General features: G+C 37.0%; 1 protein-coding gene across 4 annotated transcripts; it reads right to left on the reverse strand.

The window, feature by feature from the left end:
• Window positions 1-41,467: 41,467 nt before the first annotated feature.
• LOC133215137 (monocarboxylate transporter 2-like) lies at window positions 41,468-117,387 on the reverse strand. Of its 4 annotated transcripts, none has more exons than XM_061358904.1 (6): window positions 117,106-117,387; window positions 94,213-94,297; window positions 73,924-74,166; window positions 49,565-49,708; window positions 47,194-48,006; window positions 41,468-44,187 (listed from the first exon to the last, which is right to left on the reverse strand). In XM_061358904.1, the coding sequence occupies exons 3-6, from the start codon at window positions 74,135-74,137 to the stop codon at window positions 43,916-43,918; spliced, it is 1,443 nt and encodes a 480-aa protein (XP_061214888.1). In that variant the 5' UTR covers window positions 74,138-74,166; window positions 94,213-94,297; window positions 117,106-117,387; the 3' UTR covers window positions 41,468-43,915. The 4 variants fall into 4 exon arrangements, with proteins under 4 accessions (XP_061214888.1, XP_061214890.1, XP_061214889.1 ...); XM_061358906.1 differs by lacking the exon at window positions 117,106-117,387 and adding an exon at window positions 100,545-100,727; XM_061358905.1 differs by lacking the exon at window positions 94,213-94,297 and having other exon boundaries at window positions 117,106-117,386.
• Window positions 117,388-127,864: the final 10,477 nt, after the last annotated feature.

Consider the following 127,864-nt stretch of genomic DNA (forward strand, 5'->3'; position numbering starts at 1 on the left):
GCTACACTGAAGTTAATTTTACATGGGTCAGATTCATGTATCCTCATATTAACTACCTAAAAGACTGAAAGATGTACATCGATGGTTGAAAAGCTGAATGGGAATATCTAATTTTGGTCTTCTGCACAATCCTGTGTGCTGTTACCCTCTTTCTCAAATCTCTGACATGGTTGTGAAGAGTTAAAAGATTGAAATGCAATGATGTACAGTAGTGGAGCTTTCATAAGCTAGCTGGGTTCACTGTCATCTCTTCATTGGATATAAGACAAAAACCTTTTATGAATCTTGGGTTGTTGTCTTAGAAACCTTCTAAAGGCAAGACGACTTGTTTTTTCCAGCTAGAATGGCCTGTAGATCATGCAGTGAACAGTTGCATAAAAACACCCCAAACAAAGACACAAAAAAACCCTACAGACTAAAAAAAAAAAAAAAAAAAAAAAAAAAAAAACCCAAAACTGTGTTATGCTGTTTTTATCATCTCTCAATAAAACTTTTACTGTTTTGTAGGGGAAGAGAAAAAGTAGTATAATTTTGTCAGAAAATACAAGTTTTCTCTCAGAAACACCTAATATAAGGATGCCTTAATTATTTTATTTTTTTACTAATAGTACTTACACTAACTAGTAATACTTACACTAATACACATATTTTTATTTGCTTATATTTATAACAAAGCCTTTTAACTTTATTTTTTTCAGTAGATATTACCTAACAGTATTTTTACCAGTGATCTTGCTAGCAGTTTATGCTTCAGAAATACTCTATTTTGTCCCTGTTCTTAATATTCCTCTTGAGCCGGATGCTGTTACCTTCAGAATTGTCATAAAAGCAACTTTTTACTTTTCCTGCTAAGTAGGGAAATGCAAGAACTCTATTATAAGTTCTATAATAACAGGCCAACTCATGTAGTTGTTTCTATTTATCTTAAAGTGTACCTACATAAGGAATTAAGGTTTTGTTTCCAGCCCATCAGTTCGTTTCATGTTGCTCTTGTAGAAGAATGTGAAAATGAAGCATTTGGAGAATTGCTTGAGAATTTTTGCTGAATGAGGGAATCATTAGCATATAAACATGGTGGGGCAATGCCAGTGGCTGTTACCTGCTTTCTTCACCAACTGGTACCAAGAGCTGAGTGAAGTGAAAAGAAGCAAAGTACAAGCTGCAGGCTGAAGGAGGATGGAAAGATGACATAGCATCACACATCTCTACTAAAATTGGTGAGTCTAATTGGTACCCTTAAGGATTTTCATCCAAAAAGAAGTGTGGTTTAAACAAATGCCAGTATCAGTTATCCTGCGATCTTCAAGCCTCATATCACCACTTCATGACAAAATGGAGAGTGAAATGTGTAGACATTTAACTGCATGCCTTTTCTCAGCCTCTCAGAAAGTAGCTGTTGCCATAGTCTGAAAATGCAGTAAGCATTATATCTTTCTGCATTTGCTGAATACTTAGAATCCTATCTTGTACCTTCACTGAGCATCTCAGGGAACACAATAAAAATAGAAACAAAATATTTTGGGTGAATTTTCCAAAATTCCTCCAAATCTTTAAACAATTGTTATTTTTGCTAACAAAAGCTAGGTCTGTTGAGATTTTTTGATTGATTGGATGGATGTTTTTACAATTTTGGCATACATTTACTTTCACCTTAGATCCTCACTAGCATCTACAGCAGAACAAACAACAATTGATTAAATGGAAGGAGCAGAAAAGAAGGGGCAGGAAGACTGCTTCTTAATCACATTTTGCCGAAAAAGAAATCATAATTCTGGATCACAGTGGACTTTACTAAATAAAATGGAAAAAGAGCATTTTGTACTTCAAACAAATAAGTGCTTACTAGTAGTACTGCTTATTAATAGCTGAGTAAATAAAGTATTTCTGCTGGATCCAATAAACAGACCTTTAAAGAAAGGAAGGGCGAACGATAGGCTTGTCTAAGAACATTCAGAATGCCACCATAATAAGGGTAACTAATCCTTCAGGAAGAGAAAATTTGAAATTTTAAGCTCCCTCCTCAAACCCAACCCCAAAATGCTATGGGTAAAAAAAGCCAGTATTCTGCCTTTAGTAAATTCTTCTTTAAGCAGATGTGTATACTAAGAGTCCACATTCTAAGCTATCCAGAGATTGAGGGTTCAGCTTGATCACTGGATGAAGAGGCAGGTAGACATTTGAGTTTGATTCTAATGGCGATTTGTTTGTTTCATTTCGTGTCATACAAATTATTGTGCTTTTGCTTCCTCTTCTGAGTTTTGGAAATAAAAAAGAACACAATAAAAGCCAAACACAGATCAATTCCTGCCTTCCCTTGTTTTGTGTTATGGGTGGCTGCAAGCTAAAATCAAGCTTGCAGCTCACCATCCCTTTAGAACACCTTCAACAAACCAGGTGGGAAATTCTGACAGTTTGACTTTCTGGTTTATGACTCCAGAGAATCCCTAGGGTAATATTTATTCTCTCAGCTGTATTGGCTAAAAGCTAGTGCAATAGGAACCTGTGGGGTGGGGTAGGGTGGGGAGGGTTAGGGTTGGAAAGGACCTTAAGATGTTCAAGATACATTTAAAAAATCTTCATAGTATTAAAAAACAATTGTAAAGTCTCCATCAGAATTATGTTAGCACTACTTATGGGTCTTAACACCATCAGTTTTGTTAATTCTGCATTATAAAATTTGTCTCCCCCTGAAGTCACTATTGTTTATGATCCATTTTGCCCATATTTGTATGACTAGGTTGTTTCTATTCACAAGAACTTTGCAGAATGCTAGCTTGATCTAAATCCCTCAACAATGCCCATGTATAGGGATTTGATATGGTTAAATACTTTCTTCAGAGAAAATAATTGCCTAATTTTTAATATATGTTTGAAACCCATAAATCAAAGATTGCCATCATGCCATATTTATGGGAAGAACACAAAACTGATGAACCTACTATAACCAGAAGTTATCAAGTCAAGATCAGATTTCTGGAAGATTTATTTTTTTTTTTAGGCAAAAGCAAGCTACAGAATTTATTGCAGAAATAAATGCATGAAATTTTCCAGTTTTGATGTATAAAGTGTCAGGATAGATTATCTAATTGTTGCTTTCAGGGTTAAAACCTGCGAACATGTTAATATGTTATTTTTAGTCGTGACAGATTTAGGTATGTGCTCAAGTGCTTTTTTGTGCCATGTTCTCAGTTTTAAAAATATTTTTGTCACAAGTGGAAGATTCCTAAGAAAAGGGAACACTACCCTGCAAATTTTATTTTTTTTTTCTTTTAAAAGATATAAATACCCTTACCAACAATATATTTGGTCTTAATTGTAGCTAGTTAACTCTATTTTTAGAAGTAATTTCAAACACTTTTAATTATGGATTCAGCAGAGAGACACAAATATTTTTACTGGGATTACTTATAAAGAATATAATGAGAAGTCTGAAGCAGTCTACAAACCTAGACTGTGCAGAGCAGATAATTACATAATTGGGAATGTGTCAGTACCTGTACTGTGAATCACAGAAAGGACCTGAAAGGAAAAACATAATTCTTTTAGTTGAATTTTACAGGGTTTATAAAGAAAAATTAATATCAATCACTTTTCCTTAAGAAAAGGTGTTGAGTTTCTTCCCCTGCAATTTATACCAAATTGTCCTCTGACATTTCATTTTGCTGTTTAAAATGGTTGCAAAATTGAACAAACCTTTTTTTGTGCTTTGTGTATTGTAAATTAATTGCTCCTTTCAGATGAATAGCTCATCCTGGGAATACAGAAAATCATCATACATTTGACAGTGGTTTTTTAGTACACCCATGAAAACTGAAGGGAACTGATGCAAAAGAAAAGCCAAACCCAAAACAATAAGCCCCACTCCTCCCTGAACAAAATAATAAACAGAGCTCAGTTCATCTCAGAAAGGGCCTCCAAGCACTGTCACATCAGATATTGGAGAGCAGAGTACATTCACCCTTCAGGAAAGACATTTTAAAATTCATTTCAGTCATTGCTCGTAATTGAGTTTAACAGCTGAAGATCCTTCAGTTGACCTCCTGTCTATCTTTGTTTCTTCTTCTAATATAATTGCTCAGAGAGCAAAAAGTCTATCTAAACAATCTAGAATGACAACAGTGTACATAGGTACACACATATATATACATGTCTATGACAACAGTATGTTGTATGTGAACAACAGTATGTATATTGTATTTTTAATATACATATATATGTGCAATATGTTTGTGCTGTTGTTAAATATATATATATAACAACAATAGTTTTTTATATATGCCTACCATACCCTACACACAGAATAAAAAAAAAATGTCAAAGCCACATGCTTTGGGAATGTTAGAACTGATGCAAGTAAATAATTTTAATTGCTTAAATTGCTTTTTTTTTTTTTCCATACACAAACAAAATCTTAGAACCACATGGTACAAACAGATCACATACAGAAACTAATTAAAACTGTGTCAAAGCAAGCCTGTCATCTTCAACTGACCAAGAAAATGGAATAGCATTGCTATAAAATCTGGCACAATATGTTGCTTTTATTTGGAAATATCTTGAGAGAATTTAGAAGATGAAGTAACCTCTTGAAAGCATTCTTTTAAAGCAGGTATACTTATCGTTCCCCTACTATCCATTCAATACTATATTCTAGCCATAAAATTCCTCCAGCCTGATTGGAATAGAATCTTAACATCATAGCTTTATCCAGTTTTGACAAAAACTAGCAATATTTGGGTCTACTAAAGAAAAATATGCAAAGAAGTAGACCATAGACAGCAGGAATTCTGGATTGGCTGCCATTTAAAGGGCAACCTCCTAGATGGTCAGTCCCACTGACTCATTAAACCTTTGGCAAAAGTAGCAAGAATGATCTAATTGCCTACAGGCCTGAGGATCTGCAGCTCTACTTCATGTAAAAATGTTTTTTTTCACTTACTTTGGTCAATTCCTTAAAAATGTTGACTTTGCAGCTAGAAAATAATGTCATTTCAGCTTTGCCCTGTCCTTTCAGCATTTCCTTTTGAAAAACAATCTGTGTTTGCCTAAGCTAATAGTTAAACTATGCATCTCTGAGAAAAACAGTTGACACTGCACCACCTATTAAATATTAAAGGTTGAGGAAAAAAAAAGCTAAAGCTTTTAATAATTGTTTTAGAAAAAAACCCATGTTTCCAAACAGTGTACAAGTTCCATTTCTAGCTTTCTTATTGCCTTATTTTTTCCCAGCTAGTAGAACAGCCAAACTTTCTCACTCTTAAGGAAAGTCCAAATAAAGTTTGACATCTCTCTACTGCTGTTTTAATCATCTTCTCAATACCTTAGAGATGTTCTACAAAAAAAAAAAAAAAACAAAAGAAAAACGAAAAAGAAAATTTCTCACCTAGGTGAGAATTCTGCCTTCTCTATTCCAATACTTTTTCAGGCTCCACTTCTTTCACCAAAAAAACCTTTCACTAAACATATCTCCACCATAAAAGAGCTTACTAGGCCAGAATTTCTCTTTCAGCACTATTTCTCCTATTGCACTATTTCACTGACCTCACCTGGAACCTCCACCCACACCAGTTTCACTTGGAGCATGTTTTTCCTCCTTCCAAGTCACATCCAGGCTGCATCTCTTTATTAACTGAAATTTTCATTGTAGCTGAGAAAATATTAAATTGTGGCAGCCTCCAGATATTACCAGCAACATCTCCAGGATGACTTATTTTTTTGCTGAGATGTTTGCTGGTGTATGAAATTGTGTAACGATACACGGGAGAATGAGCATTGCTGCATTACCAAAGATTTGTTTCGATTACATATATAATGCTTTTTATCGCATATTCTTGGGTAGTTAGGAAGTGGTTTTGTCACAGCTTGAGAAAAATAACAGAAATGTTATGGTAGAATTTAAAATCTTCAGGTATATTTACTTTACTTACAAAACGGAGGAGGTGTAGAGAAATAGGAGGCAATCCTGTAAGAAGAACCAAAGAAAGCAATACAGTTTCTCCTGTCATTATGTAGATATGAATGAGGCTGCAATGTTACCTTCAGTCCAGTCAAGGTCCAGGACTCTTAATAAGTTTTGGAAATTATTTAAGCACCATTTAAGAAAGGAGGCTTCTTCTGTGGCAGTGATGAATAGAGAATGGAAGGTTTGGGTAACATTTCTTTATTTTGGACTCTGTGTGGGTAACTTCTGCATCTTGATTTATGGGAGGAGTTTGGAATTTGGCTTTAGTTTTTAGTACTCATTTCTACTCATGTAGAATAGTTGCATGTAAACTGGATATGTATAATTACACTGTATACTGTTTAGGGTAGAAGAAAGTATATTTTATTAAACAGTATTGGTTACTGAATATTAACTGGAAATCAGATCAGCAAGGTGATGCTTAAACTCCTTATTGTACATAAGAGAGATCTGAAAAGTGTTTTGTGTTTGGAAACAGGCTTTTCTCCTCCTATTTATCTATAATTAAAAATACAGGTGATATTGCATTTTCCCTCCCTTGGCTGTAGGACTCTCCACTCTTACAGTGGAAATGTTATTCAACAGCATGAAGTCATTCACTGCTGCCAATAGATGTTTAGATGATCAATGATTTCAAAGATTATTTCTACTAAATAATATATAGGGCTTGACTGTGCCCAGGACTCAGGCTTAGAACAAATACGATTAATTGACCTCTGCAGCCTGCACTCAGTTTGGATATCTTCCACTGCAAAGCTGTGGATCATCCACACCTTGTGGATAGCTCCCACCTCATGCTACCTTGTAAGATTTCTCAGATCTAGACTTTATTCAGCAGTCACACTGAAGCAAGACCAGCATAAGTAATTGCAGAGTTTCTAAGCCAACAGATATCATTGACTTGAAGTTGCAAGCTTAGACAGATATCCTGAGGCTGCAGAACAGATCCATCTGTAATCAGTAAAAATGAAGAGGAAAAATTACAGTTGTATCTCTACAGTAAATAATAACTGAATCTAAAACTCAGGTAGAAACAGTCAAGGCACTTTGATTCACTTCTTTTAAGGAGCTTTGATGTGACTTTACACAGTGGATTTAGACCTCGGTTTGCGTATTTCCAAGTGATATACAAATATTAATCCAGAAGGACTATTTAGAAATCTAGGTATCACAGAAGGCAGCCATTCAGTACCACCTTCATTTTAGAAATAATTAAGAGGAAAGAGAGGAAGATAATTTTATCTTTTCATTTCACTGTGGCTACAGAATAGTCATCTGAAAGATTTCAATAACTGCCAAACTTTTTCCTCTTTGAAAAATCCAACAAGAAATAAAAGCTCAAGTAACTTTGTATTTCCAGTTATTCCAGCAATGAGAGCACTGGTAGATCTGCAAGTCTGGATTTTCATGGCGTTTTTATTTGGTTGCAGAACAAAGAAGTTCAGAGCATCAACATGCATATGAGATGAAATGTAGATTTTGTCCTTCAAATTACAGTTTCAATGCCTTTGAATTTCCCCCAATCAGCGTTCCTAATTTTCAGACCCTTTTCTTGTAACCTTCCTATGACAGCTTCCTGACATTTCTTGCTGTCATCCATATTCAATCAAGTTACAGAGATAGTGCTTGTAATGTATATTTTAATTTGATTCTTTTGAAAGGTAACTCTTATGCTGGCTCTCAGAAGGCACTGGCAGGTTAGGCAAAGCACAGGAAGTGCTTAAACAAACAATAATTGGAACAAATAATGAATTTGAATTTCTATAATTTTTATTTTGTTATATTTGTTTCCCTCGTTTACAGTCAGGCAGTATACCCATAAAATTTCATTATCTATTTCCCAGCTAAGTTATTGCTCCATTCACATGTTACAAAAGCTTCAGAAAACAGACTTGCATATCTTCATAGCAGAATGAATAATTTAACTAACACGTTTCACTGCATGAATTTATGATGTTTTCTCCTTGTCTTGTTGCAATAAGTGTATCTGTCCAATAATGATGTTTTGCACTACTGGATCAATTAAGAAGATTCTAAATCCTAAATTATACTATTAAACAAAGGAGATTTAGGTTGGATACAAGGAAGAAATTCTTTACTGTGAGAATGGTGAGGCACTGGAACAGACTACCTAAGGAAGCTGTGAATGCTCCACCCCTGTCAGTGTTCAAGGCCAGTCTGGCCAGGACTTTGTGCAATCTGGTCTAGTTGGATGTGTCCCTGCCCAGAGCAGTAGGGGCTGGAACTGGATGATCTCAAAGTCCTTTCCAACCTTTTCACAATATGATCAATCAGCCATTGGAACCTCCCCAGGGAAGTGGTGTTGGACGCTTTTAAGGTTCAGCTGGGCAGGGTGTTATGCCATCTTGCCTAGACTGTGCCTTTGCCAAGAAAGGTTGTACCAAAAAATCCTTGTTGTCTTTTCTAAATTGGTATTCTATGACTTTATTAATTATTTCTGTTCCCTGATTAGATGAGAGTTTAAACACAGTCAGCACAAATATTAGAGGTAATTTAATACTGCTTTCCACAAGATCTATGCCAGTAAACTGCATCTTTCCAATGTTTGTGGAAAGCAAACAAAAAAACCCTCAAATTTGCCCTAATGGATTAATTTATAATTCCAAAGAATTCATAAAAGATTTTGTATTTTTCACCATATTCTTTTTAATATTAGGTATGGATGTTGATCCTGGAGACAACTTGATGCTACAGTAGGGAAGGAGACCAAGATGGAAAGAAGTCACTTGCCTGCAGGTTTTGGCCACACATTTCAGCTTGCAATGCACAGCAACAACATTACTTGAAAAGAAGTAAATTCTTCCCACAAATGGCCTGGTAAATAAATTATGAAGTTGTAGAACAAATAGCCAACAGTTGTGTAGGTCTGTTCGTATTTTTTTACTTAATAACGTGGCTATATAGATATGGCATAACACCCCTGTTCTAGTACTGAACACTGAATTCCTTTCTAGGTGTATTTATTTAGGTTTTGGGGTTTGTGTTTGTTGTTTTTTTTTTACTTTTTCTGTTTTAATATGTTTTTTTTGAAAATAACTTGAAATAAATTGTGTTAGATTGTTGCAACTTCTGCTTGAAAGGTCATAGGTAGTTTATGCTTTGCTTCAAATTTGGTTCTGTGATCTCATATGAAAAATAGAATACAGTGTATGTTAGATAGGTCTTATTTTGCATGTTGACTATATTGCTGATCAATTGAATGATGGCACATATGATGCAGGAAACATTAAATGCAATTTCTGATATAGTGTTTTAGGATGACACTCCACATTTACAGAAAAATTACTCTTACAAAAATAGCAAGGAGCTGGACACAGAATGAAATGGCTTCAGTGTTTCTAGACTGACTCATGAGTATGAATTCTTATTGCTTTACAAATCATGCTGTTCTGGGGGTTTGACCATTAACTGAAGAACTCAAATCAATGATTCATAATTTTGCCACCAGGATACTAGATGCATGCCCTTATGTCTGATGCAGCTTGACTGAGTGCAATTCATCTTTTATTTCAAATTGCCTTGCTGCCTCAATTTATAATATTAACAATTCTCAGTAAGACCAGACAGGAATGTAAAAATTAAATGTAGCTTTGAAAGCACTCGAATGTTTCTATTTTGTTTTGTTTTCTCACTTTATCTATCTGAGAGAGTAGACATTTGAAATATGGTATTGCAGTGAAAGAGGAACAATTTCGGAAGTTATAAGCAGAGCTGATCAACAGTGGCAACTGCTCGTTATTGAAGCAGGGAGCAGACAGAAGCATTGAGCAGCTGCTGAGATGGAGAGCACGCACACACAAAATGTTCAAAAGTTATAAAGAATCAAGAAGGAAGGAAAACTATAATTTCAATTTTTTTGTAGAAGAAAAAAACTTTTGTTTTACCAAAATGCATCCATGACAGTCTAACTTCCTAAAAGAATTTTTCCTGGTTCATCTATTGCTACTTAAGAATACAGTGGCTTTTCTGTGCTATCCTGGAGAAAGATATTTCTAAGCTCTACTGTACTGAACTGGAAAGGTGATGAAGTTGCAGACCTGACTCATATACTCGTTACAGTTTCACAGTATGCATGCGCATCTCTATATATTTAGTCATTTATACAAGAATTCCCATACGCTAGTGTAATGGATTTCGCACTAGATATTATGCCAGTCCATGCATCTCAGGAGGAAATTCATATTCTGGCTCAGTTTTTAACCTGATACAGAACTAGAAAACAGATCAGGTTTGCAGATCTGCTCAGAAATCTCAGCACCTAGTCACATTATCTACCTAAACAATGTCTTTTGCCATACAGAATGAAATGGCTTATCCTGCTCTGAATATTCTCCCTTTATTGTGTGTTAAATATATACGGATGTGTATGTATATGTGTGTATGTGTATATATGCATACATGCCACATGCACATGCCTGAGGTATATTGCACATATACCGGAGGGCCTCTGCCATTTGAAGGACTTGGCTTGAAGAAATACTTGGATGACAGTCACGTTATTTTCATCATGTCCTTTCTGAAATATCAGTCAGGCTTCATTTTGATGGCATCATCTATTTTGTCCTGCATGCTCCAGGCATTGATTTAAATGAAACTTGATAAAACTTTGTCATCAAGTAGTCTGAGATAGGTAGCATGCAGCAAGACATCCAACATAAAAGTGAGAAACAAAAGACCTCCCTGTCAGATCCAGCTCAGAATCTTTACAAATGTAATATTACCTCTGTTTTGATCTAGCTTTTAGTAGAGAGGATTTATTTTTTTTTTATTTAGTTTTTTAACTAACTGATCTGGATAAATTGATTTAATGGACACTTTTGTAATTTTCTTGCCATTGTAAGTTTTCTCTAAAAATTGTTAGTAAGCAGTTACATGCACTATTGTCTAAATTTATCATACATATTTTAATAAAGAACCACAATATGTGTTTCAGAACAACCATGGTTCTAGATTTTTTCCTTAATGAGCAAAGCAATGGCTCGGATGTTGTATCTCAGAGCCTTGAATTCCATACTTATCGCTTCTGTATCATAAGATCATACTTGCTATTTTCTGTAAAAACAAATGAAGAGAACAGAATCCTTTAAAGTAACATGGCTCTTTCTTTTCTATCCTGTAAAGAAAAATAAGAACAAAAGAGAGAAAGGTTAAAAAGAGTAAATACTCATAAGCAAATTCCTGCAGTGTAAATTGTGGTAGTTTAATAAGCCAAAGAGTGAAAGTTGGCTAGTTTTGCCTCAATTTAGCCAAAATATGTTCTTAATGCTCCAATAGAAATGTTTTGAGCTATTTTTGCAGCCTGACACATCACAGCTTCCTCTGTACCTTTTTTTTTGTCAATGTAGCGCTTTCTTTCACTTTGTGGTTTGATGATTTGTGAAAAATATGTATTTCTCTTTGATACTACAAAGCTATTCTGCTTCCAGTACTACGTGGCCAAAGATATGATCTATCTTTCCTTTACAGTTGATGGCTGTTAGCAAATACACCTCTGGAATATGTTAGGAGATTAATTTCTACACTAGATCTGCAGTGAATGGCAAAAGGATGGTGAAACATTCTTGTTTCAAATCTTACATAAAATTTAAAGTGTTGATTCCATCACGGAAGGGAATCTAAACTGATGCATAAGCCTTTATGCACCTTGCATATATTCTCAATGATATCTGTTTAGACTACTGAGAAAAAACAAGGCTTTATTGTTATGCTGCAAAGTCAATACTTGAATCACAAACTGAAACTGTTGTGGGTTTTTTTCTGACTCATGGATCAGTAGAACTGCTAAATTCCAGTTTGGGAATATATTAGCATATTTATTGCCTGCCAAACTTGTTTCTGGAGCTTCAGAGTAAACTAGTCTTTTGAAATAGGCTCTTCATATTTCATATTGAATGCTTTTTAAAAAAGGAGAGATACAGGGGCAAGTCAGACAATCATTAAAAAAGGTTTTTTTAACCCTAAGCATTTTTATCCCCAGCCTGCTTCACCATGTCTAAAATTAAACACCAATATTGATTACTTAGTATCATTTAAAGAAACCTAGGAAAAAGACAAAGTACACAAAATTTCCAAGAGTAATTTGCTTCCTCTGCATATTATTAAATATTCAGTTTTCTAGGTATAAAAAAAATAGATATTAAAACTGAAGCAAAATATGTACCTACGGAAAAGTTAGTCTCTTAATTTGAGAGTTGTGTTTGGTGTTAGATTTTAAAATGCAGAAGGGACCATTGCAGAATGTTTTCACTGAAAATGTTTCTCTCTTCAGAGCTTTCTTAATCTCTTCAAAGTTGCATAAATAGTATTAAGAAAAGAACTTGAGAAAAGTCTGTTATCTTCTTTAGCAATTTGTAGAGAATAAAAAAATTGTTTCTATTTTTAATGTTTCCCATAGTTGGTGGCTGATACTTTGATATTTCTGACATCAGTGAGATTAGAATTACAGCAGTAAATTATGAGGTTTCTGAAGCAGTATCTCTAGCACACAAGTATATTTGGAGTTTTCATACTTGTACTGAACTATTGCCATAAATTACAAGCCTTAATTCAATAAATATTTAAAAGTTAACGTTTGAATATTTCTCTGAAATTTTACAAAAATCTTCTACTAGAACTCATTAAGTTTGTTCATACACAGTTTAGAACTATAGACTGCAATTAACATAGAAAAATCTTATAATGGGACAACAGGTTTTGTAACTTCAGAGGTTCTATTGGTTTTGCACTATTCCTGAGTTTATGCTTGTTCAATGCTATTGTTAACACACATAGACAGAATAAGATGTAACAGCCGTGCATTATTTAAAAACCATGCCTTGACAAGTGGTGACAGGCAAACATGACAATTTTGGTGATTCTTATTTGTTAAGATTTCTCAATAATCACTTTTCTGACGTCTTGTAAAATTCCTGTTAAATAATAGTTTGAGACAGCTAAGCAACAGTACTTTATTCTATTAAACTAGAAAATTCCTCCCCAAACCATCTGGGCTGGCAGGTGTTCATCATCAGATCTAGGTTGCTATGAGACAAGAGTTGCTTTTGCTTATGCTAATTAGTCATGTTGCAAGAAACTCCAATTTTGCTCATTTGAAACAACTTGTGTTTGCAAGGGCATATTGTCAATACCTGCAATGCTCAAGGTGTGAACAGTGAGTTAAAAATGTGCAAAAAAGCTGCTTCAGAGAAAGGTCTATGCTTTCTGGTTCTCCCCTACCTCTCTTGACCCCTGGTAACACTCTAAGTACAAAAAGAAAGCCTGATTTTGGATCCCAAACTTACCTACCCACTGGCTTCCAAAGACTCTATTGCATATGACCATATGACCAAAACCACTTTTTGTAAACAACAAAGCAACATCAAAATTCAAAGACAGATTGGGAGAGGTATACAAGCACTGATCATGTCTCCACTAAGGCGAAGAGCACTGAAAAAAGCAAAGTTCATTCTAAAGCAGAATTGTCCAGGATTTCATAGTCATGGTGATTCCATTCAAGTGTGTAACAGCCAGAGCAGACAGCATAACTAATAGTTTCACTGAATGGTTTCAAGAGTAACTTCTTCCCTCTGTGTCCATGGTAGTGTTCTTCAGTGCAATATGTGTAAGGATTTCCAAGACACCAGAACTCCATTTCATCTCTGTCCTGTTGATTTTTGGTGTGCTTAACACAATGCACGTGGACTGATTCCAAGAAAGAACTCCAGTCAGTTGCAGCTTCCCCAGTGACCAATACTTGATTATATCTGTTTTAGGATAAGCATCCATCTGGCTTAATCAGTATATAGGGGCTCAGATTCTATTTTTCTTTCTCTTTATGGCATACTGCCACCTTGATAATGAAACATTCAAATACAAAAATAGATTAAAAAATACTGTATTTAGCGTAACAAACCAGCTTATGATGATCACAAAACACATTAGACTTTTAATTCATAGTACTAATAAGCAACAGGCAGTCTTCCACAGAAGCAGTGATTTGCAGTGTGCAGTTTATGTTGCTTTCCCTGATTCAACACATCCCCTTTTTTTGTAATCAGAAGAGTCCCTGTTTTCAATCGAAACACTTGCAGAATAGTTAGAAACTCAGAATTAAACCTTACTGCTAAAAAAGTTGCACCCAGATTAATAATGCAGGTCAGTTTGTACCTAAGAGCCTCCTGGGGAATCTTAGCCATCTCCAGCTCTGTTTATTAGCAAGTCATAGAAATAGCAGAAGTGGACCTTCAAGAACGAATCACATGAAACTGAAGACTTGATACCCAGCTGCGTTTTGGAGATTGAGACAGGGTTGTTAGATTTGTCATACTTTATTTGATAAAGTTATAATGTTAGATTGAGAGTGTATTTTAGGATCTTCATCCACTCCTAATTTTCATTGTCTCAAAATACTACAAGACTCAAAACTTCTGGTCTACTAATATAACTCTGAAGACTGGATCTAATGCAATTCTTGCGAAGTCCCTCTATTTCAGGGTGTAAAGAAATGTCCCTCCATGCTTCCCAATATTTAAAGTTCCCATTAAAAAAAAAAGGGGGGTAATTAAAAAAAAAAAATTAAAATATCTTTCTGATGATGGCCTGAAAGGAATTATTTACTTTCCCCACAGAGAAAGCTGTTATGGCAAGAGATGAAGCAATATGAAGTGTTCCACTCAATTGTTGAATGGGATAATTTGAGTTATTATGAAAGTCTTATTCACTCAGGCAGCAAGCAAACTGAGAAACCTGCTTATTCAAGGGAAGTTTGATTATTTTATAGGTATCATTCTTCAGTCTATTAAGGAGAAGCAAATTTTGGTGCTGTCTTGGTGTGGGGGACAATAAAGCAGGCGTTTAATTCTCTGGCAGCACAAACATATGTTGAGAATAAAAAAAAATACAAATAAACCAATTTTTATGTTTTTGTTGTTTGGTTTTTTTTAATGAATCAAGTGCTCCATGCTTCTATTTTAAGGTTACTGAAAGATAATAAACTGTAGAGATATTGTGAGGCTTAAATAAACTATTGATGTGTACCTTTTGAGGTACTTTTTGGGTTTGAGATTAATAATTTTCCCACTGGAATTTATGCCATGTGTTTTTGTGGTTATTTTGTTTGTCTACAAGAATACATAAGGAAGAGATTTTATCTGCACTATGTACAAACACTGGCTTTCTCACTGTATACCTGCCTCACTGCTCTGAAATACATGTGTTACAACAGGAAGTTAGCTTTCCAAGCCACTGAACAATCAATTAAAATGAGTTAGAAGGAGGAGGAATGTGAGGATTATCCTTTGCACACAAGGTCCTTTGCTGGAAAGCATTTGTTCTTCTTCAAACAGAGTCCTTTATGTAGTTGGATAATAAGATAAGTTGAAAGATTAGGAATTGCACATGCACTCCGTATAACTGCACTTGTGCAGAGAGGGTAATGGGCTGTGGGATTCCTGACTAGTGTGGCTAGTCAAAGAGGTGATGAGAAGGAGAAATAGCACACACAGGTCTTTTGTCTGCACAGGAAGAAGTGCAGAACCAAGAAGAGGAAAGGGAATTACAGAAACAATAAATTCTAATATGTGTAAAACCCTTCCAACAATATAAGATCTGCTGAATACTTTATCATACTGTCCTCATCTAATCTTCTGAAGTGGTCACTTAGCTCCCAAGTAGGACTTTAGAAACAAATATTTCTAGTTTTTTAATGAAGTTTTTAAATTAGAACAATAAACCTACAAGGTATTTTCAGAAAGCTATGACTATCCACTATTGCAAGCACAAAAGGGCAAAGAAATACTGTCTTTTCTATTGTCATTTTAGGTATCTTTAGGCAAATATATTTTCTATATGCTTTACCAAAGTTAGACGCAGCCATGAAGTTGACATGCTATGTATGTCCAAAAATAACCTCTCCAAACAGCTGACAGAAAAGGAAATAAAAAGGTGATTCTGTAATAAAGAATGTATAACCTGTACCTTTTATTCAATCTATACTACTACTTACATAGAGTAAAATAACACGTGTGTGCACACACATGCAAAGCCGTGCAAAGGTAGGAGGAAGGATGAAGTATGTGCTGTGGTGTGTGTTGCAAAGCTTCAGATGGGCATAAAAAGCTGATTTGGCATAACTAAGAGGCTGATGAAAACAGAAGGGAGGGCAGAAAAAAAAATATTAAAAGAAACCTGTAAAAGAAAACTTAAAAGAAGACTTAACAGAAAAATAAAAACAAAAACAAAAATACCAAACCATCACAAACAAAACCCCCCAGCCAAACAAAAACCTGAGAAATAATTCAGAATCTAAATTCTTTTCTGGCAAGAAATAACACCAGCTCAGTTTCAATAACAGCTTTATTTATTTTCAGTACAGAAGGTAGGAAATATTGTGTCCTGTAGTTTTTGGTATTGAAGTCACACATGGTGTGTTACCCTGTTTGCACTTCTGAGTCAGTCACACAGTAAATTAGAACAGTTCTTCACTGTTCTTCCATTGCCCATGTCCTTAAAATACCTATTGATGAGAAGACTAAAAGTCAGTGAGCTAGTCTGACTGTTGAGAGGTGATTATTCCCTCAGTTCGTGATCCTAGCTGGAAAGGGTCACAGCCTCCACTCCTTCCAGGAGAAGAAACTGTGTGCCTACATGCATTCCCCACTGTGGTCTGCAGTGGACACTGCCCATGGCAAGGATAAGGAAGCTGCCTCACCACCCCGTTAGAAGTAACGGCTGTGTGATTTGCCTAATCAAGGGGGAGCACCCCAACCCACCTTAAGGCACAAGTGGATAGAAGATACCCTGGGGGTATAGTTGCAGAACTGCTATGATACTGAGCTCATGCATGCCTCATGATTCCTGGGACAGACCTGAGCCCCCTCTGCTGTTCAGAGAAGCCTAGATGCTTCTTTGGTTGTACAGAGCACAGATCCTACATTGTAACTGAGCAGAGTAAGTAACAGTCAAACACTTCCAATAACACTTGAGAATTTCCATGCCAGAGGACATTTCTCCCAGACCTTCCTTGCTGTCCTGTGATCCCCTCACCATGATCCTTCTTTGATGCAAAAGACCTAAGTCACAGATCTGGCCCACACACCCTGCTGCATACAAATAAGATTGCTCTGAATACTTTGTCTCAAAGGATGCTGACAGAATTTTAAAATATTCTTCACAGAACAAAATAGCCTTAAACACACACAAAGTCCTACAAAAGCACTTCCCTTAAATGAATTCCTAATTCAAAAGTATTTAATGCTTAGAGTTCACAACATTTAATTATTTTTTTTTTCATTTAAAATATATTAGTGAAATTCTGTTGCTAAGCTAATTAGGCAACTGCCTTTCATTACTGTTTTGCTTTTTGCTTCTTGTCAGCAGTTTTACAAGCAAAATGAACATGGTGATTCCAGCTTATTTTCTAGCAACCTAATACACTGAACCCTTGTATCTGGCGTACCTCAGCAATTAGTATAAAGTCCAAATGTAATGGGCTTGCGGGTACAGCGTCTGAGCTCTACCTCTGGTAATTCATGTAATTAACTAAATAAAATAAACCAAGCATGCTTTGTAGAAGCAGAAGCTTATTGACATCAAGATGCATGAAAGCTTGAACCCTGCTTTGTTTCAGCTGTACATTATCTCCTAACAACATTGGTTCTCTTTCCATGAATATTAAGGTAAACAGGAGCACCAGTCTGAGCAGAGGACTGTTGTGTTTAAAAGATGGGGTATGCCCTGATAAAGGACTGCATCATCAGTCTGGGCAATGCAAATAGACAAAATTGAAAATGTTCAAGTTTGGGTTGGGTGTAGCTTTGAGAAGCTGGTCTAGTGGAAGGTGTCCCTGTCCATGATTGGAACCAGAGGATCTTTAAGGCCCCTTCCAATTCAAACAGTTCTATGGTCCTGTGATAAATTACTTGATCATTAGGATGCCTGCATAAAATAATTTACCTCTTATCATTTTCCTAAGTTTGCCCAAAGTATGCTGTTCCTTACCTGGTCAGCTGTGAAACAGAGATAATGCGCTGGAGAGCAGGGCAATAGGACAAAGTAGGTGGAGCAGTGCTGAACAGCTAAAACAAACTTCTGATCTTTTCCATGACATAGAGAAATAGCTAAATTCTGCAGCAACGTGGGCATGAGATAAGATACCCTCAAAAACTTCCATTTTTACCTTTCATCAGATTTTTTTTTCACCTTTGAACTCATTTGAAAAAAAGCACTTGAGTATATAAACAGATAGATTAGATAGATAGATAGATAGATGATAGATAGATAGATAGATAGATAGATGATAGATAGATAATAACTTGACCTTTCTGTCCCTTAACCAAAAAATGCATTACTTTCTTCAGATGAAAAAACCACAATAAAAGCAGGAGCTTTTATTAGTTGACTAATAGGCAATCCCTCCACCATAAGTACACTCTGTAAAAGTCAAAGAAAGGCAACAGGATGAGAAGCCCTCTATAAAGTGATAAAGGATACATTCATTGCTCATGACAACACCAACAATAACAGCAAGTTGCATTTTACAATCATGTATCTTCTTGTACAGATTATAGTCTTAAGAGTCCTCTGTGCTTTTTTTTCTTGCTATGAAAAATGAATAGTAAACACTAACAAGCACTTCTGTCTGGTGTCTCAATTCTGTGTTTGAAAGATGCCACTTTTAGGTAAAGAAAGCTTCAAAAGCCTGCAATTGTCAAATGAAATAAAATCAGTAGGAGCTGAAGCATCTTGAACAGATCCTTGTTGGATCTGCAGCAGCATTACCACAAACACACACACACACTAAGCCCTGAAAAAGCAAAACCCACACACACTAATAACAAGAAAAAAACCCCAAAGCCTAAACAACAACAAAAACCCTCAAAACCAATCAACAACAACAACATCAGAAAGGCACCAAAAAACCCCCAAACCAACAGAACAAATTTGCGATATTATTTCATACAATTAATTTGAATTGCTTTGGATTCAATTTTAAGGTGAAATGCACCAGTCAAACCTTCTTAGTGTGTAAAATTTACTGTAGCAGATCCCCTGCATAAAGGCAAACAACAATATATATCACATCTTACTGTCATTACCCAGTCTTCAAAAGAGCAACTAGAAGCAAAGTAACTGTAGACTTTAGCTGGAAACATGATCTCCACCAAGGCTCAGTGCCTTGATGACAGCAAGTCCAACACGAATCACAGACGTGTGAGGAGTTCATGCTGATGACATAGCTGCAACTCAGATGGCATTCCTCCCTTAACATCAGAACTAAACAGCCTTGGCATTGGGATGAAGAAATGGACCAAAAGCTGCAGATGGTGTTCTTTTAGTGACTGAGGTAATTAAATAACCCAAGAATGGAAAGAAACAGAATATTCCAGAGGTCTGTGCAGGTATACCACAGCTGGAAGTTGACTGATAGTATAATGACCATATAGAAAACTAAATGTAGCATTTCCAAGAATTTTTAAAACTTACTTTTTCATTACCTTGTGGCCCATATGGAACTGATCCCCTGTCTGCAGTGCCCAAAGGAGTCAACATGGAAAAAATCAGAAACATCGGTCAAATAAGCAGCAAATGTCAAGAAAAGCTGGTGGGAAGAAGTCTAAACTCTGCCCCTCAATGGGCAAGCCCACACGGAATTTGACAAAGTCAGCAAAGACCCTTGCCATGCTGCCCGTGCCATGGAGAGGAGCATGAATCTGAATATTTTAATACCCTAGCTGTTTATTCCATTTCTCAGTAGGTCACCAGAAGCAATCCTCATGAGGTGCTCATATGGAAGCAACTGAAATTCTGAATCTTCTATTTCCATCACTACACAATATGGGGAGCCTCTCTCTCTCTCTAAAACAAATCTCTCAGATCCTGCCATGAGCAGACCTGTCTCTGCTTTATTTAATGAGAGCAAATAAAGTCTTATTTCAATATCCTTTTCACAGAGTTGTTTTGGTTTTTTTTTTTAGTTATGAACAACATACTTGGTAATTTAGGGTGGGCTTAATTTTATCATCTAAGAATAATTTAATGGGTAATTAGCAGAATAAAAATAAATTGCTTTTTATTAATAGCCCTTTTTGTATCTGGATATGTTAAGGTAAGATCCCTCATCCACGAGTTTATTGTAGTATTATTCATCTTTAGTATGATTTACTCTGTGGTGATTAAATGTCAGTGACAGAAACTCTTCTCTTAACTGTCTCCAAATATTAGTCAAGTTTGGATCTGCAAGCATTTAAAATTCAAGAAAGGAAGGTGGTTATTTTCAGATGTTTAAATCTGTAAGATCAGCTCAGAAGATGATTATTTCCCCCTTTTTGGTGCTCAGTGGAAAGGATTATCCTAATTTTTTTAGGTTTTTAATTTAAATTCTGCCATGAAAAGAAACATTGATGAAATTAACAGCTATGAAATTCCAGAAGCTTCTGATGAGGAAGGAAAAAAAAAGGAACAGTAAAATGCTAATAATGGTGTCTTAATTATTTCTATGGTGTTTAAAACTGTGAGGGAGTCCACAAACAAAAAAATCCAAACCACTTTCATAAGTACAACAGACTGCTTATTCTTTTTAACACAACTTTCAGGACAGCTCTCTTAGTCACTGCACTAGCTCTGTCCATGGGTAAGATTTAAAAAGAGGAACAGTATATATTCTGAACTTCGGAAACCATATTTTGGCGTAATAGGTGTTCTCTGGATGCAAAGTCTCCTGAAAGATTCATTAACAATTGAATGTGTGATTAGTGATGAGTTTTAGCCTTACTCTGCCTCAATTCATGGACATCAGTATTGCAGCTTCCAATGGAAATGAGCATGTGTCCTTTTATCTTTCTTTTTCCCTTCTACCTTTTCACATGGAAGAATTTAGAACAAATGACTATAGACATTCAGGTATATCATTGGCTAATCTCAAATGAATACTATCTCTATTTTTATATTCAGATTCAGTAAGCATCTTACAAAGCTTAGCAGAATCATGTATGGGGCTTATTATTTCATAGTAAAGAATCATTTTAAATATAAAGAAAAAATAAAATGCATCTATTATGCAAACACGCACATCTTTTTAGAAAACTATATTATCAATACCTAAAGGTAAATCTAAGTTTTGCATTCCTAGCTCTATTTCAAAAACAATTTAAAGTCACTACTATGACAGCCAAAGGTTAAATATCTACCCAGTTAAATATATACAAGGCCCCATAAAACGTTTGATCTACATGCAAGAGAATTCCATAGCAAAATGTATATTTTTCACTCAAATCTAAAGTATTTATTAAATACTAGCAAAATATTTATTAAATAAATAAAAACCCCACAAAAACCTTGGGAGAGAAAAATCTGTTACAAATACATAATCTTTATTCTTATTTTTTCATACCTACTGATGACACAATCACATATAAATGTGGTTTGATCAAAATCATTTTTTTTCTGTAATAGTATAAACAAGATTATAAGTAAGGAAGTTTTCTAGTGGACTTCCCAATAAAACTTCATAATAAACAGCAGATTTCTATCACAACCATATAAGTATTTCCAATGTGCCCAATACACAGTAAGCCTTCTTCTCTCATTTTAAAAGTCATGAGAAGTCTCATCCCAAAGGCAGAAGACTGAAAAACTTTCTTGATAGCAAGCATGTAGAACACATTGCCTTGCATTAAAAAACTGCAAATGTTTCCCATTATATCAAATGCAATTTCCTTCTCCAACTCCTAGGAGGTTATGAAGACTATCCCATTGTTATAAATTTTACACATGTCAAGCTACTATTTCCCCATAAAATAACTTTGCTTATTCTACTTCAGTGGCACAACTGTGAGAAACTGTTCTTTTCCATAGTCTGTATCTCTAACAAATCCACAAGGCATTAAGCCACATTTAATCAAGAAAATATTAGTTTATAATAAAGTAAGGCTGCAGAAAAAAAAAAGGAAAACTGTACCATTTTGATATTATAATATGCAATGTCAGTAGATTTAAACTGGAAATAAAATTTAATTCCAACAAGTTTGGCAATGCACATTACCACATAGTGCGAGCCCTGCTGAAGTCAATCACAATACTCTGCCTGAGAGTGTGATTTGGGGGTGTGTTTCATCTCTGGGACATGCAACAGTCACAAATGTCTTCTCAGGGTCTTTTGATGTAGCCATAAGGAAGGATTAAGATGGAAAAACCATTCTCTCATTTTCATTTGTAAACAAGGGCTTTTAGAGATTAAACAAGATGCATTGACTGACAGCACCTTTAGTCCCTAACATTGCACATATCTGGATTTGGAAAATATGCTTCTGCTTATAAAAATGCAGAGGTTTATAGTACAAATATGTAAATCAATGGAATTAGACCCTGTTACATCATTCAGCTCCTGGCAAATTGACTCAAGAAATTTAGACTTTCATAGCTCTATGTGACAAGAGGGAAATTTTTTTGACCTCTATGGGATTATTCCTGTCACGTACTTGTGACAATACACACATGACTCTGTACTGAGAAGCTCGTGCACCTAATGCCATTCATCCTTGTCACAAAACATCTCCTGTTCAGTAACATGACAAAAGATGTGTTCCCCATACAAGGAAGTGCAGAACACCACAACTGCTGGAATCCCAGTACCATTCTGCAGAGCTCCTCCAAGTGCCTCACAGAATCTATCAGCCCATGAGAAGCTCAACCCCATGGCTGCAAAGGAGCACAGAGATGTGATGGCAGAAGGCACCCCAGTGCCCCAGTTAGAGGCAGGAACCCCTGACCAGGTCCCAAGGGCACCCCCAACACACAGACCAGGAGAAATCCAGCACCAGGAATCAGTAAGGAAGCTTTCTTGGTCTCCCCTCAGGTTGGGGACACCTCCCAGGACTACAGAGCTCATTGCAGGGCTCAGGGAAGAACACTTTTGGACTACACAGGACTTATTGCAGGATGCTTAGGGGAAGTAATGAAGGTGGAGAAAGGGACCGATCACAGTGGTGTGGGGAGGAGCAAGTGTGGGAAAACAAAGGGAGAAGGGGAGAAAAGCAGCCAATCCTGCGCAGAGCAGGTGCTGGGATGCCTGTCTGGCCATGCCTATACCTGACCAACACAGTCTGTTCCAGCTTCTCACTAAACTCAGTGTTCAGTGAGTTTCCCAGGTGTGGGGTTCTCTGGGTTGTGTGTATGGGGGAGCTGAGTGCCAGGGGTAGACAAAGGGTGGGAGTCCCATGTACCTGTGGTGCCAGAGTGGTGTGCTGTCAGCGCATGAATTTTCCCAGCAGCAAGCTGGATGAGTTGGCAAGTAGGACATTTGGTGAAGAGGTTGGGAAGTATGTCTGGGAGTTGGGTATCTGGATGCCTAAGTTAACTACAGGTGCATGTACTGGAGGTAGCACAGGAGGCACCTCGGGAATGTGAGGATTCAGGCTAATCAACTGGGCAGGCTGAATCTGAGCCCATGACTGAGAAATGCACAGTGTGTGGCTCACTAGACAAGAAACTGCTCACCAAGCACCACTGGCACTGTGTATGCGACTCAGATTTTTGGTATACACCCTTGATGGTGGTAATATTTGGTGAAATAGAAATTATCAAAATTACCTTTCAGATTTGAATCTATGACAGAATTATAAATGGTGAATCATAGAATCACAGAATGGTTTGGACTGGAAGGGACCTTAAAGATCATCTAGTTCCACCCCCCCTGCCATGGGCAGGAACACCTGCTACTAGACCAGGATGCTCAAAGCCTGAGACAAAGATATTAAACAACACTGGCCCTAATACCAGCCCCTGAGGGACACCTCTCCACTGACCTTCACTTGGACCTTGAGCTGCTGATCGCAACTCTTTGAGTGCGACCATCCAGCCAATTCCTTATCCACCATGTGGTCCTTTTATCAAATCCATGCCTCTAGTTTAGAGACAAGGATGTCATGCTTTATTACCCTTTAGGAAAAGATTTCCAACTGTTTGTGAAGGTTTATTAGATAATCACTTCTGGCTTATATATTTACCTTCATGTGATCCTGCCACTTTACTCTGCTCTCGTGAGACCTCACTTGGAGTATTGTGTACAGTTCTGGTGTCCTCAACATAAGAAGGACATGGAACTGTTGGAACAAGTCCAGAGGAGGCCACGAGGATGATCAGGGGACTGGAGCAGCTCCCGTATGAAGACAGGCTGAGAAAGTAGGGGCTGTTTAGCCTGGAGAAGAGAAGGCTGCGTGGAGACCTAAGAGCAGCCTTCCAGTATCTGAAGGGGGCCTATAGGGATGCTGGGGAGGGACTCTTCATTAGGGACTGTAGTGGTAGGACAAGGGGTAATGGGTTAAAACTTAAACAGCGGAAGTTTAGATTGGATATAAGGAGGAAATTCTTTCCTGTTAGGGTGGTGAGGCACTGGAATGGGTTGTCCAGGGAGGTTGTGAATGCTCCATCTCTGGCAGTGTTCAAGGCCAGGTTGGATGAAGCCTTGGGTGATATGGTTTAGTGTGAGGTGTCCCTGCCCATGGCAGGGGGGTTGGAACTTGGTGATCGTAAGGTCCTTTCCAACCCTAACTATTCTGTGATTCCATATTCTGTATTTACTGACAATGGAAGGCAAAAGCTTACAAGCTCAATTAAATCAAAAGTTGCAGGAGCTGATTAGACTCAATAATAATTTTTTAAAAATAATGGAAAGCTATTAAATAGAAAAAATATTTAAATTAAATTATAGACTAAAATAAAAAATAGGTGAGAGAAGATTAAGTGTAAAGCAATAGTCATTTTTGTATAAGTCCAGTTCACTAAAATTAGAGAAGTAACCTCATCACATGTGAGTTGGTTGATCACTTATCCATTAATTAGCTAATAAAAGGGATTTTCTACTAAAAGTATTTTTGTTTAGGGGATGTTCCTTAGGATTTTCTTGAGAACCATATCCAAGATAATGTTCTAATATTCATATTAATTAAAGGTCATCTCCAAAGGAGTTATTTAGGAAGACTTATATCTTTTAAATAAGCAGTATAATGCATTTAAATGCTATTCTGTAAAAAATTCAGATTTACATAATTCTGGTTATTACAAAAGTATATTGTATTTTTTAAGTACATAGTCTCTTAAGAGATATAAGGATTGACTTATGATTTATTTGGGGGTTTGAATTGGATAAATTATGAGGCATGACTCAAAGGCCAGTGACATGAAAGAGATTTTCAGCTACCAATGTACAAGGATGGGAGTTATGCTTGCTCTCTCTTCTCAGACTCCCCAGTCCTTGCCCACTCTGCATTCATCTACAGGTGTGAGTGACAAGTGAGAAAAAATTAGGAACAAGTACAAATAAAAGCTTCTTACATTTCTCTGAATACATAAAATGGCTTAAGTGAATTCTCTGATTTGGCTTTCATCATGTCCTATTTAAGGTGATGATTTAACTTGGCCTAGGTATGTTATCCTTCTCAAATAAAATAATGGACAAATTTAAGCACCTGTTATTGAATGTAAGTTCAATAAATCAACCAGCACTTCACTCTTCCTGCTGTCAGCATTAGCTCACCCTGCATCCACGCTCTACTGCCCATGAACAGTGCTTCCACAAGGTACAGCCTATATCTCTAAGGGAGATCATTATGCTATTTTGCTTCATGATAAGATACTTTCTACCAAATTCCTGATACAGTTGCCCTTTATCCATATTTTCCTAGCTGAAGGAAAAGGACACAAACAAGCAAATAAGCAAACAAGCAAACAAACAGAAAAATTCTCAGTATCTCCACACCCTATAAAGCATCACTGAATGGTGAGAAAACCATTTCAGTGGGATAGAAGGTCTGGAAAGAACTCTATAGGAGAAGATGCGTAAAAATAAACCGAGAAGAAAATTAGTTACTACAAATAAACTTTCAACTAGAAAATTAAAGATCTTGTCTCATTCTGATTTGAAGACATATATATGAGTTGATTCCTGTATTATTTTATATTTTTCTGTCTGCTTACTTATACTTGGTTCAGCACAATTTTATTCTTGCTGATGATCATGAGGAAACAATGATTACCATTATTTTCATCAATCTCTGATTTATTATATAAAGAACAGCACACACTTGCAGAGTTAGGAAGATGAAGTCCAAAAATAAAATTAAAAAAAAAAAAAGGCAAATATAGCAACGTCTGGAGAAAAGGAAGAATATTTACAAATTGGAAAAGACTGCAATAGTCACACAGATTTCAGTCATTTTACTAGTGGTGAGACTAGATGTGGTGCCAAGCAGTTTTGATTTTCTTTCTGTTCCTCACCAAGGCTGACCAATCTCACACTTAGTAATTATGTGTCTTTCATCACAAACATGTACAACTTTGAAGTGAGACTCCATGAGCCAATTAGCCAGATTACTTTCAAAACACAGGATGCGGTAGTTCTCATTTGTTGACCTTTGGACAGCTGTGCTAATGGCTTTGTCTCTAAATTATCAACATATTAGCTCACTTACAGCTAGTTTAGATTTTAAAAATGTTAAGAGCCTGATTAGTGTTCCCAGCCTGGCTGGAATACGTGGGCTGAATGTCCAGCTGTATCTCTTTTGCTGAGTTTAGAAAATATGAAGAGGACATAGTTAATAAGTATGTTGTCAGCTCAAAGTCCGGGTCTAAATGTTTCTAATTGTGGTTGCTTTAATTGGCTTTATCAACAAAAATTCTCTCTGTAAATAATACATTGTTTATTTAAGATACAGCTTACACTGTCAGAAAATGTGGTTTTTTCTCTTACTGCATAAGAGATGAAGAAATTATAGCTTGATTATTTATTTATAAAGTTTTTAATTTAAATAGTTTTTATTTTCAATATTTTTACTTTCAATATCATGTTATGTATGAAAATACGCAGTTTAATTATTTTGAAAATACAGAATCAAATGCAGTAGTCACTGCTCTTCAGTAGTCCTATTTATGTCTTGTCCTGAATTTTAGGGTTATGTATAATAAGATAAGGAATCTATAGCCATTTCTGTCCACAGTAAAGTTATGGGGAATAGTAAACTTGCAAACAAAAGAGAGCTTCAGTTTAATATTTCAACAGCAGTAAATCAGAATATCATACCAACTCCCTCTCAGCTGCTGAATATTATTGAATTAGGTAAGAAAGAAATTAGAAAAAACTAACACTTAAACATGATGGTCTTCAAAAGATACAGGAGCAATGTGAAGGTTACTACATTATTTCCTTTACTTGCCACTAATTTTAGAGGGAAAAAGACCTCTTGATCAGACTTATGCTATCACTATCACATTGGTGCTGAGCACCATACTTTGAAATCCATTAGACTACTCCTGACAAGAACTAAAAAACAGTCAAGAAAACTGGTCTCTGCAAAACCATCCATATCAGGTTTCTGTGAGTAATAAGCTTAGGAAACTCAGCCTGATCTAGCTCTATCCCAGGGTAAACTGAGTTTATTATAATACTGGATCATCTGCTTATTTAAAAAAAAAAGTAGATTTTACAGGATTTTTCACTTTGATAAAGTTTTTGTTGATTATTTTCTTGATGATGGATCAAACCAATTTTTTTTGTATTTCTTTTTTTCAATGAAGCCTGAACACTGTGAAAAAAAATTAAACTTTACAGGGATAAAAGGAGTGAGAGGGAGAGGTATTTTGCAGTCACAGTGAGCAGAGAGACAGGTTCCTATAGAGTAATTAATTTCACCTTACTTAGAGATCTCAGGACAGCAGAAATCCCCTTCTATAACTAATTACAAGAGAGCCAGAAGTGACTTGATGTGTCAATTGTCTGAGTTATCGAACACAAACAATATACTAGTGGGGAGTTACTTTCAAATAGTGTAAACCTGATTCACTAGCACAACACATGCATAAATAAACATTAGATTTATTGTGAATAGGGCTACAAGGAACTTATTTAGCTAATACATTTATAGAATCATAGAATCATAGAATAGTTAGGATTGTAAAGGACCTTAAGATCATCAAGTTCCAACCCCCCTGGATTTAGTTATTAAGCCCGTGGGCACTTAAGAGCTCCATTTATTTTCTTTAAATGCTTTCTAATATGACTTCTTCAAACTTCATAAAACCTATGGTGTAACCTTGATTCTTTTTTCTTGTTAGCTTGGTGCAATTATTACACAGGAAAAACAATAATAAGACAAAAGAAATACACTATGTTTGCTCTGCAAAATTATAGTAATAGTGCTGATTTATATCAAACAAGGATGTGGGTTCTCAAAAAGTATTATTTAATCAAGTGTTATGGATTTACTTGAATCTATTTTTGCATAACACATGCTTTCACTTTTCAGCATATATTCAATCAGTTTCACAGTTTACACTTGTGTAACACATCAAATCATTTCATTTGTGTCAAATTCACAGCTTTTAACACCAGGCTTGGAATGCTCTAGACGATGTGTGACTTACATAGTAAACTTCTCAAATGGCCAAATATCAGGTGACATAGCTCTTTCAAATACCAGTCAAATAGCTTTTAATTCTGGGAGGGCAATCTTACTTTTTAACCTATTATTTCTTGCATTCAGTCAGCAATTTATGTTTCCCTCACAGTGTTGAATACAAATATATATTAGAAATAAGCCAAGAAACTCAATTGAAAAGCATAAGCACCTAGGGCTCAAGGAAGCTATTGTTAGATGAGAGTCATGATGGTTGTCTTTTCCATAATGACATGGAAACAAAAGAATCAGAGGATTACTGACTTTGCACAGGTATTTACTGCAATGTGATGGGTAGCACACTGGAAGATAGGTTAACACTCACATACTGAAGGATCAGAAAACTGTAGATGGTCATAAAGTTGCAAATTCTCAGATTACTGCATAAAGATTTTCTTCAGCACATTAAGCTGACCTTTGATGAGCTTTAAATATGCTTTATTCGACTGTGCCTTTTCAAACTATTTTAAAGGTTGTAGAGCCCCAACTGGATTTCTTACAGGAAGACTGACATCACTCTTTAAAGGCTTAAACCTAAGTTTTTATTCTTCTCAGTGCAATTCTAAGCTGCAGTCTGGAAATTTGAGAAGGCCATGGATGCCTTTCATTTCTCTTTTATAAGTATGGATTTCATGAACAGAGCAGCAAGTATGCTTTTTGAATTTATGTGGCTTCGATTACCTGAACATTTCGGGTCCATTCATTTAATCATCTGAGAAGATACTCTTGACAACGCAGATTATAAGGATAGATCTCATTTATCACCAGTACAAGCAGACTAAGTTTCTGACACTTTCATATATATTCTTTTGCCAATAATCTTCCTAACAGAAAAGCCTAAGGAGATGAAATATAAAATAGACAGTTAATTATGAATGTGGAGAAACTAACTGAATAAAATGAGGATTGTTCCCTATGAGCAGAAAAGCTTTAAAGGAATATGAATCTTTTTCTAATAATTACTATTTTAAAATTGAAATGAATCAAATGGAAATTCAGCTGAAAGTTACCTAGAGAGCTCCACGGAAGTATATACTTAGTACAGCAGATTGCTATAGACCTTTATGCATATATGCTAGGCAAAATCAAAGTGAAGAGATATAAAAGCTGTATTCAGTACTGGGATTTTAAGTTATTTGATTGGGATGAGATTTACTTATTTTTTTTTTATGCCAAGTGAAAACTCATCTGAACATTTTTTAAACCTATTTTCATTACATGTATAAAGAGACCAAGTAAATAACTCTGAGAGGTGTCTGCTTTCTGAAGCAAGTTATTTTCTTTCTTTTGTCTGTAGGGGCATTTACAAGGTATTACCATTAATAAATAAAATGTTTGTACAAATGTAAAAGTAAGTTTTCCAAATGTACCTATATACTTTTCTATTTGTATTTATAATATAAACACATGTATGTATATACACTGAGATAAATTCCTGGGAATTAATTTAAAATTGCAATTCACCATAGTCACTGTTATTTTCCAGAACTGTTTCCTGCTTATCCAACCAGTAGATTTTAATGGTAGGATTTACACAATGACACATATGGCTAGTATTTTCAGTGCTGCTCCTGATATCTCCAGTTGAGAATCACCAAGTCGTTTAAAATAGGTTGCAATCAAGCAGCAAAACTGTTGGGCAAGTCTGAAATATGCAGACCTCCATGAAGACCCTAACTTTTCATATATATTCAGAATTTCAGTTGTAAATACAGTGCTATCTTTGGATGCACATCACAATATGAATGTTCATTCTTGCTCTGTATTAGGAGTTAACTGTAGAAGACCATAAACTAGCTTCTTAGGGGTTTCTTAGGGGTTTGTTTGTTTGTTTCATCTCTTCTAAAATGTAATGGAAATCATGTTTCAAATAAAAGATCCATTCAGAATTACATCACAGCAGGCAGAAACTGCATTGCACCTGTGAATTACTGTCATGTAACGCAGCCGAAGGCAGGAGGCTTATTGTGATTTTCACCCTTTCACAAAAAGTTTTAGAAACACTGTTGTTTAGTGAACAGACTGCTATACTTTGAACTTCAGAAATCAGACAGTAACTAAAAAACAAGCAGAGCTAGCTATACCCTTTGTGGATTGCATTTGTTGTTTCTTTCTTCCCTCTCTTTATCTTTGTGCTGTTGAGAAGGCTTTGCAGAACAGTTTATTTCCTGATCCTGAGAAGACACTGTTGTTTTCACTGTAGTGTCCGAACAGACATCTCATTTATGACTGTCTCACAGGCACACATAGAGGCATACATGGGGAAGAAAAGCAGAAGCAATCACAGCATGTAGTACTAGAAAACCTCTCCATTCTCTCACCTTGTACTCTTAGTAGTGAAGAGTCAGACACTAGTTTGAAGTACTGCTCATCAGTCTGTATGCTACCTGTGAGGACTCCTCACACACACTCTCTTCAAGGTTGCTCACCTACAGGAAGTTGTTGCTTTCAAGTGGATGGAAACAGCAAAATAAGTTGTGATATATAGAGCTATTTGTTTGGTGTTGTGGATCAGCCAGGCTTAAGGATAGCAGATTGAATAGAGATGATGTGGATGATATTTTAGCAGAGGTAAGTAATATATTCCATCCTGAAGCAAGTGGCTATTGTACTGTAAATGTTTCACTGAATGACTACAACATGTCACAGCCTGTCATAGAGTAACAGAACCATACTGCAATAAAATTATTCCTACTCAGCAACAATCACATATATTTTCAGTCAGAGTGCGTTTCAAGAGGCACAGTAGTGCATGTGGAAAGACCCTGTGAAAGGAAAAGTGAGACAAGATCAAGCCAGATAAGGACCAGCCTAAACTCCACTTACTGCTTTTAAGGTAGGCATTACTCACTTGTTTACTGGGAAAGAAGAGCCTTTCTTCTTTGAATACTGTCTCGAGTATATAAACTATGAAAGAACATGCCTCTTCTTGAGAAATGGAGGAAAGGATGTAATGAAGAAAGTGCAATGGAGTAGGAAGCTGTGTGGACCATCTCTTTGCTCCTCATCCTCTGCAGGTCCACAAATCTGTATAATGTTAATCAATTAATAAAATGCAGGGATAACCAGCTGGACTTACACTTTTCATAGTAGAAAAGGAGATATGATGACTGAACAAGAGGACTTTTCAGACAGATTCAGATTGCTCCTGAAACTGGTTCTTGATTTATATTTTTAGTTTCACAGAGCATTATATGTTCTTAACATCTAAGCCATTAGCACTGTTTCAAATGTCCATATTTATTCTTTCCTATGGTAACAAACCCCACTTAGAAATAAGCAGCCAAATAAAGAAACAGTTGCTTTTAATTTGTCATGTAGTACCAAGTTTTTCTGAACTATGAAGTTATTTCGAGGCCAGAAGTGTTAGAAAGAGAGTAGCTGTGGTACGTTTTTCTTCAGGGATGCTAGCAACCTCATGCTGAGAACTTATTACTGCCTGCAATTCTGTAACAAGGGTTCTTCAGCTGCTAAAAAGGTGACAAGGAAAACAGTATGTGTCCTGAGCACATAAAAATATTAGTAATGAGTTATATTACACTTTGAACTCATAGGTTTTAACTTTCTTAGCAAAGGTCTCTAGACATGATTTCTTGTATGCTTAGAAATGTAGGAAAATAGGGACAAATCAAGTCTAGAAAGCTGCTTAAAATAGGACAGATGTGAAACAAATTCCAGCTATCTTGCATAATTTCTTTTTATTTATGCTGTGATCCTATTTTAAAGGGACAACTTTCTAAATTTACAAGCTTTCCCATAAAGTCTGTATTAAAAGAGAAAGTCTTTTCAAGAGTTAAATAAAGACTCCTGACTATGTTATTCCTGAATCTTCTTACATTTGAAGTTTTTTTCCTTCCAGACACCCAAAGGTAATTCCAACATGTAATTGCCTAGAATTTTCACAGTCACATGTGTTGGTCAAAAAAATTATCCCATAATTTATTTTTCTATAAATTGAATTAAAATGTCTTGGCAGAGTAACCCTCCTAAGGACAGGCATCCTGAAGGAGAAAAATCTGTTCACAAAGCTTTTTGATTGGTTCCATGTGAGCTGAGGAGTTCCCAAATTAAAAACTACATTTTCCCTGTGGGTTATATTCAGTCACAATGGAACTTAAAAATACCAAAGAACCATGCAAGCTGTGCAGCTTAAACATTTTGTGGTCATCCCTTGACATGTTTTGGGTCAGAGTGAACAAGAATCTGGGCTGTGTTCAAACCAGATAATTCTTCACAAAACCCAGTGAGATAAGCCCCTGCGCTGAGCACCTCGTAGCACTGAAGCAAGGTGTTACTTATTTTTATGTATTGTGGATGCTTAACTAATCTGGAGACTGTGCAAAAAGTGTGAGCAAACAGTTTCCACACAGGCTCTACAGTCAGCTGTCAGATCTGCAGTAGGAGGAAGGTGAGAGAAAGGTTATTTGTGGCAGTCTCTCAGTGACTGTTGCTTCAGTAAACAGAAAACACATTGCTGAGTCTGATGACACAGATGTGGGAATAAGTTATTAACTGATACACGAAACAGAATTGTAAATGGTTCCACTGTGTTTCATGCTTGTTGCTGATGCCTGTTGATGCCAGCTGCAGAACTTAAAGCAGTCCTATGACTGCAAGCTCCTATTAACCCCAAATTCTCAAGAGCAATTAGGTATGTCACACTTTTGAGCCCCTGGGAATACATACTTCTGTTAATAACAGCCCACTTGCCACCCTCTACCAGGTGCACTTAATCTCCAGGTTACCGCAGTTGCTTTTGTTAAGACAGAGTTCAAGAATGAGTTTTGAATGTATTTTCACTTGACTAATTTCAAGACAAAATCTTCCTTTAATAAACCTGAGTGGAACCCCGCTTTAAGTCTATTTAGTGACACTGTTGTTTCTAGTAAAAGTGTTCCTAAAAAAAATAACCCAACAACTCTCTTGGAAAATAATTGCTACTTTGGGGCATTATTTCCCATTTCAGTTACTTTTTGTATCCAGGTTGAAATTCTACACTCTGAGTTTGAGGATGGGAAAACAAATATCTAGAGAGAGTCATTTTCAATCAACTCAGACTGTACCTCTCCTTCAACAAAATTTTATGAATACCCAACAATAAAACCTTTTATTTGCAGGAGACACCAGCAGAGTAAAAATAAAGAGGAGATTATCAATGCCAATCTACTTTATTTCAGTCTTTTGAAAGCTATGGATATTGTATCTTTTCAAACCAAAGCATTTCCTATGCTATTCCCCAAACACAATTCCAAAGGATTTTACTGGTGTGCAGGTATTAGCAATTTCTTTCTTGGTGCTCCTTCTAAATACTTGCTGTTGTTGGAAGACATACATATAGGTGGGTGCTAGACTGCTGCCATGTGAAATGGAACCAAAGACTCCTAGTCTCTACAGCAGCAAAAAATATCAGCAGGACAGAAACTCACTCACTCCAGCCTGAGGAGAGGGAATCGTGGATTCCTTCATGCTAAAAAGAAGAAAAAACTGAATCTCTGTATGTCTGATCATCATTGAATCCTGTTGGTTCACAAAACCTATCCAACTCTTCCTTTATTTCCATTCACAAGGTCCAAAATGGGATCAAAAGCTTTGTTTTGTAATTAAGGCTAAGAAATACTTTTTCTGTGAGGTAAAAAAAAAATAAAAAAAAATCCATTCAGTTCAGCCCCTACCATTTTTTCCCAATTATTCAGTTCAGTGATTGAACTGAATAATTATACTGCCTAACTGCTACTCATCTATCATTCAGGCCAAACTGGAATTGCAGTTATTAATCAAAATATATTATAATGGTTGGCAAAATGAATCACTGTTTTTTCCAAAATAAACTCGTTGTCACTGGAAACTAAAACACGTGTGGTATTTCAGTAAATTTTGCCACTTATTTTGGTATCCAGCTACAGCTTCAACATTCTACAGGACCATTTCTGAAAGTATTTTGTGGAAAATACAAGCACATACAAGTTATGGATATCTGAACCAGATTATGTGAGGCAAAACTTTTCCATTAGTATTCAGTTTAAACTTAATTTTAAAGGAACTTTTGGAGATTTAAGATGTTTTAATAACACATTTTTCTAAATATTTCATATGGCTTTTGTGCTCAGAATTCTAATACCATCTAAAGAGTTTTATCAAATTCTTGTGGTTTTTCATGAACTTTGATGGGGATAACAAAACCAAACCAGATTATGCAGGTGAACTTCTGTCTGCCTTAATTTAAGAAACAAGGAAAGTGGCATTAGCAAATTTTGTATTCCAATTTTATAGACATTAAAGGGTTCAAATAGATTGTGCATATTTCCAGTTTATGGAAAATTATGTGAAGGGAAGTGGGAAAGGGAACAGCCATAAGACTTGTCTGGGGCTATGTATGGTTGGTATAGAAGGCACTAAAACTCTTCAGCTGTCACAATATATCTGCAATAGATATATACAGAAAATATTATTGCTTGGTTACCTGCAGTTAAACAAGTTCCAGACAGAAAAAAAAATAATTAAATTCAGAAAAAAAGAAAAAAAAGATACATCAAAAGAAAGAAAATTCATAGCTTTTGTAGCAAAACAAAAGAAGCCCTTGTCTAGATCCTACTGCTTAAATGTAGTCATTAAAATTTATGATTTCCAGGCTTCTATTTCTATCTTTAACTGAAATAATATGTGCAAGATTTTAGTATGATATCTGCAAATGCTGAACAGTATCTCCTATAGGCATTAATTTTGATTCAATATTTTCTTTATGGAAATTTGTCCCTTTCCACGGAATTTTTCAGAGATGCTTTTTATCATGAGATCTGAGACTGTTTGCTTTTCCAAGTGGTTGGAAAATGTATTTTTTTTCTACTTAATAAGATTAAATTAATTTTTAATTAAAAAAGTGTAAAAGGGGTAGTTAGCAGAGAAAGGATGTTAGTATTTTAATATTATCTCTAATATCCAATCACATTCTATAAATAAGCACTTCCTTAAAAGGATTAAGCAACCATTACCTTAAGTCAATTGACAAAAACATAGGATGTAGGAACACTTAGAAAGATGAGCTGAAATGTAGTTATCTATCTACATCTATGATTTCAAGCCACCTAAATTCCTCTTCTGTATGAAAATTATTAGTGATAAATGAATGATATTGCATGTATATGGAATATAGAAAAAGATCCCAATCAAAGTAATGAAGAAAAAAACCTGTCTGTCCAGATGGTATTGGAGTAATGTATGAGAATAAATCATAATTATGGTGGAATTTGGAACAGCAAAGGGCTGGTAGAATGTTCTGTTGCTGGTAGTACCCTTCCGATACACAAAATCTTCAGTTCTGTTTCTGTATGCAAAGAGAACTGATTTTGAGATCTTAACCTAAATTTGAGTAATGCAGTAATTAATATATCTATGGATATTTGCACACTTTAGAAGTGTAAATATCTTTCTATTAATGAGTCTAAAAAAACAACATTTGCATTCTTACAGAAATTTTACATTGAAATTTTATTCTCGTTTTCTTTTTTGTTTTCTTTTACATTGTTTATCATACACATTTTTCGTTGTAATCTTCCATAAATACATATGGACAAATTTGACATATTAGACACTAGTACAAGCCTGAAATAGAAGTTAATGGGCAAAAATGTATTTAAATACAAAGTAAAGCAGTTCATCAGCATTTTACAGGGTTAATATACATTATGAACAATGAATTGTGGTCAGGTCAGAAAATGGATTTGGCATCTAGAATGCTATCATTCACCCATATCTCTTTGGAACATAAATAGCACCTCTAGCTAATAAATGATTGTCGAAATAACGAAACAAAAAAATCTAGCCAATATGTTCAAGTAAAAAATGTACAGTATTGCAAAATACAAAAAGGAAGAAAAAAAAATTGTTAGTGAACAACAGTGGCAAATGTATGTTTAATTATTGCATAGCAATACCAAGTTCTGTTGGTAGACTGAACTTTCCAAGTAGGCTACAAATGGGAAACACACCTATGTCACACTTCAGGAAGGTTATTTATGTAAGTAAGTGCTTTATGTACCACTCTGAAAAAAAAAAATCTCAATAAATTTATGGTAGAACTTTTAAAGAGTCAGAGGTGAATGTAGATTTTTCATGGGTTTGCCTACTTGAAGACAAAGTTAAAAAAACAACAATAACAACAAAAAAAAGAACCAAAAAAATTCAAAACCTAGAAAAAGTATGAAAAATTGCCAATGTTTTTAGAGCCTGGTGATCTGGACACTTTCCTATAATAATTTAATACGGATATAGTTTACAACACCTTAATTATTCTCATTTTCTATTCTTTTAATCACACTACCATGTCCATCAGTACTTCATATGATCTTGTCATACATACTACAAGAGATGAAAATTCAGTCTATGTGTTGCAGTCTGTTCAGAGATCATCTAGTTAATACTTCCACAGCAAAAACACCCAACCAGCCCCTTCACCAACAATCTAGGTTTTACAGTGTAACAATGATGAACATTCTCAGTGATATTAGGCCACTTTGAACTGAGTTATGGTCGAAATACCAGCATTATGTAATATTGCCATTTTCTGAATGAATTTCTACTATAAATTAAACCAGCATAAACTGAAAAGGAATAGCATATATACTTACAGAAAAGCTTTGATTTTTTTTTCTGTGATTTGCTGAAGTCTTTTATTTGCTTACAAATATATTTCATTTATCAGGCACAGTATGCAACTTGACTCTAAAATATTATATATATTTTATATATACATTAATATATATAATATATATAAATTAAAGCCTTATATATAGGGGAATACATATATATACACATATATGCATATGTATTCCCTTATATATATCTGTATATACATTCCTAAAAGACATAAAACATTTTCTCTGGAAATAAGAAAAATTAAGATTATAAACTGCTGAAGAAAGGCTTGAAAGGAAATAGACAATTTCCTTTGGGGTTAATCAGATTTGTTCTGATATTTACTTAAATATATCCTCTATATTTTATAACCTACATTCAGAGTTTATGGTGGTTTGGAGGTTTTTTTATTATTTACATAGACCATTAAAACAATACATATTGTGCGTTAATTTAGGGACTGATTCATTAGGAATATTATGCAGGCATAGCTAAATTTGCCAGTTGCAACAAATCCTGCATTTGTTGTTTTATGTATGTTACTCCTGAGATTTCATGTGGAGAAAATAAGGCTGAAGTCCTCACCGAAGCCACATCAACTCCAATGTCTGGTAAAGTCTTTGATAGGGTTTTTTTATGCTAGCTTCAGTGAACTTTGTATTAGATCCTATAAATCAACAACAGCTTACATACTAAAGAATATTTTGGAAAAAACAATCATCTCTGGTTTTGTAAAGAACATATGAGGAACAATCATTGTTTTTTGGCCCCAATCCAACACTTCGTGGCCATTTCCCTCGACTGCCTCAAAGCAAGCTACATGTCTGTATTATTTCTAAACCAAAGAAATATTTTCCTTCAAGGATGGAAGATGCAAAGTGTTCTGGAATACTTTAAGAAAACTGTTTGGATGGATTAACTATGTAAAGTTTCCATTTAATTCCATTAACTCAGAAGTGGGAAGACAAAACCAAAAGCAAACGACAACAAAAAAATAAATTACCACCTCCCCCCCCAAAAAAAAACAAACAAAACCAAAAAAAGAGGTCCATCATCTCATGATAGATTTTGGATATCAAAATGGCACATTGAGTTTTTATACCAGATCAGTGATGTAAAAAACTAGACCACTATGGGTTAAGTCTTTAGACTTAATAAAGCTATGTCAATTGATAGAAAAAATTTGGTCATAAATATGCAGTGCCGTAAAAATAGAACTGGAAGTGGTTTCAAACATTTGCAAGAGCTTCTAATAGTCTGTACAGGTTTTGGCATTATGCTTTTTGTTAACTATATTCTTCCAGGGTTGTGTGAGTCTCCAAACTTCAACTGAGAGGTAGATGACAAGAAAAATCCAAACTGCAAAATAACAACATGCAAATTATGTTGAAATTGCGTAGCAATGCTTTTGCAAAATGTGATCAAAAAGGCCTGTATGTGTAAATGCACAAACATCAGAAAAGCACCCCCGCAAAAAAAAATCCAGAGAACCTTGTTAAAATCGATATATCACCTCTGAAAATAGCTATTTAAAAATTCCCTTTATATCATTCTCTGTGAATATAAAAATAGAATCCTATTGAGAAACTAACAAAAATTTATTTGATTCAATTTGGTTATAAGCATATTGTCAACATCAGTTGCAGCATGTTCTTCTATAAAAGTGGTCACTGGCTTTGTTTAATGAAACCCTGATGGCTGCCTGTTATCTGGCTGTATGTACTATCTGTAGCTTATACATTTGAAAAATACCCCTGCACTAACATTCACAACCATTGAGATCTGAAAGTAGCAAGCAAAAAATTGTTGCTTAGGCATTTGAGGAAAAAGAATAACAGAAAAAAAAAAAAAGAAAAAAAAAGAAAAAAAGAAAAAAGTCACTACATTCCAGGTCCAAAATCTTTATGTTGCATCAAAATGGAGAATGGGGTGTGGGGTGGAATTGGCAAGCCTTCAAGAAGAATACAAGTTATCTGGGAGGAATGACTATGTACACATGGCCAAATGCTTGTTAAGCACACTGGATGTTGATATGCAAAAAAGACCATTAAAATTCATGTGAATTTTGAATCATGTTAGTGAAATTGCTGTCATTCACTTCAGGACCAAGGGAAGTTGAACTTCCTCTCATAAGGACAGCATCTTTTTAAACAAAAAATCTACTCTGTCAAAACAGCTCATAAATCACACACCTGAAATGAAAAGATTGTAGTCTGACTACTTATGATGCAGGATTTCATATCAAAAGATGCTTTTGTGAATTTAATGGAAATCATAGAATCATAAAATGGTTAGGGTTGGAAAGGACCTTAACATCATCTAGTTCTAACCCCCCTGCTTTGGGTTGCCTCACCCTAGACCGTGTCACCTGAGGCTCTGTCCAGCCTGGCCTTGAACACTGCTAGGATTGGAGCATTTACCACTCCTTTGGGCAACTTGTTCCAGTGCCTCACCACCCTCACAAAAAGGAACTTATTATGCTCAACCTGAACTTTTCCTGTTTAAGTTTGAATCCATTACCACTTTTCCTATGCAGAACTGGCAACAGTTGCAGCCACAGTTCAATAAAGAGAAAGAGAGAGAGGTGTGGGGGGTGAGATTTTGATATGTTCTTGAAAAAGTATTAAGAATTATTAGTGAGAAGACTTTCTTTGGAGTTGGAAAAGGCAAGACAGAAAACACTGCCATCTACTAGAGGGTATGATGTCAAAAAACCCAAAGACATAAAAGTATCTAGATGTATATTCTGGAACTACTTGAAATTTAACCTTGACATTAGATAGGAAAAATTATTGATGTTTCCCCTTTTCTACTCATTTTAAAATTTTGGGTTTATTTTTCTTGATTTATTGAACTGATTGATGAACAAGATGATAATTAGGATCTGTGACATTGTGGCAGAGAAATGTAAAGGATGAAGTATACATGTATAAATGAGATTAAGACCAGTTAAGGATTTGCTTGCACTGACAGAGACTACAGACTCCATAGGGCATAACAGATGTATGTGGTATCTCTTGAAGTTTGAGAGTATGTTTCTTCGTTGGGGATATGGCCCTGCTTGAGCGAGTCCAGAGGAGGGCCATGAAGATGATCAGAGGGCTGGAGCACCTCCTATGAAGACAGACTCCGAGAGCTGAAGTTGTTCAGCCTGGAGCAGAGAAGGGTCAGAGGAGACCTTAGAGCAGCTTCCAGTGCCTAAAGGGGGCCTACAAGAAAAACAGAGAGGAACTTTTTAGAAGGGTGTGTAGTAATAGGACAAGGGGGAATGGATTTAAATTGACAAAGGGGAGGTTTAGATTAGATATTAGGAAAACATTCTTCACTATGAAGGTAGTGAGACACTGGCACAGGTTGCCCAGAGAAGCTGTGGCTGCCCCATCCCTAGAAATGTTCAAGGCCAGGTTGGATGGGGCTTTGAGCAACCTGGTCTAGCAGAAGGTGTCCCTGACCATGGCAGGGGGGGTTTGGAACCTTGGATCTTTAAGGTCCCTTCCCACCCAAACCATTCTATGATCCTATGATTGTAGAGCTACGGCATCTCTCAGTCCTGCAGTGGTCCAGACTGGCAGTGAGGTAATGAAAAGAAATCAGGAGGTTTTAGAGAAATGGTATATACCCAGGTATTATCCTAAAGCAGAAGTGTAATGATTAAACAATTTGCAGTACAAATTATAGCTCAGTGCAAGTAAGGGTGATATTCAGGAGTTTGAAGGCAAGTTATACTCATTTTGCTACTTTGCTGCTTGATAAAGAGTTGATCCAAGACAATTTATTATTATTACTTTTAGAAATAAGAACTCTTATACAAGGCAATTGCCCCATTAGGACCTGTTATTTGGAAGACAGTTTTTTAATTCCCAGCAGTTTTTGCATAGATATGGTTCCAATTTTCTTCAGTCGTCTCTGAATTTTAACTTCTTTAATATTCAGTAATACCAAGAGTATTCAGATGGTTTTCATTTTGCTGTTAGTATCAAGAGGAAAAATAATGGAAGAAGTGTAAGGAAATGTTTCACTTGACCCAGTTCCTGCTTTATATTGCTCCATTTGCCTGCTACATCATTTTACTTTACAGACTTAAAAATTGCACATTGGTGAGTGGTGATGAAGCAGTTCTTTCATTCCTATTAATTTTAATAGTTGACCAGAGACAAGAGTGGTATCTCTGCAGAGGGTTGTATTTATATAATCCAGTATTTCTTCTGAGATAGTTTGTTACTGGGAGGCAGATATGTCTATGGCTTGAGGAACCTTGTTTTTCCCTTCTTTCCTATGCCATTTGCATCATATTCTGCAATCCTGAATAGAACAGGTAAGTTGCCTGCATGATTCCTGAGATACCTTTTTTATCATCTTTTTTTGATTCCTTTATTTACCTAACAGCAACTTTTAACAGACTTAAGTCAAAAGCTGACACCTGTTATCATCTACCCTTTATTCTTAATCATACTGTTTTTTTGCAAAGAGATAATAAGCACCTAGAATTTTGCCTCAGACATTTTGGTTCAGCCTCTACATTCATTTCTTTTCAGATAAACTCTGCCTTTCTACCACTTGCTGTCAAGAGCAGTGATGCTCCTGATGACTACTCTTTGGCTAAAATTCCAGTTCATTTTTCACAATCCGGTATTTATAACTTATATTCCTCAATAAATGAAAGCTTATTGTCTCTAAAACTCCCCATCGATTTCTGGCTCTGGGCCTGTAGGACCTTGACAGATACTGGAATTCACCCTGCATGTTTGTATAACCAAGAACAGCGCAATGCTTTTAACACATAGGGTGCTGGCAGGGCTATGGCTCCCATGGAGGTTCAATATATTTATTTCTTCTGTGAGGCTGGGGCCTGTAAAAGGAACTGTAATTTTACTGGGACTAAGTCTTTCTCCTTTAGCCAGTTTGCTGTTCAAATCTGAGAATGTAATGCATATTTTCTCCCAAAACTCCAAAATGCACATAGTTCCTTGCTGATGAACCCATAAAATTACAGGTCTTGTAGATGATATTTGTTTTTCCTGCATATAAATAGGTAAAAAGTAGGTATTACTTTCTGTACCATGCTGTGTGTAGATTCGTGATGCTTCTTTCCCAAAACATTGCTGAGATAATGAAAAAGTTCAGCATTACTGTGGAACTTCGTAATATGTAAGATGATAACCCAGCAAAACAGAAGCCAGCACTACCAAAATTTTTAGAAGCCTGAAAATAATACTACTGAACACTGCTATTAAAAAAATGGCTTTCTTAAAAGCACTCCCAAATCTGCTCGATTTTACTGGTATTTTTTTTCTTTTGCTATTGGTGCGTCAAAGTGTGCTTAACACAGCTAGCTGTCAGTAAAATGTATTTGCAACATTTTGAGATTTAAAAGAATGATAAAATGAATCATATTCTTTTCCCAGAATTGAGTGTATGTGTATCTTGCATAAACAGTGCATAAATGTTTTATGAATCAGACCCTTAATTTTCACAACTTCTGAGGCATTTATATGCATCTCTCCAAAAGGAATAGCACCTTTCCTCACCTACAAATAGAACAGAAATATTTTCACTTAATACTTCCAAAAGCTTGCACTTTTAGCCTTCAAGTGCAATGCTAAATGATTTATGTAAAATTGTACACTTATACTTTCTTTTGCCTGAAGGAAGAAGAAAAACTGTAAAGATTTTAATTGACATGAGTAATTTTGGACACAAGAGCAAATATCCTGCACAAGAATGATACAGCAATTCAAAACTTCCATCAATGTCTCTTGCAGCATTTTGTTGAACTTTCATTACAAAAGAGTAGTTTTTTACTAAGTACATGGGAAAGGGAGGTGAGAAGTGGTATGAAGTTACTTGTCTGCAAAGACGTAAAGTTAGACTTTTAATCTTCTCTCAGTAAACTATCAAGCAACGAATGAGTTGCCAGCAAACCCAAGCATCTACTTTGAAGTCAGTGCCATGAAACCGATTCAGGCCACAAAAGCCAAAGGTAAGTATCCTTTTAACATCAATAGGTTCTGAATCTAGTCCCTTTAGGAAGAATGCTTCACAATCCAATCCAGATCCTTCAGCCATATAGGAATACATAATCAAACAAATTGGCACTTTTGCTAGCAATGTACATATTGGGTCTAAATCCTTCTATATACAGGCAAATTTTAGCTCTAGTTTGAATTACTGGGGTGTGAATGTACTTTGTGTTCAAATGTCCATGTTGAAGTACAATGTAGTCAGCTATCACAGGAGGAAACAACTTCTAGAATATACTGTAACTCAGCTGTTTATTGTATTTTAGAGATGGTGCCCACCAACTGTTTGTCTTCCAGACTTAACTTTTACATCCCTCTTATAATTGGTTATACAGACATGTTGTATCTTTTTGATCTAGTGGGCATACAAAAAAGTTTCAGTGTGCTTCGCTCGGGTACTCTGTCTCTTTTGAAACAGATCTTGTATTCTTTTTAATAGCAGTGGCAGGTACAGTTTGGGCATATTATTTCAACAGAATTTAACAATACTTAAAAGATGAACACAAAGTATCTTCACAAACAAGAGCAGGAGACACTTTTGCATTACATATACTTCTGAAACAGAACCGTTTGTTATTGGAAGACTATATAGTCTGGTTTACCTGACTCCTGATTGTCGAGAGTCATAGTGTCATGGACTTACTTGGATGGAGTCACTACCTCTGTAATCTCAATTTTGTATTACTGAAATAAATAAACTGTAGATAGTAATTTAACTTAGAGTCTTGCCAATGGGGCAAAAATCTGTTCCCATCCAATATAGTGACTGATCATTTTTACTACAAAACCTGGTCTGTGTCTTGAAGACATACTTCTAATGGAACTCAGAAATGTTGCCTTCTGAGCTATATTGCAGGTTAAATATTGGTTTCTCTCTCTGAAGGATCTTCAAGAGCTTTATCAGCAATCCTGGCAGCATCATCACTCTCATTGTTTGTTAGTGGTTCTGCTTCCTTTGGGTCAGCATTCTTCTGTGCTTTCTGCTTCTCATCTTCTAACTTCTTTTCTTTTGCCAAAAGCCTGTAGTTAATGGTATTGCCAATGAATAACCAGATACTGGCCACAATCACAATCACTCCGCAGACAAAATACATGTACTGATATTCACCAGTAACATCCACTAACCAACCTGAAATACAAACACAAGGAGAAATACAGCCTTTAGAATAGCATACCTAATACAATCCATATATTTTCCTAGGAAAAATATCTATATATTGCTTGGCTCTGAAATTGGAGCAGAAGAGCATTTTCAACATGTTCAAATTTTTTAACATATCTAGCAGAAAAGTCCAATGATACCTTTATTAGTCAAGCTAAGAACTGTTGGAATCTCTGACAGTGATAAAATACTGCAGAACAAAATAAAGCTTAATGAATAATGAGAGTTTTTTAGTTCTTTCATTTTCATTCTTTCATTGTCTTATTATTTTATTCCCCTCCTAATTCTGTTTCCTATTGTTTTGGAGTGACTGACACTCATGGAGGCTGCATACAGACAATAGGGTGAAAAGGTATGTGCCTTTTCAGGCTGCTGTCACAGTACATCAAATGCCTGCTTTTCATTTTTACTTTTGTGTGACTTGTGAAAGAGAGAGAAAGGCTTGTCCCTTCCGCTACTGTGCTTAACTGTTGAGTTTTATACTATGAAGCATGTGCTTAAAACTCACATCCACCACATTAATTTGGTCATGACAAGGAAAATAAAATGTAACTGTTCTTTCACTTTATGAACCATTCTTTCTAAATTTTCCCAAATCCCAAATCAACATTTGCATGTATCCAAGCCCTTAGCTTTGAACTCTGCTACACTATCACTGAAATTCACAGGATAACCTCTGTACTTCAATTTAGTATGCATTTAGATGCTTTTACTGGATTGAAGCCATAATACCAGCCTATTCACCTGATGCACATTTACAAGTCATCAAATTATTTTAGTCTTTATTTCAGAAGCCTAGCATTACAAAAAACTCAAATGGCAGTGCAAGTGTATAATTCACCTATTAGTGTAATTAGTACAATTCACTCTTTTTTATTGCTGCATAGTCTCACAAAACTGATGATTAAAAATGAAATTCTGCATTAACATTACCTCAGCATAATATTTTAAAGAACATGAATTAATCAAAATTGGAATTTAGCTTTTCCATATGTTCATCCCCTTTGTTGTCTCTATTTAATAAGATAAATCAATTATTCATACAGTTATAGCACAAACAACTGTTTTTCAAAACTCCTGCAAAGCTAATATACTGAAAAATAAATAGCTGCATAAGCTATTTCTCCATAAATATTACATTTAATGTCTTTAGAGTTACTATTGACTTCAGAACTGACAACGCTGGACTCCAGCGGTCACAGGCTCAGTCCGCCCACTAGGTGGCATAGGAAGAGTCTGTGTGAGAGGAATATATTTTCTTCTACCATTGCCAAAATGAATTTACATGTTAAGAGACGAGGGAAATATGGACTATCTTGAGGACTATTAGACTTGAACAAATATTACTGTACTAAAGTGAGTGGAATTGTTTTGTCATATTTAAAATTTCACTCAACAATGCTATTTTCATAGAAATACTGACAGCAGTACTTAAAATACTTCAATATGTATAAATGGTTTTAGGCACACATAATCTTGTTGAATTCTGTAGCACAGCTTATGTTGATATAGTGTACATTCACCACGCTGGCAATCATACTGTCTTTATATCTTTATATTGTTGGGCTTAGACTGCAACACACATATATTTAACCGCTATTTCAGTAAGTTTCAGTAAGTTCTGAACATCTATTTCTTTAGTATCTTGCATCATTAGAAACCTTATGATTATAAAACTTACTAACAGCATTACTAAACAGTGGGTAAAAAGCTAGCAAACAGAAAACACATTAGATAAGATTCTTCATAAATTTGGTGCTAGAAACCAACAGGTTACAAATATAGTTCAAGCTATGCACCTAGGCTCCTTTTAAGGTCCCCTTATACTCAAAAAAGAGAAACTGGCAACATTATCATCTTTCAGTCAGTTTACACTCTGAATTGGTTTACATGTATCTGCTGGCTATAGAAACAGTCTTAAAAACTGGCTGTGAGATGACTGTGGTTTGAAGTCATGCCAGCATGCAATGCTCCATGGTTCCATGATGGAAACCAACTATGCATTCACCTTGCCTAGGCTGCTGAGGGTGCCTTGTCCTTTCCGGTACCTCCTTGCTAGTGCTCCAGAAATGTCAGTCCTTTCTGTTTAGACTAATTAAAGTTGCTATTTTAAATTTAACTACGTGCTCCTCTAGCTGCCACTGTGTTACAGAAACTATAAGACACTGTGCGATATTCACAAAAACCGACCAGTGAATTTGACCAGTTCATAAAATCATAGAATAGTTAGAGTTGGAAAGGACCTTAAGATCATCTGGTTCCAATCCCCCTGCCATGGGCAGGGACACCTCGCATTAAACCATCTCACCCAAGGCTCTGTCCAACCAGGCCTTGAACACCGCCAGGGATGGAGTATTACAGCTTCCTTGGGCAATCCATTCCAGTGCCTCACCATCCTCACAGTAAAGAATTTCTTCTTTATATCCAATCGAAACTTCCCCTGTTTAAGTTTTAACCCATTACCCCTTGTCCTATCACTACAGTCCCTAATGAAGAGTCCATCCCCAGCATCCTTATAAGCCCCCTTCAGATACTGGAAGGCTGCTATGAGGTCTCTGTGCAGCCTTCTCAAGGCTGAACAGCCCCAGCTCTCTCAGCCTATCTTCATATGGGAGGTGCTAAGAACTGTCTTGGCAAAGAGCAAAGTGGAACTGGATACATGTAAATCAAGACTGCAAATTTATCAGTATTGTGCTCTCATGAAAACATATGTTTATCACCTGGATTTATGGACCAGTAGAGATATGCTCTTAATCTACATATTGTACATGTGCGCAATGCATCCCTTTAGATTCACATGTGGATCTTCATCTGTAAAGCTCAGAAATAACTGATGCAGTGCACTGCTACAATGCATTCCTAGTCACAGTGAAAACATTAAATAATATTAAGAACAATGTTTATATTAATTCAATGCTAAACTGCAGGATTATGCTATAATGTCTGAAAAACTGAAATAAAAAAGATTCTTACCTCCTAAAGGAGGGCCTATGAGCACAGGGCAACATTCCACTATGGTGACAAGTCCAACCGCACTGGAAAATCTGGCAGCCCCAACGAGGTCCATCAGTGTCTCAAAAAGAACGCTGCTAACCATTCCAAATGCAAACCCAAAAAATACAGCATATATCACCAAGCCAGTATAATTTGTTGCTAGAGGGCACAAGACATGACAGATGCCATTGTACAAGACAGCAAAACTAAAAAAGTACTGAATCTTTGGCCGGATAAACTTGGAGTTTGCTACTAGTCCCATTGAAGGCCTAGCAAACATGTCTACAAAGGCTAAGATAGATAGTAAAAAAGCAGCAGAATATTCATCAATTCCCTTGTGCTTTGCATAAGGAGCCAAGAATACTATTGGAGCGAAGAAGCCAATAAACATAATGACATTTCCTGACAAATAGATCAGAAACCCTCTGTGTTTGAAGAGGGACAGATCTAGGTATTTATTCATAGTTTGCCAAAAAGACTTCTTGTTGTTTTTGTGCAAGGTAGAATCTCCTGTGCCTTTTTCAACATCTTTTTTCACAGGATGGACTGTTTTCGGTCCAACAGGTCTCATAAGAGACCCTGCTACACAGCAGTTCAAAAGAAGTCCTCCCAGAATGAGAAAGCTTCCTTTCCAGCCAAATGCATTAAAGAGGAATTGATTGAGAGGTGCCAATGTGCTCAGAAACACTGGACTTCCAGCCATGGCCAATCCATTAGCAATGGGACGCTTCTTATAGAAATACTTGCCAATCATGGTCAAGGCAGGCTGTAAGTTGAATGCTAAACCCAGACCTACACAAGACATAAAAGACAGTATTATTGAAGGTTATTCAGTGAAAAACTTATCACATCTCTTTCAAGTTATTCTTAAAATAACTAGTATCTAATCCAGTGATTCCCAATGAAGATAGAAACCAACTAGCATCAGAGAAAAGAATATAGTTTCATTGCTGTCTGTGTGTTAATGCCAAGACTGTGTCATGATGGCATTCTGCCATTTCCCCCAGGAGCATGGCAATAGAAGCCAAAACTCCTTGTTGTGTTTCAGCAATTACAGAGACAGGGGAATCACAGAGTAATGATGGTATCAGGACCTTGACTCACCATTTATATTTACTAAGCTATAATTCAATTCTCTCTTGGCTCATTTCACAAAAGTTATTAAATGTCACCTCAGCTACGATAAACGCAGGGTGCATTTAAATGCATAAATCTCATTTTGTATTTCCAGCCCTGTTTATGATAAAACTTTCATCCAAAATTGGAGCTCAAAATGTTTTATTATTTTAGGGCAAATACAGCTCCACTTCCCCAGATATGGAAGTCACTACCAAAGGTGGAAGAGGCTAGAGGTCAACTATGGGAGCAGATCATGCATCCATGTCAACTAAGCATATGACCTCTAGGTCTTCTCTCTGTATTAAGACATCTAGGCAATAAGGTTTAAGTAGCTATGCATCTCCTGGGTGGCACAGTTTTTTCTCTGATAGCCACATCTGTGCATCCTTACTTTACTTTTTCAGTGGTCCTCAAGTTTATGATATAAAAAATAAAAGCTTTAAGAAATCACTGAACAAAGGACTCCTTTAGTTTCAATATAAAGAAAGTTTAGCTTGAATATAGGAACACATATCGTTCATTTATTACCTGCCAATTTTACCTCACTTGCCTTCCTCATTCTGAGGAGGAAGCTTAAAAAAAACCAACCAACCAAAAACAAAATAACACAACTTTTGACAAGGAAGTTATTTAATTTACTGGCTTTATGATTGCCTGAGGCAGCATCCAGGCCTATGATGGAGATTATAAGTCATTTTACTTGGGGGTTGACCCTGGGGGATTTTAAACAAAGATATTGATCTGAAAGTTATTATACTTTTCTGTAAGAGTATATGTATGTACAAATCTACAGAAAGCTGGTACTAGCTTTTGCATTTATACTAGAATTCTGATAGCTTCTGCCACCCTGTTTGAAGTGCACCATGATTGAAAGCTAGAAGAATGAATATGAAATTCCATACAAATGACTGCAGTAAGTGCTGTCACGAGCCGATCAATTTTTATACCATAATTACAGTGCAGTGTGGAAAGGTACATACATACAGCACTTATTGAATAAAATCATCAGTTGTTCCTGAAATATCCTAAGAAATAATTTAACATCATACCAGCTAATTTAATGGATTAAATAGTTAACGTAGGTGAAATTAACTGATCTTGCTACCTTCTTGGCTTGCAGTTGTACAATACCTTGCACAGTGGGTTCTTGATCAGTAAGAATCATTGGCAAAACAGTATTAGAAATAGCATATAACATAACATAACAATACCTTTTAAACAGGACTCTTACCTCCAACAACACCAATACATAGATAAAGTTCCAGGACGCTATTGCAGAAAGAGGAAGCAATCATTCCAAATGAACACAGGATTCCACCTGCTATCATCACAGGCCGGCTACCATACTTATTCACCAAAATGCTGCTTATGGGACCTGTCAGTAGACAGAAAATACATTAATAGGTTAGAGGTAACTCCATCATACACATCTTTGTATTTAGGATGCATTGGAATGTTTTCCTCTTCCACCAAGGCAAAAGGCTTGGCTGTTTCTACACCAATTTGTCTTACAAACAAACTCTGCAAGTTTGCAGACAAATGAGTCTGGATGTGGATATATTGTCTCCATGATAATATAAATATTGGTTAGTCATGGAGATGGAAAAAAAGATTAAAGACATCAGACAAGCAAGAGAGATTGTTACAGTTCAGAAGCAATCGATAGTGATACCGGTCAATGTTAGTTTTGAATGTGCAAGAACTGAAGAATTTCAAGTATGAGGCAGATATCAAAATTCTACAGAGCAGGATCAATTTTCAGGAGAGCAAACTAATAATTGACCTTAATACTGTAGCACATCCTGGACCCCTAATTAAAACTACACATAGACTTAAAAATACTGCCAAATCAGAATGTAAACCTCTGGCACCTGAGGCTTGTTTTCCTTCCCTCATCCAGAAGGGAGTGTTAATGGGCAGTAAGATAACTATAGTTTGTCTGGGAAAACGTAAGATGTGGTTTAGCATAAAGACCTATAAACTTTGAAAATATTGCTACAGGTCCGATTTTCAGTTTCAGCTGCAATTCAATTTATGGTGTAATTACGTCCATACTAAACAAACACCTAGTGTGCAATTTAGCATGACATGCATTATATGCTTTTTAAACGACTGTGACTAGAATAGATGGTGTGATACATATCAAGATTAAGAGGTTGTCAAAGCTCTTTAGGTAAACCTGCAGGCCATCTGACTGCACTATATTTGGCCCAAACCATTACAAATAGTCTTGCTTTTACAATAACTAAACTTATCCATTTAAAAATAAAAGCCCCATAATAAAAAGAAATAAATTTCAAACTCATGATAAAACAGGCATTCAGCATGAAGTGGATGCCAAGCTCTGCACCTGATTTCACTGCATATCATTCACTCTACTGGTAACAGTTTTAAGTCTCTCTTTTTATAAACATATAAAGGAATAAATGACAGAAACTACATAATATGAGAAAGCAAAATCCAACAAAATTTAAAAGTTTTTTTTTTTTTATAGGTGCAGTATTATTTTAGTGTTTGAATTACTTTAAATGTACTAACGTACTATGATGGATACACTGTAAATGTTAATTACTACTTGCATATCAACAACAAAATTCTTAAGCATATACTAAATAATCAACTTTTAGCTTACTTCCTAATAGATTACACATATTGTGCTCTCACAACTATGCTGAAGCATAACTTCAGTCATGATTTTTTTGTTTATATGGCTATGTCGGGACAATCAGTAGTTTGGCTCATGTTTGAATTAGAAAGAAAGCCCTTTTGAAATACGTGAAAAATACAAATACTTTCTCTGGGTGAAAAAAAAAACAAAACAGCCTTTTATCTGGAACTCTCTATTTAACTCACAGCAAAATGGTACATCCAAAGATCAAGTATGATTTATATTTTTCTTAAGTAAATAAAATCTGCAGCAATTTTCTAGAAAAAGAAAATCACTGCTAGTAGCAGTGTTGCACTTCAAAGATATATTAAAAAACTGATTTAAAAAATCATTTTAAAGGTCTTCTTCCTGTAGTGAGACAGATGTATTTACAAAACTGTAAATTAAAAATTTGATTTGTTAACATTAAGATCTCCATCCAAATTACTGCTACAATTAATCTTGCCTCGTTGTCATCTTCCTTAAAACGTTCCTTTGCTGATCCTTAGGAAAATCTGTAGGAAAGAGGCATCACTGCAGGGAAATATTTTACCATACTATTTACTATTTACCATACTATTCACTACACAGAGCACCACATATTATACCTTTACATAGACACTTCAGTTATAAAATTTATAGACCTGTTAGCAATTTGCTACTTTCCTTATCAAGCAAAGACAGCGTGAAAAGCCAAAAGGATAGGTGTGAGACCAAATTAAAAAGGTGAAGTAAATCCACACACAGCAAACTATCAAGTGTTGGAAAGAGGGGAATAGCATTAAAAATAGTGTTGTGCAATATTGCTATATTGTTAGTATTTTAAATAAAATTATGGATCAAAAAGACAGCATTGCACAGCACTGACAAAGTTTTTCAACCATAATCAGAGACAAAAATGATCTCTACTGTAATATTCAGCCCAAAATAGTATTGGCTATAATATTAATATTCTTTAGGACTGTTCCATCAGTTCTTTCTTCCTTCTCTTGTAGGACAGGAAAATGAGCCAGATTTTTGTTTGTTTAGGGGTTTGGGGAAGGGGGTTGTTTTCAGTGTTTGGTTGCAGTTTTGGGGGGTTGACCAGAAACAGCAAGCTTCCCTCTCCTTTGAGAGAAATAATTTTGCAGTTTCTTATCAGGAACAAGAAAACTGCACCTCTACAGATCTTAACTGTGGTAATTAAGCCAGGACTATAAATTATAGCTTTTCAAATCAAAGAATGTAATGTTAGCCTCGCCTACAAGGCCTGTTAGCTGAGGTGAAATACAGATGCATTAATTTAGGTATGCAGTGAATGAAGACATCAGAAGAAAGACAATGTTGTCTGATGGGTCTGAGCTCTGTACTTCCAAATGACCTAAATCTGGAATATGTCATGAATTTAAAATTCCTTTAAACATAGTATTTTCTTTGAGATGTTTTCCTTAGTTAATGATGTGTATTTAACACTAGAGAATAATTTAATATTGGGGTTTCTTTTAGTATATTACAGTATTATGATTTAAAACTTATCCATGTGGAAATATTAATTATTCTATAAGCCATAAAGTTAGTTCAAGCTTACTCCCTAAGTTATCTAGGAAGCATTCAGTCTGATGAGTAGGTTAAATATTTTATTGTGACATCTGTGTGTATACTTGGATTTGGAGTTTCATATAATGATGTATATTCATATCTTAATGTATATGAACCTAAATAAATTACAGCTGTTTGCCTGCCATCATATGTTTTATAGCCATACACAAATTGCATTTCCCATCTAACATCTTCTGCAATTACTTAAGCAATGCTCACATGCCAGCATGTATCTATATTCCTTGTTTTTTTTCTTTTAGCAGAAGGAAGATTGAGCTGTTCAAGTACTGTAACACTGCCAAAATCATGCTATACATTAATGCACGTTAATGCACTAAAGGACTGCTGGATCTCTGAATCTACTTTTCCAAAGCCTAAAGGAACTATGTAACAGATGTTAGGTCAGGAAGCCCATAAGAATATTTACTCTGATCTCTCCCTTAGCACCTACAAACTATCAGCCCCAAAGGACTATACACTCCCTATCAAATTTAAAACCATTATCATAATATGCTAACAGTCTCCTGGCTGTATTTTTGTTTTATATCTTCTGTTTCAGGCAAATGACCAGATTGTGAAAAGGGATGACAGCAACTGCAACCAGTGCTGCTGAAGGGCTCTGGAGCAGGACACAAATACTTAAGATGACAAGAAAAGAAAAAAGCAGCTTTTCACATTCTTTGTCATATGCCAAAGGAAAGATGGTAAAAATCATTTCAGCTATGTGAGTAGAGACTGGCTTATGCATCTGGGAGCTGTTCATGATGTTTTATACAAAGCCCATAATAATGTGACACCTATATTCTGTTATGATGGCTCAGCAGAACATCACTTGAGTATCTGTATTGTGCAAAATGTGAGAGCAAAGCTGCTTCTGCTGGTCTTCAGTGAATACCAAGACCTCTTGGAAGAATTATATTGTTTACAAATTAGATTAATTATTTCTAATAAGAACTAAGGTAGCAATAGTCCATTTTTTCCTCTCTCTTGCAAGTTTAACTTTTCTGTCAGCATTTATATCTTCCTTCTTCTGCTATGTCACACCGTTGTAAATAAAAAGCAACAAAAAGACCATGTAATTGAATAATAGGTAATTTAAAAAGCAGATGTTCGAAGAAATAATCACCTTTCCCCCTTGAAAGATGCTTATTGTGCTAATATAGTTTAAACATAACTTTAACATTAAAGTTTCCTTTTAAAGGAATGTACTGCTTGATATTTTTGTGGAAATGAATAGAGGGCTCAAACTATCCACTATAAATTTAATACTTTTTCTCATATACTTACATTTTCAGAGATACACGCATCTATCAATTTATTTGCTTTTTCCAAACATAAGAAAATATACACTTCAAAAAATGATCTGACTCTGGAGACAATGCAACAACTTTATACCTAATATCTCTAAAAGCTGAAAAGGATGCAAACCAGATAAGAATATTTCCATTTCATAATACCTTGAGGTAATAGTACAGGCAGATCAGTTTTAAGTCTATGAAATAGAATGAAGGAGGATTTATTTGGCATAAAATCTGTATCTTGCTCAGCTCTCAGGTAGAATAACATTTATAAGTCCAAATGTATTAGGTACACTCCATTAATTTATAAGAGGACTAGAATCTAGGACACCAGGATTCTTTCTACTATTCTATTTTTCAATTTTTTTTCAAACCAAAGTGGAAAAAAATTACTTTAGAAAGTTCTCCCATAAATAGACAGCACTATCTGTGAGGAATCAAAAAACGTTCTGCAACTTAAACGTATAATAACTAGTCAGAATGGTTACAATAGTAGAGATTGGTTAATAGCAGTATCAAGCTGTCGTAATTGCATTGGATGTCCTTAATGTGCCATTATGTCCATAATGAGGTCATTTTTTGAGTCTATTCTATATTTATATTCACTGTAGGGATGAAAATTTCTTCCAAAAACTTATAATCCAGGGTTTTTAGCATTTTATTTATTTGTCCTGGTTTGGTTTCTCACTGCTGTAATACAGTGACGTAATTAAAGATCATCCACATTTGTAATTTGTTTCACATACAGCCAGTGAATTTATACCTTTTATATTGCTGCCTGCATTATTTTAGGTACAGAAGTTGAGATGAACCTTCCTGATATAAAGGTAATTTTTTAAGCATATATTGACAACGTCCTACAGTGTTCATAGTGTCATTGATCCAAAGCTGCCTCAAATGACTCAGTTTGAATGATATGACATTTATTTAAATAAAGTGAATTGCTGAAAGAAGTTGAAAATAAATGCAGTAATAGTATTTCAAGTTGCACTAATGCAATATTGTAGACTGCATCCTGTCAAGTCTAGTGATTTAAGCACAAGTGTATTTTCAGCCATCTGCTCTGCAGAGTCAATGCAGCAATTTTTCAGGTCCAACTTTATTTCAATAATTAACTTTAGGATAAACTACTTGCTAATATCAGTCAGAATTTTCTTCTCTTTTTTCCTTAATTTCTCTTATTTTTATATATATATTTTTATTTATTTACTAAATCTACTTGCAGAAGCTGATTTGCTTTGTTTGGCAAATAATCCCCAATATTTTGCTAAGGTAGAGCCCTATCTTTCACTTTAAAACAATTCCTTTAACCACAGACTTTAAGCAATTGTTAGTACTGCTATTGGAATGTCATTTCTGCTATCCAGAGGAAAAGAAACCCAGAATTGATTCTGATCATGTATAGAACTTGTTCATTGAGTTGGAAAACACTTTAAAGTTATGCTGCTTTTCTCAGACAAGACTAAGTCAAAATACTGTGCATTCTGTGACAGTCTTATATCTAGTTCAAAAACCTTTGGCTAAATACTTCCAGTACTCTTGAACAGGCATTTAGAGAAGGCAGAGTGAAGAAAAAAAAAAAAATCAATTAATTTAAAAAATATTAAAATGTCATTCCACTGATTTTCTGTTAGATTTTTTATCACACTTCTGGAAATAGCAACCTGTGATTCTGACATATTCTGTGTGTTTGTGTAACAGCAGTGAACATAACATAGCTCAACAATCATTGGAAAGCTTTCTCTGTAGCTCTTCTGTGCATTTGGCAGTATTTTTTTTCCATTTCATATAACATTTACAACTGGCTGCAATGCTTCCATAAACCTAGATGATATAGTAACCTTGAGAGAAAGCAAAGAAAAAAAAAGCTCTTACAATAAATATCACCAAAAAGAAATTGCTAACACTGAGCTAGGGTCACTAAAATATGAGTTAAGATAGCTCAGCAGCTGAAAGCACAGAATTCTGGGGAGTAAGCAGACAGTCATTCAACCATCCATCACACTTTGCTCACTACTTCCCCTCTTCTAACTACATTTCCTCAGTGTCATTGCCATGAATGCATACATTCTCACTTGTGTCCTGAAGGACCCTTGAATTCTATCAAGTTTTTATCTTTTGATTACTGATCAGGATTAATTTGACCTTCACATATTCTTTAGGACTTTTGCAAGAAATACGTTAAGAATGTGTTTGGTAATCCATAGGCGACTGGCTGATGGTAGAGTGCCTCACAGGTTCCTTCATGGCTCCTCCTCCCAAAAGGTTATACGTGACAGTTTTGAACTGATTCACACAGGTCAGGAACACATACGTCTGGCTGCAAATATTATCTGAATATTTTCCTGAAATACTCAGAAGAAACAATATAAGTGAGCAGTGGTGCCGGTGCTTGCTCTAAATGTATTGCTTTTACACAGAAATTACAGATTCTTGATCAGTTTTGGTATTTTGGATTTTTTTTTCTTTCCCAGTGACACATAAGAAACATGAACCAAGGGTACTAAGTATTTTGATTAAAGCTGTTGTCTGGTTTACAGGACTTTTTCTTGTTTGCTAGGATGAAAAAATGTATGGAGTTATGGACCATGTAATTTAGAAAACATCTTCAAGTTAGCAAATTACTCCCTATCTATGAATTTTAAAAAGTTGGAAAATTGCCCAGGTTTTAGGAGTAGCTACACTGGTTGCTATTTACATGGACACGTATCAATGCTTTATATTAATTATCTTTTGCATGCTCTGCTACAGATTTTTTCTCATGAAAGACTAAAACACTTCATCACAAAGCAGAAGACTTTCAGATGATTTATGACATTTCTTTTGAAATTAGCAACATGAAATTTCATAATATGTAATAGGAAATGAGTGTAATTCTATGAGCTGCTAACAGTCAGCAGTTCTCAGAAATATTTATAGTCCCCAACTACAAAAAAAAAAGTTCTGCTCCAAAATTAATTGCCCAAATTTCATGTTGACACATTTATTGTGCAATATAGTCAGATGCTGCAAAATATTTCAGCATTTTTGAGTCTATCCTTATATTGGTATACCTGTTAGCTTCAGAAATAAGTGAAGCCCATGCATAAATATTTGAAAAAATCAGTCTTTCATCTTTGTTTGGAAGATCTTGGAAAAAACAAAGAAACAAGAAAGAAGGAAGGAGGGAACCAGGTAATGCTAAATTGGAACCAAAGCACCGGTAAGAAGGTTGCAATAGAGACATAGTAATACCAGGCACATGTTTTTCCTAAAGGGTCATGCATGCCTCTGTGAAGGGGACAGGCGGAAAGAGCATCAGTACATGATATGTGCATCACTAACACTCTTCTCAGAAAAATGTTCTGTCTTCTCAGAAACCAATGCAACCAACTTGAAACTTCAGCAGTAACTGTCAGGTAGTGTATCAACATGAACATTAGAAAATTTAGCGACAAGTATGAGATACTTGGAAGAATTAATGATGTTTCCCGCAGAAGAAAAGACAGTGAGTTTCTAAAGGTTAACATTTAGCCTCAATTATCTCCTCAGGACCTCATAGGCTTCCATGAATCTAAATTAAAAACAGCTTTTCAGACCCCAAAAGTATGTTGGGGATTTAGCTTAAATAGTATTACTGTTGCTATACGCAATGCACAATGTTACTTAGTTAAGTAACCTAAAGGTTACTTCTCCTTCAAGTGAAAAACCAAATAATGACTTACTAATTTTTCCACTCTGAAAATAGAATACAGGTAATAATACAAATGTATAAATATTAGTAAATAAAATTATCTAAAGCAGTAGTTAATCCAAAGGTATTCATATAATAATAAATAATAAACTGGATGGACTCTTCATTAGGGACTGTAGTGATAGGACAAGGGGTAATGGGTTAAAACTTAAACAGGGGAAGTATAGATTGGATATAAGGAAGAAATTCTTTCCTGTTAGGGTGGTGAGGCACTGGAATGGGTTGCCCAGGGAGGTTGTGAATGCTCCATCCCTGGCAGTGTTCAAGGCCAGGTTGGACGAGGCCTTGGGTAATATGGTTTAGAGCGAGGTGTCCCTGCCCATGGCAGGGGGGTTGGAACTGAATGATCTTAAGGTCCTTTCCAACCCTAACTATTCTATGATTCTATGATTCAATTAAATTATATAATTTTCAGGGTTTCACCAGGAATTTCATGAGGCATAACTCTTAAGTATAGAAATGCTCCAAGGAAAATATTTAATGGTTTTCTTTCAGAGGGCTCACCCTTGAAATATTATGCATTCATCTCAGTGGCTGCTCCTTCTTCATCTGTGGATGATTGCAACTGAAATATTTACTTCAATTTGGTAACATCTGTGTTTGAGCACTTGTATTGAAAGAAAAATCACATTTCTGAAAAGATTAAAATGAATCCTAACACGGTTGCGTTCAGGGAACAAAGGAAGACTAACACTAATCTGAAACTAGAGGTTCATACATAGCTATCCAGTATTTCTACTACTTTTTCTATCTCAAAAGTAATCTTTACTAAAAAGCTGCTATGCCCAGACATAGAGACTAAATACACAAACACACATACACACACACACCCCCACTAACACCCAAACAACCTGATTGTTGGGCTTCTAGTGATATAAATTAGTTGTTTTTCTCTGGTATAATAGAAAGTAGTTATCATAGAATCATAGAATTTGGATTGGAACTGAACTTAAAGATCATCGAATTCCAACTCCCTTGCCACGGGCAGGGACACCCTCAACGAGATTAGGCTGGTCAAAGCCCCATCCAACCTGGCCTTGAACTCCTCTGCAGGGATGGGGTAGGCACAACTTTTTGAGGCAACCTGCTTCAATGTCTCACCACCCCCACAGTAATTTCTTCCTAATACCTAAATATATCTTCTTTCAGTTGAAAGCCATTTTCCTGTTGTCCTGTCACCATATGCCCTTGTAAAAAGTCCCTCTCCAGCTTTCTTGTAGGGCCCCTTTAGGTACTGGACGGCTGCTAGAAAGTCTCAGTGGATTCTCCCCTTCCTGAGCCTGAACAACCCCAGCTCTCTCAGCCTGTCTTCACAGGATGCAGACCTGGATGCAGACCTGGATGCAGTACTCCATGTGGGGGCTCATGAGAGTGGAGTAAATGGGGAGAATCACCTCTCCTGACCGGCAGGTCACACTTCTTTTGTTTCAGCCCAGCATACAGCTGGCCTTCTGGGCTGTGAGCACACACTGCTGGGTCAGGTTGAGACTTAGAGTTTTGCACTTTGTGCCTTGCCAAAGCAGATAAGAGTTTTTAGCTATAAAATCTGCCTTTACAGTTTACTAACTGTGCAAATCAGGTTGCCAAATGAGTTCTGTATATTCTGTTACAAAGGGAGTACTGTATTATAGCAGATCGTAAAACTAAAAAGAAAGAGGTTGCATATACCATTGTCACAACTACAATTACAGCAACTTGAAAAATAAGAGGTATGTTGTTAATATCAGAGCTAATTGTTGGGAATTAAAACAAAACCAAAACCAACAAAACAAGCAGTGCTTGCAAACATTTATTTTAGTTCTTCCCAGACATTTTCCTAAACCATACCATTATCCAGTTACAACTAATTCCCTTTTTTTATTTCTTCCTCTTTTGTGCAATGGCTTTCTTTTCTACAAATCTCTGTATACACATGTGAACACAAAAAGTTGTAAATGTTCATTACACACAATTTCCTATTTATTATTCCCCATTATAATTAACAATTCATAAATACCTTCTTAAAAATCTTTGTCTGCTTTTCTTGGAATCAGAATGATATTTTGTCATTTGAAAGCCTAACAGACATCACAGAGAGAAAAAAAACATAGCAGACTTTCAAAAGACCCTGCACAGGCTATTCAGTAGATCTTATGAATGTAGGGTTTATTCTCTGCAACTCAAATCATTACATTTTTTTCAGATAATGAACTCTGTCTTCTATAAATTGCCCATCACATTAATGTTCATACAATATCCCATTTTTACCCTGCACATTTTATTTTCTGTGCAGTTTATTTATTTTCTCCCAGAATAATATTTTAACTAACTCAACTTGGAAATGATTCCTTATTTATTGTTACAGGCAAAACCATGTAATTTCAGAGAAAGCACAAGATACATGCTTCTTCCTCGTTGCTCCTTTATCAAATTCTTTTCTGGTCTAAATTTTGCACTATATAATTAAACTACAAATTGAAAATACTGAAATTAAACTACAAATTGAAATACCTACACTGTTTCCATGGACCACTTATTGTGAGTTATGGATTATTAAATCTCACCTACATAGTCAGAATATTTGTAATGAGAAGTATAAATCTAGATGCATTTATAACTTGGAAGCATCCTGAGAAGCCATCACAATTGTCATTGTCATAGCATTGTAAGATTATTTCCAAATACATTTGCTATTTAACATATATGTATCACTTAGCTTAAAATGTACTGTATAGAAAAATCTTTCTAAAACATTATTTTATCATTATATTCAGTATAATTTTTTTAATAATATAAATAAAAGGCATATGGTGACTTGCAGTGGTAACAAATAGAAGCTTAAAAGTGGTAATTACCCAAATTCCTTTACAGCCTGTAAATTAGATCATGTCTGAAGAACTGCACGAGATATGTGAACAATATCTAGTTCACAATGAACTGGGGGAGTGGGAAGAGTGAGGGAAAGGGGAACAAGGAAGAGGAAATAAGAGTGAGGGGGAGGGGAAAGGGAAAAGGAAAGAGAAAGGACAGGAAACTTATTTGTGTTTCAAATTTATTATACAAAATGGGAACTGAGCAGTCTTATTAGATTTTGGCACTTAAGGTATTTAGAATGTAAGTGCAAACAATGGCAGTATATTAAAGGGATCATAGCAGGTACAGAATTTTACTTTTTCCCAGTATTTTACAAAAGGGGAGACTGAGAAACTGGGGTAGAGGGTAGAGGGAACACATTCAGTTGTCAAGTAAAAGTGAGAATCTTTGAGGAGGTTTGTTTGTGGTTTGTTATCCTGGTTTTAGATAAGTGAGAAAATAACATGCACGTATATTGAGAAAATCTGTCAAATTGTAAAATGATGTGTAAAGGTAAGACTGAATATTCTGAATATTCTTCCAGGTCAAAATGACTAAAAGCAATGTAAACTGTTAAATGCCTAGAAACATGAAGAAAAAAAACAAGCTAGCAGCAAAAAACCCAAAACAAAACAATAAAACCTAGAATAATTAAAAGCCAAAATTTATCAAAAGATAATTTTTTGATGCCCTTATAAAAAATAGTGAAATTTATGTGATGTTTTCCATCTTTCAACACATTTCTTTATTTCAGCTGCACCTGAATCAGTAGCCTTTATTGAACCCTAGAGAAGCTAGGAAATTTGGAGACAACTTAGGGAAAAGGTCCAGAAGTCTGAAAGTGTTCAGATGAGCAGGGATTTGCATATTCCCATACCCACCTCATATACTTTTTCTCATCAGAGTTGAATTTGTCATCAAGTTGACCCTTACACCCATCTACAATAGAAAGAGCTTTTTACCTGACAGATCTTTAAAATTTTTAGATGTTTCCTATGTATAGCCATATGCCATTTATTTTGTGGCTTGCATTAACAAATACACCTTCCATCTTTCCGTGAAGTGTTATTGACCAAAACTTGATGACTTCCTTTAAGGAAGGAGAAAGTATGCCTTCCCCTATGAAAACAATATTTCATAAAGTACATCCAATTACTGAATGAAAGAATAATGAGAAATTAGCAGATGCAGGAATATATTATGAGGGAATTCAGCAAAGGTCTTTATAGGATTTGTGTTTTGTCTGGGCTAGACAAGAAACAACATGCAATACTATTCTCTTCACAGTCCTCTCCTTGTAGCAGCAGAAGATACACCTCCACAGACAAGGTATTCTGCGAATGCAGGGGTGGAGAGATGGGAGAAATCTAGACCAGGTCTGTGTTCATGCACAGGGAATATCTGAGCTCTGCTGCAAAATGCAACATGAAGTGGGTTGGTGATGTAGCGCTGTTCTCTTGCACTTGCAGATAGTATTTGTATGACTTTTGATCCAGGCATATTTTCTTACATAGTGTGAAGAAATAAACAACCTACCACTGTCAGAAAACTTATTCTCCACCAAGTAATGTCAAACAGTTTACTGATGATTGTGATGCATCATAAATTCAAAATAAATTAGTACCCATTAAAATATAGGCTTCCAATGATTTGTATTACAGATGCTGCCTAAACATAATGCATTCCTGGAGCCACTTTTCATCTAAGGAGCTATATTGATATTCTTCAGCCAGAACATATTAAAATAATCCAATGAAATATACCCATTTCTCTAAGGACTTAACATATGTGCCTGTGAGGAGAATATTGCTTAGGCTTAATAATGAAAGAAGTTATTTTCTTTCCACAGCAGGAACTGTTTCTTTAGGAACTTTTAACATCTTCCTGAAAGCAACTGGTTAGAAAGCTGTCTGATCTAGGCTATATGTATATTTGAACACCTTGTCAGGTAAAGTTTTTATAACATAAGGAGAAATGATCCATAAAAAAATCTATGACCAAATTTGTTCTTGTCTTAATCCCATAAACCACTTCAGCTCTGTTTCTCTGAGAATAGGGTCAAGTGCTTTGAATTCAGGTGACTGTTTACATTTGAGTAAGTAAATATGGAAAGTTAAATCACAATGGCAATGGTTTATATAACCTTGCACACTCTTTGGACAGGTATAAACTATGGCACTGGGTGAAAGACGACTCACCCCCATGTGTGCTATCTTTGTGAAATGGTGTTTGATTTTTAAGGAACGATACATAAAATTAGAACTAGCATTGCATGAAACTCTTTTATGCTTCAACATTCATTTTATTCCCAAGCTGAAATAAAAATATAAACTCTCAGAATTTTCAGTTGAATTAAAACGCTTCAAATAAGTCACTCTAAAATATCACAAATATCTGTCATAGAAACAAACAAATTAGGAAATTTAACTATCTGGCATAGCCATGACCTAATTCTTCCTCTTAGTTATTCAAAACAATTGCAAACATTTTGTTTCAGGTCATTTAGTATTATATTGCATTTCATTACCAAATAATCTTAAAAAAATTGCATCACTACAGTTTATTAATTTAACACAAGTCAAATTGCTGGACTATGTTACTTATTGCATATGCAGTCACATAACACACACTGGACCTCACTCTGAGTTGAACTGCCTCATCACATTCGGGGAGGTGTAGTCCTTCAGCAAGTCCAGCCCATAGGAGAGAGGGGTTTTTGAGGTGTTTTGGGTTTTTTTTATTGGTCAAGACTTTTGGTTTTGAGATTTCTATAACTTTCTATGACAATAAAAATGTGTTAATCAAAAATTATTTTCGGACACCAGCACCTACAACCACCTCTAATGTTGAATAATTCTCTTCTCACGTGAGAATCAGATAATTTCAGGTCACTAGCTGAAAGTGTTTTGTTACAGTTTGTTGCTTCAATGAATAACTAGAATGATCCTTACAGGCACAGTGCCCCATTCTCCACTCTTCAGTGCACTTTGCAGAGCTGGAACTCTATGGAATCCAATAAATTAAAACTAAAGTTAGGAGACTTATACTTCAGGTCAAATTGTACTTTGTCCTTAGATTTTTATTTTTTATTTATGAGGCAGAGATAATCTTATTGACAAATGAGTCAAATGTTTAATTAAATTACTTTAATAAAGTGAATACCACCAGTTTTTTCAAAGACTGTAAATCCTCAAAGCTAATCTTCTATATTTTATTTATATTTTATTTGGGGAAAAATACATGACTCGTTTATGGATGTCTTTTTCGGGTTGATATAAATAAAAATGAGATTTTAATGAGTGCATCTGGAAGCACTTAAGTCATTGAAGGTACAATCTCAAGAGATATTGTTGTTACAAACACCTATGGATAGGATACCTGCATAAATATATAAACATATTTATACATTGACTTTAGGCTGGTAAAAATTTTATTTTAACCTTTTAACCATGGTGTCCATACTTGGAATGAAGTCCCAGGCATTTATTTCACATGGCTCTAACAAAAATGTAACATCATCAGTGAAAAGCATCACTCATCACTATGTATACCAATGAATCTGTTGGAAGGTTTTCTACTGTCGTTTGTTTTTTTTTTTACATCCAGTGTCATTAGCTGTGACTTTAGAACATTTGGTTATAAATTCAAAGAAAACCTGCAGATTCACCATATGTAGGATATGACCTAAAGTTCTTTATCAGTAATGGGCCTATTTTATTTCTTTTCTTTTGCTGTGTTTTGCTGGGCAGATGTCCAGGTAAATTAACTAACTAACTAACTAACTAATCTTTATATCGTCATAAGTAACATTATGCTGCTTCTCACCAGCTTTAAAGCATTATGTTCCTTAATTAAATGTTTTGTTGTAAATTAGAGTCTTGGTTTCGTATGGATTTGATAGTTCCTGCATCAACAGTCTTCAGGCAGAGTATCCAGAAGTAAAACTTCTTGCACTTTATTTACTTGCTGCTCTGGAATTTAAAGCTATTCTGATCAGGCAAATAAAAACAGATTCAGCTACTTAATTACACACACTCAAAGCTTAGCAACATCATAACGAGGAAAGGTCAATTCTGCAATTTAGGTACATGTCAATAATTCAAACAGTTTAGAACAGAATTGTTCTTGAAGCATTTCTGAATGAAACTTGACTTCCAAGGACACAAGATTACTCCACCTTCTAGGGAAGGCCAAAAAGGCCATCTGTCACCTCTCTTTCCCAGTCTGACCCTGAAGCCACTGGCACAGTCATTGGGAAGTCATAACATTAAGTTATATTCTACAAAGTATAAAATAACAAGATTATTATCAGCACGCATCTGCAAATCTGGAAGCAGCATGTGCAGGACAGAGAAGCTCATTCTTGTAAAAAAACAAAAAATCAGTCAACTTCTGTTCTTGGAAAACAAAGGATTTCTCTACAGGAGATCAGTATGAATAAGGTTTGTACAGACAAAATTGGCACTGCCAGCTGATACTGACAGGGAAGTGTTACAAAGAGGCTTTTAACGAGAATAGAAGAAAATATAACAGATCCATAGATTTTTATCAGCTTACAATCAGCTGCAAAAGATTGTAAACTTGGTCAATTATTAGACAAACTACCTATTCTCTTGGTTGTGTTTTTTTCTTAGCTGGTGATGGAAGAAAGGGAATTATGGGTATCAGGAAACTCATTCTAAAATTAGAGAAGATTTACAAGTTAATATGTAATCTTAAAATTACCAGGTGTTTTTAACAGGTTCAAAACTGGTGCAACTGAATCAGTGTCACTGAAACATGGGGGAATTACAACACATGCAATGTATAAGAGGTAAATTAAAGACAAAAAATCAAACTTTAACCAGAACAAGGTCAAAATCTATGGATATATATCTCTATATGGTACATATCTCTAACAGGAACATTCTTAGATTTAAAGTTTCTAAGGAGTGAAATATAATGTATTAGTACAGGGCAACAACCATGTAGGGTAGGTAGCATCATTTCAGATTTGTGCCAGTCTTCCTCTAGATTCATTTACCACTAAAAAGACACAGAAGTCTTTAAAACAAGATTTATTTGATGTGTTTTGAACATTTAACTTGGGAAGGGATGAATAAGAAATTCCTGGTTTTACTGACTGACAACAGATGCCTAGACAACTGGATCAAATGTAAGTGCCTAGGCCAAGAAAGACTAAATAGGAATCCTGGCCATATAATCTCTAGCTACTATTGTTAAAAAGCTGTAAGGGTAGCACTACTTCTTTCAAAGTTTTCTAAATGTCAAAGCATTTAATAATAAGTGGTTCAAAGCAGCATACACAGAAAACCAAAGAGGGCACATGTTCCCATCATCACTGAGGAAGTGTTGTTAGAAGTGTTTGAACTGAATGAGGAAATCAATGTATTATTTCACAATACAGTCTCCTATTTTAATCATATTCTTTCATTTGGTTGTCTAGTTGTAGTACATATTTGCCTGAACAAAAATCATGTAACACTGCACTGAAAACTATTAACTGTTTCTTGACAATTGAATACCCCCTTCCAATATTTGTGGAAAAGAAAGGTAAGCTTTCCTTTTGGTTTTATGTGCCAACGTGTTACCTGCCGAAGATGCAGAGTTTTTTGTGCTCTTTGAAATAAGCAATCTTAATAGAATATCACTGTTACATGAAAAGGTTTTCACTCACTAAAAACTCTTCCTATGTTTCTCTACATCTCACATGTGACCTCTGCAAAAAAATCTTCAAAGTTAGTTAATCAATTAAAGTAATGTTTAAAGTAATTATAAAAGACAATTCAAAACCACCTCGTTCTTTGATTTCTGTTCTCTCCTGCTCATCAGTAAGTCCCTGGTCTGCTTACCTCTGTTAACAAATATAACTTTACATGTCTTCATGTACTGCAGTAAACGTCTCAGCTGTTGACATTTGATACTGGCTTAGAATATTTTCTAAACATATCAGTGCAACTCTGTTTTCCTTGAGCATACCCTTCAAAATAAACAAGGGAATAGTTCTTAGACATTCCAAAACAATGGACCAGTAAAATTCTATAATAAGTTCTTTGTAAAGTGCTGGGTTTATTATTTTATTTGAAGTGCTGGTGTGACTACAATGTTATACAAAAGCTTTTCCTTCCCCACAGTACTTCTCTGGTATCTGCTTAAATATCTCATGGTTTCCAGTTGTGCAAGACCATTGTTTCATTACCTTTGAATTACCCGACACTCATCACAAATACAACCATTGTATGATCCAGTGATACGAAAAACTATATGGGAACTAATCCAACATTATTAGTACACAGAAAATAAGCATTCTTTCGTCAAAGATTTACAAGCTCAATGAACATATCAAAGGCCTAGGTTTGTCCCTTGATATCTTTCTTAAACAAACCCAAAGTTTAAGCCTCTTAGAAAATGTACTTTATGATGCATGTTATTTATTATTGTTCAACTTTGGCCCATTACTTGAAACAAAGTGGGAGAGAAAAAAGAATCTTTTTTTTTCAGATAAAAAACCCATCAATATTGATCACTTACAGAAATCCCTCAGTATAAAACCTAATGAAGATCAAAACAAACACAAAGCCTACTTAACTAATGCTCATTACGTAATCCATATTGCCTACTTATATGCAGTAAAGAACTGTTTTAGTAAAGGGTTTGAGTTAACTAAATTTAAATCACCGCAAATATTTCTATGATATGCATCAATTCATTACTAATAACCTATGCTTTGGATACCTCTTTGGAAAGAGGCTGGTAGTCGCACTTCTTCATCCCATAATGTCTTTCTGACAGTTATTCAAAATTAACGTAAGCATACAATAAAAGACAGAAAATACCGACCCTTATTTCTCTCAGTGTGCCCATATCCGTAACTTTGAAACTGGCTTCCTGAGTGTGGCTCAGTAGATCCCAGTCAAAACTAAAATTCATGAAAACTTGACAAAATAGGATGCCCAAAAGGCACTGAATAATTAAGTTAGGTCTTATATGTTCAGCCAAACATAGAAAGTTGCAAAGTAAAATACCAGCTTGCTCCTGTAGCTAGGACAAGAAAGCTGTTTGAAAATAAAAGTATGAAACCATCTATGTATAAAACCATCTACAACAGTTCAGCTTTTTACCATCTTTCTTCCCATGATGATTTTAAAGAGTGTTTTCTAAACTTTAGGGAAGGCCTGCCTTTAAAACAGGCATTGTTACTGTAGAACACTGCCCTATCAGGTACAGTTTTACTAAAACTCAGAGCCTTCCAAGAAACATTAAGAAGTGGCTGTATTACCGTTAGGAAGCTTTATCAGGCTTCCTTAGTATTCAGGCCTTCTATTTTTAAAAACTGAACTACTGTAAATTTGTAATATTTTTGTTGCTATTGATATCTCTTTTTTGTATTACCTCCACTTGTTAGTAAGATTCAGACTGCTCTGTTCTTCTGTCACCTTGTTATGCCTTCTTTTACTTTGTCTCAAATTAACTTGCGATAGATGTTTTACGTATATTTTAGGCTAAATACGAAGTATTCCCTTATGCCTATCAGGCATTCAGAAAGTTGATAAGTTCTGCTTTCAAGGACACTCTAAATGAGGTTATTAAAATTCAACATTTTGCATATTCTGATGGAGAAAAACATTCGTCCCTGACAACAAAGGACAGAGGTCATAGGAATAAGAAAGCTTCTCCATCTCTTATCCATGGCCACTGAATGTCTTATGCCAGTATTTGTAAAACCAAAATAAGAAAATGCTACCAGGGAGGAAGAAAAGTGTAGGAGTCCAGCTCCTGTCCAGAAGTAAAACTCCATAACCATCTGTTGTTTGTGTTACATGGATTTCACAACTGTCATCTCCATGGTACGTGCCATTTCAACTTCTCAGCAATATCACCAAAACACCCACTGAGATAAAATCACAAATATTTTGAACATACCATATGATATGTTATTTTCCAAATTAATATTTGGAAGACCAAAATGAGAACTTGTCTACAGGTTATTTTTGTCTTGTCACATGAAAAATTCTTTAAGGGTTTGCTCCTATTTGGAAATACTTAACCTCAAACTTGAATAACTTAAGAAACACAGAAGAAGAGAGAGGAAGCTATGATGCTTAATTTTTTAAGTGTGTTTTGAAAAATGGCAATAACCACTACTCACACTTATATAGCATGTTTCCAAATATGCTTTTTGAAGGTGCTCTTAAAACTATTTACTTAGAAATATCATCTAGAATTTAACCTCTTTTTTTGTGAACTTCAGACCAGAAATACTATACCACATTTCACAGATGGGTATGGCTCGAAGGATTTATCACAGAATCATCTCTCAAGCTAATCTCTATAACCACGTCTATAATCACATCCAAAACAAAAACAAAGCCAAACAACATTAAAAAAAATACGCAACAAAAAAAAAACCCAAAAGAGCAAAAACCAAACCCAAACCTGAAATTGTCCTTGAAAAAATGACAGAAAAAGACTTCAAGACCAGTGAATAAACCAACTGCTTTTTCCCTAAGGAAATCTAAAACTCAAGGTCAGCTGTGTCTGAAATCACCAGACCTGTCACATGGCTTTCATAGCTGCCACTAAGGCTCCTATCAAACCTATACTGAGAGCAATGAAAACATTTTTACTGGAAACAGATCAAGCTCTGATAAGAAGTTCTCTAATCACCTTTGGCTGTTAACACTGTGCAAAGCAAAAGGTGAAGTTTTGAAGAAGAGAAGAATGAACGAAGAACTTGAGGTCAAACGTATTTGATCTTTTCCTTGAGTTCCTTAATGTTTGTGTGTTAGAGCATAAATATGATTCTATAAGTACGTGAATACATAGTTTGTGTACATAAGAATATATACATGCATACATGCTTTATAAATATATTTTGTAAACATAAAGAAACACAGGTTGTCCTGTCAGGACAATGCACATAATTCCATTTTATCCCAGTGCCTGTCCTCCAGTAACAAAATTTTGGTGGTCTCATTCATAGTCCCTCGGGTGTAGGAGTCCATCACAAAACCATCACCCTTAATATAATACAATCGACACTCTCTGCTCAAGAGAGACAGAAGGAGTTGCCATGGAGACTGAACTATTGCTCTTCTCCAGAGGATGCTTTTTTCAAGCATGGGATGAACAGTGGAGTCCATGCAATACCTGTAACCTTGATCAGATCACAGGATCTTGCTTTTTGGGATGGCTTTTTAGTAAACTCTTATAAACATCCAGGAGATAAGAGGGGGGTGTGGGGAGGGAAGAGAGAGCTTAAGAAAACAACCAACCAAAAAAAAAAGTAAACAAAACCAATAATAAATGCCAGTATGAAAGTGAATATTATGCCAGACAGAGAAGGGAAAAGAGTTTCATATTGATTTGATTTATCAGATTTGTCACCTCTGCCTAGTGCTTTCCTAACAGGGTGAATGCTGTGCTTGACCTGTTTGCTGGAATTAACCAGGACTGCAGGAGACCATATGGATTGCCAGATGGTCTGCTATAATTTAATGCCATTTATTCTAAGTATGAAGTAAGTGATAAACATAATTAACATTCTTCTACCTCCTTACTGGATGCTTTTTATTAGGTTTTTAGTTTAGTTGTTTTGTTGGTTTTTTTCCCAGGCACTGAAAGGTAAGTTAATACCTTGTTACTGAAACACAGATGCCAGCTAATTACTGCAAGAGGCTGCAGCCTCTAAAGCAAAGAGTGTCTGCACAGACTCCCAACTTATTCACTGACCCCACTGTGATGATTAATAGGTTGAATGCTAAACTCTAATGAGGATGACAGATCTTAGATGTTTTCAGGTTACCTTAATTAGCGGTAAGATGAACAGAGTTCGTCACAGACATACATATAACACTTCATAGTAAACAATGCACCTTGTACTCATGGTCTAAACGTGCATTTCACATTATAGCACATCAAATGCTAAGGAATCAAACCACCTTTAGACAGTAAAAACAATGGAATGACTTCCTTCAGAAATGTTTTTCCTGATTGCTATTTCATATTTTGCCAGTGATTGTCTAAATGGCCTAGCTTTTAGGAAGTAGTTCTAGAGAAGCTATGGCTTCAAAGAGTGTTTATATCAGGCAGGGTTGTCATTCTCAGCATTTTAAAACCACAAGTCTGTAACAAGATACCTAACAACTTTGCCTAGTGTTTCTGTATGATAATCTTCATAATGACTGGGGTAGGTGTTAGCAGAATGAACCATAAATCATTTTGCAATTTTTAATGTCAATGTCCATGTGAACTTAGTATGCTGGTACCCAGAACAGTAAAAAGAAGAATTAGAGAAAAGTCAGAAGCACTGAATGCTTTGTATTTTACATGAAAAGCTGTGTTCATTGAACATATAAAAATGACCACAGCTAAACATTCAGCCTACCAGTATCTGAAAGGTGCCTACAAAGATGGTGGAGAGGGATTCTTTATCAGGGACTGTAGCATTCACGGATAGGTGTTGGGACCAGTATTGTTCAATACCTTTGCTGGCAACATGGACAGTGGGTTTGAGTGTACTCTCAGCATCAAGCTGTGTGGTTCGGTTGATACGCTGGAGGGAAGGAATGCCATCCACAGGGACCTTGACATGCTTGTGAGCTGGGCTGATGCCAACCTTATGAAGTTTAACCATGCCAAGTGCAAGGTCCTACACCTGGGTTGGGGCAATCCCAGGCACAGCTACAGGTTGGCGGAGAAGAGATTCAGGGCAGCCCTGCAGAGAAGGACCTGGGGGTGTTGATCAAGGAGAAACTTAACATGAGCCAGCTTCAGAGTGCACTCACGGCCCAGAAAGCCAACCGTAGCCAGGGCTGCAGCAAAAGGAGTGTGACCAGCAGGTCGAAGGAGGTGAACCTGCCCCTTTATTCTGCTCTTGTGAGAACTCACTTGGAGTACTGTGTGCAGTTCTGGTGTCCTCAACATAAAAAGACATGGAACTGTTGGAACAAGTCCAGAGGAGGGCCACGAGGATGATCAGGGGACTGAAGCACCTCCCATATGAAGATTGGCTGAGAAAGTTGGGACTGTTCAGCCTCGAGAGGAGAAGGCTGTTTGGAGACCTCGTAGCAGCCTTCCAGTATCTGAAAGGGGCCTATAAGGATGCTGGGGATGGACTCTTCATTAGGGACTGTAGTGGTAGGGCAAGGGGTAATGGGGTCAAACTTAAATAGAGGAAGTTTAGATTAGACATAAGGAAACATTATTCTTTACTGTAAGAGTGGTGAGGCACTCGAATGGGTTGCCCAAGGAAGTTGTGAATGCTCCATCCCTGGTGGCGTTCAAGGCCAGGTTGGACAGAGCCTTGGGTGACATGGTTTAGTGTGAGGTGTCCCTGCCCATGGCAGGGGGATTGGAACTGGACGATCCTAAGGTCCTTTCCAACCCTAACCTTTCTATTAATTTTACAGTTTTCACCTGTAGTGCTAACAAAACTTGTTGAACATGGGTGTCAGAATGATAGCAGAAATGGATGACAGAAATGGCATAAATTAAATGTTATTCAAAGAGTAAAACAAAAGTACCTGTGCTGCGTGCTGCCTTTAGAAAATATAACTTTCATTTGAAAAAGTGGTGAAAAAGGGTCCAAGTCAGAAGTCACAGCATAGGGAATGTAGAAACAAACTCCAGCATTTCAACACTTGTGGTTTTCACTTGTTCCACATGGGTCCAGCCCTTGTTCAGGGACCTCAACAGTTACACATCTATACTCTACAGTGTGAATGCTGTTGCAGCCTTCAGAAGCGACTACATTAGAGGGGACCTGAATGTGATGGGACATATATGCACTTTCACTTCACTCTTGTTTTCATTAGTTCAAGATACTTCTTCACCTGGTGTATTTTGGTGAATCAGTTACAGTTGCCAGTCCTATAAAATCCTGTAGGATTCTTTACTAATATATGAGTAAGTTATGATTTTCTACTACTACGTGAATAAAAAAGGGAACAAAATATCTGAACAGCAAGCTTTTGTTGATACTGACACCACTTACCAAGATGCCTTTATAAGGTCCCCATCTCCCCCAGCATTTGAAAGAAGAATCCATTTTACCATCTCATTAACTGAAAAATATTTGCTTGAGGTGCTTGAGCTAATGCTATGCTGACTGCAGGTCCATTTTTACAGTCAGAAGGGAAAAACAGCTAGAGAGAAACACCCAGGCAGCCTGATTTCCTCTCTGTAGGTACTTACCACTCTTCCCTGACTGCTAAAGGATGTAGGGTCATTTAGGTGTCAAAACGTAGGTGGGTTGAAATCAGAGATAAAAGCAAGACTTCACGCTTCCTTCAATAGGTTGCTTACTGGACCTGGCAATACCCCACTTTACTATTACACAGACAACACTTCTGAAAAATATTGGGGTGGTGCTCTTTAGTTACTAAAGATATTGAATCTCATTGTGCTTTTGGCACAATATTTTCTGTTTCTATGTATATACATTTATACATTTGTATATATACATACACCCACATATACATAAATGCATGCATTTGATTGCCTCATCATTGCAAACAGTCTGATATGTTCCAAGTGATTACCTTGTAACATTCAAAGAAAGGGCAATGTCAGGCCTATTATAAAATAGTTATAAAATGTTATAACATAGCCTCTTACTCAAACATCAGAACTTGCCTGAAAAAGTGTTTTGCCTAAGTAACAGCTAGCTCCCACCAATACTTAAAAAAATAAATAATCTGAAAGAATGACAAAATCAAGCAAAACCTAAGTCTTACAAACTGATGGACACAAAACCTACCAAAGCAGGTTTGGCCCTTAGTACTTAAACATGGCTTTATACTTTAAAAGCCTTTTTCATCTGTCATGCTCTTTACTTGCTTTCTCACAACAAAAAAAATATATCAGGGAATTTATATTCAATGTTCATTTCAGTCCCAAAGCTAATAGCTTCTACATAATAGCTGTCGTACAGATGACACGTAGGAAACATCACTCTTGGCCTAAATGGAAAGTGGGATTTTATTTTAGGGGAACTAAGGACAAGATACAAATCCCCCCTCTACAAAGGAATACCTGTGTCTGACTAATGAACCCTCATTGCTATTATAATTTTCTGTGCTTAAGCTTCATCATCTGGCCTCCTGAGAGATCTCACAGAGGCAGTGGAAACTGACCAAATGTACCTGCAACCCCAGGAGAAGTTACATGGACATTGATTTGTTGGAAACTGTTGACTCTCAGAAACTAAATTTAGGGTAAGACTGCTAAACAGAATTAGGCACAGGAACAAACAAAAGGCCCTAAGGGGAAAATAAAAAAGAAGAGAATATAGAATGCTTTAAAAAAAAAAGCAAACAGTGCTTTAATGATGATGTGGCTACCAGTAGTCTCTGATAAAGTATGATACAAAAAGAAGCATGTGTTTTGGTAAATCCTTTGGGTAATAACAATAAAATCAGGTAGCAATTAATCTTAAATACTTTAAGACCTTAGAAAAATAAAACCACTTATGATATTTGAACATTTAACAAATATCTTACCTCCTGCATACATGACAGCCAACATTATCGATGATATCCAGGCTATCTCACTATATGATGTGTGGAAGATTTCTTGTATTTCTTTGAAGAATACTGTGATGGCTTTAGGGAATGCATAGGAAAATCCAATGGAGATAAAAGCACCAAAGACCACAACCCATCCCCAACCTCCATCTGGAGGTGGGTACTCTGGTGCTGCTGTTGCTGGTGGCATATTTGATCTATGTCTCTTCTCCAATTAGGCTGAAAGAGAAAAGAAGACACAAGGTTTTAAACAGCTTGCTTTTGGTTTGGTTTGGTTTGGTTTTGGTTTAGAAAACTACAGTATTCAATCATTATCCGCAGGGATTAGAAAGAATCCTCAGAACAGAGACAAATGTCCAGCTTTCATGGGGCCACAGAATGCAAGTACCTGTTTTTGAAAGCAAAAAGAGTTGTGGAAGAATATTTGTAATATCCCATTCAGTATCTGACAACTGTTACAAATTACTGATCTCAGTCACTGAAGTTGTATTTGCAATTAGTCACTTATAGGAAAGTGATGTGTTTGTGTGGGTTAATTTACATAGTCCTCCTTTCTACAGCATGGATTTAGTACAGGAATGAAACAGAAAAAAAAACAATTGTGGAAATATGACTTAGAGGAAACAACAGAAAAAAAATCACAGTAAATTATCAGTAAATGCCATTGTGTTACCAAGATTTACTGGCACCTCAGAAAAATCATCAGCAATAACAGTGAGGAGTAAATTCATTACACTTTTTTATTTTTGTCATGTGCTGTCATTATCCACTTTTTGACCTTGTTGGCATTTCCTGCTTATCAAATAAGAGCATCAAAAAGATGCGTTCTAAGCAGAGATTTAAAATTCCCAGTGTATCCATAAAATAAATACAAAATCTTACAATCCCATATTGTACTCCTATTTTAAATATTTTCATCTTCATTTAGTTATGTTGATATTACTTGCAGGAACAAGGTGAAGCTTAATGGTACTACTTTTGCTCTGTTTCAACATGTCAGAAGACATCAGGAAGTCTTTCACCAATAACCTCACAAACTTTGCCCAGCTATTCTCTAATTTAGAATTTGCCATAATACATGCCACCAGAGTGATATCTTATAGAAGTTATGAGAGGTGCAACCAACACATTCAGGCAGCTCAAGAAATCACAGGTAATCCACATAAAACTCCTAAAGCCAGAAATAAATTTCATACTGTTATTATCATCCTGGCATCTAAAAATTCCAGCTTTCTACATTCTGTAAAATGTTTTTAGAAAACATGTAGCAGCAAGAATCCATTTTGTAATTCTGAGGTTTTTCTAGTATTAAATCCCTTTACTATTAAACACAGAGGTGGAGTCCATTGTGTTTTCTTCTATGTAATCCAGCCTACACAGACAGCATGAACTAAAATTTCTCATTCCTCCCTGTTCCTTTCTTAGGCACTTCAGCAACTTATTACTCCTGATTGGTCTCCTGCCACACCAGTATCAAAAGCTGTGGATGATAACAGTGTGTGGGCTGCTGTTATGCTAATGACTACCAGCTAGTCTCTATGTGATTTCTTCCGTGCCACTTATGGCATATTCCAATTTCTCGCAGCAAACTGCATTACCAGTGGGAGTGATATGATTACCTTAACACAAACTGAAAAAAATGAACTCTGTCAGCTTATACTAATCTCTTTGGATACCGCCTTGAGTACTTTCAGGGTAAACACCGTGTAGTACTGTGTGCACTATATTCCACAAAACCGGCAAAGTGTTGCTTTTAAAATTATCTATCACTAGGCTAGCCCTGTGGTAGAAATCCACTGTACCTCTGACTCTCCATTTTACTGAAGCTGACTCTAGACATTACCCTGATATTGGCAGACCTCCATGGGGAAGCTAAATCAACCACTAACACATCTCACTCCTATGCAATGTTACAAAAGCCCAGGCAGTTTGACTTCTGCATCATATAATATAGATTTTCTGCTGGCAATTGTAGGTATCTATTGTTCTGTACATAGAGCGTATATATTTTTTTATATGCATGTCCAGAAAGAACCTCTGGCATGTACTTTGTGTCTGCATGGGCTTGCAAGTAGAAGATGGACAAGTATAGACAATTCTGGTTGCTGAGACTTTTGGCAAAGAAGTTAAATACCAGTTTGTTTTGCTGGATCAGGACTCATTAAAAGGAAGAGTATCTCAGAGAGCCCATAATACCATACAACACACATAGTGGCGATTGATGGCCTTCAAAAGCACAAAACCTCAAATTAGCATGAAAAGCAGATTTTTTTTTCTGTGAACTGAGTGACAGTACACAACAGTTTGCTATCTGTCCCAGAAAGCCGTTGTTCTGCTCATCAGAGAAAACTTTAGGTTATTTCATAAAAAAAATAATAAAAAAAAAAAAAGGTTAACTATTGTTTTATTACACTTCAAAGGTTTGAGCATATTTGTTTTCATATTTCATATTGATATCACAACACTTCTATTTGTATTATAAACTTTTAAAATGTCACAAAACATCAAGGCATTGCTTTCCATAAAAATGGAAAGGGATTATCAATTTATTGAGGAAGCACTCCTTTTCCTAAAAATAATACAAAAACACTTTGAAAAATCACTGCCACCACATTAGTCAGAAGACTGCTGAAAGTTCATGTCACTAAGGCATCAGTGCTTTGGAAAGATCCCATTACATCCACCCCTTTAGGGCAGCAGAACAGGCTCTGACTGTTTCGCTCTCTTCAAAGGTTTCAAAGTAAACTAGGAGGACATTAAGGAGAAGAGCAAAAGGGCTCTGGCTGCTCCTATGCCTCAGCCTAGAGGCAAACTGCTGCAGAGACCACTACATGGCCCTGTCTGCTGATAACTTACATTAGACTTTTTGCTTTCACAAAGAGCCTGGATCATCGTATCTCACACCTCCTGTTTATCCCACAGAGCAGAGTTAATAATAGCTTCCCTAATGTTCATTTATGATCATGATAGCCAATTTTAGCTCCAGTTAAAGAAAAAAAAATAATAAGGCAAATATATGTTTGCACCAAAGGAATATTAAAAATATTAATTTTATCAGAAACATTAAATATAATATCATCAATGTCCCATAATATCTCAGGAGCTGAAGCAATTTTTCTTTGGTAAAACCTGCACTTGTATCTCTGAAACTGAACTAAAGAAATCTAGCACTTCATATACCTAGCTCTAATCTAAACCTAGATTTGCACAGACAAGTGCAAAATCCATTAAAAATCAAAACAAACCAGCATGTTAGATTGGTGGATATAAATGTTGACAAGGGAAGAAGCAGAAGAGGGAGGAATGAAGCAATGACAAGCAAAATGCCTTTCCAGAGTTCTCAGATATTATTATGGGCTGCAAAGAATAAAAGTAAATATGGTAGAAAGCGCAAAACCAGGCATGTGTGAATATGTTCATGTGAAGGATGCAGTACCAGACAAAGAAACAAACAAAAAAACAAGGCAGCACTATTTATAAAGGTCACCAGCAGCGTTTTTAGTCAGTCATATGAATTCCATCATGTGCTTCAAGCTAGAAAGCAAGCACTGCTCATACCTATGCTTTTATAGGCAAGCAGTGGGTGAGGAACGCTGCCTGCCCTCAGCCCAGGGAAGCAGCCGGGGAATAGCGACTTAAGTGTGCCCTGAGTGAAGCCATCAATCTCCCTTCTCTCTGTCAGATACAGAGAGGTTGCTCAGCCTTTCCTTACACTGAGTCAGACTGTGCACAAGGATTTTCTTCTAAGCTTCTTCTAGTTCCCTGTATAAATCCCATTTATGTAACCACCGGATAAGAACATAGCTTACTGTAGTAACAGCTGTATGTGTCTAGGAACAAATAATAGGAGAGCAACAGGCACACTTTAAAAACATCTTATATTCAACACCTTTTATTATATGGACCTCAGCACAGTTGAACTTAATTAGGCAAATAAGAACTAGTGAATAAAAGAGAGAAAGGCAGAAAAGAAGGGAGGAAAGAAAAAGGAAAAGGGGAAAAAAAGCGGCAAGCGAGCAACAAGGTCAATCTAAGAACAAATGCTACAGACAGATAATGTATCTTGATATCATGCACTGTAGACTTCAGTCAGTCATAATCAACCTGTTCAGACTGTTCTTGTACCAATGCTTCATTAAAATTCTGCAGTTCCCAGCTGCCAGAACCAGCTATCAATACAACAGCTTGTCAAAGAATCTTTTGAGAAAGGGTCATGTTCTTTTCCTTACAGAGACTCTGCTTTTACTAGGAGGTTTAGTTTTGTTTTTCTGCAGCACTAGAGTAACTGCTTTCCTGATTGCATTTTGTCTGCCTTGTTCTCAGTATGAGACATCAACACCTGACTCAGTAGCCAGTTGTCCCATAGTGGAGAAGCTGGCATGGGCAAAATCTGTCCCCACTTGCTGTAGGATAGTAGGAATATTTGGCACGTGTGTCTGCATTCCAATTCTACTCAGTAAGCCAAGGACTGCAAAAAGCTTTGCAAACGAGCAAATTTAGTCTTATAACATCCCTGCAGGATGATTGAGAAGTATGATCCACTTTCAGACAAAGGAAACAAATATAACAGGCTACATAACCTATGACTTGTCCCAGATCAGTGGCAGAGCTGGGATGTCGACTAATGTCCAAGTTAGCTGTGAGTTATGACTGAGATTTTTCAGTACATGTGTATTTTAGAAGCTTGTGAAGTGGCAAATGCAGATAAATAGTACTGCTTAATACTTGAGTTAGGAGCACAGGTGGAGTACAACGTTTGCTTTACAGGTTTGAATACTCTGCTGCTCTAACTTACCCTTAATGGATGTTACTTACTTTGCTGTATTTGAATTAAATGACTTTGTGGTAGCATTAGTAAAATAATGAGCTATATAGGAATTATACTCTTATGAAATATATGCACTTAAAGCTGCCAAAATACTAATTTTCTTATTTTATTAACAACCATTTAACGATTTCCAAGCAGGATGGCAGGATAGTGGTTATCATCCTATCAAATGGTATTGCCTCACCAACTTCTACAGGCTATTGTCATTATCTTGTGAGCAAGATTCAGTATTTGAAGAAAAAACAAATATTGTCAGCTTTGTGAGAACGTTCTGCTCTGACTTGGGATTTTTCCTTTTTTTTTTTGAGGAGAAAGGAAAGATGAAGGAGGGCTCTTACTGAAAGGATCAAGCTTATTCGCTCATTTTAGGTCTAACTACTCAGCTCTGGAGACAAAGTAGCTCCTAATGAGCTCAGTTATCCAGCCTTAAAAGAACTGGCTAATAGCCATGAAAGAAGAAAATATTCTCTATTTTTTTTCTGAATGTTTGTATTCATAGACTGAGGGATATGCAATAAATGAAACCTAGGTAGATGACAGATACACTCAGAATCTCACTTTACTACCTTTTTTCCACTAGAGCCTCGCCTGCACAACAAATACACCCTGTGTGAGGCCAAGACAGCTAAAATTTGCCCAGGCTACCTGGCATTTTAAAAGCTGTGGGGTTTTGTAAAATTTATCCAACTGGCTTGAATCAAAAAGCAATATCTGTTAATGCTTTCTAGACCTTTACGTGACAATAAAATAACTCTATGTAGTATATTGTATTAAACTGTATTTAGGACTGTGTTAGGATTTATTGGTTTTGCTAAAAACCTAGGTTGACCTTTAGAAAAAAAACCAAAAACATCAGACCAACAAAAATCACCAGCCTCCCTTAATTTTAAAGCCTATTTCACATCAGCCTTCAATAGCAAAATATCCAACAATATTAAAATATATTACTAGAGATATTTTAAGTATAAGGCTATATCTTACTGAGAAAAAAACAAACTTCCATTTCCCTTGATGAGAAGAAGGAACTAGTTGTAAATATTCATATTCAAGAATGGAGTTATTCAACCCATCCATAATTTTAGTTAAGAATCAATATTGTAGTATACTTGTCATCCCACTGGAACAGTAACATGTGCTTGAAGATAGTGTGGGAAAGTAATAGCCCCTCAACATCCAAAGCAGGCATATTAATATCATTCTTCCAAATACCTAGGAGGCTGGCAAAGGCAGGCTCCATGGAGGGAAGCAGAAGGGAGGGAAAGTTGCATGTTATACAGTAAAAATAAATGAACAATCCCAATAGCTTTCTTCTTAGAGTCTGGCACTATAATGGTCTGATTCTTAGTAACAGCATCAGCTGAGCAGATAGTTGGATATAAAAGCAAAAACTGTTTGCTAAATTAAACAAGGGTGATTGCAGATGAGAATTCCTGATGTCTGTGGGAATGATGAAAACTCTAATTCACTTTTACTTAGTGTAATAAGTGGAATAAAGGCACATGTCATATAATTCCTTCTTCCTGTTTGAGGGCTCAAAATAGGATTACTGAGATAGAAGTGATCCCTGGAAGACATTGCCCCATAAAAGCAAAGATGCATAAATTATGCTGAGGAGTGTAATTAAAATCCCATTTGCACTAAGGCCCTATTTCATCATGGTTTAAACAGAGGCTGAGAACAAAAGAGATTGCTAAATCAGTCGCTAAAGCCAGATTTTTACAGAACTGGAACCCCAATATGAAAAAAAAATATATTGAAACTACACTGGAATTGTCACATCACTGAAATCAGATTTTGAGCACTGTTGAGTCAGTAGTGACTTGACTAACAAAATTTGTAAAAGCTAATATTAATGCAAAATTTAATATTCAAGGGGGGCTTGTTTTTTGTTTGGGTTTGGTCTTTTTTAATCTCATATGTTGTGCTATCACATTCTCTTGGTATTCTCATCATCTGTATTCACAATTACAGTCATGGGTTGGACTTCCATTCATCATGTCTTCTGTTACTACCCTTTTCATTGAATTTAAGGGAAACCTAATGACTGACTCACTCGGGTTGAATAAATGCCTAGATGACTAAAGTTAAGTGAAATGAACTCCAACCAAAGTGTTTGCAATTCTGCTTTAATTACTTCAAAAAAAAAAACAGTCAGTAGAATATCTACCTTATAGAGGCTGGCACTCCACTCAAATTTAAGTCTACTGAAATGAAGTGTTGATGGCTAAGTTGAAAATGCCAGTGACCCAGTTGGAAGAATTAATCAGTTTTAACAATAAACTGATTGAGGCTGATGAAAAATTCCGCATGCCTCGAAAAAAATAAACCATCAAACTAATCAACATTTCAAATAAAACCAATCCAAAACCTTATTGTACCATTAAAGAACAAGTTTTATTAAGTTCGGCTAAACCCATCCTTTATAACTCCAAGTGCTGGCTTCCCGCACTGCAAGAATATTGATCCACTTACTGATTTGTTATTAACCACTTTGTACCATACTTTAAATTCTACCACTATTCCCTCATATTTAACTATGGTAGTTACCAGCTTTACAACCTGCTCTATAAGCTTATTATTATACCGCTGTATAGACCAATTCTGAACCATTTTGGTAACATAAGACTTTTCAGTACTCCAGCACACTCATCTTCTTTAAAATTGTATAACGTTCACAATCAGTAATTGTTATAAAAAAGAACAATACCCCGAATAAAATTAAAAAAAATGTAAATCTGGAGCTGCATATTTGATACTTTTAAGAGTTCTGATGTTTGGAAGATGGGAAGTTATATTTTAACTTATTTGTAATATTTTATAAATGGAAGAACTCAAGATTCAAGTCAGTGTTAATGGATTTGTCTGCACAGCTGCTGCACATTGCTCGAAAAATAAATAGCATAATTTTTCCAAAGCAGCAGATTTTCCACTATCAATAATAACATATATTCATTTTAATATCATTCTCTCAATACTAAGCTACTGAAAAAAAATACCAATGATGGGAAAAGCTAGTCTATTCTTAGGCTGTGCTATTAGTTAAGGCTTTAAAAATCAAAATTTATATCTTTTTACATAATCATATAATTTAGAAGTGGCAATATTTAATTCATTTATTGCTGAAGATAATATTGACATCCATCTATCAGCTTAATATTTGACATTATGAAGACGCAACAGATTCCAATTCAAATTCTGATGACATTCATTTCTGTAAACTTTACTAAAGTTGCTCTGTGCTCTCAAGGTTAGAATCCAACCCCTGTCTTCTCTACTTCAACATGATATATATATATAAAATATTCAATACTATATATTTCAGCATATGTCCCACCAGTCACATCCTGGCCTGGATGCATCATCTCACACATACTGGGAAAACGTTTTTTGTTTATACTCGAGCAGCACATGACTCCCATGGGTGGAAATAGTTACTAATACTTAAGTTTGAGTGACAACTACTTAGATTATGTAATAGGAAGTAAACTGATCTGGATTCTGTTTCTAAGAGTGTATGACAGGATATATATAACAGACCAAGGCTGGAATATAACTCCAGACTGCAAAAGCTTAGACAGGGTTCACATTTCATTTATTCCTGCCAGTTTGGAAATTGTTACTAGTTTAAGAAATACTTTTCATAGTACTAAAACGGAAAAAGTTAGGAACTTCTGATAATACAGAGACTTTCAGATTTGCAGACTGGGAAATCTAACAAATTATGAATTATCTGTTACTAAAGCTACAATTAATTATGTACTATATAGAAAATTACACAAATAAGGCAAAAAAGAAAATGGGCAGAAGCAGCAAAACTAACAATAAAGAAAATAGCTTTTGAAAGAAATTACTTGGGAACCACTGTATCTTGGAAAAGCCAGAATAGTTTCTTCAAATGTAGGTATCCAGTCTAAAAAACTCCCTGTGATTTAGGTCGTAAGTAAGAAGCTATTCAGTTAATGTAGGTTTTAAAAGCTGTATGAAAGTAGAGAAAGTAAGCCATCTACTTGTATGAAATAAAATTAAAAACATACAGATAATTCAAACTGAAAAAATCCAATCAATACAGCTGTGCTCATAAAGGCATAATACGTGAGCTCTTTCTGCCAGTGAAAGCTAAAATGGGAACCACTGATTCCAAGCACAATATAGTAAAAGGATAAATTAATCCAGAGGTTCTTCCAGAATTACTAAAACATACAAGGTCAGAAGAAGAAGAAAAAAAAGGCAAGGGAGGGGAGGGGAAGGGAAGGGAGAACTTCTGTTTTAACAGAACTTGGCAGAGATTAAAACTTTTTATAGATTTATAAAAAGAGGTTTGACATTAAAAAAAGTGGAAGAATTCTAAAAATGTCAACATTTTTCTTACAGACATATTCCACCTGAGAGTTTTTTCAAACCAGGGACATTAATTTTAATTTTATTATTCTCATGACCAGTGATACCCATGGCACATACAACACAAAGCAAGACAGCAAGGTATGCTCCTTACTCCAACTGTCTCCTGTTCCAGGCAGAAAGACAATCATGTAGATACGCTATCAAGGTGCTCATATTTGGGGCCATGCATGGGCCATCCTTGAAGATGCATTTGATATTTCTTATATACAAAAATCAGAGTTTAATAGCACCTTGAGGAATATGCAGGGGAAGGTAATAGCTGTGATCTCTAATCACCTAGCTTTAAAGTAGACAGCTATGTCCAGCACACTCAACTTTCAACCTTTCTTATGCTGGTATTTAAGATGGTAAAAGATTGTAAAAGAAGGCCTATTCTTATCTGATAGCTCATAACTTTGAGCAGACAGATAAAAAAAGGGGGAGGTATATATTTACATGAGACAGTGCAGTACTACACAGATACTCATGCTGTCTCTTGATGGCGAACCATGGCTAGTAGGAGCAGAATAGCTATGTTAGCTCGCTGTTGCCTCATTGCCATTGAAGCAACGCAGCTCTACTCAGGTATCATGGCATTGTCCTACATAAAATAAGTACATGTATGATGATTATTTGTCCAGTCTGGAACATAATGATAAAAAATTCATTTGAAGTACGTACCAAAACTAATATAATTTAGGCAATGACAATATTTTAGCATAAACAAATACAGGAAAGGAAGAAGTTATGATTGTATTTGATTTCCATGGGAAGGAAAAGGATGTTTAATTACAAACTTACTGTGTACTTTGTCCAAGTGTTAATGAGGTGGCCTGTTGATATATATACAAAACAACTTTAAAGACCAAGATGGTTTAATCAAATTCTGATGTGTGTTCCTTCACCCATTGTGAGAAATTGGACATGGGGAGATCAAAAAACCTCTCATCTATTATGGAGTACACAACACCCAAAGAGTACAACACACTGCTGTAGCTCTCAGAGAGTAGTTCTACAGTGATGCAGCTAAAACAATCTTTGTCTAATTTTCAGCAAGCTTTAAAATTAATCAAGAGATTAATATACATAATGTTGTTTATAACTGTATGGCTTGCAAGTTTTTATTCTTCCATTTACTAACCCCCCTTGGAATGTCCAGAATATAACCACATGAAGCCTGTGGTTCTCCTCTAGCACAGTGGCACTGAAAAGTTGTTTTGTGCTTCTCAATATATTCAAAGAGATAAAGAGGTGACCAACCACTGAAGGATGCAAGAGAAACGCTACCTAATTTTGACACCCCTTTGCTCTCATGCTGACATCAGGAACTTCTGAAGAATCTAGAATATTTTTTCACCCATATTTTTAATACTTTCCATATCTGAATTTCCAATTATGGATTTTTCTATTTAATCACAGCATTATTCATTTATCTTATATAACATCCACTTCCCCAGCTTACAGTGGGGATCGTAAGCCTTCTGAAACCAGCCTTCTGACCACAATTTACCATCTATCTTGGCATCTTGTAAAAGTGCTCTTTTCAAACATTAAGCCAGGATAAACTCATCTTACTACAAATAGATGATACAAATAGGCCACAGTCTAGGCTGCAGACCCAAAACCAGCAGAGTTGAAAACTGAAGTCCTGAAGTGCAAAAGTCTAATTATGCAATATGAACTTGCTTTTGCAGTAGTTCTGGTTTAGCAGGTAAATGAATCATTTTTGACAGAGAATATGGGGTAGCATTGCTTCATTACTCAAAAGCAACCTGATGAATCCACAAGATGCACTTTTGTCAATATATGCTGGACTCTGATTGTAAAATTTTCCCACATACCAAAGTTCTGCATAACCTTGATTTGCTCAAAGCACACCAAAGTAAACACACTCACAAGCATTAGCTTTTTCATTTCTGTATCATCACAAGAAAAGCTTTACACTTCAGATAGTTCTATGGTGAACTGAGATAATATAACATTTGTTATTCTTGTTATTGAGAATCTAGATTAAAATAATTCAAATCCTCAAAATTTCACCAGAAAAGCTGCAATAGAAAGAGCAGTACAGTTTACATAAATATACAGCAAATGAGACAAGCAATATAAAGATCTTTGTGGCATTTGCACACTTCCAATTAGCAAAAGGGCACAGTAAAAATATTCATAGTTAGTTCATATTTACCTGGAAGCTTAATAAATCAAAAGTAAACCATATTGACTGTAGGGCAGTAAGATCATCAATCTAAGCAATGACTGTGTTGTCCCTTCCAGGACAGACATTTAATCAGTTCAGAGGCAAAAAATCAAGTTGTGGTTTTTCCTCATGAAAAGCAGATACGTACACACATTTGTTTGTTACCATATGATTTCTGTGGAAGGCCAACTTACACATAAAACCAAGTGTTTAGCCAAACTTTCTATATGTAAACATGCAGATTATATTGGTTCATTATATCTAAAAACATGTACAGCACACTCCACATATCTATTGATTTTGTCTTGATAACAAGACAAGAAAGCAGCAGTGGAGTTCTGTAAATCTCAAGTTTTTTTCCTTGAGAAAGCAATTCAATGCTAGGATTCACAGCCTAAGGGCATTATAGTCCACTGAAAAATACACGTTAGTCTTCAAGACAATAATACTTTCTTTGTGTACAAACTCCGAACTCTGGAGTTTATATGTTTTGCTAAAACATTTAAAGGCAACTCTTTTACTTATTTCTACTGAAGTCTTAACTATTATCCCACCTATGCATAGGTATGTACAGACTTCCTACATACGGGCTTTTATTTTTCACACAGCTCAACTGACTTCAAAGAGGCTTAGATGGATGTGAACTACAGATCCGTATTTCTAATTGTCATTTTGCTAGATCCTTTCTCAGTCAACATCTACAGATGAAACAACAATCACCTTCTGGGATAACTGCATTTAAGTAAGAATTTCATTTTCTTTACAGTTCCTTCTCCAAACACACTTTTCAGAGTTTCTGTTATCTCTCAAAACATTACTGGAGGTATTGCAAGGTATTCCTGAGGGGAGGTTATTCTTGTTTCAATCTGATTCAAGTACAAAATTTGTGTTCTGTTCAACCTTTTCACTATATTTTGCATTTTTGACCTTAAACATGGAATTTGGGTTTTGGTCTTTTCTATTTTTTTTTTTTCCCCTGTAAGTTATGTAGGGCAAAACTAATCTTTTCAGCAAAAGAGGTGTTTATACTGATGGTAACATGAACTCTAACGTAACTAACTCCAAGTAAATGTATATGGCTTTCATGTGTAGAAAGAACATGGGATTTGTGCCTGTGCACCTCAGAAAATACAACTATGAAGGTGGTAGTACCTATTGAATGAAATTTGAATGCACAAGATTTTTTATTTGCACTTGATGAGGAAATGTGTGATTGGCTCCTGCAGAATAAAAGTGACTGTTAAAAGATGCAGCACTAATAAACCTGGAATTTTTAGGAAGTGAAAAAGGACAGTAACAGAATGTACCAGTTCAGGTTTCCTGAGCAAATATCAGAGTGCAAAAAGATGAAGCAAATACTGCTGTTTCCATCTCCAGAATGTGAGTAAAGCTATGACTCACCTTTGCAAAATAAAGTAGGACTTTGAGGAGTCTAGCTCTGGCTATTTATGAGGTTTTCAGTTATCTCTAGCTTCTGTTCTGCAATAGACATAAGCCTGCCTTGTAGGGCTAGCTGCATTCTGTAAAGTCATTCATATAGTTGCAGTACATACACATTACAAATCACAAATTCAAATTAGTTTGTCTGTTAACAGAGCGAAACACTGGTTTATTTGCTCTAATATACATACCCGTTCTGATATGAAATAATGTAATATTACTGTACCGTTTACTGCCAACTAACTCCAAAATCATGGTGAATTGCTAAGAAAGTTGAAATAAAGTGCTTATTTAAGCAAAGCAAAGATGGCTCTAAGGCATATTTGCACCATGGGACTAATATAAAATGGCTACTACAGAGTCTAAGCTGGAGTCTTTATCAATTACAAAGACATATTTTATCAAAAGATCACTATTCAAAATAGCATTATGTGCATTCCAGGATACTACACTTCACAGAAAAATGTGGCATCAAGATAAATTCAAATATAATAACTGACTACAGATTTTTGTTTCTTCTGGATAACAATGATGAGTTACCTGACTGTGAAAAATATGCAATTTTCTAAAGCAGATATTTATTTTACAGATAGGTTGATGTACCTAGGACAGGGAACATGAAGCCAAGAGATGTAGCAAGTCTTTCAACTGAGAGATGTGTTAAGCATACATCAGCTCTTTCATCCTGGAGTATACATCCACTCCGATATGAGTCGATTAGTATGTGTCAAGTTGACTGACATATATCATTTCTCCAAGTTTTGCAATTTCTTGGTTTCAGTGGATTCCACTGTATTTATTCCTTTATCTGAATTATGTATTTTTCATGATATACATTTATCACGAGTGTACCAATGATAACTATGTATACATGTGACTATTTTTAACGCCATGCCTGACATAGAAGCATAGACTTCCAGTCAAGGCAATGACTTATGTTTCAGGTGACCTGAATCTTCCTCTCATTCTACATCAGACTTTTCTTATAATTTCAGGCAAGGCTTCCATGTCTCAGTTCAACAAAGGGCTTGAGAACCCACATACACACTTTTATTTCAAACAAAACAGGCTGAAGAGCTTTGCAAACTAGTTGATGGTTAAAGGAGTCAATATGTCTGCAGCAGAAAGAGACTCACTTCAGGAAAACTTGAAGTCTGCATATCCACCTCCAAAGCAGCAATTTCTCCTCCTCAGGCTAAATTTTGTTAGTACTCTCATTTTCACAGGCCAAGGAATATGAGATTATTGCCTCTGAAATAGCACGATTTTATCAAGATGTACTGGCAACATCCTCCTGATTAGTCTCACAACTGAAGTACTGTCCTGAAATGGAAAAGATCTTGTCTATAATTCTCTTGGATAGAAAGCAAAGTTGAATGTTAGGTAATGTTCTGATCATTGAGCAAATGCTTTAAAAGGAAGTGCCAGTGTCACCTAACACAACCAACAGTATGGCATTCTAATGACCAGGTAACCTCTAAAAATGTAGTACAATCCAGACCTATCAAATGACCTCATACTGTTTATTTAACAGACCTCAATGGGACTAAGATATCCAAGCACAGTCAAGGCTGGGGCACTTCTGACCATAATAAGAAACAGAATGTTAGCACTCTGAATCAACTAGGAAAAGAAATTTAAGGGCCTTCACTATCATGCACCACTATGCAGCAGGTCTCTGAAGTTTTGAGTACTGAAGTTTATATATAAGCTTATATTTATTACCATTATGTATGCAACGTATACTCCTTTCTGCATCAAGCTTTATTGTAGTGAATTGAGGGGTGATGAAAACTGGCCAAATACATGTCTCCGATTGCAAATAGCAATCAAGATCATTTTCTCCAGCCATGAAAATCTTTCCTCTTAAGCACCTACATATGATCAGTTTTGTTATCTTTATTTTGTCTGTTAAGGGAATTCAGTGATGAGCGGGACTATTGTAGAATACTGACTATAGGCTGCTTCTTTTGTCTTTCAGTCTTCAGTGTGAGAGAATATATACTTCTCAATGTCAAGGTCTTTAACACTCTGTTACTTTTGCCCTTTAAAACTGCCTTTTGCACAAGCCAAGGTCAAAACCTATTTAATCTATCTATATTCTTAAAGCATTTATCACTGTGGCACTGCTCCCACAGTGGTGTACCAAGATTAAAAAAGAACAACAGGCAGGCTACTTGCAGGTAGGCAGTGGAATCTATGTGTTCTGAGTGCTGTGATACCATGAAGTTTCTCTGGAACAATCAAAGGAAGCAGACAAATAGGCTCTGCAAATAAGAGTGGTCATGGGGAATCCCTAATTTCAAAACAGTTTTTAATGTGTATGTATGTATGCATTTATTTATTTATTTTCCCATATTCATGGAAAAGCATCAAAGGTTTATTTACACAAATAACCTGAATTCAGTGGGGAAAAGGTTATTTCAGAAATATCTTTTCTCACTCTCTTTCAAAAAGAAAGAAAAAAACCTACACAACCCCTCAGATTTTTACATGTAACTTTCTCATTTTATCTAGCACACTCATTCAATATTTATAGATGCATATATTTTGCAGTTGAACAATAAGAAGTCTTTTTTACATGAAAAAAAGAGACACCAAAAAAACCCAACCCCAAAACATTAAAATCAACATTTAAGATAAGGGGAATTTTTAGTGATATAAGAAACTATAAAATACCAAAGCCAATGTTTCAGACTTTGCAAAAATACTCCCCTTTGTCCCAGTACAAACATGGCAATTTCAACACCAATCACATTTTTAATTGAGAGTGAATGAAGCCTAGTAGCAGTGAAAATTTGTCGATCATCAGATAGCAACAGTCTGTCTAAAATTTATCCCACAATATTTCTCTCTTCTAGGCAAAGAAATATAACTTTTACATATATAATTCATCAGAGTCCATCTTCAGTGGGCCAAGTGGAAATCCAATGCCCAAGTTTTACTGGGAAAAGTACGATCTCTTGATTTTGAAAATTTTAAATCATGATGTAGCAATAACCTTTTCCTTGTTGCAAATGAAAGAAGAAATCCATAAAAGAACCAGTATTCATCCCAAAATGTAAGCATTACTGAAAAAATTTAAATCAATGCTGGCTCTGGTATTATACATCGCTTAGCTGAAATCATATATGCAAAGTCCACACATTCAGCACTAGCCAAGCTGTTGTCTGTTTGTATTTTGCAGCATGAGCAAGTGCTTGTTAAAAAGACACAGAGAGGAGCAGATTAGCATGTTCTCTGTGCCAAAGTATTATATACTCCAAAAAAAAAATAAAAGTTGTCATAAACAAAATAGGAAAGCATTGTGGGGGATTAGTATGGCTTGCATAATATTTTTTGAAGCCTTGACTGTGTTTGTCATCCATTCTGTCTTCTGTATCATCACATTTATATTATTTGAACTGTCTTATGTTTCTCTAAGATTTTAATATCTGTGCTCGCACTCAAGCATATCACAGGAGGACTTAGCCGAGACTTCACATGGAATATTTGGCATCACAGCAGAACAAGGTCACCTTTTAGCCTCATGACTAAAGGTTTTGATTTACTCTCACTGAACCTGCCTGTACTACATTCTGAGTTAAGTCATGCAAAGAGGTGGAAAGGATTATGCAAGAAAATGTGGGCAGACTGAATAACATGTATAACCTTATGCACGTCTTCAAAAAGCACTTGGCTCCCCTCAGTAGGGTTTGCTTCTCTCTGTAATCTTTCAGTTGCCTCTTCCTTTCTGTTCTTTTCTAGTCAAGCTAGAGAAAATCTCTGTCCTTTCACACAAATAATTAGGGTATCTTTCTTTTGTACGGTATAGCACTGTCACAAAAACTATTTGTGGCTTTCTGTCACCCTGCAGGACTTTTTCCAATAGTTTTTCTCACCTCAGCTGACCAGCACAGAATGACACAGCTTTTCAGGAGAAGAACTGACACACCAGTGTTCAACTGTGATATCATTCAATGGATTTAGGTAGATCTGGGCCAAACTGCTTGGTTTTATTTGATAGAATCTACCAACACCGAATTTCACATAAATTCAAAAGTTCATACCTTTTTCTATTTTTTTCTATTTTCTATTTTGAAAGCAAACACAGCTCCCATCATCATCTGATCCCAGACACTATAGGAGGCTTAGGCTTAAAGAAGACTTTGACTGTTTATGGGTTGAATATCCAGATTTTATATTAATGCTGCCTAGGCCTGGCATATTTCTGCCTCAGATTTTATGGGCAGAGATATGAGCAACAGTTTTATATGGCAAACAAATAGTCTCAGGTACCAAGCTGCAGGAGACCACTGCACATCCACAACAGACATATCTGAGATTTCTGGATAATTGCCAGAAGTCTAAAAATTCTGACCTGAAAACATTCACAGATGAGAAACAAGGATCTGCACATCAGTGTAGAAATATATTCTAGAGGCAGTAAACTAGGACATAACCCAAATGAAATGAAATACACAATTAACCCTTCCTCTGTCTATTCTAATAGTTTAGGTAATATTTATAAATTTCATCACTTTGTCATATAAATAAAAACAAATAGCATTTAGAAAGGATTATTTTTGTGCTTGTACATGTTTAAATTTCTTATCATTCTTTTTATGATGAGGAAAAAGAATCTTATTTAGAAATAACCTATTAATACAGAATTCACCAGGCAGCAATGCTGTCCACTTTCCAATTTCAAAACTAAAATATGGTTTTTAAGGAAATATGTGAAATTTCACCTTGATAATGCCAATGAAGAATTGCATCAGAGTATGTCATTTCCAAGACACTGGTTTATATGTAGCAAAATTAATTTTAAGCATGTCACATATGGTATGTAGTATTTTATGAAATGTGAGCAACAAGGCAACTAAAGCATTGGAAATTATGTCAAAGGAATAAAACCAAAACAGAACCAGTCTTAGTTTTATTCCACACTCCACACCTGAGAAATAACCTACATTTTACAAAACTTGTTGCAGGACATAAACTACAAAACCGTTTGCTACTACCTGACACGTGTAATTAATGATCCATCAAAAATGACAAGGAAGAATTTTTTATACTAACAGAGCAACATGCTGAACCACCCTCCGCTGGCTGAATCCAGATAAACGAACCAAGTCATGCCATACAATGTCAGGGAGTGAGTACAGTTTTCCTACTTGCATGGTATGCCTGTGACAAACACAGCCTTTGGTTTCCAACAACAGACATGCTGTTATTATGGCAACTGAAGAGGGTAATAAAAGAAAACTTGTGAAAATTACACGTGACAAAAGTTGAAAGCAGCAGTACATAATTGCTTCCCTGAAGCTGGGTCTACTGCTATTCTTCCAAGCATTTCCATGACTGTTATTCTGTACGTTACACTAATTCTGAAATAAAATACTTTTGATGCATCATGATATGCGCACAAGATATTAGATACTGAATTAAGAACTCCGTAAAGTAGGCCTTAAGCTAGAAGAATGTGTTGATATTTGATTATTATATCATGATAGGCTCCATCCATGATTGGAGGACTTCATCCTCCCTTGTAGAGCATAGGAAAGAAATAAAGTTGTTTTTTTATTCATAAAGATGCTAGAATTATCAAAACTAGTAAAAAGGGCTGTGTCCTTGAGATGTCCATGAAACAAAATTTTATTCCAATACCTGCTTAAATAGGTAAGGAACTTCTGGTTATTAATAGATGTGTGAATTTGATGGAAGAAAGAGAAATCAAACTGAAAATACAAATAATAATAATAATAATAAAAAAGATGTTTAAAACATTAACTTCATCATTAAAAAAATGTAAACAGAGGAAATGTGCTAATATAGCAACAGCCAACTGTGGTTTAATATTAAAGTAATGCAAAGTAAACTTTTTAACTTGCAATGCTGTCAGATTATTCCCTGATATCACCCCCCCAGAAATATTGTCTATGAAGATATGAGGATCCCCTGGAAATCTAGCACTTCTAATGTTGGATAAGCCTTTTCAGTTCTGAGCAGGCAAAATCACATTTGTACTGTCCCTACTGTGCAACAAAACAAAAGATCAAGAAGTGGCCAAATGTCCGTAGCTAAGCACTTCTGACTCATGCTGCAGGTTCAGAAAAATTCTCTTTCCAGTTCATTAGAGTCAACATATTTCAGAAATTATAATACTCACCACTAATAAATTAACAATCAATGCTCCGAAAGCAAGGTCAGTCACTGTCCTCACAAGAAATAAGGAAACAGTGGAAGTAAGCCTTTGTGTGAAAGAACACCTCTCTCTTACATGCCATTTTGAGATATTGCATTGAAATACCTCAGAGGACAAGATCTAGCTCACCAGTTTAAAAGTACCACCACACACATCAGCAATGTTTTTTTTGTCTGATACCCCTGTACTTATGGCCATCAGGATACAGACATTATGATAGTCTATACTTCCTGTGGACATTTCATGCATCTCATAGAAAGCCAGTACATCCATAGAGTTATAGAATCATAAAATGATTTGGGTTGGAAAAGATATTAAAATCATCTAGTTCACCCCTCATGCCATGGGCAGGGACACATCACAATAGACCATGTTACCCAAGGCTCTGTCCAACCTGGATGAACACCACCAGGGATGGAGCATTTACCACTTCTTTGGGTAACCTGTTCCAGTGCCTCACCACCCTAACAGGAAAGAACTTCCTTATATCTAACCTGAACTTCCCCTGTTTAAGTTTTAACCCATTACCCCTTGTCCTATCACTACAGTCCTAATGAAGAGGCCCTCCCCAGCATCCCTATAGACCCCTTTCAGATACTGGAAGGCTGCTATGAGGTCTCCATGCAGCCTTCTCTTTTCCAGGCTGAACAGCCCCGACTTTCTCAGCCTATCTTCATATGGGAGGTGCTCCAGTCCCCTGATCGTCCTCGTGGCCCTCCTCTGGACTTGTTCCAACAGTTCCATGTCCTTTTTATGTTGAGGACACCAGAACTGAACACAATACTCCAGGTGAGGTCTCACGAGAGCAGAGTAGAGGGGCAGGATCACCTCCTTTGACCTGCTGGTCATGCTCCTTTTGATGCAGCCCAGGATACGGTTGGCTTTCTGGGCTGCAAGCACACACTGAAGCCAACTCATGTTCATTTTCTCATCGACCAGCACCCCAAGTCCTTCTCCGCAGGGCTGCTCTGAATCTCTGCCCAATCTGTAGCTGTGCCTGGGATTGCCACAGACCAGGTGTAGGCCCTGGCATCTTTTCATGACACTGGCTTCTATTACCAGGTAACCACACAATGGGCTGTGTAACATCTAGAAATGCAGCTTTAATAATGCCTTGTTTGGAAACGGATATCATGACTGTATTTACATAGAGAAGAAAGAGATGAGAGGAAAAAAACAAACAAAAAAGCAGACTTACAAGAAAGAGAGAGGGAGAGAAAGAAAAAGTGATACCCAAGAGAGAAGAAAATAAAGTGTTCTTCATCGAATATTGGCAGACAAGGAAAAACAGTTTCAACTTCTTCACTGTTTCAGGTAGCTCAGAGGGAGAAATGAGGAATTTATATTTAGCTGAAGAAGTACACTTCCCTAGTGACATAAGCAAATTAATACATACCTACTTTTCTACAAACTTATGGTTGAATTGCCCTTCAGACACCTTTCTGTTAGAAATTAAATGTTCCTCAAGCATAGTTATCAACTGGTACACTAGCCTTTAGAAGCAATTTGGTGACTCAGCTTACAGGACAGTTTCAATAATGAAGGAAACTGCATTTCTGTCATTGATATATTTCATTGTGAGACGCATAAGGCTTCTATTTGTGAAGGATTTTCTTCTTCATTTTCTCTTCAAATCTCCTATTTCAACTCTACAATACCTGGCAAATCATTAACCCTACAGTATGATTTGATTACACAAAGGGCTAGCACTATTTTCCTCAGCTTATATCTACTGCTTGAATTACAGTAACTTCTATTTTGGAACTAATTATATTTTCCCATATTAACACATTGCAAAATGTCTCTGCTCTGTCAGTCTGTTTAACCAATATTACACAAGAATACTGGGCCCTTGAGCATAAAATTATGTATATTTGCATGACATTTTCTTCTCTTATTGCTATTGTACAAGTAATTCAGCTGCACTATGCAGCCAGATGTTAGTACATACTGTTGATCTACAACACTCTTGCCAAGTCAGGAATTCATATCCTGGGATCATTTTGAACAAGTAGATACTGAGGGACAGAAAGCAATGTATCTTACATGAAGGATTCAATGCATCCCATAAGGCTTTTCTATAGACTTTCCTAGAATTTCACAGAATCATAGAATCAACTAGGTTGGAAGAGACCTTTAAGATCATCAAGTCCAGCCTTTACCTCAGGACTGCCATATCCACCACTAAAGCAGGTCACTAAGGGCATCTACACGGTTTTTGAACACTTCCTGGGACAGTGATTCCACCACTGCCCTGGGCAGCCTGTTCCAATACCTGATCACATTCTCAGTGAAGAAATTTTTCCTAATGTATAGTCTAAACCACCCTTGGCACAGCCTGAGGCTGTTATCTCTTGTCTTATCACTTGCTACTTGGGAGGAGAGACCAACCCTCACCCCTCTACAACCTCCTTTCAGGTAGTTGTATAGGGTGATAAGGTCCTACCTGAGCCTCCTCTTCACCAGACTAAACAACCCCAGTTACCTCAGCTACTCCTCACAGGCCCTTCACCAGCTCCATTGCCCTTCTCTGGACCATCTTCAGCAACTCAGTATCTCTCTTGTGGCGAGGGCCACAGAATGGAACACAGTGTTTCCCAGCGCTGAGCACAGGGGGAAATTAACTCGTTAAATATTTTCATACATCATAGAAAATATTCCTCATAATTCAGAGATTTATTACTAAGCAAAAATTATTAATGTTTGTTTCAACGCTGTATTTCATTCTGACTGATACAAATTAGTTTCCTAATAATAGGTGAAGAGAGTTCATTACTAAATCAAAAATTCTGACTCTATGGAGTTACATTCCTGTTCACATCTTTTATTTCCAAGTCAGAAATAACTCATTTGGAATTTGAAATTGAGGACCTATCCGTAATTTTTATGTATTGCAATGATACTACAATTCAACTCATACTCTCTGAAAAGTCATGCAAAAAATAAGAAAGAATGAATTCAAGCCAGTTAAGACACATAAATTGACAAAAGCACTGAAATGGTTGTTTCATTATACCAGTATTTTAGTACAGTGATGGTCTACTTATGACTAGTGATTTAAAGTGTATGTAATGCCAAATATGGTTAAAATACCTTTCAAAGATTCCAGATTTGTCATTAGGTGGGATTTCATCTCTGTATTTCATTTATCTTTATTTCACTATTCAGTACCTTTATTTTAAATGCCTGGTTTGTGGAGATGAAGGTGTATAAAATAAAAAGTTGCTTCCTGCTCTCACTGCACTCACATCTTCTGATATGCAGAAGGTATAATTTTTCCCTCATTCAAATAGCTCTTTTCATATGTTGACTTCTACTCTTAAGATGAGTGGTTGTTATAAAACTATTTGGGGAGAAGGGATGTGGCTTTACCTCTCACAGCTTAAAGACTTCAGGATTTGAGTAGGTAAGCTCAGATAACCATGCCCCAAAAGATCTGATTCTCCTTCTTGTAGTCCCATCTCAATTATTCTAATCCACAAAACACCAAAAGGAAGGGTTTTTTTGGTTGCCTCTTATGGAATCTTGTTCGTGTTTGGGGCTCATGTGCATCATATTTTCTTCATCCCAGATACCTTCTCAGTCCTTTTGCCTTTCTACTGCACGTTTCAAGGTCTGACCTCACTCCATGTCTGCTGTCACTCCCTTTGTGAAAAGGGACAAAACCTAAGATGCTCAAAAAAGACTTTTCTTTCTCACAGATCAACTCTTCTAGTTTGCTTTTCTACCTCTTTCTCTCCACTTAGTGCACTACCAGTGCAGATTGCTTGAGTTGCACACCACCATCAGGCTGCCAGCTGAAATTATGACCTCAGGCTGAAGTTACATCCACCTGCCATTTACAATGTAGATTAGGTTTTTCTTCTGGGGCCTTAATTCAGATATCTTTGGGCAAAGGCTAGCCAGCAGCAGAGGCATGTGTGCAAGTTACCTCCTAACTTCTTCTGGGAGTGCTGGCTGCTGTGTATAGCCTGCCAAGGGCTTTCCTTCCATCAACAACCTGGGTACCCAGGCTGCACCAGCATGTCTCCATGTGCAGGCTGCAAAACAAACACACAAGCCAAAAAGGTTCATGCTATGTTATCTAATGAGTATCCCATTTGGCAATATCCATTCCTGCCATACTTCCTTCATGAATACCTGAGATTTACTGTCAACTAAGGCAAATGTTTCAGCTTTAATGAATCTGATAGCAATGAGCGAGAATTGAAAAATGAATTAACACTTCATATGGCCACCACAGACAGTTTCCTAGAATTAGGTGGAATACAGGAGAAGGCTATTCCCAGGAAATCTAAAAATGATGTAATATCAATTATATTAGACATTATTGTGCTTTATATTTTATATTTACATTACTCTTTTACATGACACATGCTACATAATATATATATAAATCATAAACCCTATATTGGAGTCCAAAATCTAATGTAAAAACACAAATGCATGTTTATAATCTTCATTATTATATAATTGGCACATATATGGCATATAGCTTTTTTTATCAGCACACATCACAGACGCTGACTTTTTTTGTCATTACAGAAGTGCATGAATTACTATTTACTGCTGCTAAACATACAATATTAATTTGCTGCAGTATAATGAAAGAATAGATTTTTAAATAGAAATCTGATAATGGAGATAGTTGAGTGTTTTTCAGGTTCCAGGATCTTCAGAACCAAACATCATATACGGCAATTTTATTTGAGGTTGATGACCAGTTCCATTTGTCATCTACAAAAAGTTGATTCCATCAGTTTTGTATTGTTTTGAATCACCAGATGGCACTTTTCCCTGCTCTAAAGACTTACCATCTGAGCGTGTAGGAGTTAGATCTGGGAGAAACATTGCCAGCTGAACTGAGATACTGTATAGATGTTGAGTGCTTCACCAGTAAAGAAGTACTTGTCTTATTTCAATCTCTCTCCTTAGCTGAAAATATTCCTTCCCAAATTAGTTGCTGTAGACAAGCTATGTCTACAGAAGTGGAAAAAAAAAGAATTTAAAATCCCCCACTTTTGTCAACACATATTCACTGCCCAGGGCCATTTTTTAAAGGCATTCTCTCACATTCCCCGCAGGACTATATTTATAGCTGCACTTCTAACTTGAATAAAAAAATATTGACAAAATGAAATAAAACTGTGTTGAAAAGATTCTCCACTTCTAAGTGCCATTATAATTGTGCTACTTCTATTCCTCTTATGTTCTTCAAGTAATTTCTCTCCCTTGTTTCCATGTGCAACCCACAAGGAGACAAAAAAAAAAAAAATCAGAAACGTATGCAGCTATAGCATGGCAAGAACTTTCAGTGAAGCACAATCATGATTCATTATCATCACATCATACTAATGGAGTACCTCAGTGGAAACACCATAAAGAAATGTTTAAACATCATGCAGTGATTGTTTTATAATATCTGTAACTACACTGCATACAGCTCTTTCCTGTTTTCTTCTGTTATGTGGGTCAAGCACAGTGCTTGCTTTCTCTGTGACTGGGGAGAAGAGACAGGCTCATTTGTTTCTTTTTCCCCTCAATTTCTTTCTACCTTCTAACTGTTTAAGGGGACAGGGAGTTGTACAGCTAAATCCATTTTGTGTAACAATCTGAAAAACAGTTTTTTAGGCCAGAAGTTAAATCTAAAGGAATTTTCATCATATTGAAACTTCACTAACATTGCATGCAGCGTCATGAAAAATTACTTTTTCTAACACGACTCCTTTTTGTAAGGATTCAGGGACCTCTCTTCCATTACTCTGTAGGAATACCTGTTAGTTCGTTCTATTTGTATTAACAGGGAAGTGACTGTTTTTATTGTTGAAGAGTTACCATAGCTAAGTTCTACATGAGGATGGGACTGGGTGAATATACACTGGGTCCCAGTCACTGGCGAAAACCAAAACAGTACTTTTTTTTTTGAGCTCACCAATATTTTTTTTCATAAATAATTTATGAATAACATTCCATTGAGAATCATAAAATAAGCAAATGCAAACTAGAAAAAAAAAAAAGGTGTAAAAATACCCATTGGAAATAAACATGAAAACTGTCAACACTAACCAGTTTTGTGATTTTTTTGTTTTGCAGTTTGACCCAGTTAAGTCCATACTATTACTGTGTGGTAAGACATTACAGTGCTTCTGTCATCAGAAGAGTTGTGAAGATGACAGCCAAAATTCTGGCCTCTAAGCCATCAGCCTGCTCTAGTGAAATCAAAGACAGCTTTGCACTCAGCTTTGAGCTCAGTAAGCAAAGAATTAAACCTTGAGGCTTTAAGGTTTGATAACAGGGATGGCAAAAGCACCAAAAATTACCAGGCTCTCTCTTATGAAATAAACTCAGTAAACTTTTCTCCAAAATATGTATAATCAGCGACTGCAAAACCACTAGTGCACTAACTATTGGCAAAACCGTTTAGGTTGGTTGGAGGTTTTAGAGGGGTTGTTATATATGAAAAGCAGAATTGGAAATTACTTTTGCATTTGCTTCAGTCAAAGGAATCTAATAAATTTTAAAGTGCCTACTGCTAAAAGGAGGCACAGGACACCCAGTTCTGAGGTTGAGAAAGTCTGAAACAGTTACTTGTGCCAGTGAAGTATACACCCACACTGCTGGCTTTAAAGCAACCCCTCATTCTTCATTATAAAAATCTATGGCAGTGTAGAAGAATCGGCTGTTTAAGTGCTCAGCAAGGCTGAACAGCCTTCATTCCATAGCTCGGTTTCATGCGGGCTTATGTTGTGGCTCTCCTCCCAAATCCTTATGAAAATAGGAAGTTTATCATCAAAGTCTGCCTTGAAAGCAAGACTGATATTCCATTTATAAATTATGTGTTACTTCAGAACAAATGGGATTAATTCTCCCTGTCAGCCCAGGCTGTAGTCTTCATTCCCATGCATGCTGCCACAGCAATCATCTACCTTGACTGTTGCCTCAGCTATGTCCAACTTGTCTTCAAATCTTCTCCTGCCCTCATTCATCTTTTTCCATATTAGCTGTGAGCTTCTTGAGCACCTTCAGACACTTCAAACACTTTGCTTTCACTCTTTTGCACTGTCCTATCGTTCCTCTAGCTCACACAGCCACAAAACCCCTTTCAGCACACCCTTTAACTGTGATGTACATTCCACATTCATCAGTCCCAAAATCTGACCTGAGCTACACTGATGCATCACTTTCTTTAAATTTTTTCTTTAGAAGATCCATCTTTGACCTCCATTTTCTCCGAAATGCTGGCAAAATACATGAACAAAAAATGTCAATCAAATCTATAAAGCCTGACGAGACTGGGGAGTGTCACCATTCAGTCATTAATCCTTTTTACAACTTTTTAGGAGTAGACAGAATATTCCTTCTTAAAAATGCTTCACACTCTTTTGTTTTTATATGCTAGGTAATCATTAAGAAGCCACTAGCAAATATTGTGCAACATGCAGCGGTGCGTTGACTTGTCTTGCATTTAATTAGTCAATTAGTTTTGCATGGATTATCACGATAATCTAAAACTACCTATTGCTACTATGTAAAGCTAAAAGGAAATAGGAAAAATTACACAGTACCTGGCAGAGAGCTGCTGTCCAAGACAATAATCTCAACTTGATAGATACAGAGCCAGTTCAGTCTGAACATTTAAAGACTCTCTGGAGACGTGATTGGCTGATTATCACACACGATGTTTAGACAGTTTATTTTGTGTGACCAATTGCCAAACCAACAAGCATCTCAAATTACTAAGGTGCAAGAGGTTATGGTGAAGCTCAACATTCAGAACACAATCCCACAGAGAGGTATCCTTGAATTTTTCCTTATCATCTTCAGTGACTACTTATATTTAAAATGAGCCTTTAAAGTGAGCGCTAATATCTGGGGACATCTGATATAGTTTGTGCCTAATGCCACAGGAGCTCAGCATGTACTGAGATGCTGGGTGTGAACCTCCTTTTAAAATGTATAGTAAGTTAAAATCAGCATTAATATGATTTTGTTCGACCAATTAAAAATGTAATAAAAATGCTCTAAAGATCATCAGCAAAAGCTTAAAAGCAAAATTGGAGGCACTCAGTGCAACTAACATGTTGCAGAAGTCTAATTTTTTTCTCATTTGAACAAAATTGTCCAGCAATTAACAGTAAATATGCAATTAACTTGGACTTTTTTAGACTGCTCCATTAACAGGCATAGTAAATACTGCATTAGGCTTTATGGAGTAATTAGAAACTTCTTTGTATTAATAAGCAATGGTATCCACTACATTATTAAAAAAGCTGCATTTGGCTGGAGAAAATGCAGAATTAGCTTCAGAGCCACAAAAATTATTTTCTTTTACTTCTTAAATTTTACAGAGAATTACCATTTCTGTATGGGAAAAAAGTGAATCATCTGCAATACGACAAAACGTGCATATATAAAAGGCAAGTTGTACCTTAGATCAGATCATAAATTCACTCAAGAATTATGACCAAAATGCTTTTATAAGTTCACATCAAAAGCCTTTCCTTTTTAACTGCAGAAGTGACCTTAACTACTTTGTTAGAAAAGCAAACAAAAAGGTATATGTGTCCTTACAATGCTTATTTTTCTCCAGTCTCACACACCATACTTGCCTTGACCCAATAAATGCTGGAAAGGATGAAACACATGGCCAAATGAAACGGGAAAGCATTCTGATGACTCAGGTTTAAAAACTTAAACGTTTTCTTGTCCAAGTTATTCACTGTGCAACTGATCTCAAAGCCTCAAAGCTCTTAAAAGTGCTTTGTTTGGGATTTCTAGGCAGTCTTTGGGACAGATTTTGTGGGCAAACTGCTGCTACTTTCACTGCCCACCACTTTGAATACTCACAGGGAAAGAAGCAGTTTTCTCAATGAATTTCTTAATTTATCTAAAAATATTGATGCTAATGATGATCTGCATTTCTAAGGCCTGTGACGATCTCACATGTAAATTGAGACAAGCTCCAGAACTACTGGAAGTGCACCCAACATGAGCACTGCTTAAAGAAAAAGTCCAGCATAATCATAAGAAAATATTATCATTTAATTGATCTCTGTAATGTCTAAAACTTTAATTTGAATCTGAAATGCTTCCTTCAGGAAGGATGAATTATACTGGAGGTAATACATTGCAGTGATACATAAGCCTCTAATGCCAAACTGTGGGGAGGACTATTCGCAAGTGTTCTCCTCAGCACTGAGGACAACGGCAGGAAGGGAACATGTTTGCTGACACAAGCACATAAGAAGAGGACCAAAAAGGAAGTAAACATGGGTTGCTGAACTCTGACAGAGACCCTGAGGTGACAACAATACTGTGTTTCCTATTATTGGAGAGAAATAGGAAGCCAGGCATTGTTAGTGCTGGACACCCTCTGTTAGATTTTGACAACTTGCGTCTGGTCCTGAGTACAGCTTCTCACATGTCAGAAAAGCTGCTCCCTCCCGCCGTGCCCTTCAGTGGCAAGGCTCTTCCTTCCACAGGATCCCCAACCCGCCCCAGCAGGGGAAGAGAAAATCACCTCTGGCCTCAAGATTGCTGCATCCATGAAAAGCAGCCACAGAAAGAGGGATTAACAGCAGGTACCACTGTGCTGTCCCTAAAAGGTGAGCCCACAGCTCTAGGGATGCTGACTGCATGACCAACACAAACAGGCACAGCACAGCAGCACCTTGGCATCATGGCAGCAGACCACAGCTGCCTTTTGTCCATCCACTTCAGAAAGCAAACACAAGGGCTTAAATCTGTGCCTACATCGAGGCTGATCTTCTGAATTCAGAGAACTGACCATCGGGTAGAAGGTCAGAGCTAATGCTAAAGAGTGCTTCTGAGTGACAGAGCTAATTGGCACAGGGCACGCCAGTGGCAGGCACTTGGCCTGCAGAGCACTGTCGGTTTGAACTTGACAAAAATAAAAGTTAATGCTGTCTTGGACCATTGTCTGTAAAAACATAGAAATACCAAGAGGGCTATTACTCAGCTCACCATATGAAACTAATCTGGCAGCGTATTTCGTGAATAATAATGGCAGTGGGTTTTTAAATATAACATGAATACAGCTACTGGAGAGATCCTCTGAGATAGCTGCGTAAATGTAGTTAACTTTAGTCCACCTTGCTGCCCACTCACATATAGACACATACTTAATTTAACTGTTTCTTCCTGGAAGAGTGCCAGACACCAGAAAAAGGCTAGGTTTTCCTCCAGGCTCCTGAGCTTAAATTGCTAAAATTGAAGTTCACCATAACCATTTAGTATGGATATCAATATGAACTTCAGCGCACATTTGCTACTCATTAACATCTGTTGCAGTACATTTGTTTATTAATAGACACTTAAAGAATAATCTCTTTTGCAGACAACCAATTGATATCGTTAACATTACAGCACATTTTTTTCCTTCAGTCACAAACCAAGGATATTGATTTTCTTGAAAGAATGCTTTATGTTAGTAGTGGCAATGGCAATAGTACTTAAAGCTACAGAGCGTTTTGGTTTGGGGGTTAGGTCACAAACTGTTTTCTGCTGGTGTGATTTTATAATTTGTCTAATCCCCTGCAACACCTCAGATATTGGGCAACAATCTCCATTTCTCCTGTTTTCTTACTAGCATTCAACATTTTAGGGAAGATTTAAGTTTGTAATCAAAGCTCTGCAAGATATTCTTTAGCTTACACATGATTTGTGACTTCTGATTTAAAGGAGGAATGCATCACAGCCGTATTTAGATATCAACACATATCTGCATGTGATATGGATACCTATGCTCCGCTTATAGGCAATGGGCAGAAATGAACTTCTGGTACATATCTCCCTAACCTGTTTTTGACATCTAAGCTGTAATGACATCATATGTGGCCTACAAGTGCTTATATCTCTCCATGATATAAAGGGAGTCTAGATAAGCTGCTCAATCGTATACTTGTGCTACTGAACTCTGCATTTTGATGAACCCAGCCCTATATCTTGGTATTGCTGGGGCTGAAAATAGACACCGAGTTCCTTATTCCAGTCCAATGTTTTTAAACCTTAAATGTTTTGGAACAGGTAGGAGGAGGGGTTTCATGTTTGTTTATTTGACTTTTACAAAATAAGAAAGTGAAAAATACATGTTCTGGATTCTAAACATGTTCTTTTTGTCTTTGAAATAGATCCGCATCTTAACAGCATAGTGTTGAAATCTGAAATTTTGCAATCTTTTCTGTACTGCTGAGACAAATATATTCAGTTCAGCTGAGTAACGAGTCTCTGAAAAGCATGTGCTGCAATGCCCATATTTTGTTACTGTGTTTGTAAAATGTGCAACTCAGTATTGTTGCACTACAAACACTTTTATGGCTATCACGCTGCACAGGAGAAAATTTATGGAAGGTACAGATCAACTATGTCATGCTGCATGTACATACCACAGAAAACTAATACTATCCTTTTTGAAAGTAAATCTTCAAGGCTTCTATAGCAAAAGCAAATATCTGTCTTGATAGACAAAAAGCAGTGACAAATCTCTTAAATGCAATTTTAATTCACAATTTACTTAAGTAAGTCACTGCATAAACCATCCAATTAAAACCTGCAACAAAACTCAGTTCCTTACAGAGCAACCTAGAGGGCAGCTTACCTTATGTAAAAACTGGACAGTTGCCCAGAGATGCAGAATTGAAGGGGCAGCATTTTTAGAGCAAATTCACAACTACACTGATTAAATTGCTAATAAGACATTAATTTTTATAGCACATAAATATTTTGCCTTATATCTTTCTGGATTTTTGTAAGGCTGTATTCCGTAATAGCCAAATATGTGGCATTCTAAAATTCTATAAAAATGCATGGTATTAAAGATGATTTCTTGCAAATGTTAGAGTAGTGGCAGCAGAACACATTTTACTGAAGTCAGGAAAGGAGATAGGGCTGTCTCTGATGATGCAGATGTGCATCAGGGACTGCTCAAAACTGACCATAGAAACAGTAGCTTTACCAGAGATACTGAGAAGTATTTTTGAATAATTCCATCAAGAATTCCATACTAGATCTGTCTGCAGAAAATAAAGGCAATATTGATTTAAAACTATTCTCTGTGAATTATTTAAAATGTATCATCATTCAGGCATAAAGATTTTTTTTACTTACATAACTGCAGATACACAAGAGCTCGAGTAATATGATATGCCATAGGGCGTGCCAGTGCACAAGTCTGAGTGTGTTAGGAATGAAGAAAATGCCAATCTGAAAGGTATGTTGCATATCACATTGCCCAACATGCAGCATTCTGGGCTGGTTCTTGCCTTATTCTCCTGTAAACACTCTCTGCAGTTGTTAGAATCAAGGCATTGTTAGGAGTGAATGGCGAAGACTACAAGACACCATGGACAAACAATGGCAGGACCAGATCTGCTGTACCTGGGCAATATGAAACACAGAGATTTTCCCACCTTTCTCCAAAATGGCAATAACTCTCTCTTCTACACCACCTTCCAAAATAAGCCAGACACATTGGTGGGTTAAAAACTGCCTGTGCACAAGTTGCAAGTACACAGGCTAAAGAGAAGTATCAGTAGGCTCTTTCTCACCACCTGTAGCTTACAATTTATTGCAATGGCACTGTGATGAACACACATGCTCCCCCATCGATCCCTTGGTCTGTCCACCCTCCCCAGTGGCAAGTGTGGCTTCAGCCCACTCCATGGGAATGCTCACTGCCCTACCTCCCCTCTTCCTCTCTAATCCCCAACCTCTTCAAAGGCTGGTAGTCTCATCCCTCTTACTTTACCAGCTCTAGTAACTCAAAAACATACCAGCATACTAAGTCCAAGGTAAGGAAAAACTACTCTATAACTGACTCAAGGTTTATTCACCACAAGTTTGATATTTCATGTTTTCCCTGGTGCCCGGATTTCCTTTCAGTCATTCTCACTATATTGTGTTTAAATGTATCTATGTAAAGATATAGGTAATTGAACACAAAATAAAAGAATGCAACAGAGGGAACAGGATGCTATGAAGACATTGTAAAATATAAGTAAAAAGGAAAATGAGCTTGAATGAGTGGCACTACAGCCTGTACTGGCATCTTAATTTTTAACGGTATACAACTTGTGAAAGCCTGTAACTCTTAGCTCTAACTTAAAAAAAAAAAAAATACTTGCAGTTGCATAATTATTATGTTGAGCAAAAATTGTTTCCAGCCTCTAAAAAACTGCAAGATGGTCTCCAGCTTGAAAGTTTATGATTTACGTACAGATATATAAATTGCCAAATAATGTGTTATATTTTTTGGAGGTGCACTCAGCTTTTCAGCCAGATTTAGACCATGATTAAGGAAGGCATTTAAAATGAGTAAGCAATAAATGTAGGTGAATATTATAGTGGGAATATGACAGTTGTACTTGGGTATATATTACTTGAGCATATAGGCACAGTGAGACAAATACTCAGCAACTGATAAAGTGATTTTGTTTAAAGACAAGAAGGAGATATAACCCACAGTGATTAAAGGGTGTAGTATAATATCTTTCTATTTTGCCTAGAGGGACAACTATGCTGGCAGAAGCTTTCACCCCTGAGGGATCAATTCTTGGCTGTAGCTTCTACCAGGGTAAAGCAGGTTTATTTTTATGGGCAGAAATCCACACAAATCCTGCCAACTGAGGCTCCTCAGGAGACAGATAAATTTCATGCAACTCCCATCTGGCCTGAATACCAGGACAGCAGCAACTTTCCGTTACCGCTCACTTTTCTTTTTTGCTCTCTGGACTAACCAACTTCTTTCTAGCCACCCTATTTGAGATTAAACATCACTTTTAGCTACCACAGGTAAAAGATTCAGATCAATGTGCAGGTTCAATGTGGCTCTACAGCAGCTATTTTGTGCATGCATGTTTTTTTAAAGATGGTAATCTCAGAAGTAACACAAAATGCCTCTCAAAAGTCAACCCATGGCTCACAACAGAATCGCTCAATCTGCTCTAATGCTTATGCTGCATTTTAGCATTGAAATTAAAGCCAGTGCTCTGACAGCACTGTGCGTTCTCTCCAGTCTGAGGCACTGGGGGGTTTTTAGGTATCTCATGCTACCATGGCTTTCCTCAAAAGCAGAGCAAAAAATGAGTTGCTGGATTGCTGGACTGCCTGAGAATTAAAGTCCAGCAGCCTGGCAACTTGTATCATGTACTTTTCTTTCTTTCTCTGCTTTCAGGACCTTGCATCTTCTCACTGCTGTCACCAACCTTCTTACTCCTGCTTAAAGAATCATTGCAACACCCTTCAAGACAAGAAATTACCAATTCTCTGAAGGAAAAAAAAAAAAAATAGTCAGAAAAACTTTTTCCATGAGCTTTTTTCCTTTTAGGACAAGAGATAGTCTCTTGTGATTCCCATTTGCTGTAGAAAGTAGGCGTCCCACTTCTATTCTCAGCAGGGCCCAGATAAACTGTTCTACTAGATGAAGAAATAAACAGGGATTCCTTCTGGCAAGGTCAGAGGAGCAGATGAAAATGACCCTGGTACTAAAGGTTCCATGTTCACTGGGGTTTGGTTAAATAATTCAGGTTCAGTTTTTTAGTAACACAAATACAAACCATTCCCTTCTCAATGGGGTAACAGAAACAAACACACAAAGTTAATGAACCCAGCAGGGACTGACCAAACTGTTCAAACTCCCCTTTGGAGCAGCAAGAACAGCTTTGAAGCAAACAACCTTAGCCACTTGGCACTGGAAAACAGAGCCTGCTCTGCTTGGCTGACTGAGGAAAAACTTCCTTGATTTCAGAAGTCCTTCATTCTTTAGGGGGTTAAATTTACTATCAAATACTGACTAAAGAGTCATCCATTCAGTTCTGACAGTTCAAATGCTAAGTCAAAGAAATGGCAGTTAAATGGTGTCTCCAAGCATTCAATTCATTTGTGTTCTTACTGGATCCCGATTCCACATCTCCTCACACTCCCTCACTGCAAACATTCAGGTTTCCCTCCTTCAGTCCCATGCTTTCTTCACACTGTTCTCCTTGTATGAAACACTCTTTTTGTCTAACAGTATCCATTACTCCTTCTATGCACCTGGTCATAGAAGTGTTCCAAAAGAGTCAAAAGGATCAGATGGAAAATACATCCTCGTGCATATGTGGTACTCTTGGCAGATCAATATAAAGTGTAAGTACCATAATGAAGAGGATGGATGGACAGAAGGAAGGAATTTTTAACTACCTTATTAAGATTAAAAACATATTCTGTATCCTCAATAAAACAATGTTCAGTATTCTGTAAAAAAACTATTCTATTAGACCAGCAATTTAAGTATAATAACAGTCAGCTTGGACACAGCAACTACAATAGCTTTCCTAATTTTTCAGGAAATAGCTACAATAAAAGAAAAATATCATAGCTTCATAGCTAAAATACATTTGCATTGAGAACAATAAGGATTAAATCATTTTATGCACACAATATTTCAGCAATGCTAAAGTATATCCAGAAGCGCAAGCTGATTACCTAGTTAAGCAAGAACATCTTGTTTCATTAATACCTTTCTATGCTACCACATTCAGAAGAACCTGTTTTAACTGTGGGAAGGAATGTTTTTGTATCCCATTACATCATGATCACAATATGACTGCTTTTCCAGGTTGAACAAAACAATCAGCTTTATTATTAAGCATAACAGTGGAAGCCACTATTATTTTCTTTAATTACAAAAATAATGCTGACCTGGAAACAGTCAACTGGATCAAAATTTGGTATGCATTTGGAAGCAGACACATACATGTGACATATTCTCACTTTATATGTTAAAACTCCTTCTTCACAGCACACATGAGGAGTCACCTGTGCACATACAGGTCAACTTGACAGACTGCACACTGCCATAGGGCTTCATGGCATTGTATGAGCTGTAAGGAACAATCCCCTTTTCACCTACTCACTGCTAAAGCACCTGAACAAATCCATACTGCACTATGTTGTCTCCCACTGAGGTGACAGGCCATCATTATTCAAGGTGATGGGTTTAGCCTTTATTTAATTTTGCAGTGTTAAGTGTAATGGCTTTGAATGCATCTTATTATTTGAAAGGTATTCCTGTAATTCAAGATATTCTCAACCACCAAGCTAAACCATGACTATAAAACTCAACATTTGCCTTTTATTTTCAAGGCTGCAATACTAATGCTTGAGAACTGTAGTGCTCAATAGTTTGTTTTTTTTTCCCATATTTCGTATTAATTTCTTTATTAACATCTTGTTTGGTGGATATATTGGTATACAACAGCACTGCCTAGAGCGCACGCCCATTTTGTGTACAACTATTCATCACAACACAACTATTCATCAACAACAAAAACCTTGTTATGGCCTACAATTAACACACAGAACTAGTAAAGGCAAAGGTCAACTTTCTCTCTACTCCCTTCTAAAAATAAAATCTGAAGACAACTAAAACCCACTCTGAATGAAAATACGACACACTGTTCCACTTCTGCTGGCTTGAAGGTATTTGCCTCTGTGAAATTCCTCAAAATAGTATTTCCTCAGGTTAACATCTCTTTCCCTTTAACTCTGTTTTCACCTTCCACATTTATAATTTTTTAAAGCTACTTTTTCTTTTTTACCCTAATCATAACACCTGAAAGGCAAAATTAAAAAATATAAGGGTAAAGAATGTAAACATACATAACTATAAAGATAAAAATAGCATAATATATAAATACCGCTTACTATGGAGGAGCATCATTTGCGACATATGAAAGCTGTCCTACAAGAGAGCATGTTTCCAACAGCTTCCAGTTTCAGTGTGGAAAACACAGTATGCCAGTAGAACGAGCAAAGTACAACAGTAACTTGATACTTTGAGATTTTTATTCTAATAAATGGGGAGAAAGAAAATGTTTTCACAGAAGCAAAATAGAGAAGAGAGGACAGACAAGATAGATAAAGTGTTTGGGAACAGAGAAATCATTTTGGTAATCATTATGAGAAATAATTTCCATTTAAACTAATCAGGCACATCAAAGCAAGTGATCCAAAAGGCTTAACTAACTGTGTCTTGAGAAGCAGTCAAAAGAGTCTCTTAAGCCACTACTGGGTGTAAACCATGAATAACCCCTTTTAACCCAGTAGAACTCCATGAGAGGAAGGGACTTAGAATCACAGAAAAAGAGGACATGCCAATCAAGCAAGACTGAAATATTTGGCTGTGAAAAAACACCACAGTACTTTTGGTCTCAGTTTTAAATGCTTTTCCTGTATTTCTCTACCTCATGTGAGTTTTGCTCTTATATTCATTAGGTTTGCTTATAAACCTCTTTCACTAGTCTAATATAGCTAAAACTGGAACAGACTATGCACAGTGCTCATGATGCTCTAGCATTGTTATGTATGAATGAGAAAATAAGCTAAATTGAAATAAAGCACCCTCATATCCATCATAACTACATCAAAACATCTCTTTTTGGAGAACTACATCAGAAAAGCATGAGAACAAAAAATACTTTATGCTTTCAGCCAACATAATTATATCTGAACAAGAAAACAGGATCCTTTTTTTTTTACTCTTCACAAATACAATACATATTTCATGCTTTGTAAATATAGGCTATTATGGCATATTCTTTTCTACCTATTTTCCTTAAATATACAACCTAGAGGTCTCAAAATACACAACCATTTTTTTCATTCCTTGCCTAAATCTGATGTCATGGCTTCTAATCAGGGGCTATTGAGTCCCCTGCTTCGCCTTTTGTAGTGCTGGTAAGAAGAAGGGAAAGAGCTGCCCAATGGAAGACAGCGACTTAGGACAATGAGCTGAGATCTTGCAAATTCTTCAGGGCAGAAAGGAAGCCTTTAGTTTAATGCTATGCACAAATGACTATAAAAATGTATATCCTAAAAAAGGTTTGGTAATGGGGTGACAGGCCCATTGACCTCTTCAGCTTCCAGCACCAATTTCCCTCCAGTCTATTCTGTCTTCTCCAGCTGCTCCCAGAAGCAACCCCCTTCTTCAGCCAGCTGGACTCTCTGCCCTAGGCACATTTTTTCTGCCTCTGGAACCAGTCTTCAGTTCCAGTTTGCAGTTTATAGCTAAGCAGTTTCCATTTCTATCAGCAGCAGGAGGCACTGCTGAGAAGTCAGGGTCCAGTACCCCGTTTCAGACTCAAATCCAACCCGGAAAAGCATGGAAAAGCAGTTAATGTCTACAAAAGATTTGTTCAGTGGAGAGTGTACTCAGCAATGGCAGAATTGTCAAGGAATTTAACATGTAAAATTCTGATTGTTAAGAAATCAGACACATTCCCATGGGGAGCTTATTTACATCATTCACATGGGTTTTTTCTTTCTTTTTTGAAACTGCACCAAGCTGCTAACTGTAGGAGCTCAATTTAGCAATTGCAACTCCATTAAAATCACACTTTAATCCAATAGCATGGTGAAATGGTGAACATGTTGAACACCCTAAGTTTTAAGGTTTCCAATTCCCACCTCTCAATAAGGTCAACAGAGAAAAGCAGCTACGTCTCTTAAAAGCCAAGTTATTACAGTTGGTAGTTTGAACATAGTTCTATGTCACTTCAAAAATTCTTTCACTGCCAAATATTTATATAATTATTCCAGAGAATTAAAAAAAAAAAAATGCCACAAAGCACTTAATTTCTAACGTTAAAAATGTACTCTAATACAACTGATTTCAAAAGCATTTGCTGACAGTAAACTCATTTCTCTATCAGCCACACTAATCAAATACTAATCAAATACTAATACAGTAGGAAGCAATTTTCCTTAAAAAAATCAAATATGCATTTTGCATGTATGCTTTTGCCATTTTTGTCAGCACAGAAATGGTAAGTTCTTTTTTTGTTTGTTTCTTCATGTTTTTAGTACTGGAAAACACCTATTTCTTGAATTCAGAAAACAAGCACTGAGAAGTACAAGCCTGAAGTTAACACTGTAAATCTAAATCTAATACGGAGATAAATTAGATTTCATCTTTTTTTGTTTGCTTTTTGCTTGTACCATAGACTGCAAGAGGGTCTAAGTGGTGAATTCTAATATCTTAATTAATCTATTTCTGTGGAAAAAAAAAAATCATTTCTAGCTTTGGGATGATGTAGTTCTGTTTTGCAGCTAATTTTACTAATTTCTATTTCATGGAACACATGCAAAAAGCAATGTACATCATTGCATTGGCATTCCCACCACTATAGTGACAACAAATGACAAAACTTTGACGCCAAACATATTTCGAACACCATGACAACTCTTTGTCATATATGCTATGCCTAAGTGCCAAACAGGAGTGCTGCCAACAGTTTGCTATCACTGAAGCCATATGACGGGAGGGCATCAGACAACGGTCATGCCTGAAGCTGCAGCAGGAGTCTGCTAGCTGGCGTGAGAAGATTAGATATTCTAAAGGACCAGAACTTGTAAAAATATATAAAAATAAGAAAAGCCATGCAATATAGGAGAAGTTCTGAGCCATGTGCAACGTTTTCTGAATGTTCCCACAGAACCTCGATCATCACCTACAGCTGAATATACCTTGAAATACACTGAAATACCTTGAAGAGAGAAAAAAGTGAAATAACTACCAAGCTTGCTGTCAAAAAAAAAATGGAAAGTGCTCTTTTAGGGGTACAAATGTTCATGCTAGAAGAAAGCAAACACTGCTTAAACAATCCTGAACATTTGGGCAACTCCAGGCCATGGACTTTTATGCTTTGACCATTAAAATCACGTGCTGCAAATATCTTTCCTTGTGACCATATGAAAAGAATATCAAATCCACCTATTCTGAAGTATTAAATCCATCTATTCTGAAATATCCCAACTTCTAGAATGTTTGCGCTTTATGCAGTTTATCAATAGTTCACTTAAAAGTACAAGTTTCCTACAGTCTAAAGTTATTAGCCAATTCTATATAATTTACACTATGATTCAGAGCACTGCTGTCTTGTTGGGTGGAACCAAAATACATTCAATGTTTCAAACTCAATAATCATGACACCAAGTTAAAAGAAAATGCATCAACAGCTATATTTAAAAAGGAAGAACTAAAGCAGGCTTTAGTTTGTTCTCTAGTGCCTCTTGATTTTGTGAATTAACATTAATTCAATTTCTTAAGATCTTAAGTCTTACAACCACAAAGGAAAAGAGTACACCGTGCTCAGGCCCCATTTTTTTTCCATCAATTTTCCTCCTTCAATTGGGGGAATTTTTTTAATTGCCCTAGTTATGTTAATATCCTTTTAGAAATGCTTATTCAATTTTTATCAGTAAATGCTCTTAATGCACACCTCTGATTACTTATTACTGCAAGGGTCATGAGACAGGAAAGCACCATGTCCAGAAACCAAAAACATATTAGTATGTAACTGGGGGCTTGAACTTGAAGATAACAAATAAAGGAACTACTTCAAGACACTGCATTAACTAAAAATCAAAATATAATCAACAAAAGAATGAGCTGATGATAATTAATCTCCCTCCTCAGACACAAATACTATGAAGTTAAAATCTTGAGATTACAAGAGAAAAAAAAACAGAGACACTTCCTAGTTTGCCAGCCACCATGACCTGGTTAGGTAGACTTTTGCTCTTCAATAAAAGTTTAACAGTATTTTGAATGGTTGACTGTAAGACCAACAGCTATAAGGAGTATCAGAAATATGTGACACTATAAAGCCAAATAGAGCTCCCCAGTCAGTTTGTCCAACACCCGCTACTCCTCAAGCCATGGAATATTATCTCCTTACTCCTATATCCCAACTGCTTTTGTTTGAACACTGCAAACTTTCCTTCGAACGTTCCAAGATTCACAATAAAACTATGGAAGTTGGCACAACAGCTCACAAACACATGCAAGTCAAAGAATGCAGGTTTGGACTGAGATGTGTATGTGGGATGTAGCCTGTTTCTCACTTTGATTTGATGCAAACCAGTTGGTCAATGAGGTCCTACTTTCCTATTTAACCCACTCCTCAGTGCTCTGCAAACATGGGGCCATATATACTACATGAACAGATGCAGAAACTGGTAAAGCCCTCTGTTAATGATTAATGGTTATGACCTAGCTATTTTTTAATAAAAATAAAAAGATAATTACATTTTCATAATCATACTGACCTTGAACATAAAACTCACTTAACAGCATAGATTATTAGCATAGCCCAAGAATATTCTTCTTTTCTTGATCCTCACATAAGAAAATGGAGAGCTTTAACTCTGGCAAATGGTGTAAGAGATACAATTAATTGAGAATCATATTCAGATACCATCTTTTCTAAAAGCAAACATCTCAAGAAAAATGCAACAGTGCAAAATCATCCTGTGATGTTGCAGTAGAGAAAAAAATAAAAATAAAAGCAGGTGAGATGTAGTCTTTTCAACTAGAAATGGTCCAATAATAACCAGAGTTACTGGAAACAAAACCACTTGCTCATTGTAAAAAGAGGACAGGATCATTTGCTTAAGAAATAAAGGATACTAAAGAGGACTTTTTTCTAAACTGAAGAAAAAGAGTAAGTGCCAGAAATGTATATATATATACACACGTATCTATATATACATATACACACACATATACATAAGAAGTATGACACAGTGAACCAAATCCAAGAAAGAAGAGTAATTAAATAATTTGTTTTTTAAAAAACACCACCTTATGATTCAAGGTGAAATGCTCTTTTATCTCCCTTAACTTGCCTGCCCATAAGTAACAGCATCTTTTTTAAGGTTGCCCAAAGGGTCTCCTGCCTCCATGAAACTGGGATTCTAGAATGAGAACTTTGCCATAGCAGGAACTGAGTGATCTTAAACCCAGAGAAGTGACAGATAGAATTAGGTTAAAGAGATGGAAGGAGGCTTTTTTATATACTATTAATAATGCATGCACTCTGAAGAGTCCTGAAACAGAATTCCACCTCTCTTCACTGCAGCTGCAGAGCCACGGTGTTTCTTTAATATTTCCCTTTGAATTTCAGAGTCTCCCCCTTTACACGTAAAATGCCTGTTCAGATCAGTTGTATCACTACATAACCCTATGGACAGTTTTCCTATCCACAGAACTCCTGAATTTAGTTTTCTGCCATCCATGAAGGCCTTCCATGAAGACTACAGTTGATATTTAAGATACTCCACATAACCATCATGAAATAAAAAAAAGGCTGATTCCATTAACCAAAATTACTCACTGCTGCCATATCAGAAAATCCATAACCTTCCATAATCCATAACCCTTTGCCTATTCAGAATGATGAGCTGTTTTGCTCTGAGGACACTTACATTGTAAACATAATGTTGCTAAGTAAGCTAGCTGGGCCCTTAGGCAGAGTTACAAGCATGAAGTTACAGTTGCACAAATTGCACAAATAATAGAAATATCTGGAGTATACTTTCTTCTCTGAATTTATTTCTCCAGGTGGAAGGAGTAGATATCCAGCACTCACTCTCAAGTATTATATTCAAAGTTAGCAGACAATAATGGAAGAAGGAGAGCACTGTCTTTAAGAAGCGAATCACTTATACATTATTCCTAGATTGAAGAGGTGTACATAAAAACATTTACCACTTTTATTGAACTATTTATCAGTTTTCTGCTTCTTATAAATATCAGTCTACATCCCTCTCTCTCTGAAAGAAGTCTGACTTTTGGACCATAATTCATCTAGACAGAGCTCAGGCACTATTTTGTTGGCTTGATTGGTGTGCTGTTAAGTTTATGGCCCCATTCCTGCAATGGAAGCTGCAAGCACCTCTTTCATTACTATTTGATAAGTAACTTGAGAGGCACAGATGGATGTCACTATGGAAACATGGGTCATTATTACAGAGACCAATGAAACAAGAATGGATGCCTCCATGAGGCATCAGCTTCCTTCAGTTTCTTTCTTTTTCCCAAAACAGCTTTCAATAATAAGTTCAGCAACACTCCGCTGCTGAAAGCTCAGGCTGGCATTTGAAAGAAACAGCTACTTCTAAATGTTACTCTGTTTTCCTATTCACCTTACTGGAATAGCAGTGGAGAACCCATGTCAGTTCTGTGCCCCTGCAGGACAAACAGATAATGTGTCCTCCCAAGGGTACCAGGGGACACTCTGGTCTCCAAAATATGAACAGGGAAACTTCTTGGTCTAAGATTGCTTCTGTGTTTTGTAGAGGCCACTTCAACAACCATGAATCAAGGACACAGTGCTCTCTATGAGCACAGAGAATTTCTTTTCTATTGGGATGACTTCCCCTCTCCATGAGACCATTTCCTTCAAGGACCTTGAGTTCACTGTGTGCTAGCACGGGCCAAGTAAAGAGAATGATGGAGAGGGAGTATTTTCCCACCTCTGGTATCAGTCACTCAGAGAGCTCAGTCTACAAACACTAACTGGAGCCAGCAGTATTTGGAGATAATAATGCCGGCATTGTCTGGCTTATAGCAGCCCAGAGCAGGGCCGCAGCTGTCGTGGTGCAGCAGAGGGTCCGTGAGGCCCACCTTCCCCAAGGTCACCTCAAGCAGGCCCGGTTCTGATAACGGCCAGCGCGGCAGCACGGTTTTAGCGCTGCTTCAGCCGCCGCCGCCTCGGCTCCCGCCCACGTCTCCCAGCGGAGCTGCACCGGGACGGGGGCGCCCACGACCGCGGCTCTGCCAGGGGCGGGCGGTGCCGCCGCGCCCGCGGATACAGCGGGAGGCGGCTTCGGGGATGCGCGCAGCGGGGCGGGGGCGGGATCGCGCCGCGCCCCCCGGAGCTGCGGCCTCAGCCCGGCCCAGCCTCCCGCCTCCCTGCCCCGCCGTCAGAGCAGGGCGCCGATCGCTGCAGGGCCGGCGGGGCAGGCGGCTTCTCCCTGCGGTGGCTGCTTTGGGACGGAGGGGACGGGGGGCAGCGCCCCACGCGGTGTCCGTCCTTCAGTCCGTCTGTGTGTCCGTCCGTCCGTCCATCCATCCCTGCGTGGGCGGCGGCTCGTGTGTGCGTGTGTGACTGACAGTGCGGAGCGCAAAGCGCGGGAGCAGTCGCCCTCACGCCGCCAGCTGGGGACCGCCCCGCTTGCGGCAGCCCCTTCTCCGTCCCCCGGAGCCCTCCCCGGCGGGGGCGACCTCAGCGGCTTCGCTGCTGCTGCTCCTCCTCCTCCCTCCTGGCGGGTAGGTTACGTTACCTGGTCTCTAGCTCGGGCTGGCTCTAATCCCGCGGCCGCCGCCGGCTCGTCTCCCTGCCGCGGGGCTGAGTGGGGTAATTAATTTATTTATTTCCCATGAGGTGTCCTCGGCAGCGGAGCAGCAGCGGGACAGCCCGGGCCGGGCGGCAAGGAAGAAGGCCCTGGTGCTGCGGCGGGGCCGACGGGACGCCGCTGTCCCGGGGGTGCTGCTGGGGAGCGGCCGAGGCGCTTCAGCACCGGCGCGGGGGGGCGGGGGCTGCGGAGGAGACGCCTCCCGGGCTGCCCAACCCGGCTCCGCGGGGCCGGCGGGGGCGCGGCGCCCGTCCCGGGGAGATGGAGCCAGAGCGGGAGGTGGGACGGGACGGGCTGGGGCGCGCCGGGCTGGGGCGCTAGGACGGGCAGCACTTGGGGTCCTGCGCCCTCCGGTGCGAGGCGTGAGCCCTTCGCGCCGGTGCCCTCCCTTTCTCCTGCCCCGTCCGGGGCCGCCGGGCGAGGAGAACCCTTGCTGGGAATTGAGGCCGGGGCGGTGCGCGCTACCCCCGGGAGCGGAGGGGCATGGGGAGCCTCGGTGTTCCCCTTGTCGCGTTCTTCACCTCGCTGCTGGCGGCGCAAGATGTATCCGCCCCCGGCCCCACCTCGGTCTCCTAGTCTTCTGGACTGAGGATGCTGAGTATTTCACACCATGAGGCTGATGCGGTCGCTGTTCCACGGAAAGATCACGAAAAGGCAACAGTTTGCTGCTTTTAGGAGAAAAAAAAAAAAAAAAAGAAAAAGAAAAAAACAAATATTAGCGGAGATATTTTTGTGCTAAACGCGAGAACTTCGTCTTCCGAAGCAAGGACTGAAATTTGGCCAATCAGCAATGAGTTGTCAGTTTAAGTCTTGGTCACCTCTTCCTTTGCCACCTTTTTCTCTCCCTTAAGAAATAACAAAGTTCCCAGTGTTTTGTACATGAACATATTTATTAAAGTGACCACTAAGTTCTCCAGAAATTCTGTCCTTAAGGCTAAAATTCTGTAGGGAAAGAGAAAATAATCATATAATTGCATAATTAAAGCCTTTACCATAACACCTATTCTCATGGGTAAAAGTTGCACATTATGTGCAGCTTTAAAAGTAGTGGGAAGAGGCTGGAGTAATTACATTTGTTGACATTATGTTGCAAAACATGGACAAAAGTAAACCTGGTTATCTTATTTATTTATTTTCTTAACTTTATTGGACATACTTTGTTTATTAAGAGCTTATGAATAGGGTGTTTACAGACATGTTAGGAACTGAAACTGTTTGTGTATGGATAAGAGTAGGGAGAACTTGGGTTATAGTCAAGAATATTCCAGTTTGCTGAGCTGCTAGTTGAGCAGGGAAGGACTTGCTAGGGTTGTCTCTTTATTTTCCATTAATAACAACTGAATCCCTTAGCTAGTATCAGCTGCAATGAATTAAAATTTTTGGAAAAATAATCTGAAAAGAAGCCTGCCATCCCTCAAAAAAAGCTGCAGCATGAGTAGTGTAAGAAACTCAGAACTAGGGATATTGTTTATTAAGACTTATGTTAAGCTCGATGTAAAAGTTAGGCAATAAAAGATATGAAATTGCTTCTGCAAACAACCACCAGACATAGCCTGCACAAGATGAGATAACCGCAATCGCTTACACCGACTGGGAGCGACCGAGCACACCGCCCACAGAGTCGAGGGGAAGCTCTCGGTCTGTAAGATAAGATAACCGCAATCGCTTACACCGACTGGGAGCGACCGAACACCACCGCCCACAGAGTCGAGGGGGAGCTCTCGGTCTGTCGATCCTGTCCGTGTCTGGGCCGGACCAGATATCGCTTCTGCAGAACATAAAAAATGCTGTGTAATGCTTCTGCAAGCATAAAAGATGTATAAAAGGGGGCTGTTTGAACTGCTCAGCGCGGCAGTTGGCGGAGCGCAGACTCCCCTGTCGTCCAGCGCTGTTTTGCTCATATTCTACTTGCTATAATTAATAGAATTTTAATTGGATTATGATCCGTTGTGGTCTCAATTTATAACAATTTCTGGTGCCGTGACTCGGATAAGGAATGGTGGGCTTTGGTCCTCCGGGGAGGCGCCCCGCGACATTTCGCGGCCCCGCGACCAATAGCTTACCCCAACCTTACCGACGAACCTAAATTCTAGAATAATGAGCAAAGGAGAAACCGGTAAAATCCCATAAAATTCTGTGCACGGGAGTCCGGACGAAGACGCAGGACGCGTAAGTATATTGCGAATTTGTTCGCGGGTTTGCCGTTCGGGCGGGATTGGGTTTCCTGGAATATAACGAATGAGAGGTTCGATATACTGAACCAAGCGAGTGTGGACCCTTAAGTACTGCGTTTCCCATCTCCCGCGAGGGACTGGGCCAGGAACAAGAGGAGTGAGTGAGTGTGTGTTTGTGGATATTCCAGAAGATGGGGGCGAAGGGCAGCAAGCCTTCGACTCCCATGGGAAGGGTACCCACTGTACCTAAGAATACCCCTCTGGCATATATCTTAGACAATTGGAGATATTTCCCTGGAACCTTAGGGAAAGATAAGCAGAAAATGATAGAATATTGTACTAAGATATGGGGAGGGAAGAAGATTTCTAAAAATGTCTTTTGGCCAGTCTATGGGTCAGAAGAAGATTGGGTAAGACAGCAATTAAACCTCTGGGTTAATAATAAAAAACCCCTTAACCCGGAGGAGAGTCAGTATGCGGAAGTGTGGCTAGAAAGACCAGGAGCTAGACTTTATCCGCTGAATGAAATAAAAACTAAACAAAAGAAAAAGAAGGAAGAGTTAGACGAAACCCTTCTGATCCCGCCTCCTTACATTCCTCCTCCTGTTCCCGCAGCCCCTCCAGAGGTCCCCAGAGCGCCCACTCCCCCACCAGAGTCGGAACAGGGGTCTCCCCCTCCTCCTAGACGCATAACTAGATGTCAAAAAGGGGCAGCTCAGATGTACCCCCTAAGGGAAATGCCTATGGGGGGACCTCAACCTGTGATCGGATATATTTCCGTACCCTTAAACTCGGCTGACCTACGGGACTTTAAAAGAACAGAGATGGGAAACTTAATTGAAGACCCACTCGGAGTGGCAGAAAGATTAGATCAATTTTTGGGACCAAACCTTTATACTTGGGATGAGATGCAATCTATCCTTGGTCAATTATTTACTACCGAGGAAAGAGATATGATTAGACGAGCAGGAATGAGGCTGTGGGATGCTCAACATGCCCAGGGACCTCAAGCAGATATTAAATGGCCACTCCAAAGACCTAATTGGGATAACCAGGATCCGGTGCATAGAACTCATATGCAGGACCTGAGAACTATAGTAATTCAGGGAATTAGAGAAGCAGTACCCCGTGGCCAAAATATCAATAAAGCATTTAATGAAATGCAAAGGAAAGACGAAAGCCCTACTGAGTGGTTGGAACGACTGAGGAAAGCCCTTCAACTGTACTCTGGGGTAAATCCAGACGACCCTTTAGGGCAAGCGCTCCTCAAAACTCAGTTTGTGGCAAAATCATGGGAAGATATCAGAAAGAAAATTGAAAAGTTAGAAGACTGGCAGAATAGAGGGTTGGATGAATTATTGAGGGAAGCTCAGAAAGTCTACGTAAGGCGGGAAGAAGAGAGCAGCAAGCGACAAGTAAAAATGATGGTAGCAGCGGTCAGAGAGGATCGCAAAGGGCGAACTGGTAAGCACAGATTTGTTAGGACGGAACAAGGAAACGTAGTAGTAGAAAAGGAACAGAGATATTGTTTTTACTGTGGAAAAAAGGGACATATAAAGAAGAACTGCAGAGAAAGGATTAGGGATGGGGAAATATTGAAAACGGAATAGGAAAGTCAGGGGCTCTATATCTTGGGGAACAGGAGTCATCATGAGCCCTTGATAAAACTGAAAATAGGTCCCCATAAACAAGAGTTCACCTTTTTAGTAGACACTGGGGCTGAGAAATCAACCATTAAGCAACTACCTGAAGGATGTAAAATTTCCCCTGAAAAAGTACAAGTAATTGGGGCAAAAGGAGAACCCTTTAAAGTAAGTAAAATCAAAAATGTGGAATTCGAAACTGAAAATAAATTTGGAATGGGTGAACTCTTGCTCGTCCCTGAAGCAGAATTTAATCTGTTAGGACGAGATTTAATTGTTGAATTGCAATTAGAAATTATAGTGAAAAATCAAGAAATAACAGTGTCTGCTTATCCTTTGACCGTGGATGATCAAAAACAAATTAACCCCGATGTCTGGTACTCTCCGAACACAATTAGTAGACTAGAAATTCCACCGATTAAAATCCAAATTTCCGAACCCCACATACCTGTGAGGGTAAGGAAATATCCCATATCCCTAGAAGGACGGAGAGGATTAAAGCCAGAAATTGATCGATTGTTAACACAAGGAATCTTAGAGCCTTGTATGTCACCCTTTAACACCCCCATTTTGCCTGTAAAGAAACCAAATGGGAAATATTGGCTTGTACATGATTTGAGAGAAATAAACAAGAGAACTATCACCCGATTCCCTGTAGTAGCAAATCCATACACATTGTTAAGCAAGCTAGGACCCCATAACTCATGGTATAGTGTGGTTGATTTGAAGGATGCCTTTTGGGCCTGTCCACTGGCAGAAGAATGCCGTGATTATTTTGCCTTTGAATGGGAAGACATAGAGACAGGCCGTAGACAGCAATTGAGATGGACCGTGCTTCCCCAAGGGTTCACTGAATCCCCTAATCTGTTTGGACAGGCCCTGGAAGAACTCTTAATAGAATATCAGGTACAGACGGGGAATGTGCTGTTACAGTATGTAGATGATCTGCTCATAGCGGGGAACAATAAGGAGAATGTAAGAAAAGAAACCATTCGACTCCTAAACTTTCTTGCACAAAAGGGACTACGGGTATCACAAGAAAAGTTACAATTTGTGGAGGAAAAAGTGAAATATCTGGGACATTATCTGTTTAACGGCCAGAAGATATTAGACCCAGAACGTATTAAAGGAATTCTGGAATTACCTATGCCTGTCACTAAGAGGCAAATTAGACAGGCATTAGGGCTATTTGGATATTGTAGGCAATGGATAGAGAACTACAGCTTTAAAGTTAAATTCTTATATGAACAACTGTCTAAAGACAAGATACCCAAGTGGACCCCTCAGGATCAAGAGCAGTTTGCCAGTCTAAAAGGAGAGCTAAGTCAAGCACCGGTTTTAAGCCTACCAGATTTAAAGCGGCCATTCCATTTATTTGTTAACATACATGAAGGAACAGCATTTGGAGTATTAACTCAGGAATGGGCTGGACAAAAGAAACCAGTGGCATACCTATCAAAGCTGTTAGACCCTGTGAGCAGGGGTTGGCCGAGTTGTTTACAAATCATTGTAGCTGCTGCCTTGTTACTTGAGGAAACGAATCGCATTACCTTTAATGGAGAAATTATCTTATATGCGCCTCATAACATCAGGGGAGTGTTACAACAAAAAGCAGAAAAATGGCTTACAGATAGCCGGTTATTAAAATATGAGGGAATACTTATAGAATCCCCTAAGCTATCTTTGAAAACGATTGGAGCGGTTAACCCCGCTGAGTTTTTGTACCCAGGAGAAGGTAATGAACTATTGCACAATTGTTTTCAAACAATTGAACAACAAACACGCATTAGGCCAGATTTAGAAGAAGAAGAACTACAATGTGGAGAAGTATTATTTATAGATGGGTCATCACGAATAGTGGAAGGTAAACGATTGTCCGGATATGCCATTATTAAATTGGAAGAAGGAGAATTTAAGACAATAGAATCAGGCCCCCTGAGTGCCAGCTGGTCGGCTCAAGCCTGTGAGCTGTATGCATTGTGGAAAGCATTAGTGTCACTGAAGGGAAAAGATGGAACGATATATACAGACTCACGTTATGCGTTCGGAGTAGTACACACTTTTGGAAAAATATGGGAAGAAAGAGGATTTGTTAACTCACAGGGAAAAGAACTGATACACCCGGAATTAATTCGGCGAGTTCTGGGGGCATTGAAAATGCCAAATAAAATAGCAGTAGTACATATAAAGGGACACCAGCGAGGTACAAGTTATCAAGTTAGGGGAAATAATGCAGCGGATACAGAAGCAAAACGAGTGGCAGGCAATTATAGTATGATTTTGACTATGCAACAAGTACCTGTTAGTAAGAATTTGAGTTTTGAGTCTACAGAAGAGGAAAAACTAGAACAAATGGGAGCTAAGAAACAAGATGGGAAATACATATTGCCAGATGGGAGAGAAGTCTTGCCGAAGGGCATAGCACTTGAAATATTTTCAAAAATACACAGTAAAACACACTGGGGAACTCAAGCGTTAGTTGATCATTTCAATCAACAGTTTGCCTGTATAGGCGTATATAATATAGCAAAGACAGTCACGACAGCCTGCGAGACCTGTCAAAAGGTTAATCGAAACAACATGAGACAAAGATCTCTTGGAGGACGGTCCCCAGCGTACAGACCTTTCTCACACATACAAGTAGATTTTACTGAACTACCTAAGGTAGGGCGTTACAGATACTTATTAGTAATGGTGGATCATTTAACACATTACGTTGAGGCTTTTCCTACCTCCAGGGCAACCGCTAACCAAGTCACTAAAGTTCTACTTGAACACATTATACCTCGATATGGAGTACCTGAAGTAATCGACTTGGACAGAGGAACACATTTTGTGTCAAAAATTGTTAGAGAGCTGACGAAAAGCTTGGGTATTAAGTGGGAATACCATACACCATGGCATCCGCAAAGTTCGGGAAAAGTTGAAAGGATGAATGGAGAAATTAAAACTATTTTGACTAAATTAATGATAGAAACCAAATTGTCATGGATTAAGTGCCTACCCATGGCACTATTAATTCTCAGAACCAGACCCCGAGCAGATGTAGGAATATCAGCGTTTGAAATGGTGTATGGAATGTCTTATAGAATTGAAAGTCCACAAACAAATGTTTTAATTCGAGACCGTGTGATTAACGAATATGTTTCACAATTAGCAGAACATCGTAACAAGCTTTGGGAACATGGACTGATTGTGCAACGACCCCCGTTGGACTTAAAAATTCACAATGTTAAACCGGGGGATTGGATATTGATCAAAGTGTGGAAGGAAGAAACCCTAAAACCCAATTGGGAGGGACCTTATCTTGTTTTGCTTACAACAGAAACAGCTGTCCGAACTGCTGAGCGTGGATGGACTCATGCCAGTCGCATTAAAGGCCCAGTGACGAGACCCCACTGGAAAGTAATCAGTACTCCAGGTGACACCAAGATAACCCTGAAAAGATAACGTAATGATAGAGACTTTATTTAATTCTTTTGCTGCATTACCTTTTGGTATAAAGTGTGTATTGCTGTTTATATTTGCAATAATTATTTCTCTTTTTATCTATTATATATGGAAGCATACAAAGTGTGCTGAAGGAAATTGCTAAACATATGCAACCACACAATAGTGAATATAGAAAATATGCTGAATATTCGAGAGATAAACAGAAGAGAAGTAAGGTGTCCTTAGTGCAATTACTGTGATCCGTGGGTGTGTTGTATTTACTCAGATTGTGAAAAATTGAGATGGAGAAGTCTCTACCAGGCAGGGCGCTGGTGCGAGGACTGTTTAACTGAAGAACTAAATCTAATCCGGATTTTTTATTACAGCGGAATAGAAAATTTATATTCTCCAAGTTATTCACAGAAAACAATTCATAATTAACATTGAATGTAGCCAAGGAAACTCAATACCAGTTATTTGGTCTGTTTGCCCCGAGAGATGGGAGAAAACTAAAAGAATTTGTAAAAACTGTCTTGGCAAAAGAAAAGGAAAGAGAACATGGGTTTGGGCTTAAGGAGTTAATCACAAATTTTGAGGAGTGGTAAGATTCTCTGAATAAAGTGATAAAGCTGTGCCCTGAGGGGGCCATGAGAATTTAAATAGAATTAATTACGGAAGGGACCCCTGAAGACTACGGCTGCTGCCGAGAAGATAAATCTCCCCGCTGCTCTAAGCAACAGAGTAGGCGAAGGGAAAGGCAGAGACGTACCATAGTGGGGTCTAGTAACCTTCCTTTGGAAACTCCTCAGCTGAGTGAACAACCTTAATCAGACCATAAACGAGATTTAAGTCGACAGAGAATCATGCCACTCTTCTCAGCACTCCTCTTAGTCCCATGGATTGTAGGTGTGTTGCCTACAATATCAGGGATAGCCCAAGGAAACCCACACCAACCGTTTAAGTGGACCCTTGCCAGATGGGAAGATCAAAAGGTGCTGCAACAGATTACAGTAGCTGGAGCCCCTAGCTTTACCAAATCTCTATGCGAATTGGTCCCTATAAGCCCATGCTTAAATCTCATGGGCTTCTATTTTTGTCCTAGCTCTAATCCAGGGAAAGGGTATTGCAACTTCCCCAATACATACTATTGTGCTTACTGGGGATGTGAAACTGTAGCATCAGATTGGACTCCAGGAGGTGGTAGAGATAAATGGATATCTGTAGGATGGGGACCTTATGCGTGTATGCCTCCAAAGCGAGATTGGAGTGGAGGCATTGTGAGAAACGGGAATTGTCAATTTCTATATATAAATGTATCCAACCCCACGGATCCTTCGTGGGAAATGGGAAAGACATGGGGAATGAGATACCGTGAGCCTGGTACTGATAGGGGAGGGCTTATATATATCAAGAGGGAAGATGTAAAGCAAACACCTCAAGCTGTAGGCCCAAATGTAGTTATTAAAGGGCCTACTCAAGCTGTAGGCCCAAATGTAGTTATTAAAGGGCCTAAAATAGAACCTCTCCAAAAGAATATAACAATTACAAAAGGGAATAATATAACATTAGAAGAAGAAAATACTACAAAAGAAGACCAAGACAAAAGAGCTCAGTCAAACTCCCTGTGGCATGTTATACAAGCTACCTACCAAGCGTTAAATGATTCACGACCTAATTTAACGTCAAGTTGTTGGCTTTGTTATGATGTTAATCCACCTTTTTATGAAGCTATAGGAATTAGTAGCCTGTACAATATAAGTTCTGAAACAGCTCCTTCCCAATGTTTTTGGAAAGATCGTAGAAAAGGGCTAACCATGCAACATGTCACCGGTATAGGGACTTGTGTAGGTAAAGTACCAAGGACCAAGCAGTCACTCTGTAATTTTACTAGTTCCACTCAACTGAGCCTCAATAATACCTCTAAATATATTGTTCCCCCAAACGGAACTAGATGGATATGCTCCAAAACGGGTCTCACCCCATGTATTTCCCTTAAAATATTTAATGCCTCTCAAGAATATTGCATATTAATTACCATTATTCCAAAAATATTATACCATCAAGAAAATGCTCTGTATGATCATTGGAATATTGGACATTATCGCATGAAAAGGGAACCAATCACGGCTATCACAATAGCTACGCTACTAGGAATAGGAGTAGTAGGAGCAGGAACTGGGATAACTGCCCTTGTCCAACAAAATCAGGGATTAAAATCCCTAAGAGCCGCAGTAGATGAAGACTTAGAAAGAATTGAGAAATCGATAACAGCCTTAGAAAAGTCCCTAACATCATTGGCAGAAGTTGTGTTACAAAATAGGAGGGGATTAGATCTCCTTCATCTACAACAAGGAGGGCTATGCGCCGCCTTAGGAGAAGAATGTTGTTTTTATGCTGACCATACCGGAGTTGTAAGAGATACTATGACGAAATTAAGAGAAGGATTAGAAAAAAGGAAGAAAGAGAGGGAGGCAACGAAAAGCTGGTATGAATCCTGGTTTATTCAGTCCCCTTGGTTAACTACTTTAATATCCACTATAGCAGGGCCCTTAGCTATATTAACTCTTATCCTAACTTTTGGGCCATGTCTCTTAAACCAACTTGTCAAATTAATTAAAAACCGAATGGAACAAATATCTCTCATGGTATTAACTATGGGAACTGAAACAAAATATGAAAAGGTACCTACCAATGAAAGAGAAGATTATGATGAGGATGAGAATTGTGGATGTGTAACTCATAAATGTATCTGTAACAAAGAAACATCTTGTGAATGTTGGCAACCATGTAATCAATGTCTAAATGAAAGTAGTGTGGGGACCCAACAATGCCTCCAACCATGCGAGCACTGTTTAAAGGAAGATAATGTGTAATAAACAATAGGATAAAAAGAAAAAGGGGGGAATTGTAAGAAACTCAGAACTAGGGATATTGTTTATTAAGACTTATGTTAAGCTCGATGTAAAAGTTAGGCAATAAAAGATATGAAATTGCTTCTGCAAACAACCACCAGACATAGCCTGCACAAGATGAGATAACCGCAATCGCTTACACCGACTGGGAGCGACCGAGCACCACCGCCCACAGAGTCGAGGGGAAGCTCTCGGTCTGTAAGATAAGATAACCGCAATCGCTTACACCGACTGGGAGCGACCGAACACCACCGCCCACAGAGTGAGGGGGAGCTCTAGGGTCTGTGGATAGCTATTGCCATCTATCAGGCCGGACCAGATATCGCTTCTGCAAACATAAAAAAATGCTGTGTAATGCTTCTGCAAGCATAAAAGATGTATAAAAGGGGGCTGTTTGAACTGCTCAGGGCGGCAGTTGGCGGAGCGCAGACTCCCCTGTCGTCCAGCGCTGTTTTGCTCATATTCTACTTGCTATAATTAATAAAATTTTAATTGGATTATGATCCATTGTGGTCTCAATTTATAA

This window comes from Neopsephotus bourkii, unplaced genomic scaffold (assembly GCF_033783945.1).
Source record: "Neopsephotus bourkii isolate Nb327-2 ecotype Australia unplaced genomic scaffold, CSIRO-AGI_Nbou_v1 NB_956, whole genome shotgun sequence".
NCBI classification, from domain to species: Eukaryota; Metazoa; Chordata; class Aves; order Psittaciformes; family Psittacidae; genus Neopsephotus; species Neopsephotus bourkii.

Excerpts from the sequence above, each read along its gene's own strand:
- LOC133215137 (XM_061358904.1), bottom strand. The coding sequence starts at position 74,137 with ATGCCACCAGCAACAGCAGCACCAGAGTACCCACCTCCAGATGGAGGT. Across the intron at positions 48,007-49,564 it reads ATGTATTGGTGTTGTTGGAG|GTCTGGGTTTAGCATTCAAC; the intron begins GTAAGAGTCCTG and ends TGTCTTGTGTAG. Across the intron at positions 44,188-47,193 it reads CATAGGCCCTCCTTTAGGAG|GTTGGTTAGTGGATGTTACT; the intron begins GTAAGAATCTTT and ends TTTGTATTTCAG.